The sequence below is a fragment of the Apostichopus japonicus genome, chromosome 19 (genome assembly GCF_037975245.1).
Source record: "Apostichopus japonicus isolate 1M-3 chromosome 19, ASM3797524v1, whole genome shotgun sequence".
NCBI lineage: Eukaryota > Metazoa > Echinodermata > Holothuroidea > Aspidochirotida > Stichopodidae > Apostichopus > Apostichopus japonicus.
The window spans coordinates 1,991,569-2,107,849 of NC_092579.1; the positions used below are offsets into that span (position 1 = coordinate 1,991,569).

General features: G+C 37.2%; 4 protein-coding genes and 1 long non-coding RNA gene across 7 annotated transcripts; all 5 read left to right on the forward strand.

Annotated features, from left to right (window-relative positions):
* Window positions 1-8,068: 8,068 nt before the first annotated feature.
* Window positions 8,069-18,874, forward strand: LOC139960211 (glutathione S-transferase A4-like). The gene is made up of 6 exons (XM_071958402.1): window positions 8,069-8,248; window positions 12,023-12,074; window positions 14,045-14,177; window positions 15,201-15,345; window positions 16,679-16,816; window positions 18,186-18,874. Exons 1-6 carry the CDS (start codon window positions 8,162-8,164, stop codon window positions 18,303-18,305), a joined length of 675 nt encoding a protein of 224 aa, XP_071814503.1. The 5' UTR covers window positions 8,069-8,161; the 3' UTR covers window positions 18,306-18,874.
* A 4,897-nt stretch (window positions 18,875-23,771) lies between these two features.
* LOC139960214 (uncharacterized) lies at window positions 23,772-25,654 on the forward strand. Its single transcript, XR_011790420.1, has 3 exons — window positions 23,772-24,441; window positions 24,690-24,742; window positions 25,123-25,654. It is a non-coding gene; the product is annotated as an uncharacterized lncRNA (long non-coding RNA).
* A 10,122-nt stretch (window positions 25,655-35,776) lies between these two features.
* Window positions 35,777-45,389, forward strand: LOC139960212 (glutathione S-transferase A4-like). Its single transcript, XM_071958403.1, has 6 exons — window positions 35,777-35,993; window positions 38,501-38,552; window positions 39,021-39,153; window positions 40,222-40,366; window positions 41,723-41,860; window positions 43,883-45,389. Exons 1-6 carry the CDS (start codon window positions 35,907-35,909, stop codon window positions 43,997-43,999), a joined length of 672 nt encoding a protein of 223 aa, XP_071814504.1. The 5' UTR covers window positions 35,777-35,906; the 3' UTR covers window positions 44,000-45,389.
* A 136-nt stretch (window positions 45,390-45,525) lies between these two features.
* On the forward strand, window positions 45,526-88,050 carry LOC139960208 (uncharacterized). Of its 3 annotated transcripts, XR_011790419.1 has the most exons (12): window positions 45,526-50,192; window positions 50,694-50,999; window positions 51,589-59,128; window positions 59,627-59,932; window positions 60,532-66,323; window positions 66,824-67,129; window positions 67,728-75,537; window positions 76,038-76,343; window positions 76,945-81,767; window positions 82,881-83,377; window positions 83,880-84,185; window positions 84,727-88,050. XR_011790419.1 is itself a non-coding variant. In XM_071958399.1 (3 exons), the coding sequence occupies exons 1-3, from the start codon at window positions 83,017-83,019 to the stop codon at window positions 85,476-85,478; spliced, it is 1,419 nt and encodes a 472-aa protein (XP_071814500.1). In that variant the 5' UTR covers window positions 82,884-83,016; the 3' UTR covers window positions 85,479-88,050. The 3 variants fall into 3 exon arrangements, 1 of the variants encoding a protein (XP_071814500.1); XR_011790418.1 differs by having other exon boundaries at window positions 76,945-83,377; XM_071958399.1 differs by lacking the exons at window positions 45,526-50,192; window positions 50,694-50,999; window positions 51,589-59,128; ... (4 more) ...; window positions 76,038-76,343; window positions 76,945-81,767 and having other exon boundaries at window positions 82,884-83,377.
* Window positions 88,051-89,871: 1,821 nt separating this feature from the next.
* Window positions 89,872-95,424, forward strand: LOC139960209 (uncharacterized). Its single transcript, XM_071958400.1, has 3 exons — window positions 89,872-90,409; window positions 93,414-93,719; window positions 94,388-95,424. The coding sequence occupies exons 1-3, from the start codon at window positions 90,055-90,057 to the stop codon at window positions 95,143-95,145; spliced, it is 1,419 nt and encodes a 472-aa protein (XP_071814501.1). The 5' UTR covers window positions 89,872-90,054; the 3' UTR covers window positions 95,146-95,424.
* The last annotated feature ends 20,857 nt before the right edge of the window (window positions 95,425-116,281 follow it).

A 116,281-nucleotide genomic window follows, 5' to 3' on the forward strand; every position in this document is an offset into this window, starting at 1 on the left:
GTGCAAAGCAGTGGCTTGCCCAAATAGGAACATAGCCAATTACGTCACTGTATTTAAGATATGAGAGAACACGACTGTTATCCAAATGTTAGAAGGTTTTGTTGGATGGAGGGGCCTGTTGGACGAAGGGGTATGTTGTATGGAGAAGTATGAGAGGTACAGTATGTTGGATGGAGGGGTATGTTGGATGGAGGCCGGGTATCTTGGGTGGAGGCCAGGTATCTTGGGTGGAGGCCGGGTATGTTGGATGGAGGCCGGGTATGTTGGATGGAGGGGTATGTTGGGTAGAGGGATATATAGGTGAAGGGGTTTGTTGGATAGAGGGGTATGTTGGATGGAGGGGTTTGTTGAATGGAGTGACATGTTTGGTGGAGGGGTATGAGAGGAATGTTGGATGGAGGGATATGAGAGGTATGTTGGATGGAGGGGTATGTTGGATGGAGGGCATGTTGGATAGAGGCGTATGTTGGATGGAGGTGTATGTTGGATGGAGGCGTATGTTGGATGGAGGGGTATGAGAGGAATGTTGGATGGAGGAATATAAGAGGTATGTTGGATGGAGGGGTATGTTGGATAGAGGGTTATGTTGCATGAAGGGTATGTTGAATACAGGGGTACCGTATGTTGGATGGAGGGGTATGTTTGGATAGAGGGGTGTGTTGGATGGATGGGTATGTTGGCACATGCCCCCCCACTTTTCCTCAGGTTAAAAATGTGCCCTTTTTCTACATAAAATGAACTCTTGATCACCTTATTAGGTCAGCGATATTTCAGTAAGAGATCTAATCCTAGTTTAGAAGTATTAATGAATTTTTGTGGGTTGAACTCAAATGCTTACTACCACAAGGCTTCTAAAATTCTGGTGAGTGCCATAATGCATTGGTATATTACATTGTGACTTTGTAATAAGCAGAAGCCATTTATAGCCTAATATGAATAATGAGTTTAGTTTTAATATCCCATAACCTATCCCCTCGTGTTTTGACATATTTCATTTGCTTCCATGCATGTATCGATCGCGTGTGCATGGACTTGGTCTTTATAATGATTTCACCTCATTTTGTCTCGAAAGAAAACTTGTTTCTTGTTTCCAATGTGCACATTAGATGTTGCAGTGCTAGTATGCATTTTTTCCCTTGGGGGGGGGGGGGCAGTGGCGGAGCGTCCATACAGTCCCCCTGACGGACTCAAAATGACTTCGGGTAATTTCGTAATTGACCATCTGGAAAAAAAAAATCAAAATATAAACAAGAGGGCAATCCCCGGATCTGCATATCGCATCGCCAATAAACTGGGAAATAATAGAATAAAAATGAAAAGAGTTAACTACGTTCCAGTGAACCAAATATCGCATGTTCAAGTATAAGACTCGATGCATCGTCACAATTAATGAGGGAACATATCTGGTTTGGGTAGTATATGTGCATTAAATGTGGGGCGATTACAGTAAACTGTAGTTTGAGTTTAAATTAAAGGTCTGCTGTATAGACCCCGACTATAGCACGCTGTCGTGACAACGTTTCTTGAGATTACGTAAACGACCTGCATTGGTCGTAACATGACCTCTTTTTACCAATTAGTCTGCAACGCCTGCCACATATTTGTTCTTGTATGAGGGTCTTTGTGTGAACGCTGTATGAGTAACTACACTGTAGACATGAACACTACATGCAGTGTTTACACAAAGAGCCTGATGTTGTTAAGAAGCTATGTAGGCTAATTGTAGAGACCGGTCGATTTACAACCGTGGCAGGTCGATTACGTAATCACAAAACTTTACTAGCTATAGCGTGCTATAACTGGAGCCAATAGAGCAGATCTTTAAGCCGGAAAGTATTAGTGAATTCTACAACTCTTGCGTCACGGTGACGGAGGATCTGTTGCTGTGTCAGTGGAGTTGGAATGAAACCTTCAGTGTGTATCTTTAAGGGTTGTCTGTTTTCCCTAATCATCGTCCTTTTTTACGAAATGGAAGGGCATTACTAAAAAGAAGTTTGAATTAATTGACCATAGAGGCATGATGATCTGTAATTTGGTGAACTATACACTACTGAATTCAAAACCTAGTACATTAGATTACGAACAAACTGAAGAAAATGATGGGACAAAAACATATGCAACATTTAAGGAAAAGCGAGACAGTGAAGGTACATTATCTGTTGCATCGACTCCTGAAACGTTGGAAATGAAATGACAACTAAGGAGAAAGGGAAAAGTAAACCCTAAGACAGTGTTCCAACTTTTGAGACAGTGCATTTACAGAATGGGCATTTAATTGTTGTTACCAGAATGGTGTTGCACATTCCTTGCAAATGGCGTGTCTACACGGAATGAAGAAACTTGTTTTGTTACAGTCACTACAAATGACACAAAGAAGTGTTGCAGCATCAGATACTTCCGGTTGGAACTTGAACACTACATTACCTGTATGGTAACCATAAAGATGAACAATTAATCCTACAGTAATTTTTCCATAAGTTCAATGCTATACAAGTTAACATATTACAAATATGAACAATGCTCAGAAGGTATGTATAGTCATATTATTTGCTTGATTTGTAACATACTATAATAGCAGTTGAGCCCAGGTTTTTTCCAATACATCTTTTTTACAGCTTTTGATGGACATATTCACCTTTACAATATGTTCAATGTGAGGAATGTTCCTTTAATGCAATATCTACATGAGTTCATCTCCTGAGTATAGTCCTAATAGTTAATGTTAACACTTTCTTTAATAATAATATGAAGAAAAGCAAACGTAATTGTAGTCTGTTGTGCTTAAAGAGGTTATGAAATGAAAAATTTTCATGTCTTGGAATGGTTTATCTACATTACTACAACACCACCCATGCATAACTTTCCGTAAATACGGCTTCAAACGCCAGAAACACGCTGTCAAAGTATTCCCTAGAGACCTCTCGAGCTGCCACTCGTAAAAAAAAGCAAAGCTGCCCACCGCAGTTCATCTGACGTCATCAAAGGAACCCTTTCAGCCAAAGCCGACGTCCCGCTGTTTACCGATACGGCGTTATACAGTTTACAACATGTAACCACAACACTGTTCTCATCAATTGTCTTCTCCCGAATCTTCCGATTCCGAGGAAATAGGACTTCACCTCTCAGGACATTCGTAAGCTTTGACTAAAATTATTTTCTTGAGGAAGAAGAGGAGGAAATAGTTTTGAGGGTGATGAAGATAATATCGATGTTTTTCCCTATCAATTGAGCCCCTTGCAGAAGAATTGTAAAACGATCCCGATGGCCGAGACGCGTCGCTGCCGAGCGAAGTCCCCGAGCAGAACGGTTGGACGACCCTGAACCGAAACTGGTCGGTTGAGCATAAACAAAACCACCGTTATTAAGACCTTCATATGATTCAAATTATCTCGAATGTCGATGATCCTGCTACTTAACTTCGTAGCGAAGCTTCTAGAATTTTGTGTCTTACAGTGCAAGGAAAACGTGACATTCTGTTACTGTGCAACCCTATAGTAGAACTGGTAACATGGCCCTAGACCTAACCATAGGCGTACGGGACCCTTTCAGTTTGGGGGGGGGGGCAGAACTTTTTGTGCCCGAAAGTTCCCGTGACACCATCTAAGCGGAGCGCCACCATCGGTTGGCGCGTAGCGTACAAGAAATTTTTTGGCACACAATGCCTCTCAGACTGCCGGAAACGGCACTTCTGAGGCCTTGCAAGTTGCATCTAAACGTTCTTTATTTTATAATCTCACGTTTTAGAAATTTACACTTCCCCAAAAATTTGGTAAATTAGAAGAAGAAAAAAATGGTAACATCATTTTGAAGGGGAAAAATGGGACAGTTTATTTTTTAAACTCCTATTTAGTTTCCTTATTTATTATTTTAACACAGTACTCAGCTACCTCCAGAAAAACATACATTGTTCAACGACACGTAGGCGGGATAATGTCGCTGTGTCGGATGAGAATGCAATTTGTCTCACAAAAAAAGTATAAAATATTACAAAGAATATGACAAACCTGTACTTCTAGGCTTGTAGACACTCCCCCCCCCCCCCCACACACACACACAAGAAAACGTTTCTTATAAACACTCATGTCGGGGATGTCCAGGTCAAGGGCGGCGGAAGCACTTTTAATCTGGGGGGGGGGCACCGACATCAAAGGGCACTTTGCAGAAATTCGATTGGACTGATGCAGCCTTATATTTAGTACCCTTTATAACTATTATTGTATTATCTTATTTGTGTATACACATCACTCCATCAACCCCCCCCCCCCCAAGGAAAATATGCATACTAGCACTGCAATATCCAATGCGCAAATTGGGAAACAAGGAACAAGTTTTCTTTTGAGACAAAATGAGGTGATATCATGCTAGTTGCTTATGTAGGAATCTTCCGAATTAGAGTTTTATTCTTGTTAATATCTCAACAAATTTTTTCCATTCGAAATAGCTTTGAGTTTGACCCACAGAAATTCTTAAAAGTCACTGGCTTAGCCAGGATTTGCAAAGTTGTATGCACGACTATCTGACGCTCCGCGCCACCATCAGTTGGCGCGGAGCGTACTAGAAAATTTTGGTTTTACAAACCCCTCAGATGGCCGGAAACGGCCCTTCCCGAGTGTTCATTCTGGTTCCCTGGCCTCTTGCTAACTTGAGGCACCTCAATTTTTAAGTAGAAAAAAGGCACATTTTTAACCTGAGGAAAAGTGGGGGGGCACGTGCCCCTGTGCCCCCGGTGCCGCCGCCCTTGGTCCAGGTATACAATTGACTAGTTAGAAAAATATTGATCGTGCAAAAAGCATGGTAGCCCAGATGAACTGCTTACGGTGGTTACACGGAAATATTCGGGCATCATGATGCTAAATAAAGAAAATCATGGAATTGTCGGGCAAAAATTGAAAAAAGATTCGGGCAAGCTACTGCATATATTTCCAGAGGACAAGAAATTCGTGCAAAAAGTCCTGAAAAATTCGGGCAGCCTAAAAAAAAGATATATATATATATATATATATTTTTTTCTCCTCTTAGGCTGCCCGAATTTTTCAGGACTTTTGCCCGAATTTCTTGTCCTCTGGAAATTGGGGGGGGGGCAGGGGGGCAGACTGCCTCGTACGCCTATGGATCTAACTAATAGACGTTGTATAACAGGCTAGCCCGTGTAATTGTATCATCCAACTGTTACGTAAAATCACAACACAACGCTAGTTTTACCACAAAAGAAAACTTGCAGATCTAGAATTGATTGTTCTAAAACCAACTGGCTTTAAGTTTTGTGCAAAATATTAGGTAACCAAGGAGGCCTAGGCTATGGTCATAACAAGTAATTTGGCAACAGTATATGCCTACAGGCACTCATAACGTTGTGTATGTGTAGTGTTTTGAGCGAGTCGTGTTCAAATTCTTCGATTTCTGTCATCTTTTGGAAAAGCTTGCAGTAGAAATCCGTCTTTACTTGTGGTGGAGCAACCTGATACCACATATCGGTTCGGCATATTTAACAGTAACGAGATAAATTTACGTAAAAACAAAACTCCAAACACTAAATCTCAATTACTATGGAGCGCTGCAACAGTGTAATGTTGTGTGTTCTCAGACGTTTAAGAATGTAAGCATAGCGTCTCGGAAGTGAGCTGAGTTCCTTGACTGACGTCACGCCGCATTACCGTAAATACAACAATTTTTCGAAAGTTTTTATTACCCTCGAATTTTTGATCGTTTATTCCTCGAGGATGCGAGCTTCGTTTGACACAAATTGGGTATCATTGGAAAGCTACGAGTGTACAGAATACGATGAGAAAGATTTTTTTTTTCCATTTCATAACCTCTTTAAGTTCTTTTTTCTGGTCAACTGGTGGCACTTCCAGCAGACTGTTCATAGCTTGAAATCGGAATCATAGGAATGTTATTTCAGCAGATTGCTGCATGTTAATATCTATGATATTATCCTCCATCTACCCAATAACTCACACTTGGAGTTCCAGATGATGGGGATGGTAAATCTCTTGTTCATACTTCTGGTGATGCCAACAACTCCTCTGTTAGGTTCCAAATATTATTTATTTATTTGTTTGCCACAAAAGTTCAAAGTGGAGGAAGTCTTCCATAAAGCTTAAAAGCTTAACAATGTGGAAGACTCCCTGAAGAAAGGAAAGAAAAGAAAAGAAAAGAAAAAACAAAATATATATATGTGTATGAATACATACATAGATATAAATACAAATTAAATGTTCAATATATATATAGTAATTACATACAGGTATAATTTAGTTTTAGTCAGTAACTAGCTATTATTTCCTTACAAAACCACTTCTTAAAGGATGTGACTGACTTTTTACTCTTTAAATCGTTCATTAGAAGATTCATTAGAAGATCGTTCATTAGAAGATTCATTAGAAGATCGTTCATTAGAAGATTCATTAGAAGATCGTTCTTTAGAAGATATTAGGCTGTGGATTTGCTGTCAGGAATTCTTGTGTATTATCCAAGATGAATGGATCACACAGACTATCATTGAACCACACGAGACTTCTGTAGTATTTAATGACTGAAAAATGAGAATAAAGTAAAAAAAAAATAAGCAAAATATAACTTTTTTATACTATTTTTAATTTGGTTATTAAATATGACAAGCAATTTGGACCACAGCTGTCATTGCCCTTCAAAATAATTTGAAGTGCAAACTGCATCCATCAACTCCTAGAAAATTTGGTGATAAAGATGCTTCATTTGTACAAATATGCCAGCTCCAATTTTACATTTCTTGCTTTCATAAAACTGTTAACTTTTAATAAGACTACTCTTGAAACAGAGCCATTTTAGTTCTCACATGCCATTATGACATCATGCATTAACGTATGTGCCTTTCATCATGATGGCTAAGCTAGCAAAGACAGTGTTTGTAACTTCTGAGTTTTCGAGGAAATGAAGCACAGAGTGGAGATCCCTATCTACCTCCTCCTCACAGTCAAATTTGTCAGGAGTTGATTTCTGTTAGCTAATTAGCAACTTTCAGAGATACACACAGCTGTTTTAGTAAACGCTAATTGTATTGATTGAATCATAAAGTATTTTATTCTGTTTTTGCAATTAATATATGGGTAGGAAATGTTCTGATGCACCAATATGTGCATGTTATAGCTTAAGTATTGTTTAGTCCCACTAATTGTCGATCTCACTTTTAACAACACCTGAAACAGTGAAACAGAACTGCTGATGAATAAAACATACTTTTAAGGGTAGTCAGTATAGACCCCAAATTATAGCAGGCTATAATTGATAGAAGTTTCAAAAAGGAATTTCCTGGAGGTCTTTACTCTCCAAATGTTCAAGGAACACACAAGATGAATGAATGTCACAGTGAGGAAAATCATTAAAACATACCTGAAGGCTTAATGTCTTTATTTCTTCTCCTCGTTGCCCCATTTCAGCGGTGGCTAAACGTGAATAACCTCTGCATGTCAGAAGAATTTGTACGGTATCGTTCTGGCCTTCTTCCACCATGTTGCATTCTATATATATTTACCGTTCTTTACTTTACGCATGAATCATCTACCGCTCATACACGTCTCTTGAACATTTGGCAGAAAAATATTGAATTGCCGAGATGTGATAAGTTGTCAGTTAAACATTTTGCAGAAAATTGTTCAATTGCTCAGTTGGAATGAAGTGAAAAATTTAACATTTTGCAGAAAATTGTTGAAATGACGACATATTCTAAGTTGTCAATTAAACATTTAACAGACCATTGTTCAAATGCTCAGTGGGAGCAACTGACAAATCTTACATTTTTTTGATTTTGGCTAAGATATTATCTGGTTATCTATACAATTTACTGAAAATATTGACTAAATTGGGGCAATTTTTTTTATGTTGAAAGCACTTTTAAGCTTCCATAGACTTCAGGCCTATTCATGGCTTTCTATACAGTGCAATTGTAACAATGCTTCATTTATCAGTCATTCCCTGGCTCAAAATAGGCAACTGATCCTTTCAAAAAATAATTTTATTAGCCTGCTGAAGCGGTGATTTTGCTGTGTCATTTGTTTCTTCAATGCACGTCGTAGTTTGACATACCAGGTCTTAACACATACAATAAACATAGTGTGTGAACTGGAAAGGAGGAGTAACTAAGTGTTAGTTAGGAGTTGGCCGATTGTAAGTTGATTTGAACATGGCCGATAAACCAAAAATTACTTATCTCCGCGGACGTGGGCTAGCCGAAGTAGCCAGACTTATTTTTGCTGTACAAGATGTGGAGGTAAGCCTATTTTTTTAAGGTTTAATCCAAACTTTATCATGAAATATCAGCCTAGCTTAGGCCTACAGTCTACAGGGTAGAATATAGGCCTTAACTAAGATGCATAGCTCTAACATGTGGCTTGTATAGGGTGGCATACCCCTATTACTACTCAGAGTCTATGTGAATCCTCCAGAGTGTACTCCCGTCTCAGGACAAGTTCCAAAAAGCATCAGGAGAACACCATTTTTCACCTGTTATTTCTGCTTCTGCTTCTGTTATATACTCATTAAAAACCCCTCTCATGAATCACAACGAGGATGAATGAACGCAGCGCAGCAGTGCTTGAAGCAATGCGTGGGCAATCTAGTTTTAAACACCTCAAGACTAGGGCTCGTCTTAACGGCCAAGGATTGCGTATCCCAGTCTTTTATAGTCCTAGGAAAGAAATTACACTTAAAAGCACGATGATTATGTGGATTGTGGAATTTGAGTATAACGGCCACGTCTCCCTGGTTTCAAGAAGGGTGATTTGTCTCGTTATGGACTGCAACTAGGCCGTTAATAAATTGATAAAAAACATTAGTCTGGCCCTTTTCCTTCTTTCTATGAGGGGTTCCCATTTCAAAGTCTTCAGAATCTCGGTGACGCTGGATTGCCTACGGAAATCATGAGTTACAAACCGTGTTGCCTTCCTTTTGTTCTATTTATCTTAATCTGAAACCTTATAAGGGTCCCAAATCTGAGCTGCATATTCTGAGCTGCGACACATAGACATATATGCTAATTCACGTTATTCTCGTGGGCAAGAGTGCAAATTCCCATTCAGGAAGCCAAGGGTTCTGCTGGTCCTAGAGCATATCATATCAATATGTGTAGAGAAAGATAAGTTGTCACTTAACAGGATACCAAGAAAGGGTGCGCAGTGACGCACTACAATATTTGATTGTATATGGAGTAAAAAAAATCACAGATTTTGCCCCGCTACGCTTGATCGTCAAATGAGTGAATCATCCGCAAATAAATAGTTGCGATTTAATGTGATAAGTAATGTCGTTTATATAGCATAATAACAGAACTGGACCAAGACAGGTGCCTTATGGGACACCTGAGAGAAAAGGAGAGGATGTTGATGATATTCCATCAATAATCACACTTTGGGTCTGTGTGACAAGAAACTATTGATCCAACAGAAGAGATCTCCCCGAATTCCACAATGGCCGATCTTGGCCAGCAATTTACGACGAGGGACTACATCAAATGCCTTAGAAAATCAAGAATATTAATATCAATCTGGGTACATTCTTATCATAATATTGATCTAAATCTGAAATAGTCATGAGAAGCTGAGTAATACATTAACGACTTCTTCTGAAACCATGTTGTAGGTCTGTTAAAATTGCATGATTGTTCAAATGATCCATTATGTGTTTCACCACTATATGTTCTAACAACTGCGAACAGACACGTGTAAGAGAGACTGGACGGTAATTGGATGCAAGCTGTTTATCATCCTTCTTAAAGATTGGAGCGATATTAGCAGTAGGCTAATCAGATATACAGCACCACCACACTGGTTAAACAATGAAACAAGAATTGGAGCAAGTTCAATAGCTAACTCTTTCAATAGACGGTTAGGAATATTGTCTGGCCCGGACGACTTAGACTCAACAATATTTCACAGCAATTTTTGGACACCAAGTTTAGTGACAAGTAATGATTGAATATCAGGGTATGGTTCCTCGTGCATATAGGGGATGCTGTCCATGGTATAACGGGTAAACACATAGCTAAACTGCCTGCTCAAAATGTCCGCGTTCTGCCTGCTAGAACTGTAAAGAGTCCCAGACAACATGAGAGGTGCTACCCTAACCGCATCCTTTCTTTTCTGTTTAATAAACACGACTAGAGCAACATCGCGTTCATAACCCACCAGTGGTTTTTGCGAATTCATCGTGCTACCCTTTGGTCTCTGCAATGCTCCGGCAACTTTTGAACGGTTAATAGAGAGTGTTGAATGGACTTCACTGGCAGACTTGTCTTCTGTACTTAGACGATATAATTGTCTCTGGTAATACTTTTCATGAAGAGCTAGTTTGTCTAAGACAGGTGTTCAACCGCATCAAAGAAGCTGCATTTAAGCTAAACCCCTAGAAATGATGTCTGTTCAGTAAGAAGCACCATACCTGGGACACTTGGTGTCTTGTTAGGGCGTTTTCAGCGATCCAGCCAAGGTCAAGACAGTGAAAGATTGGCCGACATCGATGACAGTTAATCAACTGAGAAGTTTCTTGGGTATCTGCACATATTACAGGAAGTTTGTAAAGGGGTTTGCCGACATAATCACCAAAAAAGAAAAAGAAATTGCATGGTCAGAGGAATGCGAAGAAGCTTTCCAGAAATTGAAGACTGCCTTGATCACAGCACCAATACTTGCCTATCCGACAGATGATGGAACCTATACATAATCGATTCCGATGCTAGTAACTTTGGGCTTGGATGTATACTGTCACAATGTCAGGAAGGCCAAGAACAAGTCACGGCATACTTTAGCCGAACATTGTCTTAACCGGAGAGACGTTACTGTACCACGATGAAGGAGCTTCTGGCTAGTTTGGCATCGGTAAAGCATTTCTACCATTACTTGTACGGTCGACGTTTTAGCATCAGCACAGATCATGGTGCCTTGCGCTGGTTGACATCATTCAAGTGGACTGAATGTCAGGTCGTCCGCTGGCTGGAAGTACTCAACACTTACGACTATGATATCCAACGCCGAGCAGGAAGACTCCACGGCAATGCAGATTCCCTCTCCCGAAGGCCGTGTAGTGACTGTAACCATGCGTCAAGTTGAAGGAGCAACTTACAACAATCACCAACACTTATGAAGCAAGTTGTAGATCGATAAAAGTTCGTGCCATTGGAGAAACCGATTCCACCAGAGAGGAGTCTAATGTTACGAAACCCCCAGAAGGAATCAGTGAGTATGATTTGCTGAAAGGTAATGGTAGCACAGAAGAGAAGGAACAGCGTTGGTTTGGTTGCCTTACGCATGACTAAATCAGATCCAAACAGAAAGTAGATAAAGATTTGGCATTGTGCTAGGCTGGAAAGATATGGGAACGATAGACCCCTTGAGAACAGGTAGCTGGAAGCCATAATGCTGTAAGAAATTACTGGAATCAATGGCAACAACGTGAAGTGAAGAATGGTGTACTTTATCGAACGTTTGAATCTTCAACAGGTGAAAAGTTTACATATCAGCTGATAGTACCGGAAGTCATGCGAGAGGACATACTAAAACTTTCGCACGACCACAAAGTAGCAGGTCATTTTAAAACCAAGATGACCATCGACCGAGTCCGTTACAACTACTACAGGAGTGGCTATCGGAACGATATAGATTAATGGTGTTAGAAGTGCGACCTCTGCAGCGCCCGGAAAGACCCCAGTAAGTAGAAAAAGGCCGGTTTGCAGAACTACAAGTCAGGAGAACCGATGCAGAGATTCATTGGTCCCTTGCCCAAGACAGACCGTGGGAACCAATACATCCTGGTAAATACTTCTCCAAGTGGAAGTAGGCTTTGCAATACCTTGCATTCAACATTACAGTTTCAAATACAATGCATTCAGCACTAGGTTCAAAGAGTGCATTCAGCAAGACAGCTTCAAATACAACGCATTCATGTTCAGCACAGTGTATAATAACTGCCAGTGTTTGCCCAGTAGTATGAACCTGAAATAGTGTTCTTAGATAAAGTTATTGAGTATTTACTTATTTTATCTTGATTGCAGACAACAGAAGAACATATAACGACAAAGGAAGAGTTTCAGAAATTGAAAGCAAGTAAGTTGGCATATGTAGGAGATGTTCCTATGAGAATGTTTGAAGGACAAGAAGAGGTTGCTGCACTGTACATGAGTTTGGAACTTTTGGATAAACAGTAAAATGGTTAACGTTTCTTCATTTCTGGGTTTTATTGAAGACATATCCACTCTTGAAAACATAGCTTAAAACCTCAAGCACATTTGGGATATCAAACCCTGCCAGTGTACATCTCATTAATTAATGTAAAATGCCAAAGTTCATGTAACTAATGGTTAGAGTTGAAATCTGTGCCAAAATCATTTCCCAAATTACTCAGTTAAGGGAATCGATGAACTTTGTGGGTTTTGCCTGGGAATAGGATGTAGTGCTGACTGTTACTTGTGCGATGCCAGAGGTAAAAAAAGGTAAAAAAAAATCAATGAACAAATATTTTAGCTTTCATGGGCATATCAAAATGTGAGAATGGCTGAAACCAACCAAACCATATACAGTAGGTGACCAGTCCCAGCATTTTAGACGCTCATTATAGCTAACTTAAAATGCCAAAGATTACATGATGAAAGGAAATCAACATTCAAAAGTTTGCAAATTTATGGAGTTAAAACATTTTGTGAACTATTGTACTCTTAACTATAAGGCATATTTACTTAAAAGTAAACTGGGCATGGCATCTAGTTTCCTCCAGGAAGCATTACATCATATGGTGATAATTTACGGCCCTTGGCATGGGATATATCACATACATGACGAATGATGGGTCAAAACTCTCAGTGGTTATAGCAAACATTACCCAAAGCAGCAATTGAGCCCTTCCAACTTTCAGAGACCCACGAGCCAGGTACTGTAGAGATATCAGAGTGTAGAAGTTTACCCTACGTAAACTTTGCCAAGTTTGTGCACGTACCAAAATGACAAAGTATCAAAAATGTGTGGTAAATTACTTCTAAATTTCAAATGAATACTCTGGTGGCTATAGTTGATGGTTCAAAACTTGTGCTTGTAACTTAGAGTTAACAATTTCAATGGCTATTGTACATGTGATGCCAAAGCAACAAAATTGCCAAAACTGTCATACCAATGTAAGAAGTAATGACTGTTTGACTGAATGTTTAGAGCTTATTAACACAACATGTCAACGTAAATGAGGTCGGGAAAGTTCAAGCTTCATGTACCTCAAACTTGCTGTATCAGAGTGATAAAATGATATGGGTCAAAGAGTTCTGTATACCCAGATTTGGGGATGAGATTTTAGCTGCATGATTGCCTTGTTTTCCTACTAGTTAACTAGTGCTATAGGGACCATCTGAATTGATCTCCATCCTAACTGATAGTATATATGATATATCATATGATATATTATATTATATGTTATATATAATATATCCGAGTTTATGTGATAGCAAGGTTAGGGCAATTTTTTATCATATCACAATGCATATTTGGAATAATGTAAAAGTGAGAAATGAGGCAAGAGGTCATTTTCAGTTTAAACCAGAGTCAAACTCAAAATCTCAGAACAAGTTTCTCTTTCAGGGAAAACTAATGGAAGTTTCATCATTTGCAAATATAAAGAGTTTTTGAGTGTTGTGAAGAGTAAAATGATATCAAAGTGACATATGTACCTCTGTTACTGTCACGGACAGGCAACAATACAGTATACACCCACCAATATACGTCTAAACTGTTGTAGTCTGCCGACTTTCTAGGAGTACATTGGTCATGATGCGCCTAACTATCTTTGTAAACGAACAGAATAAACAACCCAGTGAAAATGGTAAACAGCTATGAAAGAATCTAAATAGGATAAATGCTTTCTAAAAGTGCAGAGCAGCTTTAAGTCCAGTTGATATTACTCATATTTACTTATTTGTCTACAACTTTTTGCTTCTGAATGTCTCAAAACAGTTTTAAGAACACAGCATACTGTACATGTTTCTTTAACCATGTTTCTTTCCTTTGTTTGTGTTTGTGTTTGTTTCTTTCCTCAGCTGGTAAGCTCATGTTTAACCAACTGCCCTTGATTGAGATTGATGGCCTTTGTCTGATCGAGTCTCAAGCTCAAGGAAATTATCTTGGACACAAATATAACATGCTCGGGAAAACTGACCTGGAAAGAGGGAGGTTAGGCACTAGACAGTGGTCAGTTAAAAGCAGCTCCCATGAGGATACACAAATAAGGAACTCATATATTACTTCTTGTATTTACATGACGAAACTGATCCTACATAGAGGGCTTCATTTAGCTTTAGATACAATCAACATAACAATCACATACGACATAATTTAGTGTACAAATTGTGTGTAGCTGTTTTGAATGCTTGAAATTGTGTCTAGCAAAGTTCTATCATGGTTACTGTGCATAAAAGATACTACTCATCATTGCATATACATAACTATTTGACTGATTTGCATATGATTAGTAGCATGTTGTGATAAGACAATGAATATATATATATATATATATAAATATATATATATATATATATATATATATATATAAATATATATATATGTTATATTCTCTGCCACATCTCACGTGCAACAGTTTGTAACATTTTAGAAAGGTTTCAGACAAAATGTCATCAACATTTCAACTTTCTGCCCAGAACTGTTTTGCAGCAGCACATCTAGATACATTTTTATTTGGGTATTATGATATCTGGATATCATAAACTCATTTCTCAAATCTCACTGTACCATGAAGTAATAATGGAATAGAATATTTAGACCATTAAGCTAGTTTACTTGTACCTGTAAGTGAGAAATGAAGGAAGACAGTGTCCAATAGTTGTAACACAAGTTGTTGCTAGAGTAATTTCAGGTGGAAGGCAATTTGATTGAATTGTGTTTATATACAACATATGCAAAAGTGACTTTCAACAATAACAACATATAAAGCATTGTAAAATGGTTCAACTTTAATCTTCATAATGAACAGTTTCAAATATCTGCAAACATACAAGTTGAATTCAGTTATGTTATTTGGATATGAGTTCTGCTGAATGAAGTAAAATCATTATGCATAATTTGCAAGTATGCATGTCCATGTACTCAAGTTTTTAGTTCAGATTTACAATCAACTTCAATATCCAGGAGTTTGTTACTTCTCTGTTCAATTTTTATGGACTACCATTTTCTTTGCAGAGTTCAGATGTTATATGCTGGGTCAATTTCATTTCGCAGTGTAAGCGGACCTGGCTGGTTTTTCATGCCAACGGAAGCAAAAGCAGACGCTAAAAAGTCTGCAATCGAAAAAGCAAAGACCAGATATTTACCCGTGTTTGAAAAGGTAAACACATTTTGGTTTTCTTGTCATTGTAATAAAAGTTGTACGGTAACATTTATGTATTGCTGTGTGAAATTGTTGTAAAATAGAGGGTGCTTATATGTGCAGAATGATTCGATAGTTTGCAAGGTCTAAAGCAATGCAATGTTTATGGGTCTACGAACACCTATACACAACATTGTCATACTCACTCTAATAGGCATTATAAATCATGAAAATAGCTGCAACTCCCATCAAAATCCATCAAAGATTTACCATTTTACAATTTTTTTCTCAATTCTAGTTTTATTTATGATTAAACATTACCACATAATGCACATTGATGATGTACAGGGATGATGATGATGATTTTCTGGTATGTTATCATTTTTTTCCTAACCTTTGTTTCAAAGACACTGAACACAGGTTCGTGGCCTAAGACGATTTTTTGAATATTTTATTGTCTTCTTTGAAAAGAGGAACATCACATTATTCAAGTAATAAGTGGGCTTGTAATTAGGGAATCATGTTATTAAGGGTTCAAAGAAGAAATTTGATGAGCGCAACACTCCACATCATACTAGTATGCACATATCTAATGAATTTCCCGAGATTTATAGAAACTTCAAATGTGCATATCTTGGAAATGAAAAGATCTTTTCGAAATATGTCACATATTTTGAATGTACTGAATATTGACCAAATTGGCTAGGTTTCTATAGTACTTTAAGGTTATAACATATTCTATAGAAGTTTTTTATTTGTACTGTGCACTAGGAATGAATGTAACATTTTGTCTGCCAGTGGGGAGAGATCCCCCTGATAATTTCTGGGGGATACAATGAATGCACCCCTGGATGGCTCCATGATATAGTGGATACTATTTGCATTATTATACAAGGGTGATGAAAAATGTTCAAACAAGAAGAATCAATGTTTGTTTTCCAAACATAACTTGAATGCATGTACAGGCAGATGTATTAACTCCCCACTGCAGTTCATACATGTAGTACATTAGGTATGTTGTGCACCCAGTCACCATACCTAGCACCATTATGTAATATCTCTGTTTTTTAATACTTCAGGTCACTCTCTTACACTCAGCTAATAAATATATATCAGCAGAGCCAGCCGCTATGACAAGCCAAATGCCCAATAGTTCAAGATTCCAACCCAAAACTTGGACTTTCAGTAGATATGCCATGCATGGGGGAATGGAATGGAATCAACTGTTCAGCTCTAACAGTCCATAAAGTTGATCTTTCAAGAACATCAGTAGCTAAACAATTGCAGGATAAGCGTCATTTCATGAGACATTGTTCTCACTTTAACCGTTATCTCTTCTTTATTATATCAGGTCTTAACTGAGAATGGAACTGGTTTTCTGGTTGGTAGTGAAGCTACGATATCTGACTGTGCTTTGTTCAATATCCTGTCAGAAATGAAGGAGATGTCAGAATACCATAATATTCTAGATGATTTCCCACAATGCAAGGTAGGCACTTTAAGATGATATGTGGCTTTGTTGTCTGGTATGTTGATTTTAAGACAAGAATTCTTCCTGTTAATGTTTTTCTAAATGTTTGCATTCAAGCAGTGCTTTGTGCAACTGTATCCAAATGATTTTCTGGTAACTGAAGTTGATATCTTAGCAAAATTGCCGAAAATAGAGCTTTTTGCAGGTATCATGAAAATATGAGTTTTTCATCTTTTGTGACATTTGTAAACGCATCTAGCAACAGCAGAATAGATGATTTCATCAGGGTACATAAGCTGCAAATGTCTTAATTTTTCTTTATAATTTGTTGATTTATACACAGAGGAAAGAATATTTCTAAGAAAAGATATGTTGTGATAAAATTCTTTGTTTAGAGAACTTTGTCCTTTGAAATAGACGTTGGAATGTTCTTTGAACTATGAACTTTGAACTATGTCCAAATCACAGCTAAGCCAAACATTCAAATGTATCAGGTTTCCAGGATAAATATACAAACAGTTTTTTAGGTCTTAATAGTAAAAGCTGTTGAAGGCTATTTGCAAAAATGACATTATAGACCCCCTACTGTGATTGATGGAGCATTGCATCTAACTAGAACATAAATGATGTTGTAGCTCAACTGAATTTTGCAAAGAAAATTTCATGGTCAGTCGTGGTTCATTTATCACACATGTGATATTGTGTTTGCAATGTTTTCACATTTTCACCTAGAGCTGGTTACTGCAAATGACCTTTGACATAAAAGCACTACATTTCTTCCACACAATATGGTATAAGTGTACACAGTATGAAATTTGTGGTAGCTACCTTTCTGGAGATATCCTCTACATAAGGCTTGCACATCTTGAACTCCGGTGGCCACAAATGACCTTTGACCTCCACAAAAAGCAAAAGCTACTCAATAGGATACATCGACATGCAAAGTATAAGATTTGGTGGAGATTCATATCCTGAGATACTGTTTACAAGACCTAAACTGACCACTGACCTCAAGAAAAGAGGAATAGGCATCTTCAACTAAAATATTGGCAAGAAATGTACCAAGTATGAAATTCGTCGAAGGTTCCATTTTGGGGATATAGTGTTTACAAGCAAGGCATCACAACCACCATTTTTGTGTGCATTGGTAATGATTATCATGTTTCAGAGGTGTTAATGGTTGCACCACTTGGCAAGTGTTCAATTTGTAAAAGCTAATCACAACTTTTGCTTTTCCAGTGAGAGACCAAGAAAATGTGTCTCTTATTGTAAGAGATTATTCATATTGTAGATAACAAAGACCCATAAAAATTCAAAATACCTTAAGTATAGATCAAGTTGTCTCCTTTTATGTAACTGTTTTTTCTTTCTTTATTGCTTCTGTTAGGCATTTGTGGAGACATTTTCAGCCATTCCAGGTGTAAAGAAATACCTGGAGAGTCCAAGACGGTTTCCTCCCCCTGGTGATGCCTACGCTAAAGAAGCCGTTAACGCTCTGTCACCATAGTAACTTTTGTGTCGTTTCAAATCTTTAAGGGCTCCTTAATAGCTAATGTCTATGAAATTTTTGCAGATGAAAGTAGATTTATAGAGTAATTTACGGTTTCTGAATCGATTCATATTCTCAATCTCCAAACATCTAAAGCTTGTAGATCGTCATTATAACCAACCATGGTCAGAAATTTATTTCATTTCAATTATTGTTTATTCAGTTTTGTTTTATTTGATTAATGTCTTCGTAATATATACAGGGATAACAATATTTACATATCATGTGACAATGTTTTATTTTACAAAAGGAAGTACTTAATATTTAAAAAAAAGACCTTTGTAGGCTTGTAAAGCAGATCACTCCGTTTTCTTAAAAGTGGATGAACCAAAAAAAAGGGGGGGGGGAAGATATGTATGTACCAATTGATCAATAAGTGTTCATGTCAGTGTACTTAATAGTCTTGTTCTTAAAATATCAGAGTGAGTTGCAAATTCGAATTTCATTGGGATTGGCATTCCATGCAAGATACTCGTACAAGTGAGCTCTACTTTAACAAACATGTGATGTTATGTTATGTTATGTTATGTTAAAAAATGAGTGAAAATGGGGTAAGCGGAGACATCTAGACTGCCTTGTATTATGGTCATCAAATAGCTGTTTTAATGTAGTCACGTCTTCCAAATGTGTTTCAGAGAGAACTACAAAGCAGGACAGAAATGTCTCGTAATTTTCACTGGGCTTTGGCGGCATCTAAAATTTTGGGTCCGGTACTTGTGGTGAACTGGTGAATCCAACTAGAACTGCGACCCATTGTCATTCAACACAGTGACCAAACATCAAGAATAATGTTCGCAAGTAATTAGCCTAATTACTTTAAAACTAAAATACGATAGTTACAGAAGTTTGTGATTTGATGCATCATAATTTTCTCCCATATAACGTGTTATACAACTTTGTTGGCCCAAGAATCGCTCATACTTCTATTACCTCGGTAGCAACAGTAGAATACACATTCCCTTGGAGAATGTGAAGATGTTATTTTCATAACGTTTTGTCGTAGCCTGTCTCAGGACGAATATGAATGGTTGTTCTCACTAAGGAAACCCTACTTAGTGTGAATTCATGGAAAGCTCCTCCTCTACCTACAGAAAAAGTAGCCCGAAATCACAAAACTTTCTAAAATGTTGGAACCAGGATTTTCTCAATTATCGGCTATATAGCATAAGTCAGTGAAGTATTAAGACATGTCCGTTTGCAGCTGATATGTTAAAATGAAATTCGCCTTCCACGTTTTGTTACCGTATAAGTAATGTTGGCAATCGAGAGGGTAATTTCAGAAGCTGTACTGCAACATATGCTAACAATGATAGGGAAAAGATGGTGCTTCATCCTGCTTTAAATCTTAATACAACCATCATGAATTTTCGTACTTATAATATGTAATTAGCCTATTTTCTCTTGAATACATTGCTTGATGTCGACTGTCATAACAATTGTCCAATGGCATTTGTCTCTGCCCTCGTATTTTTTTCACTCTGTACTATCAACCTGTTAGTCAGTAAAATCTAAGTTGAGAAGGAAATGCAGTTGAGATACAACAAATTACATCATTGGTAAACTAATACAGAATTGCAATATGATAATATACCCAGGTTTGAAAATTATAACGGTGACAAAGTTCATTACCCTCCGGTCGTTGATGACAGGTCTTCACATGTATAAGGAATATCTGCGTACCAATTAAAGCAGTGGCTTGCCCAAAAGGAGAATAAGGGCGAAAGTAATAAAGGATTGCATTAATGTGTGACTATAACAATGATCAGTGCGGAAGAACAACGGAGAAAGTAATAAAGGATATCATTTATACCTATGTGTGACTATAATGGTAACAATGATCAGTACGGAAGAACAATTAGGGAGAAAGTAATAAAGGATAGCATTTATACCTATGTGTGACTATAATGGTAATAATGATCAGTGCGGAAGAACAAGCCAGGGAAAAAGTAATAAAGAATAGCATTTATACCTTTGTGTGACTATATATCATGATAATAATGATCAGTAGTCCCGCGTCATTATACATAGTGTAATACCGTCCAGAAGTTTGTAGTTGAAATAATCTATGTAGTCTATTATCAATGCAAACAGTGGCGGGCGCAAGGGAGAAGAATGGGAAGGGGGGCGGAGTGGGCAGTGGCCACTACCCCAGCCTACATCGTCAGTCCGAAAACTAAATCAATTGGAGATGTTTATAACATGCAGTCGGGGAAGAATAACCCCACTCTGCAGACCCCTCCACCCCCCCTCCCCCGGAGCTCCTCGGTCATATCAAGCCCATATGCACACAAAGCTAAAAGATATCTTATCATCAGAAATGTTCGGTCTTTTCGAAACTGAATGGGCTATTTTAGAATGTATCTCTCAAACTGGTTATTCGCGGTAAGTTCAATATCTATGTGAATGCTTAATTCACCCATTTACCTTTAGGCATATAGACAACACACGGCAATATTTTAAAATATAAATATTATTCTTAAAAAGTGGTTGGACATCCTACACTCTAAAAATGATAGGTATTATTTTCTGGGAAAATGCTTGGTTGGGTAATTTTTTAACAAAATTTGGCAAAATCACTGCTTTACGTGTTGACAAACATATAGTGAAAGGGGATTTAGTAAAAGGGTGTGTAAAGTAAATACAATATATTCAAAGTTTTGTAAGCGTCCCGCCAAATCGAAAGTCACTGGCACAGGTCGACGCGCACATCTACGATGAAAAAATGAACGTGTCGCCCATACATTTGTGTGTGCTTGTATGGATAAACACAGCACGCTACGTATCATCACATAGCTCATACATACAGTGTAGATGAGGAGTGTAGATGAACATATAGAAGATTGGCAGGCCTATCGAAGAAATCCTACAAAAATGGTGGATTGAAGAGAGCTGATATACACGTTTCAAGGTAAGGATGTACTATTAAAGAGTAGGATAACAACATTGCGAACCTATATTATGTTGATATGAAAATGATGTTTATATATAGATAGTGTAAGGTTAGGTCGAAAAAAGCATAACGAGTGACGTTACTCGTTAGGTCAAACGTAACCTAACTAGGTCCATATTAAGCCTACCCTATGGTTAAATTGATATAGTAGCTGTAACGATTGAATTGAAAGTGTGATTATTTTAATTTTAACGTAAGGCATTGGGACTTTACTTGACGCCAGGTAACCGTGCATGAAATACATTAATGTACAACTTTCTAGGGTACGTAGTCTAGTATTACTACTAGCTACTAACAGTAGTAGGCCTTAGTAATACTAGTGTACTACTACTAGCCTAATTACTTACTGTACTTGGCCTATGCTACTGGCCAACTAGCACAGGCTTAATGTTAGGCCAGGCCTTATTGGCTAGATCGAATTTGTACAAATTAAGCTAACAAATACACCCTAGCGTCTAACATTAGGTCTAGTAACCCAGGGATTGTGTCCAGGAATTGTTAGGGGAGGAGTCAAAACGACGGGAAGGGTCAGAGCAAGCGGAGGGGGACGCAAGTCAAATTAAATTGGCTTTTTATAACTATCACAGTACTATCAGATACCATTACCAGATTATGCTACTCCGTATACGGAGCCCTTGAAACTGATGATGTCTTTGAATATTTTTCCTCAAACATAATTCCACTTTACAAAGTTTAAGCCTGTATTACCCTAGCCTATACATTGTAACTTGAAAAAAATGGTCAGATTAAGAAAAAATCCTGTAGGCCTAGGCTAGGGTATAGTAGTCGGACCAGTCCAGCAAACACAAAAACGTTTTAAAACATTATTAAAACGTTTCGTCTTTTGTTTTGATAGCGTTAATTGTGGTGTAATAAATATGTCACGAAAACGTTTTCAGGCTATTATTTCAAAACATGTATTCGTTGAAACATTAATATAACATTAATATAACTTTAATATCTCATACAAACGTTATGCCGACGTTTTTATAACACCACATTTAACGTAATCAAAACATAGTTTAGAGGCTCTTTTAAAAATGTTATGATAACGTTTTGTGTTTGCTGGGAGGGCCAAGTTAGTTTAGTTATCATTACATGTGCACCAGCTAACAGCATACTTGCTTGAAGCTAGCAGCCATTAACAGCAGCCACTAACGAGTAACAGTATTCATCTACGTTATTCGTGGTTGATTTATATTTATACATCAGAGTGCTGTCTGCGCTTGAACTTACTGGCTACTAGCTTCAACCTGGCTGATCGCTTGCATATAATCACAAATGCAGAATTCGGATCTCGTAATCAAGTTGTACTACGGTTGCCCTGTTACATTGTCATGAATCTGCTTTGCGGCAAATAGTAAAGCATACTTAACTACAGTAACGGTATGTAGGTTACGTGCAAAGCTCGCCAACGATAGTAAGCTAAGCCTATGTAGGTTAACTATATGAACCGATCACAACAATTTAGAAGTTAAGATTGATTTTATACTTTGCACAGAATTGTAAAATGTAGAATTTCAAAATTTCAATCAGTAGTTGAATAATATACGTTAGAGATTTGAAGTTTTCTATTCACCAGATGGATATAGTGCACAGTGTGTTTAGCGATTTCTTAATTAGTGCTTGGGTGAACATTTTCAGTGCTGGGCGGGGCCAACAGGCATGGGCATCGTACTATATAGTACAACTTAGTGGACTACAATGTACAATACTGAAAGATGGGCCACCGATTGCAAACTATAAGGGCATGATGGCAAAGCCTTTGGAAGATGTGGGTTATGTCAAGCCATGCATCAGCTATACCTTGATGCAATGAATTTACTGTTGTTGCAATTGTTCATGGTTGTATTGATTAATTTTGAATCAAATGGAATTAAATGGGAGGGGGAGGGTCGGGTACTGTTCAATCAGTCGTTATAATGAATACAATATAAATTAATATTAAGTGATGTTTAGGCTCCTGCAAATAAATTAAAGCTGCAAATTGTTACTAGTGTAATCACTAAGGATGCTTTGCAGGTTAGACCAGAAAAAAAATATTGCCCAATATCACAAACTAATGCACATGTGCTAATGGTATATAGAACTTCCTTCAAAACTGACTTTAAAGTTAAACATTTTAAAACAAAAAGCTTCCAATAGGGCAGCATCCATCAAAATCCAGCCTAGTCCTATTACAGTGGCTCGATGAAGTTGAATGATATAACTCCCAAAGTATTCCAAACTCTGCTGCCTATGCTAACTCTAGTGGTTAATTGTTTTTTTTTCAACAGAAAATGGAATTGATGTGACTGCATTCGCCTTGTTGGATGAAAAAGTACAAAAGAATTGCTTCAGTTTCTTCTGTGTGTAATAAACAAAACAAAAACAACAGGTATGTGTATATGGTAACAGAGTGGTGTTGGTTTATTTCTCAAACCTTTTAAATAAAGGGTAGGAAGCTAAATTAGCTATTCTTATATTGTGATTGATTCAAATGAAACTGAAAAAAAAATGTTAGCTAATACTCCGTACAAGTAGTGCAATCCTTATGTTTATATCCTTGATGGTCCTTCTATAGTTTCAGCTTCCCATCCAACCATTACAGTTTCTACCTTTGGATGTTAGTGCCAGTGCCAGTGCCAGTGCCAGTAGAGGGTCTAGTTGTGTGGATATTGAAGATGGGAGGCACTAGCATAAGCCAAGATGAATCTTTGTGTGACACTGAGGAGAATTTTTTGATCTTAAGTGTGTTGAAAATCTCTCATAATTTAAATTCTTGTTGGTGTCCACGTAAATACGGGATGTTACTTTAATGTACTGTTTCCCTAGTAATAGTTATGGGGGTGGGGAACCATGTCCCTCTGCGCCCACATTTAAGAAAATAATTCCTGGTCTGTAAAGGCCTGGAAATAAATTTTATCACACAATAGTGACCAAACATGATAAATTTACCTGTTAAGACTTAAAGACTTGGTCATAATTGTTTTCATTATTCTCTTGTTTGTTTTCATTTAGGACGTGAGAAATATTCTGATTCAAAATGCGAATGGAAGAAGGGCAATGAAGAATACAGATCAAAACAAATTTGGCAACAAAGCTGATAGATACAGTATTGTAGAGCTGTGCATGAGTAACATGATTTGAATGTCATGGTGATAAGTGAGTATTTTGGGCAATTTTCAACCATCCATTGCTCAGATCATATCCATTTGAAGTAAGAAAGACATGAGATTTGTAGTGCCGATGATGCTACGACAATGCATCAGTCTGTCAATCAGCTCAATCTTCTGGTATGGTGCGACGTTGTGAGAAGAACACACAAAACTTGGTCAATATGTTAGATAAATTAATAAACTGAGGTTCTTGGAAATCTTAATGAAATAATTCACCTTTTATGCTTTTCACAGCCCAAGTTCTTTCATCAAAGGAACACTAGCCCAGGCCATCTTGGTTATGTAAGGTAAATTGTCTTTAATTGAACTAGCTACTCTAAATGTGCCTTATGACAAAACCCAAGGGCTTAACACATCCTATGCTTGGCTTAGAAGGTGTGCTTATAGGGTAAAGATAGGCTACTTAGGGAATTCATTGCATTCTGATAGATGAGTATTCTGGGTAAGACAATTTGGTTAAGTGTGAGTTCCATCATTAATAAAGGTAAGCATTGTGGTATATGTAGTTGAGAGCAAAGGGTTATTTGGCCAAACATACCCTAACCAGTTAATTTGACATCAAAGGAATATTGTTGGAAGAAGAGACATATTTTGTCTGAGTTCTTGAAGTCTATTACTTTCTCTCATTCACGCATGTTTCATTATTTGGAATCATTATTATTGTCAGGAAGCATGGTATTGTAAAGGTGCTAAAGGAAGACCAGCAACAGGATACCTGGAGGAACACATAAGAAAAAGAGTACTTGATATGAATGAACCAGAGAAGGAGAAGAAGAAAGACGTACTCCCCAAACAAGGACCCATACTAGGTTTGTATTTTGGTAGATTTTATAGATCAATCAACCCCTATTCGATAGTGTCCTACTTCTGTAAATTCATCCTACAGATCATGTTCAGCTTGATAAAATCTAGAAGAAACAAGCACTGTCTGTATATGTTATTTCACTGAGAATGATGAAGCAGGCATGAATACTGAAGGTTATGATGAGTGCTTGGTTACCTGCTGAAGGCTGGCATATATGTATGTAGCTTATAAATGCAGTCTACACTGCCAGTGTGTGTAGTGTGTGTGACTTAAAGCTTGTACTCACAAGATTTCCAGAGGTGTGTAATGAACTGATGCCGACTACTTTCATATAAATGTGCCATGGTGAGTAGAAGATCCCTATGATTTTTGGACTATTGACATTATTGAGAGAAGTGTGTTTTTAACCTCCATTTATCTTCTTTATTGTTGCTGCCACGGGAGTTTGATTCCCGGAACCTCCCGATTCATTAGCCTCATGCTTTATATGCCACTGCTTTTATCCACTCCGCCACAGCACTGGTAACTATGCACAGCTTGCAGTCAAATTGAGAAAATGTCCCAGCTGGATACGTATGATACGGTGCGCACTGTGTGCTGCAAACTGGTATTTGCTGTAACTTGTGTGTGCTGGAAGTACTGTACGTAAATTGGCAGATATAGATCATAATTTACTTATTGAAATCTGCCAACAGCAGGTTTACCAAGCCATTTTGAACCTCTTTCAAGATTTTGAAATCAAATAACAATCCAGTTTTTTAGGCTAAATCAATTTATAAACAACATTTGGGTATAGCCTACTGCAAATAAATGACATAATATTCCAGCCAGCTATAGCAAATATATTCAGAAAGTAAGAGAAGTACTTTGAAAGTTATAGTCTTACTATTTGACAGGTTTAATGTACACATGTTATTCTAAGTGTAGACCATTTGTTCATATTCCCTGATCAAATCGATATTATTGTACATATGTGATACAGTTTCTTATGAATAAAATTATTTCGAATTTCAATGAAGGATCTGTCTACTTTTTTATCAGCGAACAACTGATGCTGAAAATCAATAGTAACCCTGTAGGCTGTAGTGATAAACCCTAACCCCTGCCTAACCATGATGTTTATGGCGGGCCATCAGTCTCAAATCGTGGGAGATCGACTCCTACCGATTTAAATCGACATATACCAGTTTAAGTCGACATATCATCGATTTAAATCGACATATACCAATAATAATAATAATAATAATAATAATAATGATAATAATAATAATAATAATAATAATAATAATAATAATAATAATAATAATAATAATAATAATAATAATAATAATAATAATAATAATCATAATCATAATCATAATCATAATCATAATCATAATAATCATAATCATAATCATAATCATAATAATAATAATACCAGGCTATGCAAAATCTCCTTTGACGAGACAGATAAACATTCTTGCATTAATTGCAAACGTGGCAACTCTGGAACTCGCGCAAATCACATGGCATCATCTATAACCTGTCCTCAGTATGTCGATGCGCAGAACAATGTTAAACGACTGATTGCTCGTTTAAACTAGACATTAGTTTCCAGGACGGCAATACTAAGACTTATCAGCAATCACAAAGGAAATTTATATTGGAGACTGCTAATGTTCGCTCAGCTCGAAATAAAACTTCTTTAATCGTTGATCATATTATTCATTCTGGCACTGACTTATGCTGTTTAACTGAAACTTGGCTTAAGTCAAGTGATACTGTTTCCGAAGCTGCCTTAGCGCCTGAGGGTTATTATTACCTTGGAGTTCCTCGACCGCAGGATAGAATTGGTGGTGGGACTGGTTTAATTGTTCGAGCCTCAATTAAGACCAACCTCTTGCATTCTGATGAAAAGTCGTCTTTTGAATATTCTGAATGGCTGGTTGCTATTGACAATCTCAGAGTTCGTTTAATAATAATCTACCGTCCTCCATATTCCGAAGCCCATCCGGTCACCACTTCAACTTTTTTCCGAGAATTCAGTGACCTCCTTGAAAACTGTGTGCTTTGTCCTGAAAAACTTATTCTTACTGGCGATTTTAATATTCATGTGGATGATCACACTAGTACTGATGCGACTAAATTTACTGATATTATGAATACGTTTAGTCTCCAGCAACATGTCTCCATTCCAACTCACGACTCCGGACACACGCTTGATTTAATCATCACACGATCCACTAACGATATCGTGTTATCATCTCCACTAGCTGCTTTAAAAGTGTCCGATCATTGGTCAATTAGATGTTATCTTGACCTTCCTATTACCAAACATTCAACCAAAGAAATTAAATACCGGAAATATCGAAGTATTCATATTGATCAATTTTGTACTGATATTTTGCAATCCTCATTATGCACAACTGAATGGCTTGATTTAGAGAGTTTAATTGAATGCTATGATCGTACTTTAACATCTGTCCTTGATATCCACGCACCAGTTCTGACCAGAGTAATTACCGTTAGGCCAACAGTTCCTTGGTTCTCCGATCATTTGAAAATTTTACGTTCCGCTTGTCGAAAGGCTGAAAGAGTTTTCCGCAAATCTGGTCTTGAAACTCACAGACGGGTCCATCGCTCTTTGCGGAATGAGTATTCATTCCATCTGGACTATGCTAAAAAGTCCTTTTATACATCAACCATCCGGGACTGTGAAGGCGACACCAGGAAACTGTTTACTGTTGTCAAGTCATTGTGTAATAAAAAGCAAGTTGTTTCTTATCCGCCACACCAAAATACTATGGAACTTGTTAATGACTTCGGACAATTTTTTATATCTAAAATTGATAAAATTAATACAAACATTGATTCCATCGCTACTGGTCCTTTTGAACCTTATGTTCAACAGCATTTCCAATCGAAGTTGACTGGGTTCAAGCCACTTTCTAACGATGAAGTTCGCACAATTATCAAATCCTCCAATACGGCTACCTGCAATCTTGACCCAATACCCACTTGGTTACTTAGAAAGTGTCTTGACCCCCTTTTGCCTGTATTGACTACCATGATAAATCTTTCACTTAAAGATGGTAATGTTCCTGACAAATGGAAGATTGCTACCGTTACTCCATTGTTAAAGAAAGCAGGTTTGGACCCTATCTATTCTAATTATAGACCAATAAGTAATTTGAGTTATGTTTCTAAGTTAGTTGAACGAGCTGTAGTTAATGAGATTGTCTCACATTGTTCATCACATGCTCCTTTTCCTGATTGCCAATCTGCGTACAGGCAAAATCACTCTACAGAAACTGCACTTATGAAAATTCATAGTGATATATTGATGAATATGGACCAACAACAATGCACTCTTTTAATCCTGTTGGATTTGAGTGCAGCGTTCGATACTGTTAACCATGATATTCTTATGAACATATTGCGTACCCAATTTGGTATTGTTAATAATGCACAAAAATGGATTGGTAATTATCTGTCTTTCAGAAAACAGCATGTATCTATAGAAAATATCTCATCGAAAGATTTTTCTTTGAATTGTGGTGTACCACAGGGCAGCTGTCTCGGTCCTGTTCTTTTTCTTTGTTATGTTTCTCAGTTGTTTACCATTGTCTCTAAACACCTTCCTAACGCACATAGTTATGCTGATGATACACAGTTATATTTATCTTTCAATGCTGGTTCTCTGTTATCTGAGGAACGGGCTGTTCTGGCAATGCAATCACTTATATTCGAAATAAGACATTGGATGATCAGCAATAGGCTAATGATCAATGATTCTAAGACTGAGTTTCTTTTAATTGGGACTCGCCAACAAGTTGCTAAGACTCGGGTTCAGATGATAAAAGTAGGTAACGTGGATATTAAGCCATGTGATAGTGCAAAAAATCTTGGGGTTTATCTTGACAGCAACATGTCAATGGACATTCATATTGGAAAAGTTTGCTCAAGGGCATACCATGGACTCTATAATATTCGTCAGATCAGAAAATTCCTGGATGAGGACTGTACTAAAACTCTTATTAATGCTTTTGTAATTAGTCACATCGACTACTGTAATGCACTCTTGATTGGTTTACCTGATTATAAGCTTCGTAGAGTTCAAATGGTACTTAATGGAGCGGCTCGTTTGATTTACGCTCTTCCTAAATTTTGTCATATTACTTTTACTTTACAATCTCTTCATTGGTTACCTGTACAGCAGCGCATTGAATTTAAACTAATCTTGCAAGTATTTAAATGTTTAAAAGGTCTTGCACCTAAGTATTTATGTGATATGATCTCGGTGAAGTCTAGTTGTTACTCTTTGCGCTCACATTCTCGAATCACACTGCATGTTCCTTGTATCAATCATAATACATTAGGCAATAGGGCTTTTGCCTACAAAGGACCTCGGTTGTGGAATTCACTTCCGGTGGAATTGATGCGTATCGACTCCCTGACCATAGATGCTTTCAAGATAAAGTTAAAAACATATCTGTTTAAGCTTGCTTATTCTGATTGACCCGACTGGTTGGCTTTTTCCTTGTTAAGCGCTTTTGAATGTTTTGTACAAAATTAGCGCTATATAAATGCATTTACTACTATTATTAATAATAATAATAATAATAATAATAATAATAATAATAATAATAATAATAATACTAATAATACTAATAATAATAATAACTAATATTTATAATGCGCTAATTATAAACAAAGTAGTTGTCAAAAGCGCCATACATATAAATATGAATAGAAAGAAAAGCAAAAACAATAATGCAACAATGAAATATAGTTACAAATCAAACTGAAAAATGTTTGGCATAGAGGTAGGTTTTTAGTTTAGATTTGAAAAGTGATTTATTAGGTATACATTTTAAATGGTTTGGGAGGGAATTCCACAATTTGGGACCAGAAACTGAAAAAGCATGGTTGGCATAAGTAACCCCATTGGTCCCAGGTTCAAGGAGGGTAATAAATTTTGACTGACGGGTGGCACGCTTGTATTGCTTTACTATTAGAAGTTCTGAAAGGTAGTTTGGAGATAAATGGTTATAAATACAATTGTGGATTAAAATAAGGACTTTGAAATGTATACGCGTTTCAATTGGAAGCCAGTGTAATGCTTTAAGAAGAGGGGTAACATGTGTAAACTTAGTTTGCTTGAAGATAAGTTTGGCAGCCCAGTTTTGAATTTTTTGCAAACGAATTACCAGATTTTTTGGAAGGCCAATGAAAATTGAATTACAGAAATCAAGGCGGGATGTAATTTATCCATAAAGAACCTCCGTTTCGATTCACCAATGATTTTCTGGACACAATGAGTTTTGTTGTAATAAGATGTTTTGTCCTCTGCCGAGTGTGAGCGACGATACTTCTTCTCTGCCTTTCTACGTGCACGTCTTGCGACAGCTATGTCTCCATTAAACCACGGCTCCTTTTTGGGAGAAAAAGATTTCTTTATCATCGCAGGGGCATGATGATCTAATACAGCTCGCATAGCACTGTCCATTTCAGAGCAATCACAGCAACCGATGTCAATATCTGGTACTTTGGCACACAATCGTGACAGAATTGATCCAAGTCAACCTCCTTAATTTTACGAAACGGGATAGCTTCAGATGGGCCAGGACGAATCATATAGGAATTGCATATTGACCCAGTCATGAAATAATGATCTGAAACGGGCATGTGAGTGATGACAATATCCTCAATCTTTGAGTTAAGGTTTCATGAAGTATAAACAATTGGGTCTAAAATGTGGCCAGCTTGGTGAGTAGGCTCTGTAACATATTGCGATAGACCAAACGAATCCAATATTTCTGTAAACAAGTTAACGCTGTATTCAGATTGATTGTCCAAATGAATATTAAAATCACCAAGCAAGAGAACATTTTCTATACTGGTGCATCGAAGAGACAATAACGTTTCTAGTTCATCCAAAAATTCTTTTATTGAACCAGTGGGCCGATAAATGCAAATGATATGAATGTTCTTTGGTTTTGTTCGTAAGGTAAATTCCAAAATCTCAAATTCTGAGGCCTCAAACGGTTTACTGTATTTTACTGCAGAAATGGAAGATTTATACAAAACTGCAATTCCTCCTCCATGTGTGTCTGTGAGTCTAGGGCAATTAAATATGTTATAATTTGCCGGGACAAGATCAAAAATGGACTTTCCGTTTTGTCCATCAGGCCTTAACAAAGTCTCTATTAAAACACAAAAATCCAGATGAGCATCAAGAATGGCCTCATTTATAATTATAGTCTTATTGTGAACAGAACGTACATTCCATAAACCAAATGAAATGTTATTAGAAAATTGCGTCTGCTGGGAACATTTAATAGAAGTTAAACATCTAGGGATATTTGCATATTGGGAAACATTACTTTTCTCCTTATGCAATTTACTAATAGTTTTTAGATCATGAAAACGAGTCTGAATTGTAGAAATGTTCCTTATTTTTGAATGGAATTGAATACCTCCTCGACACCCTCTGGCTGGTGCACGAATTCCAAGAACTCCAATATAAGAATAAAGCCATTGTGGGAGTTTGCTGTTTCTTGTGTACTTTCTTAGATGCAGCAATTCTCCTTTTGTGTATTTCAAACTGGGCATGCTTGGCTGCAGATTAACACAATGAGATCTTAACTCAGTCATAATGGCAAGCAGGATTAAAGCTGCTAGAAATGTTGAAGCCATTGAAAAGTCAGCTCCAACAATGAAATAATTCCTAAGTGTAATAGATGAAGTTGAACTAGGTTGGGTGTTAGGATAGTAGGATAAGAAAAACCTACACCCTGCTCTTCAAATACCAGTTCATATACCAGTTTAAATCGATAATATATCGAATTAAATCGGTATATGTCAATTTAATTCGACTTATACCAGTTTAAATCGACATATACCGATTTAAATTGACATGTACCAATTTAAATCGATGATATGTAAAATAAATCGATGACTTCTACCAGTTTAAATCGATGATATGTCGAATTAAATCGGTAGAAGTCAATTTCCGTGGACTTAAACCAGTTTCTGGCAACTCAAATTGATATATACCTATTTAAATCGACATATCATCGATTTAGCTCATTAACATATTCCAAATCCCGATTTCGGTGATAATTGACATGTGAAGATACATCACGTGCAATCACCTGACAAGGCGGGCGAATAATTAAATAGTTCCAAAATTACGAAACTAGCAAGGGTGTTCATCATGATTATGTCAATGGTAATTATGAACAATTACTTGCAAAAAGATTTCGGTTTAAAAATGAGGCTGAAAAACTGATGTCAATGACGTGCAATTATCTCAATGCAAACTGGGCTTGTCTACTCAAACACGTGGAGCTATAGTATAGGAATACACATGCAACTGCATAGTACATAGTACGTACACAGATGCAATTATCTACTCCAGTTACACCATAAACAAAGATGATATTGTTCTGCAGTAAGGCCTACTGTAAAGCCCGGGTCACATCTGCGCGATTCAACACGCGATTCAACTCGCAACTAAAATCACGCGAATCAGAAAAGTTGCTTCTAAGAAGTTGCGCTGATTTGAACATTGCTCTATTGCAAATCGACGGCGCAACTTTTATTGCGCAACAAGTTGATACCCGTGTCTAACTACGCGATTCAACCTTCAATTGTATTGCGAGTTGAATCGCGTGTTGAATCGCGCAGATGTGACCCGGGCTTAAGATGCGTTTTACTGTTGCAAAATACATACCTAGGGGATTAACAATTACAGTATTCAAGCTGAAATCCTGCATTCCACTGTGCTCGTGTTTATTTTCAATTATTCGCGCGCCTTGTCAGGTGACTACACGTGATGTATCATCACCGAAATTGGGATTTGGAATATGTTAATGAGCTAAATCGATGATATGTCGATTTAAATAGGTACATGTCAATTTGAGTTGCTAGAAACTGGTATAAATCCACGGCAATTGACTTCTATCGATTTAATTCGACATTATCATCGATTTAAACTGGTAGATGTCGATTTAAATTGACATATCATCGATTTGTTTTACATATCATCGATTTAAATTGGTATATGTCGACTTAAACTGGTATATGTCAATTTAAATCGGTAGAAGTCAATTTAGCTGCTGGAAACTGATATAAGTCGAAGGAAATTGGCATATGTCGATTTAAATCAGTATAGGTCGATCTCCCACGATTTGAGACTGATGGCCCGCCATAGATGTAGGCCTGGGTACTCATAAAGTTATCTAGGTGTACAGTATATAAATACAGGCCCGTATTTTTGTACAATACACACACATAACGTTACTAGTGCCTGTGGGCATGAGAAGCTCTTGAGTCCTACACAACTGTAATGTACAACTGTATCCCTACAAAGATGCAGCTCCCTTAGACTTTGAGCAATGAGCATTAGCAGTTAACCCTGTCTGTTTATTACTAATACTAGCCTAGTTGACTTACTTCTGTATACTATTACGTATGGTAATTATTTCACTTACCTTTCATCATAAGAACGACCTCTAGTTTCGTGACGAACGGTTAAAAGAAATTGAATTATGATTCTAATTACGTTGAAATTTTCTTCGAACTTTGCGCAACAATAAATGCATTTCTTCCGTATAAATAAACGCTACTAGCCTACCAATAGTAGGCTAGCTGTATTGTTCTTGTACAGAGGTTATGTGCGACGCACTGTTTCTACATGATTTCGCGCAACTGTAAGGAACTATGTAAACATGTGACGTCACAAAAAGGTCAGTTAGCCAAAAGTTATGCACAGGGGAGCGATTGCTCCCACTAGTCTAAGAAACGCGAATAGGGCAAATTATTTCGTTGCTAAGTTTAACGGAATTTTATACATCAACGTGAGTTTGAGCAACAGCATGGTAAAACAGCAGCAACAACTTTAGTTTAGGCAACAACAAACTTAGATGAGACAACGAAATCAGTTTGCCCTTTTCGCGCGTGGACGCGCGAAAAGGGCAAACTGATTTCGTTGTCTAAACTTACGTTGTTGCCATTGGCGCTGTTCAACAATTGCTTTACCACGTGGGCTTCATATGATTACTATACGCAGGGGTTGGTTCTTATGAAGATCTAGAGAGGACATGGTAAAAAAAATTATTACGTACGTACGTGATATTTATAAGGTACGTACGTAATAAATATTACGTACGTACGTAATATTTATTACGTACGTACGTAATATTTATAAGGTACGTACGTAATAAATATTACGTACGTACGTAATATTTATCACGTACGTACGGTACGTGATAATTTTACGTTCTATACTGAAGATAGTAAGAAGTGGCGGTTCGCGGTACGTACATACTGTAACATATTTGTCAACATGCAAGATACGTATACCACAGAAGTCAAGCTTATACTTATAGTTAACTAAAAAATGCCGGAGACAGACAATTGGTACGTTCGTTCGACTAACACCACAGGAATGTATGTGCTTAGGCTTGCCACAATATAAAAATCTCCACATCCACAATGTCTGAATGTTTCATGCGATACAAGAAAATGCTCCTCAGAATGCGCCTGAGATGTCTTTCGCCTAACTATTATCCGATGCTTTGCTGTCAAAGTAATTAATAAAGGATTTCCTTCTGGCTAAACCCTAAATTAATGTACATACGAACAAGTTCATCCCTCTCCATCTTTGATATGAAGATGTATCACCCGCAGTATATAACGTAGGCTCGCTTACGTTAGACAAGTGTTAACATAGGCTATATCACTAAACACATACGTATACGTAGGCCTACATTCGTTATAATTATTAAATACGTACGTGATAATCCCTACATAAGTACGTAGTAATTATTATGTACGTACGTAATAATTATCACGTACGTACGTAGTAATTATCACGTACGTACGTAGTAATATGACGTACCTACGTGATATTATTACGTACGTACGTAGTATTATCACGTTCGTACGTGATAATTATTACGTACGTACGTAGTATTATTACGTACGTACGTAATAATTTTTTTTTTTAACCATGTCCTCTCTAGATCTTCGTACGTTCTTGCTGCCTGGGTTTAGGAAAACAGTCCTGTGGACAAGGCCGCCTTGGTTCTTCGCATATACGGGAAGTTACTAGAAGAGCAACTGGGCGGGGTCAGCTCATGTATGTAGCATGGTGGAGAGCGTTAACCGGCTTGCAATTGGGTCGGGATATGTGTCAATCTTACTGACTATTTCGTAATTGGTCAGTAAATTAAGGACGCGTATGTATATACAGCGCAAGTCGAATTTCGCGCGAAATGCCCATATTTTTTACATCACGTGATTGGGCAATAACGTTAGTTTAGACAAGTTTAGACAACGACGTAAGTTTAGACAACAACGTAAGCTTAGACGACAATGTAAGTTTGAGCAACAACATGATAAAACAGCAGCAACAACTTTAGTTTACACAGCGAAATATGGTTGCCCTTTTCGCGTTCCATATTCGCGTTCCATAGACTAGTGGGAGCTATCGCTCCCCTGTGCAAAAATCGTTAGGCCAAAGTCTGTAAACATACGGGTCTGAGTAAAAGCAGTGTTTGCACAGGAAAGGAGGAGTACGTAAGTGTTAGTTAGGACTTCGCTTACACGTTACCTCGATTGCACAGTTGTGCAGGTACATTGCAGAAGTTGATTTGAACATGGCCGATAAACCAAAAATTACCTATGTCCGCGGACGTGGGCTAGCCGAAGTATCCAGACTTATTTTTGCTGTCCAAGATGTGGAGGTAAGCCAAATTTGATTGTTTTGAAAAGTTTAATCCAAACTTTATCATAACATATAGGCCTAGCTAAGGCCTACAGTCCACAAGTACTTGATGCAAAGCTCTAACATAGTAACAACAGTAACACGTTGCTTGTATAGGGTGGCATACCCGTATAAGTATTAGAGTCTATGTGAATCCTCCCGAGTGTTCTACCATCCAGGACAAGTGAACAAGAAAGCATCAGGAGAACATAATTTTTGACCTGTTTTCAATCAGGATCTGGTTTTTGTTTGCTGCATGTTGTAGAGCATGAATGGAAGCACACGTGGTGCAAAATTGAGGCCATATTATGCCTCCCAGGAGCTGCGTATGAAAATTGTTAACTACTGAGTGAAGAGGTGTGTTACAAGTGACGAAAACTTCAAGGTTATGGTACATAGTACAGAAGGTTATACAGTTTTAACGCAGTATAAGCAGCAAGACATACTCGCTTACGCTGAATTCACTATATATAGTTGCTGTTATACTGTCTAATTTCGGTACCAATTTTGAATCAGTTACCCTAACCTTTTCACATGTAAACAATGCATGAGGTGTACTTTCCAGGCACTGATTCTAAATTAGAGCCCATATTTCTTCAAATACTGTTGGCGTATTGCAGTGTTTAAGTAGAAATAATGGATTTTAACACTTCTCCCATCTCAGGTTATTTTAACCCCACATATTATGACTTATTCCAACTTATGCCAACATTAGACCTTTGGCCTATTCGAGGTCCAATATCTCATGCTTTTTCAATTAACCCAGTTGAGTCTAGTCTGAAGAAGAAATTTTAGAGCTAAGTTGACTATATACTAGCTTTAAATCAATAATAATCACAGCGATAGCAGTTCTTGAAATTTTATCAAAACTAAAAAAGAAAACAAAGTTGTAATCAGCCCAACTATTTGTGCTTTGATTGATGTATTACACCACCAGTTTACTTCTTTAATGATAAATTTCCCCCAAAATATGGACACCAAAACAACAAACAACATTATAAATATTTATTGCATGATCGACACATGTCCCCCTACATATATCCCCTGACTTTGTTTTGTCTCTAGAGTAGAGGAAAAGTTTAAACATCTGAAGTTAGATGTTAGCTTCAAAAGAACCGATCAACTCAGCATTCGGAATGTATGCTTAAAGCACACAGCAGTCTAAACTAGTTACCTTCTGCTATCCCTGTGCACCCCCAGAAACCAATATCACATTTGCCCACAGACTAGTCCTTGCAGAGCATGAATCTAAAAGAGGCCCCAGCATTAAGGAAAGTGTTGGATGCTCTATTGTACATGTGATATCCAGATTGAAAAGAAATGCCTCTACACTGAGTCAAGCAGAAGAAATCAGGCAGAAATCCATGTGACATTAATTTTTCTCTGCAGTTGGCTTATCACAAGACTTGAATCGTAGCTGTTGGTGTGAGAAGATTTCTGAGTTGTCTCGACATACCTTCCCCTGCAACCAGTTTTCAGCAAAGATCTGCTAACCAGTTTAGACCTAAAATAGAAGAAATAAATCAGAAAGATATACATGTTTAAGAGCGACAGTTACTCCAAGATGTCATAGAGAATAGGGGTTTGCCTAGAAATTTTCCCTACTCCTACCGAGTTTTACAGACAGAACAAAAATCCTCTCCGCAGTGGTCGCAAGAAAACTCCTTTTGCCCGGCCACACAGAGCAGAGATGCATCCTTGTGGAGAATGCTACCAAGGAAAAAATTTATTGTTGGTTACCGTCAGACTAATACACTCTGTACTAGCAGAAATTCCAGACGAAAACATCATAAGAGCTACTGTACAGTGCCCTAACCATGATGCGCAACAACTATACAGTAGGTCGAAGTTATAATATCGGCAATGAACAGGATGGTGTTAAAGTCCTAGTAGAGCAGCGTTTGAAAGGTGAAATTGTAGCCCTTGCTTCCATGTGGGCAACCGAGTGTATGCCAATTGAAACTCCTCCCAGGGGAAAGCATAGTAGCCCTTGTTTCCATGTGGTCAACCAAGTAGGCCAACACAAGTGCCCTCATCAAATACAATGCATTCAGCACTATAGTTTCAAAGAATGTATTCAGCACTACAGTTTCAAAGAATGCATTCAGCACTACAGTTTCATACAGTGCATTCAGCACTACAGTTTCATAGAATGCATTCAGCAATACAGTTTCAAAAATAATGCATTCAGCACAACAGTTTCAAAAATAATGCATTCAGCAAAACAGTTTCAAAGAATGCATTCAGCACTGCAGTTTCAAAGAAAATTCATTCAGCACTAAAGTTTCAAAGAATTTCAGCACTACGTTTTCAAATACAATCCATTCAGCACTACAGTTGCCAAGAAGGCATTCAATTTTACAGTTTCAAATACAATGCATTCATGTAAAGTGTAGTGTATACTTATTGTATGCACAGTGGTATGAACCTGAAATAGTGTTCTTAGATAAAGTTATTAAGGATTTACTTATTTTATCTTGATTGCAGACAACAGAAGAACATATAACAACAAATGAAGAGTTTCAGAAAATTAAAGCAAGTAAGTTGGCATATGTAGGAGATGTTTCTATGAGAATATTTGAAGGACAACAAGAGGTTGCTGCACTGTACATGAGCTTGAAACTTTTGGATAAACTGTAAAATGGTGATCCATTACTTCATTTCTGGGTTTTATTGGAGACATATCCACTCTTGACAAAATAGCTTAAAACCTCAAGCACATTTGGGATATCAAACCCTGCCAGTGTGCAGCTCATTAATTCATGTAAAGGGCCAAAGTTCATGTAACTAACTTGGTTTAAGTTCAAATTTGTGCCACAATTGTTTCCCAAACTACTCAGTTAAGGGAATCAATTATATTTCAATCATATTTACTTATTTTTCTACTACTCTTTTCTTCTGAATGTCTAATAAAATAGAATTAAAAAAGAATAGAAAAAAAAGAGCGACATGTTTCTTTAACCATCTTTCTTTCTTTCCTATTTTTTTTGTTGGTTTCTTTCCTCAGCTGGCAAGCTAATGTTTAACCAACTGCCCTTGATTGAGATTGATGGCCTCTGTCTGATCGAGTCTCAAGCTCAAGGAAATTATCTTGGACACAAATATAACATGCTCGGGAAAACTGACCTGGAAAGAGGAAGGTAAGGCACTGGACAGTGGTCAGTGGTCAGTTAAAGCAGCTCTCCTGAGGATACACAAATAAGGAACCCATATATTACGTCAAGATTGTATAAATTTACATTATGATACAAGAAAACGATCCTTTGTAAAGAGCATCAGTTAGTTTTAGAAACAGTCAACATACTGTAGCAATCCCATACAACATAATTTAGTGTACAAATTATGTGTCGCTGTTTTGAATGCTTTCATATTGTGTTTAGCAAAATGCTATCATGGTCACTGTGCATAAAAGATACTACTCATCTTTGCATATGCATCTAACTATTTGACTAATTTGCATATGAACAGTAGCATGTTGTGATGAACAATGGATAAACTATTCCCTGCCAAATCCCATGACCAACAGTTTGTACCATTTTAGAAAGGTTTTAGACAAAATGTCAGCAACATATCAACTGCCTGCCTAGAACAGTTCTGCAGCAGCACATTTAGATGTTGCCTTATTTGGATATTACGATATCTGGATGTCAGAAACTTATTTCTCAAATCTCACTGTACCATTAAGTGATAATAGAATATCTAGACCATTAAGCTAGTTTACTTAAGTGAGAAATGAAGGCAGACACGTTTCCAAATGTTGTTTAACACAAGCTGTTGCTAAGGTAATTTCAGGTGAAAGTTCAATTGATTCAACTGTGTTTACTTACAAGAGATGCAAATGTGACTTTCAACAATAACAATGTCAAAGAAAGCATGGAGACATGTTTCATATCCTGGTAAGAACTAGTTACTTACTGTATGAACTCAGGCCTACTAACAATAGCAAAAGAAAAGCAATATTGAAATTACTTAGTGTTTGGCATCTACTGGTTCAACTTTAATCTTGATAATGAGCAGTTTTCAATTTCTGAAAACATACAATGTAATTCAGTTATGTTATTTGGATGTGAGTGCTGCTGTATATAGCATAACGTGTATGTCCATGTACTCAAGGTTTTAGTTCAGATATATATATACAATAAACTTCAACATCCAGGACTTTGTTACTTCTCTGTTCAATTTTTATGGACTACCAATTTTCTTTGCAGAGTTCAGATGTTATTTGCTGGGTCAAATTCATTTAACAGTGTAAGCGGACCTTTCTGGTTTTTCATGCCAGCAGAAGCAAGAGCAGATGCAAAAAAGTCTGCAATCGAAAAAGGAAAGACCAGATATTTACCCGTGTTTGAAAAGGTAAACACATTTCTTGGTTTTCTTGTCATTGTAATAAAATTTGTATGGTACCACTTATGTACTGCTGTTTGAATTATTTGTAAAATAGAGGAGGGTGCTTATAGGTGCACAATGATGCTATATTTTCCAAGGTCTAAAGCAATGCAACTTTTAAAGGTCTAACGAACACCAATGAACAACATTGTCATCATCACTTTAAGCGGCATTAAAAATCATGAAAATAGTTGCAACTCCCAACAAAATCCATCAAAGATTGACCATTTTACAAGTCTTTTCTGAATTCAATTTTATTTATGAATAAACATTAGCGGATGATGCACATTGATGATATAAAGGGAGTGACTGCTGAATTTTCTGTTATTTTATCCCTTTTTTCTTCAAAACCTTTGTTTCAAGGACACTGAACATATGTTTGTGGCCTAAGGTGATTTTTTGAAATATTTTTTCTTCTTTGAAAAGAGGAACATCACATTATTCAAATGATGTGTGGGCTTGGAACTAGGGAATCATGTCATAAAAGGCTTAGAAATTTGATGAGCGCAACACTCCACATCATACTAGTATGCACATATTTAATGAGTTTCCTGAGATTTATGAAAACTTCAAATGTGTATATCTTAAAAATGACAAGAACTTTCTGAAAAATTTCAACAGATTTTCAATGTACTGAATATTGGGCGAATTGGCTAGGTGTCTGTAGTTATAACACTTTCTATACATGTTGTATATTTATGTATTGTGCACTAGGAATGTATGTAACATTTTGTCTGTCAGTGGGGAGAGATCCCCCTGATTGTTTCGGGGGGGGGGGGGGATAACGTGGATGCAACCCTGGATGGCTCCTTTAATAGTGAATCCGCTTTGCATTATTCAAGGGTGATGGAAACTTTCAAACAAGAAGAATCAATGTTTTTGTACAAAACATTACTTGAATGCATGTACAGGCAGATTTATTAACTCCCCAGTTCATACATGTACAGTAGTACATAAGGTATGTCGTGTACCCAGTCAACATACCTAGCACCATTTTGTAATATCTCTGTTTTTCAATACTTCAGGTCTTTCTCTTACTCTCAGCTAATTTATATATACTGCAGCAGAGCCAGCCGTTAAGCCAATATATCAAGATTCGAGCCAAAAACTTGCATTTTCAGTAGAAGTAGATACGTCATGCATGCAGAGGGACTAGATAATTGTGTCTATAAATTGGGATCTATCATTCAGCTCTAACAGTCCATAAAGTGTCTCTTTCAAGAACATCAGTGTATGATTTCAGAACTCAGCATTTGCAGGATAAGCATCATTTAGTAAGACATTGTTCTCACTTTAACCGTTATCTCTTCTTTATCATTTCAGGTCTTAACTGAGAATGGGACTGGTTTTCTGGTTGGTAGTGAAGCTACAATTGCTGACTGTGCTTTGTTCAATATCCTGTCATGCATGAAGGAGATGCCAGAATACAATAATATTCTAGATAATTTCCCACAATGCAAGGTAGGCCCTTTAAGATGATATGTGCCTTTTTGTCTGGTATTGTTGACTTTAATACAAGAATTCTTCCTGTTAATGTTTTAATAAATGTTTGCATGCAAGCAGTGGCTTGAGCTACTGAATCCAAATGATTTTGTGTTAACTGAAGTTGATCGCTTAGCAATATTACCGAAAATAGAGCTTTTTGCAGGTGTCATATAGATATGAGTTTTTCATCTTTTATGATATTTTGTAAACGCATCTAGCAACAGCATGATAGAAAATTTCATCGGGTACTTAAGCTGCAAATGTCTCTACTTTTCTTCATAATTTGGTGATCATTTGTACACGGAGGAAAAGAATATTTCTATTTCTGTATTTCTATAAAAGATATGTTGTGATCAAATTCTATGTTCAGAGTACTTTGTCCTTTGAAATGGACTATGTTTTTTGACTATGAACTTTGAACTATGTCCAAATCACAGCTAAAGCAAAACATTTCAAATGTACCAGGTTTCCAGAATAAATAAAAAACATTGTTGAAGAGCATTTGCGCAAGTGACATAATATAGACCCCCTACTGTGATCCAACTTCTTGCCAGAGTAAGAAGTTGAAGTTAAAGCCAGTCAAGATAGGTAAGATTCAATCAACCATATGTCAGAGTTAGGAGCAAGATATTGAGATGGGATCAACTAGCAGTGTGTAATATTTTCTTCTTCAGTATTGAAGTTTCAAATTGTTTTTCACCAAATAATCTATTGATTTTTGCATGAATTAGTGTTGTTTCCATAAATTTAAACCCTCAAGTTCCTATAATTCCTAATATAGTGAAATAGAGATATTTTTGCTCCTTTTGATTTTGTTTTTAATGTCTGTTATTTGCTTTTAAGCAACTGTGACCCACTGTGTGATATATGGATTATAAAACAAAGCAATACATTCTATCACTCTACAACACTGTGTTCTAATAAGTAGTAGATGAGGAATGGTTTTGTATGGAATGTATAAAGTAAAGTGTGTTATATAAGGCAACTGTTATCGTCAAACCACAATGCAAAAGTGAATAGGTTTTGATGATGTAGTTAGCTCTATGTCTTTGATTTAGGAATAGAATACTTAAAGATTCTCTTCTGAAGAAAGCATTGATACCAGACCTTTGATTCCAAAGATGTTCAAAAATAAAATACTCATTCCATGTGATAGTGTACGTGTTTACAATGTTTTCGCATTTTCATTTAGAGCCGATTACCTCAAATGACTTTTGACCTCAAAAAACACTACACTTCTTCCACACAATATGATATAAGTGTACAAACTATGACATTTGTGGTAACTCACCTTCTGGAGATATCCTTTACACAGGGCTTGCACATCTTGACCTCTGGTGAATACAAATGACCTTTGACATCCACCAAAAGATATAAACTTCTTCCTTTCAATGTGGCATCAGCACATCAAGTATGATTATAATGGTACAAGTATCCCTTCAGGATATATCATATTTACATAGTGTCTTCACAATTTGACCTCTGGTGACCTGAAATGACCTTACACCTCTACAAAAAAGAATTGGCTTCTACTCAATAGGATATATCGACATGCAAAGTATAAGATCTGGTGAAGATTCCCATCTTGAGATACTGTTGATAAGACCTAAACTGACCATCATTGACCTCAAAAAAAGAGTAATAGGCATCTTCAACTTAAATATTGGCATGAAATGTACCAAATAGGAAATTCTTCCAAGGATCCGTTTTGGAGATATAGTGTTTACAATCATGGCATCACAACCACCATCTTGTGTGAATTGGTTTTGATGATCATGTTTCAGAGGTGTCAATGGGTGCACTACTTGGCAAGTGTTCAATTTGTAAAAGCTAATCACAACTTGTGCTTGTCCAGTGAGAGAACAAGAAAATGGGTCTTTTATTGTAGAAGATTATTCATATTGTAAATAACAAAGACCCATAAAATATTTCAAATACCTTTAACAATAGATTAAGTTGTCTCCTTTTATGTAACTTTTTCTTTTTTGCTTCTGCTAGGCATTCGTGGATACATTTTCAGCCATTCCAGGTGTAAAGAAATACCTGGAGAGTCCAAGAAGGTTCCCTCCTCCTGATGATGCCTACGCTAAGGAAGTCAGGGCCGCTCTGTACTGATAGTAACTGTTGTGCAGTTCAACTCTTTAAGAGCTGCCAATACCTTCGTCTTTTAATGTCTCTGACATTTTTTGCAGCTGAAAGTAGATTAACAGAGTAATAACGGTTTTTGAATCAATTCATATTCTAAATCAGCCACCAAAAATCTAATTGATTTGATTCTTCAGTTTTGTTTTATTTTGATTTTTTTCTCCGTAACATATACAAAGATCACAATATTTACATATAATTTGACAATATTTGAATTAATTTTATGTTACAAAAGGAAATACTTAATCTAAAATAAACGACCTTTGTAGGCTTGTGAAGCAGATCACTCAGAAAGAAAAGGGGGGGGGGGGGGGAGAGATAAGTATGTACCAATTGATCAATAAGTGTCCATGTCAGTTTACCTACAGTACAATTCTTGTTCTTAAAACATCAGAGTGAGTTGCAAATTCGAATTTCATTGGGATTGGCATTCCATGCAGAGGATACTCGTACAAGTGAGCTCTACTTTAAGAAAATGTTATGTTAAAAAAAGTTAGTTAAAATTGGGATAAGCGGAGACATCTAGACTGCCTTGTATTTTGGTCATTAAATAGCTGTATGAGCCCAGTGTCTTCGATAGTCACGTCTTCCAATAGTGTTTAGAGAGAACCACATAGCAGAACAAAAATGTCTCAAATTTTCACTGGGCTTTGGCGACACCTAAAATTCTGGGTCGGGAACTGGTGAATGCAAGTAGAATTGCGACCCCATTGTCTTTCAACACAGTGACCAAACATCAAGATGAGTGTTCGCAAGTATTTAGCCTAATTACTCTAAAACTAAACTATGAGAGTTACAGAAGTTTGTGATTTGATGCATCCAAATTTCTCCCATATAATGTGTGATATAATTTTGTTTGGCAGAAACAGTAGAATACACTTAGAGAATGTGATGATGTCATTTGCATAACGTTTTTTCATAGCTCATAAAGATTAATAATTGGGTTTTTCCTCACGAGGGAAACCCTACTTAGTGAGAATGCCTGGAAATCTCCTCCTGTACCTACAGACAAAATAGCCCGAAATCACATAAGTTTCTAAAATATTGGAACCAGGATTTTCTCAATTATCAGCTATATTACATCAATGAAGTATTTACACATGTCCTCTGCAGCTAATATTTTAAGAATGAGATTCGCCTTCCACATTTTGTTACCGTATTAGTAATGTTGGCAATCGAGAGGGTAACTTCAGAAGCTGTACTGCAACATATGCTTACAATGGTAGGGAAAAGATGGTGCTTCATACTGCTTTAAATCTTAATACAACCATCATGAATTTTCGTACATATTATGTAATTAGCCTATTTTCTCTTGAATAATTTGCATGATGTTGACTATCATATAAAGTGTCCAATGGCATTTGTCTCTGTCCTCGTATTGCTTTTACTCACTATCATCAATTTCTTAATCAGTAAAATCTTGAGAAGGAAATGCAGTTGAGATTCAACAAATTACATCATTGGCAAAATAAAACAGAATTGAAGTATGATGATTTACCCAGGTTTGACAATTATAATGGTGACAAATTCATTACCCTCCGGTCGTTGATGACAGGTCTTCTCACGTAAGGAATAATCTGCGTTGCGTTATACTAGTGCAAAGCAGTGGCTTTCCCAAAAGGGGAACAAGGAAGACAGTTAAAGAGGATGGCATTTATATCTATGTGTGACTATAATGATAATAATGACCAGTGCTTCCACGTCATTATACATAGTATAATATCGTTCAGTAGTTTCTAGATGAAATAATCTATATAGTATTTTATCAACACAAACAGTGGCGGGCGCAAAAAAGGGGAAGGGGGATACGGAATGGGCAGTGGCCACTTCTCCAACCTACATCGTCAATCCGAAAACTAAATCAATTGGAGAAGTTTTGCATGCAGTCGGGATAAAATACCCCCAATCCTGTAGGTGTATCCCCCTCGGCCATATAAAGCCCACACAAAGCTGCAGGATTATGTATAATCAGAATTGTGAGGTTAGACCCAATTATGGACCTCACTTCAAATTTTCTTTAAATAAGTGTAACATGCCTCATTTTATTTCTAACCATTAAACCTTTAACGCAGGAGGACATCGAAATGGAGGATACATCCAAGAGCTAGGTTGAATCCATAGAACAATTACGTCACTGGACCTCCATTAAGTACACTTCATTGTCTATGAAAATGAAACTTTTCTAATCTTGATCCCATAATGAATTCCATGGCACCTCTGCTGTAGCCTACGTGACACCTCCCTGTCTCGTGTAGCCGGGCAGGACACTTCGGCGCCTCACCAATATAACCTCATCAGACGACATGTCTTGTTAGTCATAGAACACACGGTGCTTGGAAAGCCCGCCTGCAGTTATCATATGTCACTTTAAAATGTACAAAATGAATAAGTACAATTTAAATAAAGTTGAAGGGGCTATACAATGAATCCAGCCTAGCAATTAATGTCAGACGCCCTCTATTTTTCTCCAACTTCTGATTCTTTCCGATTAAGGGTTGTACCATTGTGTAGGGGGGGGGGGAGCTCAGGCAGTGAAAAGTACTGTTTCACCTCAATCATTGTAGAATGACTGTGGAATGCTGTATAGTCCTAGATGTATATGTTATTGGAGAATGCCAAGGGAGTTGTTATATGTTCTACTTGGAATGACCTGTTACAATTTGTAGTGTCGAACATGTGGGTAATTTTTACACACATTGAAGGTTCACCTCTGCACTGTGGGCAGACAAATTCATAATTTTTTGGGTCGGCCAAGTGCGTGATGTAATGCTGATTTATATTTTTAGTTATTTTCACTGATGTAATACATAGTGGTAATTCAATATGACATATGTATGGGTGTAATATTCTTCACCTTGGAGGGACATATTTTGTTGGGATATGCGTTCCCCTCCAAAGATCAACAATTCCGCTTTTGACAAAAGTGTGACACAGTAACAGATTTTTCAGATAATGGTATGGGAGGCAGGCCAATATTAGCTACTAATGAAAATTTTTAGAAAAACAAAAAGGTGAAAAAGAAACAAAGGAGGTCTGACAAGTGGTTCAATGGTTTTACTTTTTTAATTTCAAATTGATGATTCAGGTGCCAAGGCTGGGGTGATTACCAAGTACCCCTGGCAACCAGTCCGGCACTAATTATTGGTACAATTTTCCTACCATATTTTGTCAGAGTATAGCCTACTACAGGAACAGTGTAATGAGATTGATTGGCCAGGTCTGACTGAAACTTTTTTTTCTATTGTGAAACCTTGCGATGGATCCATTGTGGGAGAGGGAACTGGGTTTCATGCCTCCCCTAATCCCCTTATTTATTTTATTTTGTGAACATTTTACAATAAAGACGAGGCTGATATTAGGGTGTGATTGATAAATAATATCCATAAATCATATTTTATTTTGAAGAAGTGATCTTATAGTTTAGTGAACTTTTAAGAATGTATATTTATGGCAGCACCAATGTGAGTCTTTCTGAGCGAATTCATAACATCAGCCATACAGAAAATAACTCCCTTCTATTATTTATGACAATTTTATAGAGTGGACATCATTTTACAAAAAAAAAAATCATTTTATGAAGTGTAATTTTAGAGTATTCCTGTACATAGCATGCCTCTGGAGTATTCATTAAAACAGTGTCACAGCAGGGACCTTAATTGTATACAAAAACAACCGATACTCATGGCTCGTAAGTAACTATTGTTCATGTCCTGATACATATGTTAGGAATACAAAGTAGTTCTTACTGATGCACGGTTGTGGGAGAGAAGTCGCTGTATCCAATTATTGAGTGCGAGTTAAAAACGTGATTGTAAAATGAAGTCGTGTCTAGTAATTTTTTGCTATAAGTAGGTCTACTGATATACCCGAACATGGCCTTTCTTCGTTATCTTCATGACGAATTGGAGTCAATTTAAGAGGTGTAACTGTAATCACTGTACATAGTTAGTGTACTAGCTATGAGTATTGGCTAACAATAATTGCTAAATAATATTATAGTGGTTGCAATAATTTTGCTAGTTTTACATGCTAATTTATATTTGAGATTAGGGTTGCAAGAGCCCCTTCATAACATTTATTTAGATCTTGAGAACCAAGCAGATCATATGTCAAGACATTTGCTTCCTGCATTAAACAAACGTTCATTTTCGGTCATTAATAATGGACCTGAAGCTTCGAATCTGACAATGGTCCAAAGATATGACCTACTGATACTGGGACACAGGACATGTAGTAGTACCTACAGGTACAATGCACATAGGTCCTTTATTTACTGTAAAGCCGTCAGAGCTGGACGTTACAATAGTGTAGTCATCCCATCCTGTGCAGTTTGGTACATAAGAAACATGTTTCCATCAGAGGATTGTCACTACACAGGAATTATAGTTGGCATATTTTAGAACAACATATTCAAATTAAGAAACATTTATGTTTTTCAATGCATATCATGGATTGTAAGACAAATTTCTTTGAGTGTACGGTAAGGACCAGGTATTGTTTAAGGAAAAGACAATACATTCTAGACATGTTCATTTTGACATATGTAGGCCTATATACATTGACCTATAGAGGCTACACTTCTCAATGTCATATGCATGAACAACTTTGAAAAACATAGGATAGGTAGGTGTTGAAAATCCGGTAGTTTTTCTTCCAAATCAACTATCCATACATCGCCGATATGTCCACAAAAACTGCCTCACGTATCAATTTAATAACGATGTTTGATGTTTGCTTGCAGTATTTTATCTCCTGTGAAGTTAAAGAGCTTACATCCATAACATTTGGTATAATGCAAGCTGTGATAACGAATGGGATAAACAAAATAGCAAATTATAGTACGGTTTGAATGTTCTTTTGTCAAACATTCTACCATCTTTTAACTACCAATAATAATTTTACTTCCACTGTTTAATGTTTGATTAATCATATCATATATTTGTGTAAATGAGCTTAAGAATCTACAACCATTGATTATGTGTAAACCCACTCTTATATTGGCTCTGTAAAGTCTTCAATTGTTGGCTTATGGACGGTGGACATTCTTGGTATTATTTTTTAGTTCATCAAGTAGGGTTTCTCAAGCCTGTTTGGATGAACATAGATTAACTACCAGAACTTTCACAATGTTCTCCAGAAATACAGAATGTATCCATAGGTTTTAAGCTCTATCACAAGTACCGGATGCCATTGTTTGGTGGCTGTGGAGTACTTTTACCTTGACCCTGAAAAGAAATCATAAAAGGTGGTTGTGATTTGCATATTCCCTTGTGCACCTCCAGATAATCAACACACAGGGTATTTTAACAAGTATCTACATATAAATCTCTAAGGCTGCTGTCAATTAAAAGTTGATTGTTTTCACTATGAAATACTACCTAGAAACAATTAACATCACCAAATGGAGTGTAGAACTGTATGTTTATGTACTAGGTAAATACCTTGAAATTGTTTCAATTTAGTTATTTTTATCTGCCTTATAACTTCCTTTCAACGGAAGGGTTTCCGCTTAATGTAGTTATCGAAAGAAAAATTTAGTTTCACAATGCCTTTGTACTAGCCATCTTATTCATACTTTATTATAAGACTACATGAGACTAAAGTTAATATTGCTTAATCATGTTAAGTTCCTTCTTAAGTTAATATCACCTTCTGATATCAGTGTCGCATTTAGTGACCAAACTGTTCTAATACCTGATATTAACACTTTATGTCATAAGTAACGACGCTATCACTTGCGTGCTGCAGATCGGTCTTAAGATTTCTAATTAGAAACACAGGTAGGGCAACCGTAATTTCAACGAAATGGATGACCTTGAGATGCAGAACTTAATCTATAGAAAAACGAAGAAATTGCCAAATATGTTTTGGTTTCTGATGAGAGTTTTAGGGCTTTTCTATCACCGAACTATTGTGTGCGATAGAAAATGTTACTCTTGCCATGTTCAAGACGTTTCGGATTTGTTGCTTAAAAAAGGGATGAACGGTATGGACGCTGATCTGAACTTTTATGTCTTAGCGTATGAATCATCCAGCAATGATGCAACCGACGAAATAATTAGTACAGAGTTACAAGTTCAAGACCGAAATAGATGCAGTACGTGCCAGACGTTATGGTGGAACTGCTTCGGAGTACCTTCCCAGTACAATGATCGGGATATCGGTATGTAATCAAATCGGATATTTAGACTTATACAAAAAAAAAAATCACCTTTGTTTGTTATGGCAAAATGCAGGTAGAAAGGTTGCACCGCCATAGATTCTTTATTAAGACGCTCTTAAATGAGTAATTTTTGCAACAACAATGAATTGTGCTTGCCATAGAAAAGATATGCAATAGTGATAATTAATTTGTACACAATACAAATTTAATGTGTGATATTGCTAACTAGTCTAATGGCTCGTGACTTGCGTGTCATGCTTACATATTACTTTGAAGACAATATAAATATGTAAGATGAATGGCCTTTATGAAAACAAAAAATGTCCACAAAGTCACCCTTCATTGTTTGTCATGCAAAAATATTGATAAAGGTGTTACTGCAAACCTTAAATTATATCTTAACGTACTGTGCTACAATCTCAAAGGGTATAGAAACGATGTCATCATTTATTACATCATTAATATGTTCGAAAACATTTGTTGCTTTTTTTATTGTTTTAGGAGTAAGTCGATGGGCTCAGAGATGGAACGGCGTTATTTCTTCCGGATGGTTGATGGTTGCTATAGCTGTTTTGGTCTATGACCTCGGCAGCTTTTTACTACCTCTATTTGGAAGTCGACAAGAAATCTTAAACCTCATGATGATGTTAAGCCTATATGTATTGTTGGCCGTTCATTATATCTTCGCATTCTGCTCAAAACTGAGAAGTATCTTCAAGTCAGCAGTTCCTAAACTTTCCTGGGCAACCTGCCTTAATGCACGATATTTAGTTAAAAGAGCGCAGCTGTTGGATATGTCGAACAGAGGTTAGTGTCCTTCCTCCACCCAAAGCAGAACCGAAACTGTCATTAACATACGTGTTTAAAGCTGATCTAACATACTCACAATGGTACACTAGACATTGTGAACTTAAAATATAAATAAAAACAAAATAATGAATAAAATATGTATTAGTTGTTCGTATAGTAGATGACATTTTCAAAGATGCATGAATACGTATTCAAGGATGACTTTTGGTAAGCTGTTATTATTGTCACGTCATAGTGCAACAAAAGGAAAATTTTGAGTGATCATATGTTTCTATAGCTATTACAGCTAAAAGTGCCATAGAAACACAACAGTTATCAGATGGCTTTTAACCGTCTGCAAAAGCTGAAGTCATCCTTTAATACATAATACCAGAGACATGAGTATGTATTTGTCTAACTATTTCAAGCAAGTTAAAGTTGATTTTTAGTAACTTGTTACAATCTGGAAAAAAAGATCACTGGCAGATGTTACACGGCTCTGATATCTGAGTCTTTTCTGGAGGATAAATTTGAATTTTGTCACATTTTTTTTATGATAACACTCTTTGTAGTTTCACCTCAACTATCTCATCCATCTTCCTTCAAGGTTTACCTGGACTACCATTCCTCATCCTATGCGTACTTTGTCCTCTCGTCCTATCAACATATCGGATGGTGATATTTCTCTACATTAGTGACTGCGATGTCAGCGTTTACAATGTAGCACAATCAGTTGTTGGTGTTATCTTCATGGTGAACTGGGGATTCCATGTATACATCTTCTATTTCATCCGCGTGTCCTTCCAATGTCAGTTAAATTTAGTGCTTTCCTTCATCAAAAAGTTTGAAAATGACATCTCGAGGTGCAGAGCAGTTGTACTTGATGTTACTGCAGATTTTGCATGTTATCATCAACTATGTGTTGTACTCAAAGTTACTGCATTTCCTGCCGCTGTTCTGGCAGTCGTAGTTAACATAACGACAGCGTATATGAATAATAAAAGCGACTGTGTCGTTATTGACAAACAAGGTATATTACTGTCACAACACATTGCAGTGTTAGCTTGGTCAGAAGTTGTTATGGCATTACTGCTATATGCCACAGCGATGGGTGGGTATAATGTTCATTACATTTGGGAAAATTTCGTGAGGAATGTTTTGGCGTTGAAAGTCAAAACATCAAAACTTCATAAAGAGCTTCAATTAAAAGAAGCAGAATATTTGCTAAAGGAATCTAATGTGTTGATAGTCACGATCATTTTCTCGATAACGGGAATCTTCGTGGGATTTCACTTTGGCGATCAAAGTGTCGATTTCTTGAACCCTTCCTGCAATGAAACATATCCGCACTATTCATGTACTTAAAATAGCTGCCATTCGTTTGGTTTCCATTCTATAAAAATTATGACTACTGTTTGTTTACTAATTGATCATTGTAGTACGAACACTTGGTGCTTATTTGACGTGCGACGAAAGAATAGTTCGAAAGTTAGAACGTTGGAAAATGAACTGACATGTAGTCAAGTTGTCTATGGAATAAGCTTTTATTGTAGTGCTAATTGAATAGTGTGTGTTCTATTGGAGCCATTGCAATCTGAACTTCTTCATTTTCCTATTCAAATTGTAATCAGGCATGAAGAATAGAACCTATGTTAGGTTTCTCTTCAATATTTCACATGACAATAAGAACATTTCTGGTGAGTGCCGTTTCAGAGAAATTTTTAGACTGATCAACATAATAATGCAAATTGAATTTGGCAAGCTTGCAGGCCAAGCCAATGTTGCAATGACAAAATGGAACCATGACATCATTTCGACGTTGGTATAGTTGGAGGTGGCTAGCAATGAATAACAGATATGTATGAAAAGAACACGTGCGGATAAACAGTTAGCGGTGGCTTGCAATGAATAACTTAAACGTATGTGAAAAAAACACGTGTGGGATATAGTTAGCGGTGGCTTGCAATGAATTAATTAAACGTATGTAAAATACACGTGTGGACTATAGTTAGCGATGGCTTGCAATGAATAACAGATGCGTATGTTAAGAACACATGTGGAGATAGTTAGCGGTGGCTTGCAATGAATAACATATACGTATGTAAAAACACGTGCGGATATAGTTAGCGGTTGCTTGCATGAATAACAGTTATGTATGTAATAAGCACATGTGGACATAGTTAGCGGTGGCTTGCAATGAATAACAAATGCGTATGTAAAGACCACGTGCGGATAAATATTTAGTGGTGGCTTGCAATGAATAACTTAAACGTATGTAAAAAACACGTGTGGATATAGTTAGCGGGGGCTTGCAATGAATATCTTAAACGTATGTAAATAATACGTGTGGGCTGTAGTTAGCGGTGGCTTGTAATAAATAACTTACACGTATGTAAAAAACACCTGTTGATATAGTAAGTGGTAGCTTGCAATGAATAGCTTAAACGTATTTTAAAAAAACACGTGCGGATAAATAGTTAGTAGTGGCTTGCAAGGAATAACAGTCACGTATGTAATGAGCGCATGTGGATATAGTTAGCGGTGGCTCGCAATGAATAACAGATGCGTATGTAAAAAAAACACGTGCGGATAAATAGCTAGCGGTGGCTTGCAATGAATAACATATACGTATGTAAAAACACGTGCGGATATAGTTAGCGGTTGCTTGCAAGGAAGAACAGTTACGTAATGAAATGATCACAAGTGGATATAGTTAGCGGTGGCTTGCAATGAATAACAGATGCGTATGTAAATAACACGTGTGGATAAATAGTGAGTGGTGGCTTGCAATGAATAACTTAAACGTATGTAAAGTCACGTGTGGGCTATAGTTAGCGATGGCTTGCAATGAATAGCAGATGCTTATGAAAAGAACACGTGTGGGTATAGTTAGCGGTGGCTTGCAATGAATAACATAAAGGTATAAAAAAAACACGTGTGGGCTATAGTTAGTGGTGGCTTGCAAGGAATAACAGGTACGTATGTAATGAGCACAAGTAGATATAGTTAGCGGTGGCTTGCAATGACTAACAGAAGCGTATGTACAAAACACGTGCGGATAAATAGTGGTGGCTTAACAGATACGTATGTAAACTCTTGTGGATATAGTTAGCATATACATATCATAGTATGTTGTAAAAGGATTTTCTTCTTTGGCAATCTGACCAGGAGAGAAACCATCTCATCTGCCTACAAGAAGATACTGCTAGGATGGAGAAGTTAAGCACCGTTCATTTGAGAAATAAAACCATAATAAATGTTTCATTAACAGACGATTCTCAACATTATCAACCCTTGAAATCGAAATGTCATGATCTACTTTGGATTTCAGCACTCGGCTTGTCAGAAAGACTAAACCTGAGATTTAAGCTTCATTCTTAATTAATGGAAGTTTGAGGGTGGACTTACTGTTTCTAAGCAATATGCATTTTCACTTTACTTATAATTACGACTTTTGAATCGTTTCAACTTGTACGACTGATAATGTACAAATTTGAAGCACAGACCCACCAGTGATAAGCATTAAGTTCGGCGAGTTAATCACTCAAAGGAGCCACTAACCAACACATCATCGTTGATATGTGATTGGAATATCTAACATGAACAACACCCCTAAATAGCTAAGAAATATTTCAAATATAACAGTTTAATGATCTTTTAATAACAAGAGTGTGAATTTGATCACGTCTAAATATGATATCATTAACTCCCATATGCTTGAAATGATGCTGCTTTTCTTTATTGATTACGAAGAGTATTTTCTGCAATGCAGATGGGCTCCAAAAATACTTTATTTAGAAAATTGAAGTTCTTAACTTGACCTTTTTATCATGATAGCAGTGGTTTCAATATCAACGCTGTTACCGTGAAAACAAAAACAAAATACAAGGCGAAATGGTAAAAGGCTCTCAGATCCTTGTAGTGGCCTGTATACCATCACATATATACAAAACGACAGCCTCATGCACAACTTGTAAACTAGGATATCTTCAGAACTGTCCAAACTTTGTCTCAGCTGTTTAGAGGAATTGTTCATGACAAAGCTACAAATGATGACTGTTGGGTTTGTGTGCCCATTAAATAGGATAAGCATTGTCATCGAGTACCTATGGGTGAATCTGCTGCATCATTCATTGAATGTAAGTTTATTCTATTATTGATTGGTTAACACCCTGTCCCTGGTAACAACCTACAAACGTTAATCTCGTTATCAGGGAAAATACAGTGTGGGGTTCGCGTGCCTGTTTTAGTTACCGAGTTATAACTTGTTACCGTTCCTATGTGGAAATTGTCCCCGGGTAGATCTGACAGTCCCGTGAATAATGCTTTTATGGCAAAACAGATTATTTTAAATCCTGGAATATGTGAATTCACAACAACAGTATTCACTCTGTGTGGATGGATAGTTATTCATTATGCCTCAGCCCTATGCTCATAGTATGTTCAAATCACCAGTTCAAAGACTTAGCTGGTCCACATAATGTGCCTGTGGTATTTTATCAAGAGCGGAAATATTTCATTTGTCAGTCAGAGTTAGATTAACCCACTCCCCTCTCTCTCCTAGGTATGTAGCTCAAGTTGAAAATGTAAAGATTGGTAGTAGCATAGAGGAATTGCTACTAGACAAAGACATTTTCTCTAAAATGAATCAATATTACTGTTTTTATTACTTTTTATGAGTTCGATATGAGTTAATTCTTTCAAGTTCATCGGTTGTTACTTGACATGGTTGATATCCGCACATTATGAGCTTTGCCAATTTAAACCAAATTGCTTCAACTTCACCTTGCAAGTCCATATTTGTAATTTTTAATCATTTACGTGTTAATTTGTGTTGAAATCTCTTCTTTATTTCCTTATTTCCTTGTTGTAGATGTAGAAAGTAGGAAAAATTGTGTTTGGGATTTGTAATGGTTTGATTTTAAGTTATGGGGTTATTATGTACATGTTTCCCGTTTAAGTTTCCAATACTCTCCACATTTTCATCTGCTGCTGACTTTAAGACATTTACTTGCAAAAATGTAAAAAAAAAAAAAAGTTGGCATCAGCATGAGATTTTTCCAAGTTTCTTCTTTCAGATATCTTGAGATTTTTAAATCGCAGAGATGTTTTCATTGTTTTGTCTGACCAATATTTCAAGGAAAGTGTTCAAAAGCGAAAACGATAGTTGCCAAACCATGTCTGAACGCGACACGAAAATATAAAGAGATATCATATATCTGGATTAGAAACCAAAAACGTGAATTATATGATCGTACGATTTTGAAGTAACGATCGTGTTATTGATAAATGAAAGGCACAGAGGCCATCCACTTTCGTTATTATCATAAAATACAATGAAGACAAGAAAACTTCAGCACTCACAAGTGAGAGACTGCTTATATCATATGTTTTCTCGAATGGAATTACTTGTTAGCCTAGTCTGTAAAATTATTTTGGCATGACCTGACACGACAATTCAATAATGTACACATGCTCGTTAACTGGTAGCTTTATGTTTTTTTTTTGCGTGTCATCAACTGGTTTATGTATTTATTGATACGTCAATTATATAGTATATGTAAATAGTAATTAACAAATAACAATACGCACTTATTCACAATAGCTCTTAATCTAATTAAAAATAGTTTACCTATTTCACTTTCTAACTTTCTTCAATTAAATACGGAGAACAACGTCATGATACTGAAAGCGATATCGAAAAGTCAGTAAACAATTTTATGAGCCAGTGAAGTATACAACCGCGAACAAGGAAGTTGTGCATACACTTACCGTACAAACGTACAAGGTATTCGGGAAAGCAATGCATTTTAGCTATGTTAGTAAATTCCCAACATCAAATATAGATTTAGAAAACTACGTCAATTACATCACAGTAGCAAAGCGAAGTCAAAGTAACTGCTAAGATAGAATTTTGAAGGTGAAAACCTTTTTAAGTGCACTGCAAAATACTGTGAGGTACCTGGCGTTAAGCTAGAGTGGCAATGGGGTTTGCGGGAAGGGCATTTGGCAATGGGGTATAAAATAATGGTAAGCAAGTAGCATGAGTTGTTGGCTTACATAGTCACCTTGAGAACCTTGCTATCCAGGTACCGGCATGTTACAAAATGAACATTATGTTACTGTACTTGTACACTTGTGATAGCTGGAAACAATGTAAGGGTGATCTGACGATGTTTTACTAAATCACGGTGGCAAGATATAGCCCATTCTTCATCTATATGATTGGTGTTATGATGTTCATAACGGCAACTTGTATATGCTTCTAGGTGCATTCAAGTAAAAGTGAACTCGGTGATTTTCCCATGCTGTCCAATGATATCTATCATCGCTTGGTAAAGTTGGTTAAAGAGTTGAAATGTTTTGTTCAGTCACGAACGTTTTTCTAACAAGTTGGTTTGGTTAATCCGACAGTAGGCTACATTCTGTCGGAATCTTCCCGGATTACAAATTCGATGTCGGCAATTAAGTAAGGTTAAATAAAAAATATCCAGGTTTTGGTAGTTCCAAGAGCATAGAGCATGATATGGGCGATGCATGCTATGGTTCATTCAAATCTCACAACAGCAAAATGTTAATTACAATTGACGATTTGGCTTATCTTTGTACTTTGTTGAAAGTTCTCTTTATAGTATTTTGGAAGTTCAGTTCCAAGAACAAAAGGCATTATCTGTGCGTTGCTTGATAAGGTTCATTCGAATCTCACAACAGGAAGTCGTTAATTAAGATTGGCGATATGACAAATATATTTCCTTTGTTGCAAGGGCATCTTTTTACTATTGAAAGAGTCAGAAATGATATATTACCTTATTATCACTTTGTGTTGAACCAGGCGCGTAGTCAAGGATGGAGGCGAAAGAGGCGACCGCCCCCTTCCCCTTGAGCATTTTTTTGTTATGATATCGATAGTAATTTCAAAATAGAAAATGCTTAGATGCAACTAATAAGGCCTGAGAAGTGCCATAACCAGCGATCTGGTTCGTCTTCGCTTCGCGTCAACCGATGGTGGCGCTACGCCTAGATAGTTGGCTTGCAGGTTTCGCCCCTCCCTTGGCAAATTCCTCGCTACGCGACTGATTACGCGGTAATCAACAATGTGGGTTCTTTGAATGTTCAATATGGGTCGATTTCTTCAGAGCAGTGTGCATGCGACACGTTTCTTCAATTGTATAGAGCTATGTAAGGAGGACATAAACGTAGACACCTAAGATTAACAGAAGGTATAGCTTGTTTGTGATTACATTGTGCTTTCAATTCGACGCACGTTGTATGGATTCGAAATAATATCTTCATTTACTTTTAACCTGACATCCTATCATTGTGAAAAACAATCATGTATTAGCAAGGCATTGTAAATGAGTTCGCGATGTGTCTAGATTAAGTCCTGAGTTTGCAATTTGAAAATATCTCTATTCGTGGCACTGCATGTTTACTGTTCACTAGTATTTTTATTCTGCCTCATAACTTCTTTTTATTGGAAGGCTTTTCGCTTGATGGTGTAATCAAAAGAAAAATTTAGTTTCACAATGCCGTTGTAATAGACATCTTATTCACTCTTTATTATACGACTGTATGAGACTAAAGTTACTATCATAAGTAAAGTCATGTTAAGTCCTTCTTTAGTTAGAATAACCTTCTGAAATCAGCGTCGCATTTAGTGACCAAACTGTTCTGAAACCTGATGGTAATACTTTGTGTCATAAGTAACGACGCTTTCACTTGCGTGTTGCAGATTGGTCTTAAGATTTCTAATTAGAACCACAGGTAGGGCAACCGTAATTTAAACGAAATGGATGACTTTGATATGCAGACCTTAATGTATAGAAAAACGAAGAAATGGCCAAATTTGTTTTGGTTTCTGATGAGAGTTTTAGGGCTTTTCTATCACCGAACTATTGTGTGCGATAGAAAATGTTACTCTTGCCATGTTCAAGACGTTTCGGATTTGTTGCTTAAAAAAGGGATGAACGGGATGGACGCTGATCTGAACTTTTATGTCTTAGCGTATGAATCATCCAGCAATGATGCAACCGACGAAATAATTAGTACAGAGTTACAAGTTCAAGACCGAAATAGATGCAGTACGTGCCAGACGTTATGGTGGAACTGTTTCGGAACACCTTCCCAGTACACTGATCGGGATATCGGTATGTAATCAAATCAAGTGTTTAGACTAATACAAAAAATCACCTTTATTTGTTATGACAAAATTCAGGTAGAAAAGTTGCTTCGCAATTGATTCTTTAAGATGCTCTTAAATGAGTAATTATTGCAATAACAATGAATTGTGCTTCAATAGAAAAGATATTCAATAATTATGTAGATAATTAATTTGTACACAAAACAAATTAAATATGTGATATTGCTAACTACTCTAATGCCTCGTGACTTGAATGTTATGCTTACATTTTACTTTGAAGATAGTATAAATATGTAAGAAGAATGGCCTTTATGAAAAAATAAAATGTCCACAAAGTCACCTTCATTGATTCTCATGCAAGACAATTGGTAAATGTGTAACTGCAAACCTTAAATCATATCTTGACGTACTGTTCTACAAGCTCATAGGGTCTATAAACGATGTCATTATTATTTACATCATTAATATGTTCGAAAACATTTGTTGCTTTTTTTATTTTTTTTAGGAATAAGTCAATGGGCTCAGAGATTGAACGGCGTTATTTCTTCCGGATGGTTGATGGTTGCTATAGCTGTTTTGGTCTATGACCTCGGCAGCTTTTTACTACCTCTATTTGGGAGTCGACAAGAAATCCTAAACCTCATGATGATGTTAAGCCTATATGTGTTGTTGGCCGTTCATTATATCTTCGCATTCTGCTCAAAACTGAGAAGTATCTTCAAGTCAGCAGTTCCTAAACTTGCCTGGGCAACCTGCCTAAATGCACGATATTTAGTTAAAAGAGCGCAGCTGTTGGATATGTCGAACAGAGGTTAGTGTCTCTCCTTCTCCCAAAGTAGAACCGAAACTGTCATTAAAATACGTGTTCAAAGCTAATCTAATATACTCACAATGGTACACTAGACATTGTGAATTTAAAATATAAATAAAAATAATGAATGAAAAACATATATCAGTTGTTCATATAGTAGATAACACTTGAAAAGATGCATGAATACGTATTCAAGGATGACTTTTGGTAAGCTGTTATTATTGTCACGTCATATTGCAACACAAAGAAAAGTTTGAGTGCTCATATGTTTCTATAGCTATTACAGCTAAAAGTGCCATAGAAACACAACAGTTATCAGGTCGCTTTTAACCGTCTATAAAGGTCAAGTCATCCTTTAATACACAATACCAGGAAAATGAGTATGTATTTGTCTTACTTTTTAATGATAGTTCAACTTAACTTTTAGTAACTTGTTACAATCTGGAAAAAAAGATCACTGGCAGATGCAATAACAAATTTATACACGGCTCTGGTATCTGAGTCTTTTCTGGAGGATAAATTTGAATTTTGTCACAATGTTCATTATGATAACACTCTTTGTGGTTTCACCTCAACTATCTCATCCATCTTCCTTCAAGGTTTACCTGGACTACCATTTCTCATCCTATGCGTACTTTGTCCTCTCGTCCTATCAACATATCGGATGGTGATATTTCTCTACATTAGTGACTGTGATGTCACTGTTTACAGTGTAGCACAATCAGTTGTTGGCGTTATCTTCATGGTCAACTGGGGATTCCATGTATACATCTTCTATTTCATCCGCGTGTCCTTCCAATGTCAGTTAAATTTAGTGCTTTCCTACATCAAAGAGTTTGAAAATGACATCTCGAGGTGCAGAGCAGTTGTACTTGATGTTACTGCAGATTTTGCATGCTATCATCAACTATGTGTTGTACTCAAAGTTACTGCATTTCCTGCCGTTGTTCTGGCAGTCGTAGTTAACATAACGACAGCGTATATGAATAATAAAAGCGACTGTGTCGTTATTGACAAACAAGGTATATTACTGTCACAACACATTGCAGTGTTAGCTTGGTCAGAAATTGTTATGGCATTAATGCTATATTTTACAGCGATGGGTGGGTATAATGTTCATTACATTTGGGAAAATTTCGTGAGGAATGTTTTGGCGTTGAAAGTCAAAACATCAAAACTTCATAAAAAGCTTCAATTAAAAGAAGCAGAATATTTGCTAACGGAATCTAATGTGTTGATAGCCACGATCATTTTCTCGGTAACGGGAATCTTTGTGGGATTTCAGTTTGGCGATCAAAGTGTCGATTTCTTGAACCCTTCCTGCAATGAAACATTTTCGTACTATTCTTGTACTTAAAATAGCTGCCATTCGTTTGGTTTCCATTCTATAAAAATTATGACTACTGTTTGTTTACTAATTGATCATTGTAGTACAATCAATATCGACACTGGGTGCTTATTTCACGTGCGACGAAAGTATAGTTCCAAAGTTAGAGCGTTGGAAAATGAACTGACAAGTAGTCAAGTTGTATATAGAATAAGCCTATATTGTAGTGCTCAATAAATAGTGTGTGTTTTATTGGAGCCAGTGCAATCTTAACTTCTTCATTTGCCTATGCAAAGGCATGAAGAATAGAACAGATATTAGGTTCCTCTTCAATATTTCACATGACAATGAGAACATTTCTGGTGAGTGCCGTTTTGGAGAAATTTTGAGTCTGAACAACATGCGCAGATTGAATTTGGCAAGCTTGCAGGCCAAGCCAATGTTGCAATGACAAAATATAATCCTGACATCATCATTTCGACTTGTATATATAGTTAGCGGTGGCTTGCAATGCATAAGAGATACGTGTGTAAAAAACGCGTGTGGATGCAGTTAGTGGTGGCTTGCAATGAAAAATAGCATAAACGTATGTAAAAGCACGTGTGGGATATAGTTAGCGGTGGCTTGCAATGAATAAGAGATACGTTTGTAAAAAACGCGTGTGGATATAGATAGCGGTGGCTTGCAATGAATAAAATTATACGTATGTAAAGAACACGTGCGGATATAAAGTTAGTGGTGGCTTGCAAGGAATAAAAGACACGTGTGTAAAGACCACAGGTGGATATAGTTAGCAGTGGTTTGCAACGAATAACAGATGCGTATGTATAGAACACGTGTGGCTATATATATAGTTAGTGTTGTCTTAACAGATACGTATGTAAATTCGTGTGGATATAGTTAGCATATACATATCACAGTATATTGTAACAGTATTTTCTTCTTTGGCAATATGACCAGGAGAGAAACCCTCTCATCTGCCTACAAGAAGATACTACTAGGATGGAGTAGTTAAGCGCCGTTCATTTGAGAAATAAAACCAAAATAAATGTTCATTGACAGACGATTCTCAACATTATCAATCCGTGAAATCGAATGCGGAGTTAAGAATATGACAATTTTTAGTTACGCGTTAATCCTTGTCAACTATTTTCAATGTCATGATCTACTTTGGATTTCAGCACTCGGCTTGTCAGAAAGACTAAACCTGAGATTTAAGCTTTCATTCTGAATTGATGGAAGTTCGAGGCTGGAATTACTGTTTCTTAGCAATTTGCATTTTCACTTTACTTATAATTACGACTTTTGAATCGTTTTAACTTGTACAACTGATAATATACAAATTTGAAGCACAGACCCACCAATGATAAGCATTAAGTTCGGCGAGTTAAACACTTAAAGGAGCCACTAACCAACACATCATCGTTGATATGTGATTGGAATATCTAATATGAACAACACCCCTAAATAGCTAAGAAATATTTCAAATATAACAGATTTAATGATCTTTTAATAACAAGAGTGTGAATTTGATCACGTCTAAATATGATATCATCAACTCCCATATGCTTGAAATGATGCTGCTTTTCTTTATTTATTACAAAGTGTATTTTCTGCAATGCAGATGGGCTCCAAAAATACTTTATATAGAAAATTGAAGTTCTTAACTTGACCTTTATATCATGATAGCAGTGGTTTCAATATCAACGCTGTTACCGTGAAAACAAAAACAAAATACAAGGCGAAATGGTAAAAGGCTCTCAGATCCTTGTAGTGGCCTGTATACCATCACATATATACAAAACGACAGCCTCATGCACAACTTGTAAACTAGGATATCTTCAGAACTGTCCAAACTTTGTCTCAGCTGTTTAGAGGAATTGTTCATGACAAAGCTACAAATGATGACTGTTGGGTTTGCGTGCCCATTAAATAGGATAAGCATTGTCATCGAGTACCTATGGGTTAATCTGCTGTATCATTCATTGAATGTAAGTTTACACTATTATTGATTGGTTAACACCCTGTCCCTGGTAACAACCTACAAACGTTAACCTCGTTATCAGGGAAAATACAGTGTGGGGTTCGCGTGCCTGTTTTAGTTACCGAGTTATAACTTGTTACCGTTCCTATGTGGAAATTGTCCCCGGGTAGATCTGACAGTCCCGTGAATAATGCTTTTATGGCAAAACAGATTATTTTAAATCCTGGAATATGTGAATTCACAACAACAGTATTCACTCTGTGTGGATGGATAGTTATTCATTATGCCTCAGCCCTATGCTCATAGTATGTTCAAATCACCAGTTCAAAGACTTAGCTGGTCCACATAACGTGCCTGTGGTATTTTATCAAGAGCGGAAATATTTCATTTGTCAGTCAGAGTTAGATTAACCCACTCCCCTCTCTCTCCTAGGTATGTAGCTCAAGTTGAAAATGTAAAGATTGGTAGCAGCATAGAGGAATTGCTACTAGAAAAAGACATTTTCTCTAAAATGAATCAATATTTTGTTTTTATTACTTTTTATGAGTTCGATATGAGTTAATTCTTTCAAGTTCATTGGTTCTTACTTGACATTGTTGATATCCGCACATTATGAGCTTTGCCAATATAAACCAAATTGCTCCAACTTCACCTTGCAAGTCCATATTTGTAATTTTTAATCATTTACGTGTTAATTTGTGTTGAAATCTCTTCTTTATTTCCTTATTTCCTTGTTGTAGATGTAGAAAGTAGGAAAAATTGTGTTTGGGATTTGTAATGGTTTGATTTTAAGTTATGGGGTTATTATGTACATGTTTCCCGTTTAAGTTTCCAATACTCTCCACATTTTCATCTGCTGCTGACTTTAAGACATTTACTTGCACAAATGTAAAAAAAAAAAAAAAAAAGTTGGCATCAGCATGAGATTTTTCCAAGTTTCTTCTTTCAGATATCCTGAGATTTTTAAGTCGCAGAGATGTTTTCATTGTTTTGTCTAACCAATATTTCAAGGAAAGTGTTCAAAAGCAAAAACGATAGTTGCCAAACCACGCCTGAACGCGACACGAAAATATAAAGAGATATCATATATCTGGATTAGAAACCAAAAACGTGAATTATATGATCGTACGATTTTGAAGTAACGATCGTGTTATTGATAAATGAAAGGCACAGAGGCCATCCACTTCGTTATTATCATAAAATACAATGAAGACAAGACAACTTCAGCACTCACAAGTAAGAGACTGCTCATATCATATGTTTTCTCGAATGGAATTACTTGTTAGCCTAGTCTGTAAAATTATTTTGGCATGACCTGACACGACAATTCAATAATGTACACATGCTCGTTAACTGGTAGCTTTATGTTTTTTTTTTGCGTGTCATCAACTGGTTTATGTATATATTGATACGTCAATTATATAGTATATGTAAATAGTAATTAACAAATAACAATACGCACTTATTCACAATAGCTCTTAATCCAATGAAAAATAGTTTACCTATTTCACTTTCTAAATTTCTTCAATTAAATACGGAGAACAACGTCATGATACTGAAAGCGATATCGAAAAGTCAGTAAACAATTTTATGAGCCAGTGAAGTATACAACCGCGAACAAGGAAGTTGTGCATACACTTACCGTACAAACGTACAAGGTATTCGGGAAAGCAATGCATTTTAGCTATGTTAGTAAATTCCCAACATCAAATATAGATTTAGAAAACTACGTCAATTACATCACAGTAGCAAAGCGAAGTCAAAGTAACTGCTAAGATAGAATTTTGAAGGTGAAAACCTTTTTAAGTGCACTGCAAAATACTGTGAGGTACCTGGCGTTAAGCTAGAGTGGCAATGGGGTTTGCGGGAAGGGCATTTGGCAATGGGGTATAAAATAATGGTAAGCAAGTAGCATGAGTTGTTGGCTTACATAGTCACCTTGAGAACCTTGTTATCCAGGTACCGGCATGTTACAAAATGAACATTATGTTACTGTACTTGTACACTTGTGATAGCTGGAAACAATGAAAGGGTGATCTGACGATGTTTTACTAAATCACGGTGGCAAGATATAGCCCATTCTTCATCAATATGATTGGTGTTATGATGTTAATAACGGCAACTTGTATATGCTTCTAGGTGCATTCAAGTAAAAGTGAACTCGGTGATTTTCCCATGCTGTCCAATGATATCTATCATCGCTTGGTAAAGTTTGTTAAGGAGTTGAAATGTTTTGTTCAGTCACGAACGTTTTCTAACAAGTTGGTTTGGTTAATCCGACAGTAGGCTCAGACATTCTGTCGGAATCTTCCCGGATTACAAATTCAATTTGAAAATATCTCTATTCGTGGCACTGCATGTTTACTGTTCACTAGTATTTTTATTCTGCCTCATAACTTCTTTTTATTGGAAGGCTTTTCGCTTGATGGTGTAATCAAAAGAAAAATTTAGTTTCACAATGCCTTTGTAATAGACATCTTATTCACTCTTTATTATACGACTGTATGACACTAAAGTTACTATCATAAGTAAAGTCATGTTAAGTTCCTTCTTTAATTAGAATAACCTTCTGAAATCAGCGTCGCATTTAGTGACCAAACTGTTCTGAAACCTGATGGTAATACTTTGTGTCATAAGTAACGACGCTTTCACTTGCGTGTTGCAGATTGGTCTTAAGATTTCTAATTAGAACCACAGGTAGGGCAACCGTAATTTAAACGAAATGGATGACTTTGATATGCAGACCTTAATGTATAGAAAAACGAAGAAATGGCCAAATTTGTTTTGGTTTCTGATGAGAGTTTTAGGGCTTTTCTATCACCGAACTATTGTGTGCGATAGAAAATGTTACTCTTGCCATGTTCAAGACCTTTCGGATTTGTTGCTTAAAAAAGGGATGAACGGGATGGATGCTGATCTGAACTTTTATGTCTTAGCGTATGAATCATCCAGCAATGATGCAACCGACGAAATAATTAGTACAGAGTTACAAATTCAAGACCGAAATAGATGCAGTACGTGCCAGACGTTATGGTGGAACTGTTTCGGAATACCTTCCCAGTACACTGATCGGGATATCGGTATGTAATCAAATCAAGTGTTTAGACTAATACAAAAAATCACCTTTATTTGTTATGACAAAATTCAGGTAGAAAAGTTGCTTCGCAATTGATTCTTTAAGATGCTCTTAAATGAGTAATTATTGCAATAACAATGAATTGTGCTTCAATAGAAAAGATATTCAATGATTATGTAGATAATTAATTTGTACACAAAACAAATTAGATATGTGATATTGCTAACTACTCTAATGCCTCGTGACTTGCATGTTATGCTTACATTTTACTTTGAAGATAAATATATAAATATGTAAGAAGAATGGCCTTTATGAAAAAATAAAATGTCCACAAAGTCACCTTCATTGATTCTCATGCAAGACAATTGGTAAATGTGTAACTGCAAACCTTAAATCATATCTTGACGTACTGTTCTACAAGCTCATAGGGTCTATAAACGATGTCATTATTATTTACATCATTAATATGTTCGAAAACATTTGTTGCTTTTTTTTTTTTTTTAGGAATAAGTCAATGGGCTCAGAGATTGAACGGCGTTATTTCTTCCGGATGGTTGATGGTTGCTATAGCTGTTTTGGTCTATGACCTCGGCAGCTTTTTACTACCTCTATTTGGGAGTCGACAAGAAATCCTAAACCTCATGATGAAGTTAAGCCTATATGTGTTGTTGGCCGTTCATTATATCTTCGCATTCTGCTCAAAACTGAGAAGTATCTTCAAGTCAGCAGTTCCTAAACTTGCCTGGGCAACCTGCCTAAATGCACGATATTTAGTTAAAAGAGCGCAGCTGTTGGATATGTCGAACAGAGGTTAGTGTCTTTCCTTCTCCCAAAGTAGAACCGAAACTGTCATTAAAATACGTGTTCAAAGCTAATCTAATATACTCACAATGGTACACTAGACATTGTGAATTTAAAATATAATTAAAAATAATGAATACAAAAATATATCAGTTGTTCATATAGTAGATAACACTTGAAAAGATGCATGAATACGTATTCAAGGATGACTTTTGGTAAGCTGTTATTATTGTCACGTCATATTGCAACACAAAGAAAAGTTTGAGTGCTCATATGTTTCTATAGCTATTACAGCTAAAAGTGCCATAGAAACACAACAGTTATCAGGTCGCTTTTAACCGTCTATAAAGGTCAAGTCATCCTTTAATACACAATACCAGGAAAATGAGTATGTATTTGTCTTACTTTTTAATGATAGTTAAACTTAACTTTTAGTAACTTGTTACAATCTGGAAAAAAAGATCACTGGCAGATGCAATAACAAATTTATACACGGCTCTGGTATCTGAGTCTTTTCTGGAGGATAAATTTGAATTTTGTCACAATGTTCATTATGATAACACTCTTTGTGGTTTCACCTCGACTATCTCATCCATCTTCCTTCAAGGTTTACCTGGACTACCATTCCTCATCCTATGCGTACTTTGTCCTCTCGTCCTATCAACATATCGGATGGTGATATTTCTCTACATTAGTGACTGTGATGTCACTGTTTACAGTGTAGCACAATCAGTTGTTGGTGTTATCTTCATGGTCAACTGGGGATTCCATGTATACATCTTCTATTTCATCCGCGTGTCCTTCCAATGTCAGTTAAATTTAGTGCTTACCTTCATCAAAAAGTTTGAAAATGACATCTCGAGGTGCAGAGCAGTTGTACTTGATGTTACTGCAGATTTTGCATGTTATCATCAACTATGTGTTGTACTCAAAGTTACTGCATTTCCTGCCGTTGTTCTGGCAGTCGTAGTTAACATAACGACAGCGTATATGAATAATAAAAGCGACTGTGTCGTTATTGAAAAACAAGGTATATTACTGTCACAACACATTGCAGTGTTAGCTTGGTCAGAAATTGTTATGGCATTAATGCTATATTTTACAGCGATGGGTGGGTATAATGTTCATTACATTTGGGAAAATTTCGTGAGGAATGTTTTGGCGTTGAAAGTCAAAACATCAAAACTTCATAAAGAGCTTCAATTAAAAGAAGCAGAATATTTGCTAACGGAATCTAATGTGTTGATAGTCACGATTATTTTCTCGATAACGGGAATCTTCGTGGGATTTCAGTTTGGCGATCAAAGTGTCGATTTCTTGAACCCTTCCTGCAATGAAACATTTTCGTACTATTCTTGTACTTAAAATAGCTGCCATTCGTTTGGTTTCCATTCTACAAAAATTATGACTACTGTTTGCTTACTAATTGATCATTGTAGTACGATCAATATCGACACTGGGTGCTTATTTGACGTGCGACGAAAGTATAGTTCCAAAGTTAGAGCGTTGGAAAATGAACTGACAAGTAGTCAAGTTGTATATGGAATAAGCCTATATTGTAGTGCTCAATAAATAGTGTGTGTTTTATTGGAGCCAGTGCAATCTTAACTTCTTCATTTGCCTATGCAAAGGCATGAAGAATAGAACAGATATTAGGTTCCTCTTCAATATTTCACAAGACAATGAGAACATTTCTGGGGAGTGCGGTTTTGGAGAAATTTTGAGTCTGAACAACATGCGCATATTGAATTTGGCAAGCTTGCAGGCCAAGCCAATGTTGCAATGACAAAATATAATCTTGACATCATCATTTCGACGTGTATATATAGTTAGCGGTGGCTTGCAATGCATAAGAGATACGTGTGTAAAAAACGCGTGTGGATGCAGTTAGTGGTGGCTTGCAATGAAAAATAGCATAAACGTATGTAAAAACACGTGTGGGATATAGTTAGCGGTGGCTTGCAATGAATAAGAGATACGTTTGTAAAAAACGCGTGTGGATATAGATAGCGGTGGCTTGCAATGAATAAAATTATACGTATGTAAAGAACACGTGCGGATATAAAGTTAGTGGTGGCTTGCAAGGAATAAAAGACACGTGTGTAAAGACCACAGGTGGATATAGTTAGCGGTCGCTTGCAAAGAATAACATATACGTATGTACAAAACACGTGCGGGAATATTGTTTGTGTTGCCTTGCAAGGAATAACAGACGTATATAAAGAACAGATGTGGATATAGTTAGCAGTGGTTTGCAATGAATTACAGATGCGTATGTATAGAACACGTGCGGCTATATATATAGTTAGTGTTGTCTTAACAGATACGTATGTAAATTCGTGTGGATATAGTTAGCATATACATATCACAGTATATTGTAACGGTATTTTCTTCTTTGGCAATATGACCAGGAGAGAAACCCTCTCATCTGCCTACAAGAAGATACTACTAGGATGGAGAAGTTAAGCGCCGTTCATTTGAGAAATAAAACCAAAATAATGTTCATTGACAGACGATTCTCAACATTATCAATCCGTGAAATCGAATGCGGAGTTAAGAATATGACAATTTTTAGTTACGCGTTAATCCTTGTCAACTATTTTCAATGTCATGATCTACTTTGGATTTCAGCACTCGGCTTGTCAGAAAGACTAAACCTGAGATTTAAGCTTTCATTCTGAATTAATGGAAGTTTGAGGCTGGAATTACTGTTTCTTAGCAATTTGCATTTTCACTTTACTTATAATTACGACTTTTGAATCGTTTTAACTTGTACAACTGATAATATACAAATTTGAAGCACAGACTCACCAATGATAGGCATTAAGTTCGGCGAGTTAAACACTTAAAGGAGCCACTAACCAACACATCATCGTTGACATGTGATTAGAATATCTAATATGAACAACACCCCTAAATAGCTAAGAAATATTTCAAATATAATAGATTTAATGATCTTTTAATAACAAGAGTGTGAATTTGATCACGTCTAAATATGACATCATCAACTCCCATATTCTTCAAATGATGCTGCTTTTCTTTATTTATTACAAAGTGTATTTTCTGCAATTCAGATGGGCTCCGAAAATACTTAATATAAAATATTGAAGTTCTTAACTTGACCTATATATCATGATAGCAGTGGTTTCAATATCAACGCAGTTACCTTATAGTCAATAGTCATAAGCCAAATTGGCCCGTTGATTCCCCGAAGATTATAAACAATCTTAGGTTTGTAACCTTTTATAATGTTAATCCGGTGCCTGCCATCATCGAGTAGCTGGGCTGCAGAACGGCCGAACCAATTGGTTAAATTGTCAATCCATCGTAAATGCGGTCGGCATGGCCTACGTTTGTAACCACAGGGTAGCCCACAGAGTACAGCACATGCAAGGCCTCCACAACGTACTGCATGTCCGAACCATTTTGCGTTATGTTGAAGAACAGTTTCAGAAGAGAACAGCCATCGCCCCGCGATCTTCGTGTTTAGTTCATCATTCGACACATGGTCTTTCCATGTGAGACCAAACAAACGTCGCCAAATTTCTCTACATAAAGCGTCAAGGCGATTCATGTCAGCCGCTTTTATGGTCCAGGTGCTACAACCGTAAGTAAGAAGAGTTGCAACCAGAGCTCTGGTCAGGTGGAGTTTAACATCCACAGAGATACGATTCGACTTCAAATATGCACAATTGTTGAGAGTCGCCATTGTCATGGCTACACGAGCACGGATCTCACGACTATCGTTGAGATTGTAGGTGATGTAGGTGCCAAGGTATTTAAACTCAGATGTACGCTTCAGAGGGTTGCCCCTATAATAAATGGTATCAACACTCATAGAAGTTTGAATAATCATGTATTCTGTCTTGTCCGGATGAATCACCAAGCCATAGTCATCAGCAATGTCTCCTAAGATATTCAACATTGCTTCAGCATCAGCAGCAGAGAGTGCCATCAAGACTAGATCATCTGTATAGCGTTGTTCCTTTGAGGCAAGATCGTCAACATTTGGGGCAGGCAGATGATTGGTGCGTTCGTCCCATTTACGCATTATGTACTCTGTGTATATGTTGAAAAGAGATGGCGAAATTGGGCATCCCTGTCGTACACCGACTGGCGTTGGAAACGGAGCAGAAGTATGACCCTTCCAGGAGATGGTACCGTGTGCGTCACTGTACAGTTACCTTGAAAGGATAAAACCAAAAAACAAGGCGAAAGGTAAAAGGTTCTCAGATCCTTATAGTGTCCTATATACCATCACAGATATACAAAACGACAGCCTCAGCCACAACTTGTAAACTAGGATATCTTCAGAACCGTTCAAACTTTGTCTTAGCTGTTTATAGAAATTGTTCATGACAAAGCTACAAATGATGACTGTTGGGTTTGTGTGTCCATTAAATAGGCTAAGCATTGTCATCGAGTACCTATGGGTTAATCTGCTGCATCATTCATTGAATGTAAGTTTACACTATTATTGATTGGTTAACACCCTGTCCCTGGTATATCCTACCAACGTTAATCTTGTGATGAGGGAAAATACAGTGTGGGTTTCGCGTGCCTGTATTAGTTACCGAGTTATAACTTGTTACCGTTTCCTATGTGGAAATTGTCTCCGGGTAGATCTAACAGTCCCATGAATAATGCTTTCATGCCCAAACTGATTATTTTAAATCCTGGAATATTTTACTTCACAACAACAATGTTCACTCTGTGTGGATGAATAGTTATTCGTTATGCCTCCGCCCTATGCTCAAAGATTCATAGCATTTTCAAATTACCAGTTCCAAGACTAAGCTGGTCTACATAACGTGCGGAATTTAATCAAGAGCGGAAATATTTTATTTGTCAGTCAGAGTAAGGTTAACTCTCTCCCCTCTCTCTCCTATGTAGCTCAAGTTAAAAATGTACATATTGGTTGTAACAAAGATGAGTTGTTACAAGGAAAAGACATTATCTCTGAAATGAATCCATATTACTTTGATTAGTTCGATAAGAGTTTATTCCTTCAAGTTCATTGGTTCGTACTTGACATGGTTGATATCCGCACATTATGAGCTTTGCCAATTTAAAACCAAAATTGCTTCACCTTCACCTTGCAAGTCCATAGTTGTAATTGTTAATCATTTACGTGTTAATTTGTGTTGAAGTCTCTTTTTTATTTCCTTATTACCTTGTTGTATATGTAGAAAGAAAGGAGAATTGTTTGTGGGGATATGTAATGGTGTGATTGTAATTTATGGGGTCATTATGTACATGTTTCCCGTTTGTACAACTTTCCAATACTCTTCACATTTTCACCTGCTGCTGACTTGAAGACAATTTACTTGAAGAAAATGTAATAAAAAGCAAAAGTTGGCACCCGCATGAGATTTTTCTAAGTTTCTTCTTTCAGATATCTTGAGATTTTTAAATCGCAGAGATGTTTTCATTGTTTTGTCTGACCCATATTTGAAGGAAAGTGTTCAAAAGCAAAAACGATAGTAGCCAAACCACGTCTGAAGCGAAACGAAAATATAAAGAGATATCATATATTAGAAACCAAAAACGTGAATTATATGATCGTACGATTTTGAAGTAACGATCGTGGTATGGATAAATAAAGGCACATGCTCGTTAACTGGTAGCTTTATGTGTTTTATGCGTGTCATCAACTGGTTTATGTATTTATTGATACGTCAATTCTGTAGGACATGTAAATAGTAATAAACAAATTATAATACGCACTTATCCACTCAGCAAGGGCTAATTGCGTAAATAGCTCTTAATCCAATTTAACAAAATAGTTTACCTATCTCCAAATATATACGGAGAACAACGTCATGAAACTGAAAGCGATATCGAAAAGTCAGTAAACAATTTTATGAGCCAGTGGAGTATACAACCGCGAACAAGGAAGTTGCTCATACACCTTACGTACACACTTCCAAGGTATTCCGGATAGCAATGCATTTGAGGCTGTGTTAGTAAATTCCCAACATCAAATATAGATTTAGAAAACCACGTCATTAATTTTCCTACATCTCAAGATAGCAAAGCGAAGTTAAAGTAGCTCTTAATATAGGATTTTGAAGGTGAAACATTTTTTAGGTGCACTGCAAAATATTGTGATGTACCTGGCGTATAGCTAGACTGGCAGTGTAGTTTGCGGGAGGGCATTAGGCAATTGGGTAAAAATAATGGTAAGCAAGTAGCATGAGTTGTGCTCCCCATATTGTCACAGAGAGATGAATAGTACTTATTTGCTTACATAGTGATCTTGAGGACCTTGGTATCAAGGTACCGGCATGTTACATTATGTACATTATGTTACTGTACTTGTACACTTGTGATAGCTGGAAACACTGTAAGGGTGATCTAATGATGTTTTACTAAATCACGATAGCAAATACAGCCCATTCTACATCTAAATGTTTGGTGTTATGATGTTAATAACGGCAACTATGTAAAGGATGTAATTTTCAATTGGTAACTAGTACAATGGACCTATACCATACACTGCAGGTACTTAAAAACTTGTATATGCTAGTTGCATTCAAGTAAAAGTGAAATCGGTGATTTTTCCATGCTGTCCAATGTTATCTTTCATAGTTTGGTAAAGTTTCTTAAAGAGTTGAAATGTTTTTTTTTTCAGTCACGAACGTTTTCTAAAAAGTAAGTTTGGTTAATCCGACAGTAGGTTATATTCTGTCGGAATCTGCCCGGATTAAAACTTCGCTATCGGCAATTAGGTAGGGCTAAATAAAAAATATCCAGTTTTTGGTAGTTCCAAGAGCAAAGAGCATGATATGGGCGATGCATGCTAAGGTTCATTCGAATCTCACAACAGGAAATTGTTAATTACAATTGACGATTTGACTGATCGTTGTACTTTGTTGAAAGTTCTCTGTTTAGTATTTTGGAAGTTCAGTTCCAAGAACAAAAAGCATAATCTGGGCGTTGCATGCTAAGGTTCATTCGAATCTCACAACAGGAAATCGTTAATTACGATTGGCGATATGAAAAATATATTTCCTTTGTTGCAAGGCCATCTTTTCATTATTGAAAAGAGTGAGAAATGATTCTATTAACTTATTATAACTTTATTTTGAACCAGGCGCGAATCCAAAGGGTGGGTGGGCGAAAAGGGGCGACCGCCCCCTACCCCTTGAGTATGTTGTTATGATATCGTTGGTAATTCCAAAATAGAAAATGCTTAGATGCAACTTACAGGGCCTGGTAAGTGCCATTTCCATCGATCTGGGAGGCATTTTCGGCCAAATATTTCGTTTACGCTTCGCGCAAACCCATGGTGACGCTACGCTTAGATAGTTGGCCTGCAGGGTTCGCCCTCCCTTGGCAAATTCCTCGCTACGCGCCTGATTCCACGGTAATCAACAATGTGGCTTCTTTGAATGTTCAATATGGGTCGATTTCTTCAGAGCAGTGTGCATGCGACAAGTTTCTTCCATTGTTTAAAGCTATGTAAGGAGGACATAAACGTGGGCACCTAAGATCAACCGAGGGTAGCTTGTTTGTGGTTACGTTGTGCTTTAAATTTGACGCACTTTGTATGGATTCGAAATGATATTTTAATAATTAATTTTAGAGCCTGACATCATATCATTGTGAAAAACAATCACGTATCAGCAAGGCAATGTAAATGAGTTCGCGATGTGTCTAGATTCAGTCCCGATTTTGCAATTTGAAAATGTCTCTATTCGTGGTACTGCATGTTTTTCTGTTCACTAGTATTTTTATTCCGCCTTTCAACGGAAGGTTTCCGCTTCATGGGGTAATCGAGAGGAAAAGTTCGTTTCGCAATGCCTTTGTAATCGCCATCTTGTTTATACTTTATTATAAGACTGCATGAGACTAAAGTTAATATTGTTCAATCATGTTAAGTTCCTTCTTCAGTTAATATCACCTTCTGATATCAGTGTCGCATTTAGTGACCAAATTATTCTGAAACATAGTTACACTCTATGTCATAAGTAACAAAGCTATCACTTGCGTGTTGCAGATTGGTCTTAAGATTTCTAATTAGAACCACAGGAAGGGCAACCGTAATTTAAACGAAATGGATGATCTTGAGAGGCAGACTTTAATCTATAGAAAAACGAAGAAATGGCCAAATATGTTTTGGTTTCTGATGAGTGTTTTAGCGCTTTTCTATCACCGAACTATTGTGTGCGATAGGAAATGTTACTCTTGCCATGTTCAAGACGTTTCGGATTTGTTGCTTAAAAAAAGGATGAACGGGATGGACGCTGATCTGAACTTTTATATCTTAGCGTATGAATCATCCAGCAATGATGCAACCGACCAAATAATTAATACAGAGTTACAAGTTCAAGACCGAAATAGATGCAGTACGTGCCAGACGTTATGGTGGAACTGCTTCGGAATACCTTCCCAGTACACTGATCGGGATATCGGTATGTAATCAAATCGGATGTTTAGACTTATACAAAAAATCACCTGTGTTTGTTATGGCAAAATGCAGGTAGAAAAGTTGCACCGCCATAGATTCTTTAAGATGCTCTTAAATGAGTAATTATTGCAATAACAATGAATTGTGCTTGCCATTTAAAAGATATGCATTACTGATGTAGATAATTAATTTGTACAAAATACAAATTAAATATGTGACATTGCTAACTAGTCTAATGACTCGTGACTTGCATGTTATGCTTACATTTTACTTTGAAGATAGTATAAATATGTTAGATGAATGGCCTTTATGAAAATATAAAAAGTCCCCAAAGTCACCCTATAATGATTGTCATGCAAGAAAATTGATCAATGTGTTACTGCAAACCTTAAATTATATCTTAACGTACTGTACTACAAGCTCATAGGGTATAGAAACGATGTCATCATTTATAACATCATTAATATGTTCGAAAGCATTTTTTGCTTTTCTTTATTGTTTTAGGAATAAGTCGATGGGCTCAGAGATGGAACGGCGTTATTTCTTCCGGATGGTTGATGGTTGCTATAGCTGTTTTGGTCTATGACCTCGTCAGCTTTTTACTACCTCTATTTGGAAGTCGACAAGAAATCTTAAACCTCATGATGATGTCAAGCCTATTCGTGTTGTTGGCCGTTCATTATGTCTACGCATTGTGCTCAAAACTGAGAAGTATCTTCAAGTCAGCAGTTCCTAAACTTGCCTGGGCAACCTGCCTGAATGCACGATATTTAGTTAAAAGAGCGCAGCTGTTGGATATGTCGAACAGAGGTTAGTGTCCTTCCTTCTCCCAAAGCAGAACCGAAACTGTCTTTAACATACGTGTCCATAGCTGATCTAATATACTCCCAATGGTACACTAGACATTGTGAACTTGAACAAAAATAAAATTAATGAATAACAAAATATTTAAGTTGTTCGTTTAGTATATAGATGACATTTTCAAAGATGCATGAATACGTATTCAAGGATGACTTTGGGTAAGCTGTTATTATTGTCACGTCATAGTGCAACAAATAGAAAAGTTTGAGGGCTCATATGTTTCTATAGCTATTACAGATAAAAGTACCATAGAAACACAACAGTTATCAGGTCGCTTTTAACCGTCTATAAAGGTCAAGTCATCCTTTAATACATAATACCAGAAAAATTAGTAGGTATTTGTCTAACTATTTAATGCAAGATAAACTTTATTTTAGTAACTTGTTACAATCTGGAAAAAACAGATCACTGGCAGATGTAATAACAAATTTATACACGGCTCTGATATCTGAGTCTTTTCAGGAGGATCAATTTGAATTTTGTCGAAATGTTTGTTATGATAACACTCTTTGTAGTTTCACCTCTACTATCTCATCCATCTTCCTTCAAGGTTTACCTGGACTACCATTCCTCATCCTATGCGTACTTTGTCCTCTCGTCCTATCAACATATCGGATGGTGATATTTCTCTACATTAGTGACTGTGATGTCACTGTTTACAGTGTAGCACAATCAGTTGTTGGTGTTATCTTCATGGTCAACTGGGGATTCCATGTATACATCTTCTATTTCATCCGCGTGTCCTTCCAATGTCAGTTAAATTTAGTGCTTTCCTACATCAAAGAGTTTGAAAATGACATCTCGAGGTGCAGAGCAGTTGTACTCGATGTTACTGCAGATTTTGCATGTTATCATGAACTATGTGTTGTATTCAAAGTTACTACATTTCCTGCCGCTGTTCTGGCAGTCATAGTTAACATAACGACAGCGTATATGAATAATAAAAGCGACTGTGTCGTTATTGACAAACAAGGGATATTACTGTCACAACACATTGCAGTGTTAGCTTGGTCAGAAGTTGTTATGGCATTAATGCTATATTTTACAGCGATGGGTGGGTATAATGTTCATTACATTTGGGAAAATTTCGTGAGGAATGTTTTGGCAATGAAAGTCAAAAATTCAAAACTGCATAAAAAGCTTCGGTTAAAAGAAGCAGAATATTTGCTAACGGAATCTAATGTGTTGATAGCCACGATCATTTTCTCGGTAGCGGGAATCTTCGTGGGATTTCAGTTTGGCGATCAAAGTGTCGATTTCTTGAACCCTTCTTGCAATGAAACATATTCGTACTATTCATGTACTTAAAATAGCTGTCATTCGTTTGGTTTCCATTCTATAAAAAAATATAACTACTGTCTGTTTACTAATTGATCATTGTAGTACGGTCACTTGGTGCTTATTTGACGTGCGACGAAAGTATGGTTCCAATGTTAGAGCGTTGGAAAATGAACTGACAATTAGTAAAGTTTCATATGTAATAGGCCTATATTGTGGTGCTAATTAAATAGTGTGTGTTCTATTGGAGCCAGTGCAATCTTAACTTCTATATTTGCCTATGAAAATTGTAATCAGGCATGAAGAATAGAACAGATGTTAGGTTTCTCTTCAATATTTCACATGACAATGAGAACATTTCTGGGGAGTGCGGTTGCGGAGAAATTTTGAGGCTGAACAACATACGCAGATTGAATTTGGCAAGCTTTGAGGCCAAGCAAATTGAAACTTGACATCATCATTTCGACTTGTATATATAGTTAGCGGTGGCTTGCAATGCATAAGAGATACGTGTGTAAAACACGCGTGTGGATACAGTTAGTGGTGGCTTGCAATGAAAAATAACTTAAACGTATTTTAAAATAACACGTGTGGGATATAGTTAGCGGTGGCTTGCAATGAATAACAGATACGTTTGTAAGAAACGCGTGCTGATATAGTTAGCGGTGGCTTGCAATGAATAACATAAACGTATGTTAAAAATCACGTGTGGATATAGTTAGCGGTGGCTTGCAATGAATAACATATACGTATGTAAAGAACCAGTAGTAGGTGTACGTGTAGTAAAGGTCGGTTGTACTTGATAGTATGTTCTGGCCAGCTGCATCCGTATTGACGTCCCAGCGGATTATTAGTCTATAATTCTCTTGTATACGAGAGAATGCCGACGGTTCTTTGAGGACTATGGCAAAACAGCAGCAGCAGCATGTAAAGAACACGTGCGGATATATCAGGTGCGTATCCAGGGGGGGGGCGTTGGGGGCGCGCGCCCCCCGGGTAAGAAAAAGAGGAGAGAAAAAAAAGAGAAGAAAAAAGGAAAAAAGAGGGGAAAAAGAGGAGGAGGAGAGGAAGGAAGGGAAAAGAAAAAGAAGAAAGAGAGAAGAAGGAGAAAAGGAGGGAGTAAAAGAAAAACGCGAAGACACCGGGAAGAGAAAGGGGAACAGTGACATCATTACAGCGCTGAAGGGTAGCCAGTGACGGATCAATGATTTCGTAAAAGTGTGCCTCACCCTACCCCTTACACCGACAACTCCATTTTTTTGACGTTTCCATTTTCCTCTCTCACTAATGATCTATATATATATACTATATAAGGTCTATCATAACGCGTGTGTAGAATTGTGCTATGAAACCAACTGTGGCTGGTCTCGAACTCTACCGTGTCGTCGGGGAACATGACAGATTTTGGGATGGGGGCGACCGCCCCCCCCCCATTCCGCTTTTTTTTAAATGATATCGCTAAGTAATTTCAAAATAGAAAGTGCTTAGATGCAACTTACAAGGCCTGGGAAGTGTCATTTCCGGCGATCTGGGAGACATTTTAGGCCAAAATTTGCTTGTACGCTTCGCGCCAACCTATGGTGGCGCTACGCTTAGATAATTTGCCTACAGGCTTCGCCCCTCCCTTGGCAAATTCCTCGCTACGCGCCTGTTCGAATTTGTAACGCAAACAGCAGATATCACATCATATCAGTGAGCATTAAAATGGCGTTCCAGGATGAAAATCCTCAAAACTGTCCGACTTGCCTGAAAAAATAACCAAAAATTTTCGCGCGCAAAGCGCGCGTTCAACGTGTCGATGTCAATACCATATAAGCAAGCATCGGTTATTACATCGCATGCCATCATGTACCGTACGGTCCGTTCAAATTGCGCAGTATACCGCGGGATGCTAATGTAAACAACGACATGTCTCATGTAGATGTATAAAAAGCATACCGGTCCAATTATGTCAAAACTCTCTTTTACATTAGTAATGGCGAATTAGGGGCTGCACCCCCGCCGCGCAGTGGCGGAGCGTCCATACGGTCGGGGGGGGGGGGTGGATGCCCCCCTGACGGACTGCTGGCGCCTTTTTCAGCTCTTTACCACTTTTTACTTATTCGTGATTATTGACTTTTTTATTGCGCTCTCATCTACTTATTGACATTTGCCACATTTTGTTGGTGTAATTTGGCGATGACACCCTATTCTTCGTTTATCTGCAAAATAGCCAGGCCCTGAAAGGGTCATTTCCGGCGATCTAGGGAGTATCTTTACTCAAAAATTGTCTGTGCGCTACGCGCCAACCAGTGGTGGCGCTCCGCTTAGATAGTGTCGAAAGCGCCCCTCCAGACCATTCTCGCCCCTCCTGACCAATACCCCTAGCTCCGCCACTGCCGCCGCGCCTCCTACGCCTGTGTGTGTAGTGTTCGGTTTCGGGAATATCTGTTATTTTTCATTTCCTTCAACCAAGTTTTATAATAGCCGTTAAAAGAGGTTTAATATTTCTACACCAATAAATTAACTGTGTCTGAATTTTCGAAAATTTCTGACCAACATTCTGCATCACACTTCCCTCTACTCGTGCAATTTTGACCGGTCTGTTAGGGGTTGAAGGAAGTTTTTCTATATTGGTTGTCCATAGATGAAATTTTGTACAACATTATGGGTATGTTTTGAAGTGAGTTTATTCACGAGAAATGTGAATTTTCAAATTCTGAACAAATTTGGGGCTTAAAACCTTGAAAAGTGGGGCTGACGGGTATTGTGGGCCGCGACGTAGAATCACCTACAAAAGCAAAGACCCACAGGAGATGCGATCAGGTCGAACATGACGTGTGCCGGGTTGACAATCTTCAAAAAGGTTATGGATAGAAAAAAAAACTATTAGGAAATACTTGGTTCTCAGGCCAAAAGTGTACATCTGGTTGGTCATTTCAAGCCCGAGAAGTGCCGTTTCCGGTCATCTGGGGGGTATCAAAACCAGAAATTTTCTTGTACGCTGCGCGCCAACCGATGGTGGCGCTCCGCTTAGATAGTAATTCGCGCCCCCCGGGTTAGAAAATCCTGGATACGCGCCTGTATATAGTCAGTGGTGGCTTGCAATAAATAACAGATAAGTATGTAAAAAAAAACACGTGTGAGATATAGGTAGCGGTCGCTTGCAATAAATAAAATATACGTATGCACAAAACACCTGCGGGAATACTGTTAGTGGTGGCTTGCAAGGAATACCAGACGTATATAAAGAACAGATGTGGATATAGTTAGCGGTGGTTTGCAATGAATTACATATATATAGTTAAGAATATATTTATAAAATAACATATATATAGTTAGTGGTGGCTTAACAGATACGTATGTAAATTCGTGTGGATATAGTTAACATATACATATCATTGTATATTGTAACAGGATTTTCTTCTTTGGCAATCTGACCAGGAGAGAAACCCTCTCATCTGCCTACAAGAAGATACTGCTAGGATGGAAGAGTTAAGCGCCGTTCATTTGAGAAATAAAGCCAAAGTAAATGTTCATTGACAGACGATTCTCAACATTATCAATCCGTGAAATCGAATGCGCAATAGTTCGGTCACCCTATTTTCAGGATGGTGGCAGTGCAATATTAGTACGCATATAGCATGTTAGATGTACACTAATTGGAGCATCACCCTCCCATTTTTCTCGGAACGAGGAATTGTTTCTCATTTCTGCTCGAAGGGCTGGTGTTGATCACGCGGAGTTCAGAATATGACCATTTTTTAGTTACGCGTTAATCCGTGTAAATTATTTTCATTTATTTTTAGCAGTGGTTTCAATATCAGCGCAGTAACCTTGAAAGGATAACACAAAAAACAAAACAAGGCGAAAGTTAAAAAGTTCTCAGATTCTTGTAGTGACCTATATATCATCACAGATATACAAAACGACAGCCTCAGCCACAACTTGTAAACTAGGATATCTCCCGAGCTGTCCAAAGTTTGTCTTAGCTGTTTAGAGGAATTGTTCATGACAAAGCTACAAATGATGACTTTTGGGTTTGTGTGTTCATTAAATAGGCTAAGCATTGTCATCGAGTACCTATGGGTTAATCTGCTGCATCATTCATTGAATGTAAGTTTACACTATTATTGATTGGTTAACATCCTGTCCCTGGTAACATCCTACAAACGTTAACCTCGTGATGAGGGAAAATACAGTGTGGGGTTCGCGTGCCTGCTTTAGTTACCGAGTTATAATTTGTTACCGTTTCCTATGAGCAAAATTGTCTCCGGGTAGATCCAACAGTCCCATGAATAATGCTTTTATGGCAAAACTGATTATTTTATATCCTGGAATATGTGACTTCAAAACAACAGTTTTCACTCTGTGTGGATGAATAGTTATTCATTATTCCTCCGCCCTATGCTCAACGATACATTTCATTTCAAAACACCAGTTCCAAGACTTAGCTGGTCCACATAACGTGCCTGTGGTATTTAATCGAGAGCGGAAATATTTTATTTGTCAGTCAGAGTTTGGTTAACCCACTCCCCTCTCTCCTATTTTTGTAGCTCGATTTGAAAATGTATTGTAGCATAGATGAGTTGCTACTAGGAAAAGACATCATCTCTGAAATGAATCTATATTACTTTGATTAATTCGATAAGTTTAAATTTCTTCAAGTTCATTGGTTCGTACTTGACATGGTTGATATCCGCACATTATGAGCTTTGCCAATTTAAATAAAAAAAATGCTGCGCCTTCACCTTGCAAGTCCATAGTTGTAATTGTTAATCATTTACCTGTTCACTTGTGTTGAAGTTTTTTATGTTTCCTTATTTCCTTGTTGTAGATGTAGAAAATAAGGAGAATAGGTTTTGGGGATTTGAAATGGTGTAATTGTAATTTATGGGGTTATTATATACATGTTTCCCGTTAAAGTTTCCAATACTCTTCACATTTTCACCTGCTGCTGACTTGAAGACAATTTACTTGAAGAAAATGTAATAAAAAGCAAAAGTTGGCATCCGCATGAGATTTTTCCAAGTTTCTTCCTCCAGATATATCTTGAGATTTTTACAATGCATAGATGTTTTCATAGTTTTATCTGACTCATGTTTCAAGGAAAGTGTCAATATACCACGCAATTGTAAAAATAAACATCTGTTCATCAACTAAGGTGAAATTTTAGAATATCTATGTAAATATCAATATTAATATATATCCTTCCTGTGTATATTTTAGACTTCAAAGTCCACTGCAACAAGTGCTTGGGTTACATTATACGAATCATCGACTTACAGGTATTTCCATGATTGAGCTGTGGGGTATTTATTCAAAATGATGGCTATGACTAGCTAGTAATCTCTGTATAACCGCTATGACTGACAATGGAGAAACATTGCCATTAATTGGCAGAAGAGTGAAAAAGTGGCCATTTATGTTTTGGTTTCTACTGAGGGTTTTAGCTCTCTTCTATCACCGATCTGTTGTCAGTGAGAGAAAATGTTTCAATTGTCATATTCGGGACATTTCAAGTCCCAGAAAAGGGACATTGATCAACGGGATGGACACACCTTTGGACTACTATGTCTTAGCGTATGAATCATCCACAAGTGATGCAGCCTATGCCAATGAAACAAAAAACTTAAATGTCCAAAGTTGGGAAGATTGCGGCGTATGTCAGACGCTATGGTGGAATTGCCACAGGGTACCTGAAAAGTACACCGAACAAGAAATTGGTATGTTAAGTCAAACTTTTTAAATTTAAGCGGCTAATGTGGAACAAGGCATTTATATGGTGGCTATAAAACATAACATGAACTTGGTTGGCATTCGAAGGCAGTGTAACCGATTGGGGGGGGGGGGGGGGGGTTCGTATGTCTTTGTGTGCATATCTGGACGAGAGAGTATTTAGTTATTTTAACTGTGATTGTAGCCGGCATAAAGTCATACAATTCTGTTCGTTGCCTATGGTATAAAGATTAGTTTGCACTATTACTTGCTAAAACTCAAGAGTTTCCAAACTCCAAAACTATTTTGTTGATGAATGATATATATGAATGAAGTATATACCTGTTATACATCTAGGCATAAAACCTCATTCGCAACGATCGATAGCCTCAAAACTACATGTTTACTGAAAATAGTGACTAAACAGTGATTTTAATTTCGAAATTAACTCCAGGATGTGTTTCATATGTACTCTACCATGCATACAAACACACATGTTTTTCCCTTTAGGTTTGAGTAAATGGGGCTGTAGATTAAACGGTGTATTCTCGATAGGATGGTTGGTGATTGCTTTAGCCATACTATGCTACTACATCGGAAGCTTCGTACCACAACTGTATGGAAATCCAGACGACATCCTGAAACTTCTTATTAAGCTTACATTCTTTGTGTTACTGGCGACCCATTATGTCATCGCTCTATGTTCAAAGCTCCGGAGTGTCTTCAAGTGTGCAGCTCCAAGACTTTCCTGGGCAACTTCGTTTAATGTAAGGTATCTGATTAAACGAGCCCAGTATCTGGATATGTCGAATCGAGGTAAGCAACATGTTACACCCTCTATCAGGCTATGTAGCAGCTCACTCAACCATCTCTGTGCAGCTATATAAATGCATTGCGTAATGAACGTAACAGCAATATATCTTCAGTTTGAACGATAATGTGACCAGTGTTCCATCTCTTTGCTTATGATGAAGCGTGTTTCCTTCGGTAATAGCTAAATAGGTTTTCGAAGTATGGTGGTATTGGTTACTACACTTTCTTCCACTAGACAATTACCTTTAATTGGCACTATAAAGATTAATGTTGTTGTCATATTTCATCATCCCAAATTTACTGGATGTACCGTATATAAGGGTCGGGAATCTCCACATTTTTATAACGTAATGTTTATGAGATCACTGAGGGTAAAAGTAGAAATTCTCTGTAAAGCCAAAAATATGTTCTTATGAAATACAGCAGTACTTTGCAGAACTTGGGACGTCATAATTTTATCATTAGTGACTCTATACTTTGAACTTCGATATCTGAATAAGATTCTGTTTTACCACGAGCCAACTTCCCTCTCCATTTTCTCAAGGTTTACCTGGAGTACCATTCCTCCTCCTTTGCGCTGGTTGTCCTTTATTTCTCGCAGTGTACCGGACAGTGATTTGGACCTACATAAGTAACTGCCCAATCACTATTTACAGCATAACACAGGCCACGACTGGTGTTATCTTTATGGTTACCGGGGGCTTCTCCATATACATCCTTTACTTTCTTCGAATCTCTTTCCAATGTCAGTTCAACTTACTGACTGCCTACGTCAAAGAGTTTGAAGATGACGTCCGAAGATGCAAGGCAGTCGTGTTGGAGGTTGCTGCAGATTTTGCTTGTTATCAGCAACTATGTTCTTTGTATTTGGCTGTAAATTTCCCTACTGTAGTTCTTGCTGTGGTCGCTAATATAACGTTAGCGTATACCATCCATGAAAGTGAATGTCTTGATGAAGTAGGTCAAAGGATAGCGTACAACGTGGCAATATTATCTTGGTCAGAGATTGCAATAGCAATGATTCTTAGTGCTATGGCAATGGGTGGATATAAAGTCCGTTATATTTGGGAAAACTTTGTCGCTAATGTTTTAATCATGGAATCAAACAAATCAAAGGCTTTTATTTTAGAATTAGTAACCGAAGCAGAGGTTTTACTGAAGGAGTCCAACCTACTATTGGCCACTATCATTTTCTCAGTAACTGGCATTTACATGGGCTTCCAGTTTGGCAATCAAAATATTACAATGCTTAATGACTCATGCAATGGAACGTTTGTACCCAATGCATGTATTTAATCCCTCTAGTGATTGTCTATTGAAATGCAAGAAGTTATGTTTACAACATTAATTAGGTCATTATTTTGACTACATATAAAGTGTATTCTCATCGTTTTGACAATACTCTAAACCTAAACTGGAAAAATATGCTTCCTTGATGAAGAAGCTCAACTGTGCTTAGTGGATGGTGGACATAGTTAAGTGTATATAGATAGACAGGCAAATGTTAGAAAATGAAGGATCGGTGTACATTTATACCATGATTTTTCATGTTTGAGTCATTTCATCAATTAATACCGTGAACCCACCCAGTTGGGACATTTATTTCTACACTTTAGTGTCATGTTCCGCTTTCAGAGCACTCGTATTGTCAGTACGAGCAGTATGAATATCATGTTGGTATCATATCAAGGTTAGGAACTGTTTTTACTGTTTATACCAGTGCTTTGAAGCATGATATCGGATGACAGTTTAGAGAGGTATTAGCAGTAGGAAATTGACCCAACTGGCTAGTAAACTTCATTTGGCCTACATCAGTTTCAACAAAATTCATTTGTTGAGTGTTATGAACCTTATACATTATATTAATATACCTTAATCCAACCATTCATCAATCCATTCTTCAATCTCTTAAAGCACTTTGGTAAGTGTTTGCTTTCAATCCAGCTCTTGATTCAAAGTATATAGTTGACGTCAACTTAAGGCCGAGAAGGGAAGGAAGGGAGTGCCTTCGACTATCCTTTCTTGCACTCTTACAATCCCCATACACCCCGCCCCCTCTCTCTCCGCATTTCATTTTTCTAATTACCTTACTCTTTCTCTCTCATTAGCTCAATCCGTTGTTGCTGGCTACGGATCTGCAATGTATAAGGAAATTGTCTCATAAAACGACAAGCATGCTATTTGGAAATACTTTACACGGCAAGTTAGATCCATTAAAAGCTATGAAAGGAATCCTTGCAATCAGTTAGTTTATGTAGTTTATCAAGTAGTTAACAAGGCTGTATATACTCATTATTATGTTCACGCTGTATAATATTCAATCATTACATACCAGTACTAAGTAGCATTACAAGGATACATGAACAAAAATAGAACTTTTGCTATATTCTTGGTTGTCTTCATTTTATGATTAGGAGTATTAAGCTCACTGGAGGGCTTCAAGTGTATTCTGAGGATTTGTCAATTGAAAGTATTGATAGTATCTCCGTATAACACAACATGACTGTTTATGATATAAATGCATTATACATGACAGTATACCAAAAATTCTGTATTCTGGGATTGGAATTCTCTTAACAAATTGCTTTAAAATTAATTTCCCTATTCTAGTCTTCTTACCCAGGAAATAAATCATGACCCCGAGAAAGAAAACAGGAACAAAGACAGGAAACGGTGTTGGATTTCTACATGTTATTGTTGTATGATGGATCGACGCCATCATGTTGAATGATTATAAGCCACAATTACATTATGATATGCCTTGATAAGTTGTCATCTTTTGTTGTGGATTCGCTGTACTGAATCTGTACTAACCGTACTATGGAAATCAAGCGTCTTTTTTTCGCCTCGCGTAGACTGATAGAGTAAAAGGAGGTGTTGGTCGCTCTAAGCTGGTTTGTATTGAGTTGCAGTGTAGCAGTGTAGCAGTCCTATCTTCCTGTCAATCACTTCGTCCTACTTTACCGACTTCTATACTGTATCGGGTTGGACTTCCTGATTCCTGCCATAGAGTACCGCGTAGCCTTTGAATGCAAGAGCTCCGTGCACAGCGTAATTGGGTTACCTGTTTAATATGTTAGTGCAGTAACTTACAATCTCATTTGTAGCTGTAACGTCACAGCTGTAAACTTCAAAAGGAAACCTATGAACTTCATCTGTACATCCGCATGAGCTGATCACGTCAAGTAAACAAGGCAAAGATACAACATTACATTAAGCATTCTCAATATATCTGAATGCATTCATAGTCAGATATTCAGATCTGCAAGTGAAAATACTAAACTTATTCAATATTTCAAAATCCAAGTGACACCTTAAAGCTTCTGTACTATTTGCATCCTGTTTCACAAAAATATTCACGTAGCAGGATATAAGGGAAAAACAAATACATCTACAAACAATGTAGTTTCAAAAGGCAATATCTTAAGACGTTGATTATGATGATGAAGTGTTTAAGGTAATAAACCTCACCATATTTACAAAAGGATGTTACATTAAAGTATTCATCTAAAGTATATCACAATAAAGAGTTCGGCTGAAGTTCATCACATATGTAACACATAAGATGAAGTAAATCATATGTTATAGTTCATCTGAGTTCACAGTAAAGAACTCGTGTGAAGTTGGCTACAACACATTAAAGAGTTCATCGGACATTCTTTATATTAAACAGTTAATATCACATTAATATATCTTGTTAAGTTTATCAAATTATAGAATTTGTCTGTTGTACATCGCATTAATGAATTCGTTCCATAACTCGCATATCGCATTAAACGTAGTAATATTTTTTGTGTTCGCTTCCTTATAACATCTCAACACTATTTGTTTTGTGTGCCAATGTCAACATGCAGTTCAAGAAATGTAACCAATTCGTGCTTTCAATTTTTTTTGATGTCTTGTATGTATGTATGTATGTATGTATGTATGTATGTATGTATGTATGTATGTATGTATGTATGTATGTATGTATGTATGTATGTATGTATGTATGTATGTATGTATGTATGTATGTATGTATGTATGTATGTATGTATGTATGTATGTATGTATGTATGTATGTATGTATGTATGTATGTATGTATGTATGTATGTATGTATGTATGTATGTATGTATGTATGTATGTATGTATGTATGTATGTATGTATGTATGTATGTATGTATGTATGTATGTATGTATGTATGTATGTATGTATGTATGTATGTATGTATGTATGTATGTATGTATGTATGTATGTATGTATGTATGTATGTATGTATGTATGTATGTATGTATGTATGTATGTATGTATGTATGTATGTATGTATGTATGTATGTATGTATGTATGTATGTATGTATGTATGTATGTATGTATGTATGTATGTATGTATGTATGTATGTATGTATGTATGTATGTATGTATGTATGTATGTATGTATGTATGTATGTATGTATGTATGTATGTATGTATGTATGTATGTATGTATGTATGTATGTATGTATGTATGTATGTATGTATGTATGTATGTATGTATGTATGTATGTATGTATGTATGTATGTATGTATGTATGTATGTATGTATGTATGTATGTATGTATGTATGTATGTATGTATGTATGTATGTATGTATGTATGTATGTATGTATGTATGTATGTATGTATGTATGTATGTATGTGTGTATGTATGTATGTAAGTGTGTGTGTGTGTGTGTGTGTGTGTAGCAGTGATTCATTTGAAGTCACGAATGCTGCAGAAAACTTCAGATTCATTCCATAGATTTCTCCTCCATTATAGGTACTGTACACCGCCAAAATTAGCATCTAGATTCTCCTACGAGAGGTACATACAATGAAATAAATATTGTGTCCAAATATCTACCAATGCTATGTAAGAAAGGTCACACAATATAGCCCGGGCTGTAACCGTACTATTATGACGATGTTACGTATAGTGAGTATCACGAGTTAACCTTTAGATCTGCATGCTGTCAGAACGTTGTCAAAAAAAATCATTTTGGTGAATGATGAAAGAGGAGGAGAAATTATAGCATTCTTATATCATTTGCATTTAATTCCATTACATGTTTCGAGATACCAATAGTTCAGACATTGACACGCTTTGTTAGACGGGTGAATTTTAAGCAAATAGTTGTGATATCATAGCGACACACTGACATACTGTTTGTTAAATTTCCTTCAAAATTGTCATCCGACGATCTACTTCAAATTGAGATCCATCTCAGTACTCTATACAGTCATTTGAGATATTGTTATATTATCATTCCATTTGTTTGGTATTGACAATAACAGTCTAAGTTAAAAATAAAGCAATTCAAAGATGTTATAATCAATGAATATAGCAATGGCGTCATTCTTGCTTTCTTCAAGTTCACCTTTGGTAAAAAAAACTGTGATAATTTCATATATCAATAGCTCAAAACGCTATTTCTAAAATAATCCCTGATCCTTAACACTCATCGATGTAGTTATCAACAAAATTAGACTCCCACTTAGGAAAGCGTCCTCATTTCTGACAGCTTTCAGCAATTTTATGTTACAATTTGCAGCCAATACTGCCTCCTTGTTATGTTGAATAACAAAGGTCCAAGTGACAGTTACTCGAGAAGACTGCATTTGACAATGGAACTTCTTGAGTTCGATAGTTTGGGCGGTTCTAAAAATAAGTTTCCGCATGAAAATATCAAGTGTTATTTTGAGGAAGTACGATCTTTCAGACCTATTAGAACTAAGTATGGTATTATTCTGAGTTGGCAAAGGTGCGTCTGAAATATAGTTCATTTTTGACGGAATTTTTAGTTCCGCATTGGACCTTGAGAATTTGTGACAAATACACTATTTCAGCGACAAAGAAATTGGGATTTCGTCAACATGAACGACATTGAAAAACAAACTTTCGTAAATAGAAAGTTGAAACATTGGCCAACTATGTTTTGGGTTTTGATGAGAGTCTTAGCACTTTTCTATCACCGATCAGTTGTTACCGAAAGAAAATGCTTTTCTTGCCACGTTCGTCAAATTTCGAATCAATGTTACGGAAAGAGAAGCAATCTGATGGACGCGCATTTGGACTTTTATGTTTCGGCGTATGAATCCAACCCCAGCAGTAAAACCGATGACGAGAATAAAAACATACAATATCAAGACGGCGATCACTGCGAAACATGCCTGGCCTTATGGTGGAACTGTTACCGAGAACCTTTCAAATATACCGATCGGGATATAGGTATGTTAGGTAAAACTACTTTGGTATTCACCAGGCTTGACAAAAGGGTGTGGGGGGGGTCTTCATGAGGTACAAAAGTGACGTGCGCAAGAGGAAGGGACGGGGATTTCCTCCACTTCTGTCGTGTATTAGGTGTTAAATACTCAGTCGGGGGGTGTTTCGGGAACAGTTACTTCAGAGAGGCTCGGTGTTCACGCCCCTAGCTACATCGGTTGGGGAACGGGGGGAGGGGAGGAGGAGAGGAATTTAGAATGTGATTTCCTACCTTTGAACTCCTGTGCACGTCACTCGGCTACAATCTCAGTCCAAAACGGCGCCGGTAACACATTATCCCCCTCCCCCTCCGATCTGGCTGTCGACTCCATGGTAATCGCGAATATAAGAACAATAAATTTAGTTTGTAGCCCAAGCGGCAATCCGAGACATCAGTTCCCGACATGAGGTTATAGTAAAATCATATACAATGGCAGTGGTGTTTCATGGGGAAAATACATTAAAACAACATTAACTGCTTGATTACGCTCACAGTAGATATATTCCTCTTTTTTTTAATCCTATTTATAAATTTATACTGGAATAAAGAGGAATTAATGAATACGTTATTTGAATATATTTAGTACAGTTTCATTTGTGCTGATTATAGTTCATAAGTTCCCTCTTCCGGGGAATACGATAATAGTTAATATCGAGACTATATAAGTACGTGACTGTTTGGGACATAACCTAAGTGTTTGCTTAGACACGCATGCATATATGAATCAACATTACTTGAGCAAATATAGGTCGGAGTTCATATGTTATTTTATGCGTTCGGAACCAAAAACGTTTGTAACAGACTGATGTTGATATTGAAATTAAAAGAAGAATGGATTATTTGTTGCCTTCCATTTTGTAGATTATTTCATGTTACAATATAAACATAAATAATCCTGGGAGGGTACATACCGTGCTGGTCGTTCTCTTCATCTCTGTCCTTCCTGCTGCCGTACATCAGCATGCCCTCATTCCTCTCCGACCTCTCCCACATCCCCTACCTTGTCCTCTGCCTGTTGTCACTTGTACACCAATGTTAAGTTGCTCTTGTTCCTTAAAAAGAAATGACTAAATCTCATCTAAAGCAACCTTCACGCTATAGATCCAACACAATTTAGACCTAGCAAACCCTACTGTGGCTGTATCTCGTTAATCAATATACATCACAAACAGGCCTGCTTTGATTCGAGCCAAGTGTTACTCTGTCATAAACCCTAGCTCTCTTCCTCAATGAATATTCCTTACTTTAATACAATGTTACATAGTTTTTACATAGCCTACATGACAGGGGCGGACTGGGTCTTAAAACCGGCCCGGGCATTTTTCACCTAGACCGGCCCATTATTCATTGATATGTTACTTACATAGTGATGGCCGTCCTGGGGAGGGGTTTAAGGGGAGGAGTGTCCCGCTCCCCATTGAGATTTTTTTTGAAGTTAAGGAATGCCTAGATGCAAAATGGCGCTATATTTATCAATTTTGTAAGTTACAATAATCCTTCAAAAAAGACCCAAAAATAATTTTCCAGAAGTAACACTTGATTAAACAGAACTGTTAAAAACGTAAACAAAAATAAACAAAAAAAATATGTTTTGGACTGGATTGTATTTAGTTTTTCAAGCATTTTGTGACAACATGCTTGAAAAAAATGGGAAAAACCTAAATAAATCCACTAAAACATATATGTTCAATAACACGATCACATGTCATGTCTACGAGAGTAGGAGCCAACGCAGTTCGCTGCTCCTGGCAGCCACACCATCAATGATATTTTTAGTGTCAAGTTTGGCCAAGATGCTTTTTCCACAGACATCAACATGAGCGCCTCAAGATGTTCTGGTGTTATTGTACTTCTCAAACGGTCACCGTATCTTGTCGTACAAATATTAGCACGGACGGGTTGCCAGTAGCACGTTCTTCTGTTACGAACTAACAGATTAACTAACAAGGTGATCTCATGAGCTAATTCCCACAGTTAAAAATATATTTCTACACAGCCCGTCTGTATTCTATTAAATACATGGGCTGTATTTTACCGGGCTCCCCGGCTCACCGGCCCACCGGGAATTGCCCAATTGCCCCTGTGGGCAGTCCGCCACTGCTACATGACAATAATATGTAGGATATGTGTAAACTATATAACTAGGACTGCCTGTGGTCAGGCCAAGTCTGAGAGTAGAACAGTAACTACGTTCGATTATGATTACGATTCCATTTGCACGCAGAAAGTAGCCGTCGCAGTGCATAGGAGTAATACAATACAATACGATGGCTCTAGGCCTACTTGTTTTTGAAGGTATATTTCTTTAGCCTATAAAGTAACGTAGAGTGAATTATGGTTCGATTACGCGGATCAAGGCTCACTTTTTCAAACTCGAACGCTCCTTGAGGCTACACAAACTTACCATTTTATCCCCCAGCAAATCCAATGAATGTATTAGCAGTACGGTAGCAGGTTCCGTGATAATATTTCTTGTTTTCTAGCAGAGTGCTATAGCGATCGATTAGCCGATCCATGTGTTTTTAGGTGTGGCCTAATGTTTATAATAAGGGCCGTTATTTTCAAAAGAGCTTTCCAAATTGTTCCTTTTTTTTAACGTTTTTGGTAATCTTCAATTGTTTTAATAGTACACAGGGTCATTATTTGGTACATGGAAACCAGGAACAGCGCCATATTTCAATTGCAAAATAAAGAAAAACATACAGCCTGATGATGTGCTAATGTATTTCTTTGTTCAAACACACAATACAACTTGACACCTTGACACTTTACAGTCAGATACAACACACGATGTAGTATAAATGCTGAACAACTGATGTATGGCTACTGCTCACTGAACAGTGTATTAGTTTAAAGCCATAAGCATATGAAGTGATCACAACTTATAATTGCTCAATCCTACATAGTTGTGAAGCTATAATGTTCTGGACAGAAGTGATTCATCTGGACACATTTTTGTCTTCCTTTTAGGAGTAAGTCCATTCGGACGAAGGTGGAACGGTATCATCTCTAACGGATGGTTCGTCGTTGCCCTTGCCATTTTGACCTACGAATTTTGCAGTGTCTTTCTGAGATTGTATGGAAAATCCGAAGAGATACTGAACTTTCTGTTAACGCTCACATTGTATCAATTGCTGATGGTGCATTATGCTTTCACTATGTGCTCAAAGATCCATAGCATCTTCAAAGCATCAGTTCCAAGACTGTATTGGTCCATTACGCTTAACGTACGATATTTGATCAAGAGAGCCCAAATGTTGGACTTGCCAAATAGAGGTAGGTTGCCCTTCTTTCTCTCTGCCTTATATGTTCCTCAGGCAAAGGCATCGAGGGACATCCAGGTCTGGCCCCGGGGACAATTATGTGCCCCTTTTGATCTTTACATATTCTTTATGAAAACAATATTGTTGTCCCATACTTTACGAAAACCCTCCAGACATTGATTATTTCTCTGACTTTAATTTTGCTGAACTTGACATGAACCTAACATAATGGAAAATTTATTATAATTATTGAAATGATAACCAAAGTAACTTTGATTATACGACTATGATTAAACAATACATACAATATTAGTATAGATAGGATTCAGCATGCAAGCCCATCAATTTCATTACAAAATAACATTTCTCACTATCTTATTGATCTCTTTGGTGTCAATTTGGATTCGTTCAACAATGATATTTTGTCCTTTAAGAGAGATATAAAAATAGCTAGGGGTTGTTGGAAATAGTGGGATCGTGTGATGTTTATGTAGATCGCTTACTAAATGTAGAGTTTAGTAAGTTTCAAAGTCTGTCGTATACTTTCTAACTTCAGGTTTTGTGATCCTTCTGTTAATTGTTCCAACTCATAGAGCATTTTACTAATCTAAGAGGGAATTATTCTACCTTTAAATGTTCTTCGTATCTTCATTACACTTTCCTTTCCTTTGTCACTGCAAGGCTTACCTGGATTACCATTCCTCGTCCTCTGTGCCTCCTGCCCTCTCCTCTTATCAGGATACCGGGTGATGATTTTTCTCTACATTAGTAACTGTGACATCACTGTTCACAGTGTAGTACGATCAGTGATCGGTGTTATCTTCATGGTGAACTGGGGCTTATCCGTCTACATTATCTATTTCATTCGAGTGTCTTTTCAACACCAGTTCAAGTTGTTACTTGCTTACATGAAAGAGTTTGAAGATGACATCCGCAGATGCAAGTCAATTTTGTTGGACGTTGTTGCCGATTTTGCTTGTTATTATCAATTTTGTTCTTTGTACATGGCCGTTTGTTTTCCCGCTGTAGTTATTGCTGTCGTGGGTAACATATCTACAGCCTACATAAATGACCAAAGTACATGTGTTGGTGATGACCTTAAAAGTCAAGAGATAGTACAGCACCTTTCAGTGTTGGCTTGGTCAGAGATTGCGATGGCGTTGATTCTGCTGGCTGTTGCAATGGGTGGATATAAAGTTCGTTACATCTGGGAGAACTTTGTGACTAATGTTATGATCCTGAAGTGTAACGAGTCACAACTTGTCGGAAAAAAGCTGTTCTTCGAAGCAAACTATTTGCTGAGGGAATCTAACTTGATCTTAGCCACAATAGTCTTCTCGGTAACTGGTATCTACATGGGATTTCAGTATGGGGAACAAAATGGTGCATTTTTAAATAGTTCATGCAATGGAACATCTTCATATGCATCTTGTACCTAACTTAACACGTATTATGTAAGCATATCATATTGTGTTAATTCCTAATCGAGAGCATTTTAGGTTTTTTTAGAACTGCGAATAAGATAAGATAAGAGACCAAATTATACTAACACTGGATGAATATATATTACAGAGTATGCTCGTTTATTGACAGTAAACGAAATAAGATGAACAAAAAGATTATTCAGTAACTAAATTATACAAAGGAGTACAAATTGTTGGTAATAGGCGTTGTGTTGTTCAACATATAATTCGATGCATACCGGCCTACGATGAGTTTCCAATTGTATTTAATGTATTTGATCTGTATTTGATCAGAAAATTTAAGTATGAGCAAGGTATTACAAAACTAAAATATAAAATAATAACTTTAAAATGACAGTCATCTTTATATTCCTGTAAATATCAAAATCATTGACGAGATATGAGTTTTACTGTAGTTTTAACAGATACGGTAATTATCACAACTCTTAAGTTCAATTAAGCAGTATAGAACAAAGACATTTTCCCACTTTTATACAAGTGTATACAAACTGTTTTGTCTCACTATACCCTGAGTTTTGCCGCCTTTTCTTCTTTCTTTTTTTCGATATTTTGTAAGTTATGTGTAATATATATCGAATATATTTCTCTGTCATATAGTCATTAATTCATTGTACCAGTTAATATTTGAAGCTCAGAGCGAACAATACATGCAACTTTTAACTGTAATATAGCTTTTCTAAACTACAAAGTTTTCCAGAAATTAGATTTCGACGATCGTTCAATTATTTACTTTAGACTTCTTTCCCAAAGTCAGAAAACAAAGCAAAGCAAAGCGAAAAAAACAACAACAAAAGGATATGATGTTTGTTATCTTCTTTTGTTATCTTTTGTAAGCAAACTTAATAAATCTAAAATTTGTTCAGTATTTGTATGCTCATTTATTTGTTTAGTGCCCCTAGTTTAAGCTGCATTAAGCAGTAAAGATGTGGGGACGTTACAATTCAGCTAATATTAACTCTTACGTCACAAGTAGAGTCCCTTATAGACAGAGTTGTGACAATTAGCAATTTGGAGGCCATAATAACTCCAGTGTGCGCCAAACGTGCATGTACAAGATACCCAACTAGTCTATAGTTTACAAGATAAGAACTCGGAAATCTTAATTTTCTGTAAATATACAGACTCTATAGTCACAAGACAAGGATGACGGTCGATGAGCAAGAAACATTTATCAAGTTTACATCAATACAAGAAAACGATGTTTTAAGGTAGGATTCATATATTTCAATTAATATTTTAGTCAACTGCACACAGCAGACAGAATGAAACCACAAATACATCTATATATACTTCCTTGAAGTAGTATAGCAGTATAGCAAAGCACTGGTTCATAGGAGAAACAAATTGGATTTGGTGTTTACGGTGACTGAGTATGATTATATATAAATAGTAAATGATGAAGTATGAGTTGCAACTAGTCTGTTCTTGCCTGCGCACGTTCACAATCGAGAGTTCTATAAATTTGCAGGACCAGGTTAATCATTATGATTACATGATCCTGCTTAACTCTGGACAGCTTAGCGATTGAGTCATAATGGTGATCGCAAGACAATTGGCCAAAATATGTCCTGCTGGCTTTGTCGTCGCCGGCCTTGTTACTTATTCACCAACTAACAAGGATATCAGTGGGCTCAAGGGTACTTCCATAAAGTATGTCCATCAGCAGTTGGTTAGTCCTCATCTGGAGTATGCTGTGCAGGCTTGGAACCCACATTTTGCTAGGATAAGGAAGAACTCGAGAAGGTACAGAGGAGGGCTACTAGGATGATCAGTTCCTTATAGGGTGTCCGTGTTATAGGTGGTTGCAGGTGCTGAATCTAACCGCACTGGTGTTAAGGAGGTTACGTGGTGACTTGATTCAGGTTTTCAAGATTGTGTATGGTTTGACAATTTATTCTTCACTGACTTTTTCATGTTTGCTAATAGTAGTTGTACCATATTTCATTGTCTAAAACTCCAGAAGTTACAAAGTAGGATTAATATATAGCATAATTTTTTTTCTTATACGGTTGTGAATGAGTGGAACGGTTTGCCTAAGAAAGTTGTACTTGCCAGTAGTGTGAAAGGGTTAAGATCTTTGCACACACTGCGCCGTAGCGTTAGATCAAGTGCATACACTCTACGCCCTCTGAGTACAAGTACAATGTGAGTGCTATTGTAGCAAAACAGGCTTTTCGTTTTGAAGTGACAAAAACACAGTAAATTATCACCACTCCTAACTTATTAATTTGTTAATTGTTACATTATGTAAACCCACCTTCACCCGAAGTTCTAGGCATGTACTCGGATTGAGTTCGTTACCTCTATGACCCGATCTGAAAAGATAATTATAAGGAGTATGCTACCTAGGTAGCTGATACGCAAAATAAATCAGCGAGCTGTGTTCTTCGATGGAAAAACTTGCATATCAGGCGCGTATCCAGGGCAGGGTCTTAGCCAGAAATTTCAAATAGGGTGTCTCATCTGTTACTGAGTGCTCAGGAGACTAACCATCTGGGGCCGAAGGCGCCTGCGCGAGCGCGAAGCGCGAAGCCTATAACGGGTGGGGTCCAGGGGCCCGCCTTAGGGCCCCTGGAAGCCCAGCCCCTATCAATGGTTTATTTGACACAATTGGGGTAAAAAGTATGCTTAGAAAGCTGTGAAAAAACCTAAGCCATCATGATTTTTTTGGGCATTCAAACATAAAAAATGCTATAAAACACTAGGTGCAAAAGTGCACCATGAAAACAGCTTATAGTAATTGATATATTACAAAGAATTTGAGCACCAAAAAGTTCAAACAATATTTTGTGGAATTATTTATGTTATGTACTATAAAATAGCCTACTGTGTATCTTGTAGAGTATATGCCACTATTCTGTTAATGTCATCCTTATGCAGGGATGAGCATGGGGTAAAAAAAAATCACAGAATTTTGTGGGTGATACTATATACTAACGCCGAGGGCGTCAGTCAGCTTGCAGCGCGACACAGTTATAGGTGGGGTCTGTGGTAGGGTCCATGGGCTACGCCCCGGTTGGGATACAGGGGTCGAAGCCCCCAGAGGCTCTGAGAAATTCGAGGTTTAAAGACAACATTTTGGTGCCTATTTTATAAAGATTTTTAAATTGATTAAAACACTCAAAAGCAAAGTTTCACACCAATCATTGCGACCCATACTTGAAGTGGTACTGTTCATGAAATGTACACAATATGGTCTGTTTTAATCTGGAATAATAGTCAGCAGCTACAGCATTACACTTCTCCTCAATTGTCCCTATCAATACTAAAATATTGAAAATCATGGGAAATTTATGAAAATATCGTTGCAATTATGTTGGGAACGTTTTGAAAATCCAGAGAAAAATTTGCGATATAAGCTCCAGTTTGCGTATGCTACAGTGTGTAAGGATAATATTTTTTTGTCCCTCTGCAGGTTGGATATGCATCGATTCGGTAATGAAAAACATGCGAATGCCGGATCAAATGATACAGTTACGCTGTTGTTAGAAATTCACGGAAATTGAGAAGTGTAAATAACGGAGGTAGAAAAGAAAGCAAGGAAATCCGCGCAAAAAGCTCATTCCTTCATATATAGTTAGTACTGATGGCAGTAGCTAGTAGTACATTTTGATTTTAAAATAATGACATAGGCTAATATATATTATTTTCTAACAAATTGGGTACGGTGAAAAATATCTTACTTTAAGTTTTCATGTTCAAATACGTAGGTGTATGATAAGGTATAAAACCTTCCTCAATAATTTCTATTTGCTTTTGTTTCTTTCATTAACTCGTTAATTAATTCATATAATTAACATTACTACTAACATCACCCTGCCGCCGCTGATTATGCTTGCTTTCCACGTCTATTGGATCAGACCCCATAAGTATCCAATTTAGCTCTTAAACAGTTATTACTACTAGTACAACTATCTAATATGCAGGCTCAGGGTTCGCATTAGCCACTAGATTGCGCGATTCGCGCAATTGATCGCATTGGAATAAACGATTAGTAATAAGCTACTTGCGATGATTATTTTTTAGTTATCCCGTCTAAAACCCATAAACATTTCGTAAACTTCCTTGTCAGCCTTTCCTTCTATGAAATAAACGATTAAATAATTAATAAATTCTTCCACATGGTAGCCTAACACCACACTAAGTCAATGGAAATCTAGCTAAGCCTAACCATCTGTTCATTCGCTGAAATTGTGACGCAGTTATAAGATATTCATGGAATACTTTCATTGTTGCTGTTACGTTCGACCACATGGTTGCCTAACATCACACTCAGTCAATGGGGGTAATCTAGCCTAGCCGTCTGTTTATTAGCTGAAATTGTGACGCAGTTAATAAGATATCCATGGAATACTTTCGTTATTGCTGTTATCTTCGACCACTAGCACATGGTATCCTAACACCACACTAAGTCAATGGGAAATCTGCCTAACCATCGGTTTGCAAGAAAAAAATCACACTTAACGTAGGATTCGGGTAATAAATTAGGAACCGGGCAGTACCGCGTCGGGCGGGTACCTTCGTTATTTTTGTAAAGCATTGGTGAAATTTTCAGTTGCAAAAACTGATCGCCACAGTATTATAGGTCAGGCGACTAGGGTTAATTTTCCCAGAAATTCTCATCGCCAGCCGAGAATGGTCGTCGCCAATGCGACCGTAATAAAAAAGGGTTGATATTAATACTAACTGCGAAGCAGGATCGCTTGTGTTGCATACGTGTATTGCCTTGACAAATGGTTTCTCGAACTCGCGCAATATCACAATAATAAAAATTAATCGGAAATTTCGCGCCATTTTGTAATTAGACAGACTGCATGGTTACTACGACGCAAAACTTTTCCCCACTGCCTAGGGGAAACATCGCAGGACCTGTCAATATTAGCTCACTCTTTCCACCATACCGTGATACACAACACCTAGCTAGGAGGGAAAAAAATACAAATACACGGGTGTGCGAAAATGATCACGCGACGAAACGATTTCTTTTTAGCTAGCTAGATGGTTGTTGACTAGGCTGTATTCCAAGCTGTTATAACAAAAGGATCGACTGTCAGGTTTTTTTCAGTGATTTATTTCACAGTGTTGTGTCATCATTTTAACGTGCGCAGTACATGCAAATAACTAATAGTTACGTTAGATTGGGAGGCTGGACAGAGCCATTTATTAGCGTCTCAAAAGCCGTCCCACTCAAATTCGGCCGTCTTTCATTTCGATCTAGCCGTCTCAAAGACGGCGAGACGCATCGCTAGCTAAGACCCTGATCCAGGGGGGGCGTTGGGGGAGCGCTCCCCCCGGGTAAGAAAAAGAGGAAAGAAAAAAGAGAGAAGAAAAAAAGGAAAAAAGAGTGGGGAAAATAGGAGGAAGGAGAGGAAGGAAGGGAAAAGAAAAAGAAGGAGAGAAAAAGAAGAAAAGGAGGGAGTAGAAGAAAAACGCCTAGACACCGGGAAGAGAAAGAGGAACAGTCATAATTACAGCTCTGATCCCTATTATATACACAGGGTAGCCAGTGACGGATCGACGATTTCGGAAGGGGCGTGCGCCTCAGCTTACCCCTTACACCGACAACTCCATTTTTGACGTTTCCATTTTTCCTCTCTCACTAATGTATATATATATATATATACTATATATAGTATATCATGACGCGTGTGTGTGTATGGACGCCTTAAACAATTGTAAAATTGTGCTATGAAACCAACTGTGGCTGGTCTTGAACTCGACCGAGTCGTCGGGGAACATGACTTCGGTATTAGCCCAGGATCTATAAGCGAACTGCACTAGACATATGTCTTTCGATGCAACACTGTCATGCAGAGTCAAAATGTTATACAACGCGAACTGAATGCTAATTGTTACCCCACTCCTAGTACCGTAACTCATACAATGAATCTAAAAATAAATTCCGCATGCGATTTGAGAATTGAGCACATTTCCTGTGAATATCATGTAGTGCATCCAAAGGCGTATCATTGCCGGCGGGGGGGAGGGGGCGGACGCACCCATCACTTCTTAAGATTGTTCCCATCTGCATGAAAACGCGCGCCCCACAAGCCTACACCCACCCCTCTAATCGCTTCCCGATGAGTTACAAAACCAGACCCATCGAATACAAAAGTCTACTTGGATTATTTTTTTCCCTGATTTTTTTCTGCAGACGCCCATGCATTTTCCCCAAACTAAATTTCTAAGCCACGAGATCTTAAACTTAAGGAGGTAATGGGAGCATCATTGGGTCTGGGAAATGTTGTTTCCGGCGATCTGGGAGGAGTATTTGCCAAAAATTTCTTGTAAGCTACGCGCGAACCCATGGTCGCGCTCCGCTTAGATAGTATCAGAGAACAGACATGCGTCCCCACCATTATCCAAGACTGATCTGCGCCCATGCACCAGTATGTTAACTGTGTCTGAATTTTCGAAATTTCCCTGACAAATATTCCTAAACATGGAGGTTTTTCTGTATTGGCTGTCCATAGATGAAATTTTGTTCAACATTATGGGTATGTTTTGAAGTGAATTGATTTCACGAGAAGTGTGAATTTTCAAATTCTGAACGAATGGGCTTAAAACCTTGAAAAGTGGGGCTGACGGGTATTGTGGGCCGCGACGTAGAATAACCTACAAAATCAATGATCCACAGGAGATGCGATAAGGTCGAACATGATGTGTGACTGGTGACAATCTTCAAAAAGGTTACGGATGGAGAAAAAAATATTGGGAAAATACTTAGTTACTCAGGTAATAGTGAACATCTAGTTGGTCATTTTCAAGCCCGAGATGTGCCATTTCCGGTGATCTGGGGGTGTCAAATCCAGATATTTTCTTGTACGCTGGGCGCCAACCGATGGTGGCGCTCCGCTTAGATAGTAATTCGCCCCCCCCCCCCCCGGTTAGAAAATCCTGGATACGCCCCTGCATATAAGGAGTTAATGGCAATTTTAACATTTCTGTGCATTCATTTCAAAATTCGACAAAATCAATCACTGGTTCTCAGTGTAAGTACATAGGCATAGTTCATGTTATTTACAGTCAAGTAGATGGAGAATTTTCTAACCACAGGTCAAGCCAAATACGTTTTATCTGGAAATTATCTGGAGAAAGGCCATATAAAGCCAGACAAAAAGACGACTAACACGTTTCTGGCCTTTACATATTTAGTCTGTTTATTTATCTTTGCATTGTTTCGCATATGTCAACTGAATGATTTATCATTGGGCTAAGTCAGGTTGGCCACAAGAGGATTGACTGTGTTGACAAGGACAAGCTTTTCAGTCAACTTAGCAGCACACTAGTTGGCCCGTTACTGTTCCATGAAATTGTGGCAGGTTCAATTAAGTAGTATGTAGTGCAGTGTTTAAATGGTGAGGTTTGTTGTAGTACTTATAAATTGAGAAGAGTAACAGCTAGCAGGTAAGTAAGTTAGCTTATATATAACAATGCCATAACAATGCAAACCTCAGTTCTAGTTGTTAGCTTAGTGGTGCTTTGAAACAAGTCCGAGTAATTGTGTTCATTAGTCTTGAATGTACATATTTGTTGAGTTCTGCCTCATTACGATGACTATATTGGCATTATTGATTTGCTATCAGGAAGATTAAGACACAAACATATCGAGTCGTGTGTCAGTATTTTCATTACCCGTTGCGGGGTGTATTGAACTCAATCAAAACAATCTTAACCTGATTACTAAAATATTGTCAACAGACCTGTCCTGAAGCAAAGACATTGAACTCAAAAAATTATCTTTAATCATGCCCAGAACAAACATTCAAGATGACTGATGGAGCATCGGATCCTGGTTTGTTTATGCGGGATACTATAGGAGTGTAAACACCCAGCGAAGACTGTGAAATAGAGTACTACCTTGGAGACATTTGCAAGTTGAAAGTAAAACAAAAAGTTGATGTACTGCTTGTCTCGGCTTTCCCAGGTAATCCTATTAATCTTACTGAATATATATGCAACTTACATCAACAGTTTTGATGTTGTTATTTAAAACAAAATGCACACAAGTCAATTACCATGTAGTGGTGCTAGAAAGAAAGCTTTACTCCATCTCCAAAATATGCTTGAACCTCTCACAAACCCTTGATTCAAGACAATTTCACAAAATTGAAGAGGGATAATGTCACCCAAAGAGGGGTAATTTAAGTCTTATGGTAAAACCCAACTAGATTTACTTGAATTGAAACCTTGAAACCTCAAAAAGAACCAGGTCTCGCAGATTCCGTCGCAAAGAGATACAAACCGCATGCAACACCACCAAAAGTGCAGTTGTTACCATTGAGTGCTGACACCACTGCACCATTCGGTTTAAACATCAGAAACGATTTGCTGTCTAAGATAAACCAAAAAAATTCCTTTGCAATTACGACGGAATCGGATTAAAATAATCCGACACGGATTAAAATAATCCGATTTTCCAAAGCTTCTGCTAAATCCAGCAGAAATCAGTAAGTCGCTTTGACTTCACAACCATGCCGACAATCTTCTCTATAAAATAGTTTCAATTCCTGCTACTCCTTGTCACTTTCGGTGATCATTCATTGAAGAAGAGCTAGTTTTGCTCGAAGCTCTGCAAAAACCCAACATTGGCTTTTTTACTTCCAATAACTATATATATATAAATATATATATATAAATATAAATATATATATATATATACATATATATATATATTTATATATATCCTGCAAATGCATCTCGTAAATGGTTTGGTTTCCCTATAAACAAAGACCAGACACGAGCAATGCTTTTGAGTTTTTATTTGCTTCACTTCCGCAAATGGGCCAAAACTTGGCAAAGAATAGTCCATTGTCATATTTGTATGATTATTTATACACAATAGTACCAAAAAAGTGATATTTGACACCGTCAACATTTGATCGCATTATGAGTCCGTAAGTCTGTCAGGTGTCACTGAGTGTAAAGAATTTTTTATAGCCAGGTTATTTTCTTTCGTGTGAATAAGCAGTATACTAATAAATGTGCCCAACATATTGCGCTATTTATAATGATCACTAAACAAGTTTGCTATTTTATATTCTACCCTATAAAAATGTTGAAAGTTATTTTCTGACGAGTGCTCAGCCCAAAGTATTTGCAAGATGCAGCCTTCATAGAGCTAGATTTCCTTCTTAGTAAAAAGGAACACAGAGCAGCACATCATCTTCCTCTGTTGTAACCGCAGGGCCCACAAAGACTTGTTGACGCCATTTTAATCAGAGGATGTCCCAGACTTGCCCTCCTACATGCAACTTTTGCAATATTTTGACTGCAGGTAAATAGCATAAACCTTTCCCTCATCACTTACAGACTAATCTTTAAATTTGAGACTTTGTAATAAAAATGAAAGGTAAAGATTTACAATAGAATTTATAATTATCATATGCAAACTAAACAAAGTATTACGTGTTAACAAATAGACAAAGGTTTACTTCTAGTTTATCAATTATAACCAGTTATTAATTGAATAGTTTGCCTCAATTATGTTGCATCGTTGCTGTTAAGACTAAGTTTTGGAAAACCAGATTGGACAGCACTGAAGAAGTTTTTGAGTTCATTGGACAAGGAGTTATTTTATAGTAAGTAGAAAACCTTTCTCAGTAATGTCGTTTACAATTTACATGACATTGATCTAGTTGGGTGTATATCTGTGTGCTGTATACAAAACTTGAAAGGGATTAGCTAAACCACCAAAATTTCTAAAGAATCACCTTTTCATTTATTTGTGTGAATTTGAACTTAATCCTATGCCTCAAAGTTTATTTCTATGGTAAATGCTCTTAGTCATTTAATTGTTAGTGGATCCATGACCCATCAAGAAAACTAGAGTCTGTGCTTTGCAGTGTTCAATGCAACTAGTATGGTTTCTTCCATACAGTTTTCAATTTTATTCCGTTAATAACATTATCCAAGTTTGCTTGTCTTTTCAAAGCATTTACTCAAACATAGCATTTATACTGATAACAGTTTAATATAAGCATTCCATTTCCAGTGGAATGAGCTTTTCTTCTTTTCTGCCTTGTACATTCGGTACTATCATTATTTATCCCCCGAGGTGGCAATGTAAACCAAGGTCCCTAAAGCACTGGGAGAAGTTTTCAAGTGATGTGTCCTACATGTATTGAAAATGATGTCTTGATCTCCCATGGTACTTGTAAGTTTGCCCACACCTGACCAGTTCGAGCTCAGCTAGAGTTCAGCATAGTATTTGCCAATAGCCATGGTTGCATACTCTTCACCAACAAATTCAACATCAAATTCAGCCAACATCTATCCCGATAACCATTGTATGACCTTGAACCCAGTAAATTATGATGTATTCTATCATACTCCCACGCTGATACAACATATGGCAAACCAGTTACGTTTATGTTTTCAAAAGGAAGAACCCAACTTAAGGCTGTACTTTGACATTCAGGAAATCAAACAAAGTTTGTGTATAAACAAGGAAACATTTTTTTTTTTTGGGGGGGGGGGGGAGTTGTACTTGGGGAAAAGCAAACCTTGCATGATAAACCTGGTACCTTTGCTGCAGATTACGAAAATTGGGAGGTGTTTTGGACCCCATACCTAGAAAATTGACACATTCCTTGGCTACCATGAGGTAGGCATCGTTTTATTATCAGTCTCTGTTAATTTGGTCTTCATTATCACACTTAAATGTCTCAAAGTCAAGATTCAACAGAGGAGATTTTCAAGCCAAATGCTTACTATTTTTTCACATTGTTTGTTGATGTCCTCCAAAAGTGATGACTTCCTGTTGTTTGCTTAAGTTAATACTATTATCATGACTTCTAATGGCATCACATTGGCAGTGTCATGTAATGATAGAACTGGTTGTGTTTTGCATTTTCGCGAATTTTTCATGGTTGACAACAGTGACACATTGTTTCACAGTCTTGGACACAAAAATGTCACGAAAGAAAGAAGTCATGGGGGAAAATAAGTTTGATCAATGTGACATCACACTTGCTTGCTACAAAAGAAAAACTTCACAGTGTGTGGGATTTACATGCAGCAGCTTGTAGTGACTGAATGTACATTGCAACTGGATGATATCAATGTGCATCACACTTGCTTGATTCAAGTACAAATCAATTACAAAGTACAATAGAGATTACCACTGCATACCAGTAGTGTCTATTGTGAACTATGTCTTAGCAGCCTGGCTGCAGTGCTGCTGCAGCCCCCCTCAGCATTTGGATTTTGACACAGTAACTAAATTACCTTCACAAACAATAACCTCTTCAGCCCTGGCTCTTATATGAAAGGTTTGCTAGACCTGGTACCCTTGATGATAGAGACGCGTCGATGAGGACTTTAATACTCGACTGGTTTCTGCCATCTCCGTACACCATACACAATATCACATTGAACACCCCTTTTCCAAGCTCCTGCCCCCGAGTCCATTAAAAGGAGCTAACACATGTAGCCCAACATTTCTTTAAGTGTTCACAATGCTTTAAAGCATTACAGCATGGCATTTGCAATGTTTTTTTGTAACCTTATTGGATTATTATTATTATCATCATTATTATTACACCAGTACTTATAGAGCGCAATATCCCGAAGCTCAATGCGCTGAACAAACAAGTAAACTATACAACAATTAACCATAGACTTCCTTGAAGTAATGCGTTTTCAACAAAGACTTAAAGGTAGAAACAGAACATGCATTCCGAATGTTTGACGGGAGTTTGTTCCACAGTTCAGGAGCAGTGTGACTGAAGGCATGGTTTCCAATTCTCTTGCTGGAAGGTTTCGACGCCAGAATAGACTTGTCAGATGATGAACGTGCGTGTGCGACGCGGTTGGTACTGAGTGATGAGGTCACGTAAGTAGGCCGGTGACGACTGGTGAAGGCACTTGTAGGCAAACGTCAGGATTCGGAATCTAACCCTGTAGTCACACGGAATCCAGTGCAGATTCGCCAGAACTGGTGAAATGTGATCACGATGCCTCAAAGACATATGTGGATAGATGGCTCTGTAATTGGGAGGAAATGTCTTCAAAAATTGTGTTTTTTTTTTGTTTTTTTTTGCCTCACCCTCCCATCAAGATTGTTACCTCTCCAGAACCGTCACAGTGAGAAGCACTTTTGTACAAACTGTTAAGTACAAACAATTTAGCAATAGCGTCTCCACATTGTGAGTAATACCTAGCAACTCAAGCATTTTGATCGTATCGAATTTCGGACAACCACAGTTGCGTGGCGTCAAGTTGGACGAAAAATAAACGTAAAACAAGAAACAACCATACAAGAACAAAGATGAAAAGGAACAATAAAAAGAATATAGTGCATTACCAATAGACTGAAAGGATATAGAGTTGAAACATTCTAAACAAGAAAAGAACACAGAAAAAGACCAAAACGAAGAAAATTAACATGATCATACAGCTAATAAAAGAAAAAGATGCACCAAATAACCAAAAATAACCAAATTAAACTACACTAAGCCATCGATAAACGACATGATTGCCAGAACTAAATGAAAGATCGCCCCCACCGTTGAAAGTTTTCCCATAAATCAAAACGTACGTTGAGACAGAATCAAAACGAATAGCAGGCAAAAACGACCAGTCGGTAAAATCAAAACAAGCAGAGGGCGATATACTAAGAACCTTCATAGATAATTTTATGAATGTTCTCAGCACACCGCAACGACTCGAACCGGATATTGCTGCATAGAAATGCTGTGTATTAGCGTCATATCATCAGGCCCATATGTACTTGATGACGGTGACAAGATCTGTCTATGATAATCGATGTGGCAGTGTCCCTCATCCGTCTCTGCCCCGGTTAAAATTCCCTTGTGGACACAATCACAACACGACGATTAGCCCACACAGTTCACTGAGCTTGTGGAGCACGGTGCAGCGTGTTTGGACACAGAAGTGTTGTGCATACAAGTTGACGTAACTATACATTTCGTAATATAACTCGGTCAAAGAAAACCAAAACACAGCATTTGTCCTTTTAGTTCATAGGCGTTCGTTTATGGTAGGCCATACGGGAAATAATTGCTAATTTAATGTCCGTACGAATTAAAATTATTACCGGTATTAATTCTATTTAATACCGACATTAATTCTCAGCCAATCACCATGCAGCTTCATATGCCAGTATTAAACAAATTAAAGAACGGTTTTAATTCTAATATATGCGGACATAAAAAGCATAGAAGCATAAAGCATAGAATTAATACGGGCATTAAATAGAACTACGCTGCTTTCACGCTGGGGGTTTAACAATAGCTCAGAGCACGCAAGGTACAGTATACAACGCAATGGCACGCATGACAGACAAAGAACAATTTTTGCATGATTTTCGTCGAGAAGCGAACGATACTTGTAGGTTATTGACAAATGTTGACCCTCAATCCCAGTTCGATGTTTTACCAGTTCGCAATGCTTTGAACCGTTAGTCTTCGAAGAGCATTACGCTATTAATTCTATTTAATGCCCATATTATTTCTATGCTTTATGCTTCTATGCTTTTTATGTCCGCATATATTAGAATTAATACCGTTCTTTAATTTGTTTAATACTGGCATATGAAGCTGCATTGTGATTGGCTGATAATTAATGCCGGTATTAAATAGAAATTCAGTAAGTAATCGATAAAGATGAATAAACTTGAAAACATTAGGATCTTCAAGTTTATTGGGTTGGTGCCCTGTTGCAAGGAAAAGAGTATTAAATGTTTCAGTCCACCCAATGCATAAATCTAAAAACCAGTGCTACATTCTACATGCTGTTCACCCCATATGCCATATGGAATCTTCCTAATTTGCATACAATGCATTTAAACTCGTGGCAAATATATATAAACCAGACAGCAAACTGCAGTGTGGTTTCGATGATGCTACATGAAAAATCTCATATGAATGTGAAATACTAGGCTGTACGTATAGGCAGGATGAACAACATACTTCAAATTAGTCCAGCAAAAAGCATTGAAATATGACAAACATTATCCACATCATTTGGCAGCTGATAACCGAGATGCACACTCTTCTTGTATGCAGCATACAAATTGATCTCTACCAAAAGCAACAGGCTTCTTCTCAGGCCTCGAAAAATATTTTTAAAAGTATACTTGCTATTTGGGCACCGTGCTTAAAACATACTCGCATAAGCGCAAAATTCACTCTGCACTAAGATTGCTGTTCAAGTCTCCATAGTACAGCTATACAACATCAATAATTTCTGTGAACAAATATTAGGCACTTGGGCAGATACATGGTGATACGTAATTGCACATTGGACAAATATGTTTCTGTGCAGTATGAAATTTAAACTTTTTCCACCAAAAGTAAGTGTTGAACAAAATAAAACCTGTCGCAGAATCATAAATAAGCAGCTATGCATATTGTAGTGTCTCAAACAATTAAACAAAAAGCATCTGCAAAATACCTACGAAGATAGCTTACCTTCTGTAACATTACGGCTCCTCTATTATTAGGCATGAACTATACAGTAGCTAGGTGTGCGCGAGTCCTAAGCCATTGCACTACCTCACCGATACTTTGAACCGAGCGACTTTTCCCAATTATTTACCTTGTCTTTTAGCTGCAGATTGGTGCCCAAAAAATATAGCTATTACTCCATTACACTGCCTAAATCAAAGCTAACTAAGCGACAGTTAATTTTCTCAAACGGCCCTCGTCATTTCCCCAACGTAACTACATCCAAACCTGAAGTTAATATTTGGCACTAAATCTCGAAAATCGCACAAAAAAAGACGACAAAGGTCATTTGGGGTGGAATTGTGAAAACTTTGTAAACACGATATCTCAATAAGGGGAGCTTGGACCAGTTTATGTTAGATGTGTAGGGGATCTATTGGTCCAAGCTTCCCTTCTTGAGATATCGTGTTTACAAAGTTTTCACAATTTGACCCCTGGTGACCCTTAATGACATATGAACTCCAAAAATTCAGTAGGGTCTTTTTAGTCAATGTGATACTCCTACATATCTAATATGAGCTTGGTGCAAGCTTCCCTCCCTGAGATTGTTTACAAGCAAGGCGTCACACACAAACACACTCATCTACCTGCATGACTATAAAGGTTACGATTTCATCGAAGCCAAAAAAAGAGAACGAAAATGGGACTCGGATAAAAAGGATGCCCAAACCTCAGCCAACTCATCTCCGTCTTGTATAGTAAATGTGTGTATTGTAGGTTGCCGTTTTTGTACCTTTATCCATGGTTGCAGAATATCACTGCCCATTCCTCCACCCCCCCCCCTAACAGATGTGGGGACTGCTGGTGAACAGAAACCTGCACCCCCCTCCAAGAGACGCTGGGTCGACCATCGAAGGCCCGGTACCAGTAGTGCCACACCACCACCACCGAGAAGAGTAGGGGAGGCTTCAGGTATGGTTACAACTGGTTGGAAAGTTTCATATTTAACTGTCACAACCTTGATGGAGGGACTATTGATTATAAGTCTATTTACTATGTATATGCTGATGTAATGTACATTTATATACGATTTTATATAACAGAGTAGCAGAGTACTACAGAGGGGTAAATTTGATTGAAACTTGTCCTACTTTACTGTTGTAACCTTGATTGGGACTATAGTGTTTATAAATCTATTTTCAATAAGCGTATGCTTTTACATTACATAGGTGTTGCTATGGGGAGTGATGTGTGTGGGTGAGGGAGGGAGGGGTGGGAATGTACTGGTTTTTAAAGTATAAATAAAGAATTTGAAGTCAAAGCAATTCGTTTCTCATTTTTGTGTATTTTTTGTACAAGTTTTAATTTATGTGCATACTAATTAGCCTTTTATTAGACCCTTGCACCAGTTAAAGCAACAACTGAGGTGTGAAAGATGATGTGGATGCGCAACAGTCTCTAATTACCACTCCAGAGGAGCCCTTGACAGCATGGAGACCATGACTTTGATGTAAACCCTAAATATGGTAGCATAAAAAAGATTATAATTTATTCGCGTATAAAAATTTAACATCACGTCAAACCATCAGTCATATTCCCCACATTAAAACATCAAATTATATTTGACTTATTTAATAATATGTCATGAACCCATCAAGCTTTGAAAAGTCCAGAAGATTTCATCAAAATCATTTCAATTGGGCATAGCAAAGTACAGTGTATCTAGAATGACCTCATATGCATATTTGCAAACGTAATTAGCTCAATAATAAAAATAAAAATTCTTAGTGGAAACCTCATTTCAATACCTTTCCAACAATACATGGGTCAGAGGTTTCTATTGCCAAAAGTGACTGAATTTTGAGAAGTTAAAATTTGTATATAATTTCCCCAGGGACTTTTGATCATGACCTAGACCTTCGTATGACAAGGAAATTAATTGTACATTCTTGTATTCTTACACAGGAAAGAAAACAAGACCCCGTGAAAGATAACAGGAACAAAGACAAAAACAACACAGATAGGAAACGTTGTTGGAATTCTGCATGTTGTTATTTGTATTATGGATCGACGCCAACATGTTGAATGATTATAAGACGAAGAATTAGGGTCACAATTACAATGATAGGCCTTGATAAGTTGTCTTCCTTTGTTGTGGATTCGGTGAACTGAATCTGTACTAACCGTACTATGGAAACCAAAGAATAAACAAGCGTCTTCGGTGATTCCGTCATGTTTATATTTTCGCCTCGCGTAGACTGATAGAGTAAACGGAGGTGTTGGTCGCCCTAAGGTGTTGTATTGAGTTGCAGTGTAGCAGTCCTAGCTCCCTGTCGATCACCTCATCCTACTTTACTGACTTCTACTGTATCGGGTTGGACTTCCTGATTCCTTGCATAGAGCACATGGAAGCCTTTGAATTCAAGAGCTACCCGCATAGTGTAGTGGAGATTCTTGTTTTCTCAATAAGTGCAGTAACTTGCGTTCTTATCAACCAATTGTTTCTATACTGTAGTGTCATGTCCTGCTTCAGAGCACTTGTATTTTCAGTACGAGCAGTATGAATATCATGTTTCCATCAAATCAAGGTTAGGAACTGTTTGTACTGACAATACCAATGCTTTGAGAGCATGATATTGGCGTACAGTTTAGAGAAGTATTAGCATTAGGAAATTGTACCAACTGGCTAGTTCTTATTTGTAATTTCACAGCTGTAAACTCCAGAACGAAACCTTTGAACTTGATCTGTACATCCACATGAGCTGATCACGTCAAGTACACAAGGCAAAGCTACAACATTTTGTTTTCAATTATGCAAAAAATATTCTCATGATGAGAGGTGGCAAAGAATCAATTAATTCCTTTGGATTTCTGGTTAAGATATTAATTAAGTACTGCAATTACTGAATGCCTTCATAGTCAGATATTCAGATCTGGAATTGAAAATACTAAACTCATTCAGTATTTCAATATCTCAGTGACACCTCAAAGGTTCCGTACTATTTGCATCCCTGTTTCAAAAACATATTCACGTAACATGATATAACGGAATAACAAATACATGTACAAACAATGTAATTTCATAAGCAATATCATATGTTGTTTATTATGATGATGAAGTGTTATAAGGTAAATAAACTACGTCACCATATGTATCAATAGCATTTTGCATTAAAGTGTTCATGTAAAGTATATCACATTAAAGAGTTCGTCTGTCGTGTATCATGTATATAAATGGTTAAGATGAAGTAAGTCAGATGTTATAGGTTATCTGAGTTCGCATTAAAAAAATCTTCTGAAGTAGGCTACATCACATTAAAGAGTTCATCTGAAGTACATTACATTAAACAGTTAATGTGATGTCATCATATTATATATTTAATCTCTGAGTTCACAATAACGAACTCGTGCCAAGTTGGCTACAACACATTAAAGAGTTCATCTGAAATGCATTACATCAAAAAGTAAATTTCAATGTAGCATTTAATAGTTCATGTGAAGTACATCATGTTACAGAGTTTGTCTAAAGTATATCACAACAATGAATCATGTAAAGTTCATGACATTATAAAATGTGTCTGTCGTACATCAAACCGAAAACCTGCAAACAACCCGAAATGCAGATTGATCAGCCCTATGAAAAATGAACTAGGAAAAGTGGGTATACAAATGCTAGATTGTATCAACAGTGCGATGAGACTAACCTCCCAGGTTAACCAGTGGAGAAATACCCACCCTGTATTAGAATGGTTCCGAAACTTAAAAGAAAAAAAACAGCCTATCCTTCTAAGTCTTCAGCATAGTTGACTCCTACCTATCCATAACCGAGGACCTCCTCACCACAACTCTAAAATGGGTCCGCCAGTTCACCCGCATATCGAACATGGAGATCACCACCATCATGCGTGCCCTCAAGTCCCTCCTCCACGTCAATAAAAAAATGTGGGAAATGTGGGTGACAAAAAAGACTACGGTAACGCTTTTAAAGGTCACCGTGGGCGGCTACGATGGCGCCGAAATAGTTGAGCCTACATACAACCCCACATCAGTCAACTACCTAGACATCAACCTCAACTTTGAAACCGTCATACACCAACCATATATAAACCCTATGACCTACCTACCCATGTTCATTTACGCGAAATCCAACCACCCACCACATATAATCAGGCACATCCAGTGGCGGCGGAACCGGGGGGGGGCTTGGGGGGGCTCAGCCCCCCCAATGAAAAAGTTGAGGGGGCAAATGCATGATAAGCCCCCCCAATATTTACCAAGGCTCCGAAACGTGCATCTGCCCATTTTTCAATGCATATATTTGTCGATCTGTCCGATGCACACGTATACTATATAGGTGTAATAATTTAAGTAATTGCTGGGGGACCCTCGGCCCGTCCCCTGGCTATAGACCACATTGTCACCCCAACCGGGTCTTCACGCCCCGTGAAAAGTGGAAGCAGTGAGTGTGAGTACCGGTAAGCCTAACACAACTTCGTCTTAGGCCAATGACTTGCCTCATTTCAGCCAGTTCTCCAACATCCCCTCACGTAGTGGCGGAGCGTCCATATATACAGTCAGGGGGCGGATGCCCCCCCCCCCTGGCGGACTCAAATGGACTGCTGGCGCCCTTTTCAGCGTTTCACTATACTTTTCACTTATTCGCTATTATTGACTATTTTATTGCGCTCTCATATACCTATTGACATTTGTCATATTCTGTTGGTGTAATTTTCCGACAAAATGGCGACGAAATCTATTTATTCTCCGTTTATCTGCAAATTAACAAGGACCGGAAAGGGTCATTTCCTGCAATCTAGAGAGTATCTTTACTCGAAAATTTTCTGTACGCTCTGCGCCAACCTGTGGTGGCGCTCCGCTTAGATAGTGTCGAAAGCGCCCCTACAGACCATTCCTGCCCCCCCCCCGACCAACACCCCTAGCTCCGCCCACTGCCCTTACTACACTCAAAAACGTCTTTGCGAGTACACTGCGAGTAATACCTACTCTCTTAAAACACCATCGAATATACAAATTACAATGTTTTTACAGACTTTTTTACGTGCAATCTAAGAAATTGCAGGCTTGAGACCCATATTTTAGGACTAGGTATTCGCAGCATAAAACACTCGGGAAGTGCCGTTTCCGGCCATCTGGGGCTTTGAAAAAACCCAAAATTTTCTTGTACGCTCCGCGCCAACCGATGGTGGCGCTCCGCTTAGATAGTCTCCACACATTAGCCCCCCCAATAATTTTTCCGTTCCGCCGCGCCTGGGCACATCCCCGTCGCCGTAAGCAAAAGAATATCTATGCTTTCATCGAACCGAGACGTTTTCAATGCTGCCGTTCGCTTGTAAGACGAAACCATGAAATCTAGTGGAAACACAGAATTCACACAGTACACCCAACCCAAAAAAGGTAGAGAACGCTCAGCGCACAAATAAGGAACCCGATGCAGGAACATCATTTGGTTCAACCCCCCTCCCCCATTCAGTATGGACGTGAAAACTAATGTAGGAGGTACCTACCTCAAGCTAATAACAAAACACTTCCCTCGGGGCCGCAGGCTTCACAAAATATTTAACAGAAACACCGTGAAATTCAGCTACAGCTGCAGGAAAAATATGAAATCAATCATTCAATCATATAATTCTAACATCACCAAGCAGACCAGCAATTCGCCACAATATAAGCTGGGAGATAGTAAAGGAATCGAACACACACAAACCCGAATTGGGCCAGTGCAACCTCTGCGTAGAAGAAAAGCTGTCAATCTTACGCACCAAGGAAAATAACAAAAAGGGTCGCTATGGCAAGAAACCATGTTGAAGATTGTTACCGCTATCTGTAACACACAGTTGAATACACCAACAATTTAGAGCAACATGCTATTGATATATATGGTGACGTTGTTTATTACCTCAAACACTTCATCATTGTTTCTGTCTGATTATCGCCGCACATGTGTGAAAGTCGAGTAACAACATGCTGTAAGTTACCGTATGTATATACAAGTAATCCTACGAAAAGTACACACAATTTCATAAATATTTTGTCCAAATATATATCTATTCTCTTTAAGAAAAGTCAACCAATGTAGAGATTGGCCACTAAACCAGACAACTTGGTCCACTCACAACCACAATCCCATCGAGACTGTAACCGTATTTATTATTATGACGATGTTACGTAAAGTGAGTATCTATATTTTGTTACAACGTTGTAAAAAAATCATTTGGGATGATACAAGAGGAAATTATAGCGTTCTCTTGACATTTGCATTTAACTCCTATACATTTTTCGAGATACCTATAGTTGAGACATTGACACGCGTTGTATGACCTGTGAACTTGAAGCAAACAGTTGTGATGTCATAGTTACACACTGAAATATTTAAAATTGTCATCCAAGGTTCTACTTCAAAATTGGGATCTATCTCATTTGGGACATGTTATCTTCTCATCCCATTTGTTAAAATTTGACAATACCAATAAAAGCAAAAAAACAAAAAAATAAAGCAATCCAAAGATGTTGTTGTCAATGCATAACTATGAAATCATTCATGCTTTCTTCAAGTTCATCTTTGGTCAAAAACTGTGATAATTTCAAATATCAATATCTCAAAACGCTATATAGGAATCGCATCAGGATATTTGTTTTTAAATCCCTGAATTATCATAAAC

Excerpts from the sequence above, each read along its gene's own strand:
- LOC139960211 (XM_071958402.1), top strand. The coding sequence starts at position 8,162 with ATGGCCGATAAACCAAAAATTACTTATCTCCGCGGACGTGGGCTAGCC. Across the intron at positions 8,249-12,022 it reads TTGCTGTACAAGATGTGGAG|ACAACAGAAGAACATATAAC; the intron begins GTAAGCCTATTT and ends TCTTGATTGCAG. Across the intron at positions 14,178-15,200 it reads ACTGACCTGGAAAGAGGGAG|AGTTCAGATGTTATATGCTG; the intron begins GTTAGGCACTAG and ends TTTTCTTTGCAG.
- LOC139960209 (XM_071958400.1), top strand. The coding sequence starts at position 90,055 with ATGAACGACATTGAAAAACAAACTTTCGTAAATAGAAAGTTGAAACAT. Across the intron at positions 90,410-93,413 it reads ATATACCGATCGGGATATAG|GAGTAAGTCCATTCGGACGA; the intron begins GTATGTTAGGTA and ends TCTTCCTTTTAG. Across the intron at positions 93,720-94,387 it reads GTTGGACTTGCCAAATAGAG|GCTTACCTGGATTACCATTC; the intron begins GTAGGTTGCCCT and ends TGTCACTGCAAG.
- LOC139960212 (XM_071958403.1), top strand. The coding sequence starts at position 35,907 with ATGGCCGATAAACCAAAAATTACCTATGTCCGCGGACGTGGGCTAGCC. Across the intron at positions 35,994-38,500 it reads TTGCTGTCCAAGATGTGGAG|ACAACAGAAGAACATATAAC; the intron begins GTAAGCCAAATT and ends TCTTGATTGCAG. Across the intron at positions 38,553-39,020 it reads GTTTCAGAAAATTAAAGCAA|CTGGCAAGCTAATGTTTAAC; the intron begins GTAAGTTGGCAT and ends TTCTTTCCTCAG.
- LOC139960208 (XM_071958399.1), top strand. The coding sequence starts at position 83,017 with ATGACTGACAATGGAGAAACATTGCCATTAATTGGCAGAAGAGTGAAA. Across the intron at positions 83,378-83,879 it reads GTACACCGAACAAGAAATTG|GTTTGAGTAAATGGGGCTGT; the intron begins GTATGTTAAGTC and ends TTTTCCCTTTAG. Across the intron at positions 84,186-84,726 it reads TCTGGATATGTCGAATCGAG|GTTTACCTGGAGTACCATTC; the intron begins GTAAGCAACATG and ends CATTTTCTCAAG.